General features: G+C 40.6%; 1 protein-coding gene and 1 long non-coding RNA gene across 2 annotated transcripts; both read right to left on the bottom strand.

The window, feature by feature from the left end:
• Window positions 1-37,698: 37,698 nt before the first annotated feature.
• Window positions 37,699-98,867, bottom strand: disc1 (DISC1 scaffold protein). Its single transcript, XM_060854943.1, has 9 exons — window positions 98,622-98,867; window positions 96,721-96,953; window positions 92,541-92,595; window positions 78,798-78,900; window positions 71,087-71,275; window positions 64,824-64,884; window positions 61,870-62,125; window positions 51,536-51,571; window positions 37,699-37,863 (listed from the first exon to the last, which is right to left on the bottom strand). The coding sequence occupies exons 1-9, from the start codon at window positions 98,865-98,867 to the stop codon at window positions 37,732-37,734; spliced, it is 1,311 nt and encodes a 436-aa protein (XP_060710926.1). The 3' UTR covers window positions 37,699-37,731.
• Window positions 98,868-122,737: 23,870 nt separating this feature from the next.
• Window positions 122,738-125,559, bottom strand: LOC132807250 (uncharacterized). Its single transcript, XR_009641939.1, has 3 exons — window positions 125,513-125,559; window positions 124,194-124,329; window positions 122,738-122,820 (listed from the first exon to the last, which is right to left on the bottom strand). It is a non-coding gene; the product is annotated as an uncharacterized LOC132807250 (long non-coding RNA).
• Between the last annotated feature and the right edge of the window lie 18,620 nt (window positions 125,560-144,179).

Below are 144,179 nucleotides of genomic sequence, written 5' to 3'. Positions count from 1 at the left end.
GTGCAGTAGTAGAGATAGAATGAGTGTGAGATATCAACAAGAAGATGGTGGCACTTTCACTGGCAGGGTGGAGAAGGTCACTGATTTTCTTCCTACATTCTGTGCATTTCTTCAGATGGTTGAGACTGCACTGTTCTGGATGGTAACTATGGTCCAGATAGGCATGGTTCCAGTAGAATGGCATGGGAGAAAAGGAAGTCCTGCCTCTGCATTATCCCATCCCCATTAGCAGCATCTCCATGCCTTTGCCCCCAGAGAGAGGCAACAATTTTCCATTGTTTTCCATGTCCAGAGTCAATGTCAGGAACCATGCAGGGCAGTTCTGGACTGATAGCTTTTCTCTAGATGCATAGTATCTTTTTAAAGATAGCGCTGCACCATGGATGTTGATCAATTCTGGGATATTCAGGAAGTGGTGAGATATTTTGGAAATGGTATGATGGTGCTGGAATATTTCAGAGGGGCAACAAAGGGTTGGGTAGATAATAAATCAGGTGGGTTTTGTACAAGGTGATAGATGTCCCCCAGTATCACATTGTGAAACCCATAAAAAACTTGACAAAACTGACAATTAGCAAAAGAAATTTAGATTCAGCCCTTGATCTATTAAGGCAGGTTTCATTCTGGGATCTAACTTGTACATGATACCACAGGATAGGATCAGAAGACTGGCTAGAATGTAATGCAGGTATAGATGCCAATCGAGAGTAATCAGTTGAAGATTCTGATAAATTGCACTATACAGTACCATACAGCAGGTCAAAATTTACTTAGGCTGTGCTACTGTTTATGTTAGGCTAACTACTATTTTTGTTTCAATGTTTACTGGTATTTTTGGTTGTTTGTGACCTAACCCTGTTTTTTCCATTATTTCAATTGCATGATTTTCTATAATATGGCATCACACAGGAAAGCAACTACGGCGTTGTCGGACATTACCTGTATACCATATGTGTGACTGAGATACTGTCTGAAGTGTCTTGACTAAAGCCAGTGTTTGTGGTTGTGTCTTTGTACCATGAAATCAATTGGTGAAAACATGGTGGACATGTTTTGAGTCAAGATGATGTCTAAGCTGCTGAGCATTATAGTTCCTCTCATGTTTTCATTGCGAACACCAGTATATGTGTGCCAGCAGAAGCACAGTGATGTAGGTAGTATAACATTGGTAATTTTTGTCAACTGAGACACATTCAGTGCACATAAGATAATGATGGAGATAACTATCACCCTGTGTGTATATTTTCTTTAAATTAATTGTTCACAGGATATGAACATAAGGCTGATTAGGCTAGCATTTACTGCCCAAACCTTATGTCCTTGAGAAGGCATTGATAAATGCCCTTATCTACTGCCATTGTCCTTCTAGTTTATAAAGTTGCAAGTTTGGAAGGTACTATTCAAGGCCCCTTGATGAGTTACTGAAATACATCTTGCAGGTGGCACACACTGCCTGTCACTGTAGTATTTAGACCTGTTGGATTTGTGCTGATTTTGTGGACAGCCACATCACAGTAAAATTTTCCACATTGCTTCATAGGTGCCAGTGTCGTAGCTGTGCATAATTCTGGCACACAAGTCTTTATTTAGCACTATTACTATTAGGGACTATAGTATTTTGCAGTATTCAGTATCTTCAGCCATTTCTTGACATGGTGAGAATTGAATTGAATTGGCTAAAGTCTCGCATCTGTAATACAGGGGACCTCAAGAGGAACCTGAGATGAAATATCCATACTGCATACTTCTGGATGCTTGGGCAGTCCAAAAATGTGCAATCCAAATAGTCCTTAAAGAACAAAGGAAGATTAGGTACTTCGCTGTCTGTACTTGGGTGGGAGGGGGCCATTGTGCTCAGTTTGGCAGAGGGACTGCTGTGCTCTGATCAAAATGGGAGACTTCTTGGGTGGAAGGGGTTTCCTGTGCTCAGGTTGTGGTCAGGTCCTGGACCAGAAGCAGCACTCAGGCTTATGATTTCTGCTCCAGGCCCAAAATATGATCACAACTCATCAACATTACGCAGACAATGACTGTGCACCAAAATTAAATGAAGCTGCAAGCAGGCTTATTTGCCAAACTATATATTGATGGAGAATTTTGTAAAATTAAAAATCTCACAACATCAGGTTATAGTCCAACAGGCTTATTTGGAAGTATTTGGGGCAGCACAGTGGTTCAATGGTTAGCAGTGCTGCATCACAGTGCCAGGGATCTGGGTTTGATTCCAGCCTTAGGCAACTGTCGATGAGGAGGTTGCACATGTTCCCCGTGTCTGTGTGGATTTCCTCCAGGTGCTCTGATTTCCTCCCACAATTCAAAGATGTGCAGGTTAGGTGAAGTGGCCATGCTAAATTACTCACAGTGCTCAGAGATGTGTAGGTTAGGTGCATTTGTCAAGTGTAAATATGGAGTAAATATGGACACTCTTCGAAGGGTTGGTGTGGACTTGTTGGGCTGAAGGGCCTGTAGGGATTCTAAGATTCTTTTGGAGCACTCCAAAAGCTAGTGTTTCCAAATAAACCTGTTGGACTATAACTTGGTGTTATGTGATTTTTAACTTTGTCCACCCCAGTCCAACACTGTCTCCTCCACATCATGAAGAATTTCATGACAGAGACAGGGGGGCTCTCGTGAATAATCTGCACACAGGCAGATGCACATAGACCCTGGGGCACCGGTGTTATGACTGAGAAGCCTTTGGACAGCAGTATCTGCGACCACCTGCAAGGTCACTATCTTCTCGGTCAAAGAAAGAAAACTCCAAATTTTACAACTTGGAATATTAGAACACATGGAGAATCTCTCGAGTGATTTCTGGAATGAAGAACTTTGATTGCATCATATGAACTATCAAGTCCCAAACTGACATTGCTGCCCTCAATGAGAGCCACATTCCAGTGAAGGGGTAACTGAAGGAACAAGCAGGAGGATACATCTTCTACCAGAAAGGAAAGACTGACAGCAATCCCACTGGCTTTGCCAACTCTAGAGTTGGACGTACAGTCAAAACTTCCCAGTTATAGAAAACACACTACACTCGCAGCTCAGCTGTAGTCAATATATCAGTCATCGATGGTTTTAGCTTTGACCCTTAACTCAAATGATGGTATTAAGAAAACGTTTACTCTGACCTTGTTGAAGCCTTTACTGCCATCACAAAAAAAGAAAGGTTCATTTTCCTGGGGGACTTGTCACAAACATTTGAGGAGGGATGAACCATCTCACTACTTTTCAATCTCCACACTTGACCATCACAAAGGTTCATTTCTGTTCAGCATAGGGGAAGTCCATCAAATTAAACAATTAACAAGATCATTAGTAGCATTAAGCAGCCAATTACAAGGCTTGCTCGAAAGAAAGTGCAGTTTACTACCTGCAACTCCAAAAAAGTGACATTAAAATATATGAACACGGCTACAAATTACAAAAGACAATGAAAAAATATATAGTTAACAATACTTAGTGTTCTTGAGATCTCTGGTTTTAATCTTGAGACTGTTGTTGTTTAATTGATGTCTTGTATAGAGTCATAGTCATATAGCACAAAAATGAAATTCATTGCCACAGAATGCTGTGGAGGCCAGGTCATTTAGTATATTTAAAACAGAGATAGACAAGTTCTTGATTGCCAAGAGAATCAAAGGTTACGGGGAAAAGTGGGAAAATGGGGTTGAAAAACCTATCACCCATGATTGAATGACAAAATAGACCTGATGGGCCAACTGGCCTGATTTCTGCTCCTATATCCCACAGTCTTATGAAAAACTGACTCTCCAGTCCAAATTGTCCATACTGACCAAGTTTCCCACACTAAACTCGCCCCACTTGGCCCATATCCATTTAAACCTTTCCTATTCATGAACCAGTTAAAATATCTTTTAAATATTGTAACTGTACCTGCATCTACCAATTCCTCTGGCAGTTCATTCCACATACGAACCACTCTCTGTGAGAAAATATTGCCTTTCCGATCTCTTTTAAATCTTTTTCTTCACACCTTGAACATATGCCCTTCAGTTTTGAACTCCCCTATCTAAATATCTGCCATTAATCCTATCCATGCCCCTCATGATTTTATAAACCTCTATTCAATCACCCCTGAACCTCCTGTGGGGGTTGAGACAAGTGAGACAAGTCCCAGCCCATTGGTATGGCTACTTTTGGAATATTGTGTGCAATTCTATAGGTCTGCCTGCTATGGGAAGGATGCTGTGAAACTTGAAAGGGTTCAGAAAAGATTTAGAGGGATGTTGTCAGACTTGGAGGATTTGAGCTATAGGGAGAGGCTGAATAGGCTGGAGCTGTTTTCTCTGGAGTGCCAGAGGCTGAGGGATGGCTTTATAGAGGTTTATAGAATCATGAGGATCATGATAGGGTATATAGCTTAGTCTTTTCCCAGGGGTGGGGGAATCTAAAACTAAACAGCATAGGTTTATGGTGAGATGGGGATGATTTGAAAGGGACCTAAAAGTTAAATTTTTCACACAGACAATGGTGCGTATATGGAATGAGCTGCCAGAGGAAGTGGTGGAGGTTGGTGCAATTACAACATCTAAGAGGCATCTGGATGGGTATATTAATAGGAAGGGTTGAGAGGTATATGGAGGAGAAAGTGAGGTCTGCAGATGCTGGAGATCAGAGCTGAAAATGTGTTGCTAGAAAAGCGCAGCAGGTCAGGCAGCATCCAAGGAACAGGAAATTCGACGTTTCGGGCAGGGCTTATGCCCGAAACATCGAATTTCCTGTTCCTTGGATGCTGCTTGAGAGGTATATGGGTCAAGATTAATTTAGGTTATCTGGCATGGACAAATTAGACCAAAGGGTCTGTTTCCATGCTTTACATCTCTATGATTGTTGTTATGTACCAGGCCAGACCCCCTCAAAACATTTCAAGAAGATAGCCCAGACCCTAACTTTCTAGTTGTTTTAAGCAGGTATAATGTGGATATTCTAGTAGCGATGCAGCTGGCCCAATCACTCTGTTTGAAACAAAACAGAATTTATTTTACACATGAAAGAAAGAAAACCAAATTTAGAATAACATAACTATCTGAAAATCCAATCAACTCTATCGAAGCTTAATGATGCTGTTCCAAATACTTGCAACATCCCCATAACACAGGTCCTTACAGGAGAGATGTCAGAGAGGGAGGATCAGCATGGACCTGCTCCTTTGGGTCCAGCAGCTTCCAAACTGACTGCTTGCTAAAACCAAACCAAATCAAACCAACCCTGCAATGGGAGAACTGGCCACTCCCCTTTTATTGTGCAAGTGTTTTAAAAGAAAGACTTAAAAGCATTCTCAAGTAGATATTTCCAGGCGTGTCAGAAGTACTAACTTTATGACCCTTCTGAAAACAAAACAAGGACAGAATAACTTTGTTGAAGGAGGAGCATCATCACACTCTACTCAGCATCTCCCTTGAACTCAAACCCTCCAGTCCTGGCAACATTCTTGTAAATCTTTTCTGAACCTTCACCTATTTAATAATATCTTTTCTACAATAGGGCAATGAGAACTGTACACAGTGCTCCAAAAGTGGCCTTACCAACATGCTGTCCCAACTTTTATACTCAATGGTCTGAGCAATGAAGGCAAGCATGCCAAATACCTTTGTAACCAACCTAAATACCAATGACTCAGCTTTCAAGGTACCTGGACCTCTAGGTCTCCCTGAATGACAACACTGCCCAGGGCCCTACCATTAACTGTGTAAGTCCTCCCCTTGCTGTTTTACCTGCAATACTTCACATTTATCCAAATTAAACTCCATCTGCCACTCCTCTGCCCATTGGCCCAATTGATGAAGATCCCTTTCTAACCTTAGGTAACGTTTTTCACTGTCCACTATACCACCAATTTTGGAGTCATCAACAAACTTACTAACCTTCCTAAATTTTCATCCAAATCATTTATGTAATTGACAAACAACAGTGGATCCAGTCTGCAGAAAACTATCTTCAGCAGCAGTGTCCTTTGAGTTGTTGCTAATGTGTTGTTCCTTTTTAAGTAGTTCTAACAACAGAACATTTATCTCTTCAGAGGGTGAACAAGCAGTTTTTCCATTTGGGTTCTAGTCACAAACCTATCACTTACGCTCTTTCAAGAGGAGCTCCAAAATTTGTGTATTTTAATCTCTGAGTTCTTGGAATTCACGGTTGTTCAATAAGATATTGAAAAGCCTAAGAATTTGGAGTCAATGTAGGGAGAAAGACCACACAAGTTAAACTCCAATGTCAGGAGTTTGAGTTATGACACCAAATTGGAGCAACTCTGGTTTTCAGCCTAGAAAGGAGGTATCTGATATTAGCCTTATAAAGAATACGGAATTGTTTCAGGTATAAATAAATGTAACCCAGAATATGTAAAAGAAAGAACAAAGACACAGGTACAATGAAGTGAAAGGTTCATTTTAGATCCGATTTGAGAATGCTTCCCCATGTAGTGATCAATGTAGGGAACAAACTCTGAGACAGAACAGTGGAGGTAAAAAAAATCTTCAAATCATTTAAGAAACAGCTGAAACCTATAATGGGGAATGTTTGAATCTCTCTAGATAGATGAATTAAAATAGGTTAAATGGTCTTCCTTTTCTGTAATTATTTTGCAATATTATTCCTCAGACTGAAATCCTGGTGAGATTTCTGTAACAGCAGGAGTTAAAAACACTATGCTTTGAATAGCAAGTCTATGGGAGGAAAGAACTATAGAATTATCCTGACTAGGTGTCAGGCATGCGAACAGTAATGTATTCACAAACAAAAAGTGGAGGCAAGAATAGCAAAATATCAATTAGTTTCAGAATCTGGCAGGCACAGTAGGTAAGAATCCATTGTTTGTAATTCCTAAAACAATTTGCTGTTTTAAGGTAAGAGTAACAGAAGTATATAAAAACATTCTGAAGACTAGCAACTGAAAAAAATAACCTTATGTTTATTCTTTCATGGGTCATGGATATTACTGAGAAGAACAACATTTGTCTCCAGTCCTTAAATTGCTGCAGCCCATCTTGTGCATGTACAAGCTCTAGAATGTCTTTTTTAATGTACCAATGAGAGGTGTGCATCATTGGTTGGGCCTCATTTATTGCCTCTCCCTAGTTGCTCTTGAAAAGGTAATGGTGAATTGCTTTCTTGAACTACTGCAGTCTATATGCTATATGCTGCTGAGGAGAGAATTCCAAGATTTTGATCCAGCGACAGGAGAAGAATGGTGATATATTTCCAAACTAAGGTGCTGCATGGATTGAAGGAGAACTTGCATGTGGTGATGTTCTTGTCCTTCAGAAGGGAATTAGTTATGGGTTTGGAAGGTGCTGTCTAAGGAGCTTTGGTAAATTTCTGCAGTGCACCTTGCAGGTAGTAGACACAGAGCTTTGGTGGAGTCACTGAATGTTTATGGATATGGTGCAAATTAAGTAGGCTGCTTTATCTTGGATGGTGTAAAGCTTCTCGAGTGTTGTTGGAGCTACACCTATCCAGGCAAGTGGGGAATATTCCATCACATTTCTGGTTTGTGCCTTCTTGATGGTAGACAGGCCTTGGTGAGTCAGTAATTGAGTTACTCACTGTAGTATTCCAAGCCTCTGACTTGCTCTTGAAGCTGCAGAACTGACATGATTAGTCCAGTTCAGTTTCTGGCCAATGGTAACCTCCAGGATGTTGATAGAGTGGGATTCAGTGATGGTAATGCCATTTAATGTCAAGGGGCGATGGTTAGTTTGTCCCTTATTGGAGATGATCATTGCCTGGCATTTGTATGTTGCAATTATTACTTTCAATTAGAAAGTTCTGTGTTTGCCTAAAGCAAACACAACGAGTAAAAGTATTTGAGGGAGTATTTCACTTGTAAAAGTGGGAGTATGGAGTCAAGTTATTGAGGCAGGAAGTAAGTATGTGGAGAGTTACGTCACCAGTTTGGATGCATACATTCTTGAATTAGAATGTGGATTACTGGTCTTAACCTGAATGATGTACTGACTAAGTAATGAGTTGTCGCCACAAAAAGAAATAAAACAGAGAAGAATAAGCTTTTTGTGCAACTTTTATTTAATGCAAATATTTGCATGTTAGGAAACCTGAAGCAGAGTTTAAAAACATGAAAAAAATACTGAATTGTATTGAATATAAATGGAATAATTATTGGAACGATCATATCATACAAGAAATTGTGGATTAGTAATGTGGCTCTACCCAACTTTGAGATTAATTTTAAAATAAATATTAAACAGCAATGTTCAAGAAAGCCTCCTTTTCAATAACATACAAGACTTAGAGATGCACTATGATGCAATTATCATCTTCTATTGCAATTTCCAAATATATAATTTTCCTGAGTTTTTATCCAGGCTCTCCACTTTTCCCAATGGACTTATTTTTAAGTGGAAGGAATTAACAGATAACATTAGAAAGGCATTTTGGTTTTAAAAAATATAGAAAAACTGGTAAATCTCAGCACAACTAAGCTTAAAATGATAAATAGTTCTTTCCTGCATGAAGCATTCATTGACTGCCATCTAGTGCAGCAGGTTCTAAACTTACCAGAGGTTTCCATAAGAGACTGGTGCATTCCTGAGTCAGCATTAAGAGTGGGGGCAGAATGAAAATTCATCAGATTTGATCCTAGAGGACCTCACTGTGCTCCTCTTGCCCCTTTTCAGATTCTTATGTTCTCATTAATACCAATATTGCGAAAGTCAGTGATCATGTCTAATTTCTTGTCGATTTCTGGAGTTAGTTCAAACATTCTTGGTGTTCCCGTTTCAAGTACTTAGCATACAAATTCCTGGCCCCCAAAGAACAAAGTTCATCCAAACGTATGTGGTTCAGAACAGAACTGGATGTTCACCCACCATTATTGGAATTACATTATCGGAGGACTGATTTTTGATTTTTCTTAATGTGGCAGTGTACTAACAATGCTAACAAAAGCTGAAATTATATGCTCCCACACAACGGATACAATCTTCCCAGAGCTGGAAGAACTTTGGGAGGGTACACAGGCAATTATGCTCCAGAGAATGGTTGTAATCCAATTTGTTGTCTGCTTCTGTTTTTCTGGAGGTAGCTACCCAGGGATGATGGCTATTTGTCCAGAAACAGTGGATAGTCAATTGAAGCCATGATTAAGTCATAAGGTTATTAATAAATCAATTCACAGGTATTTTGGAATTTGAATTGTAATTTTGAAAGGGTTGCACAAGTCCAATGTTGTATTAGCACTTTAAAGTAGATGAGGCAGCTACAGAACACAAAACCATTCAACAAGATGGCAGCCATCATTCCTGTTCTTAACTGAGGAATTAGAAAAGGAAAATGTGTTGTTGTCATCATTGTGAAAGCAAAGCCATTTGCCTGGTTCTGGTGAATGTTTGGAAGGTGGAACTATTGAGGTCAGTCTGGATCAATACAATGGGTCAGGAAAACCTTTCAACAGAACTGGTTAGGTTAAGACCATGTCTGAATACAGTCCTCTTGTAATAAATAGCCTTCCTGATTATGTGCTGTACCTGCACGTTAATACTTTGTGACTTACACAGCCAGAACGCCTAACTCCTTCTGCAACTTGGAATTCTGCAGTTATTCTCCGTTTAAGTTGTAGAGATTGTCTTTTTTCTTGGTTTTTACTTGTGTACTGAAATGAAAACAAACTGTTTTAAAACTAAGGATTGCTAGAAGATTGCTGCATATTATGAAAGCCTGTAACCTCACATTCATTGTAGACACAGATTAAGCAGCTGCTGTTCCAGCAGTAGGTGAAGTATAGTTTGCAGATGGATCGGAGCTAAAGAGTCATATACAAATGGAACTTTGATTGGTAACATGTAACTAATTGATCTATGGACTAGTCACCAAGTATCAATGAGAACCGGTTTTTGCCTACTAGTGACTATGAGATTGGTTCTCAGGTAGGTGAACAGCTTGATTGGTTCTCAGGTAAGTGAACAGCCTAGAGCTGTAAAAAAGATACAGAGAAGTTAAATAAAAACCAAAAGAGCTGCAGGTACTGTAAATCAGAAACAAAAATGGAGATCTGGAAAAGCTCAGCAGGAACTGCAGCATCTGTGGCAAGAAATCAGAATTAACATTTCGGGTCAAATGACCCTTCTTCAGAATACTGAGATGTTATCAGATCTCCACCAGCTCAGCAGCTGTATCCATTCTTTATAGCAAACCCACATTAAGCTGAAGTAAATCAGTTTAGTTTTCCGCCAGCAGTTGCTGTGATCCATGAATTTTAATTAATAAGTCAGAGATCTTTTACAGTTGCCAACCACCACCCTGTGCCTGTTACAAGCAAAAAAAAGCATTTGGAGAAGAATGAGGAACAGTATTTTGATCAGCACAAGAACCATCTTAATAAATCCTATGAACAAAGACCACTAGTACATAGAACATTATAGCGCAGTACAGGCCCTTTGGCCCCCGATGTTGCGCTGACCTGTGGAACCAATCTGAAGCTCATCTAACCTACATTATTTCATTCTTGTCCATATGCCTATCCAATGATCATTTAAATGCCCTTAAAGTTGGCGAGTCTACTACTGTTGCAGGTAGTGTGTTCCATGCCCCTATTACACTCTGAGTAAAGAAAGTACCTCTGACATCTGTTCTGCATCTATCACCCCTCAATTTAATGCAATTTCCCCTTGTGCTAGCCATCGTCATCTGGGGAAAAAGGCTCTCACTGTCCAACCTATTGAACTCTCTGATTGTCTTATATCTCAATTAAGTCGCCTCTCAACCTTTTTCTGTCTAACGAAACAGCCTCAAGTCCCTCAGCCTTTCTTCTTAAGACCTTCCTTCACACTAGGCAACATCCTGGTAAATCTCCTCTGAATCCTTTCCAAAGTTTCCACATCTTTCCTATAATGTGGTGACCGGAACTGTACGTGATACTCCAAATGTGGCCACACCAGAGTTTTGTACTGCTGTAGCATGATCTCATGGTTCTGATACTCAATCCCTCTATCAATAAAAGCTAACACACCGTATGCCTTTGTAACAACCCTATCAACCTAGGTGGCAATTTTCAAGGATCTATGAACCTGGACACCAAGATCTCTCTCTCATCTACACTACCAAGAATCTTAACAATAGCCCAGTACTCTGCATTCCTGTTACTCCTTCCAAAGTGAATCACCTCATTTTTCCACATAACTCCATTTGCCACCTCTCAGCCCAGCTCTGCAGCTTATCTATAACTCTGTGTAACCTGCAACATCCTTTGTTATTATCCACAACTCTACTGACTTTAGGGTCATCTGCAAATTTACTAAGCCACCCTTCTATGCCCTTATCCAGGTCATTTTATATATATGACAAATGACAGTGGCCTCAAAACAAATCCTTGTGGTACCCTACTAGTAACTGAACTCCAGAGTTGAATATTTCCATTAATTACCACCTTCCGTCTTCTTTCAGCTAGCCAATTTCTGATCCAAACTGCCAAATCACCCTCAATCCCATGCCTCCATATTTTGTACAATAGCCTACTGTGGGAAACCTTATCAAATGCCTTACTGAAATACTAGTTTCCCAGTTTTCCTATTTCCATAACCACCTATGTTTTTACTTCTCTCTGCATCTGTTTGTGTGTGTGTGTGTGCGCGTGCGCACATGTATGTGTGAGATGACTCCTGGAATAATGCAGGTTGATTTCCAGTAAGACATAACAAAGTCATAATCTGTTTTTACTCTATCTGCCAAAGAGAACAACTTCATATTTTCTGACACTACATTCCATCTGCCAGATTTTTGTCCATCACTTTATCTTTTTACATCTTTCTGTAAATTCCTGATGGCTTCTTCCTTGTGCACTTTTCTATCTATCTTCATGCTATGTACCTATGTCTCCTCATCAAAGCCATTGATGTAAATTCTAAAAATTTGAGGTCCCAGCACAAACACACACAAACTTCATTCGTCACGTGCTGCCAATCAAGGACCCATTTATGAATATTATGTGCTATTCAGCCAATCTTCTATTCATGCTAAAATATTCACCTTATACCATAAGCTTTTACATTTTGCAAAAATCTTTGCCTTATCAAATGTCTTCTAGAAATCCATTTACATCTGGATATTTTCAATCAATATGAGTTGCTATGTACCTCTAGATGGGTAGGGCTAGAACTTGGGCCTCCTGGTTCAGAGGTGGGGACATCACCAGTGTGTAAGAGGAGTCCACCTACAACTACAGGCTCCCCTTTTATTGTCAGCACATTTCTCCTTCAAAAACCTCCAATAAATTGATTAAACATTATTTTGCTTTGATGAAATTATACTTACTCTTCCCGATTACCTTGAGGTTTTTCCATGTGCACAGATATAATTTCTTTATTGATTCAATGAAGATTCGTAGAGATGTACAGGATCTAGATCCTTTGGTCCAACTCACCCATGACGACCAGATATCCCAACCCAATCTAGCCCCACCTGCCAGCACCCAGCCCTTATCCTTCCAAATCCTTCCTATTCATATATCCATCCAGATGCCTTTTAAATGTTACAATCGTACTAGCCTCCACCACTTCCTCTGACAGCTCATTCCATACATGTACCACCCTCAGCGTGAAGAAGTTGCCCCTTAGTTCTCTTTTATAGGGGAGGCTGCAGAAGGATTTGGACAAAGAGTAAAAAATGAGGTCTGCAGATGCTGGAGATCACAGCTGCAAATGTGTTGCTGGTCAAAGCACAGCAGGCCAGGCAACATCTCAGGAATAGAGAATTCGACGTTTCGAGCATAGAGTAGGCAAAGAAATGGCAGGTGGAGCACAATGTGGGAAAGTGTGACATCATACACTTTGTTAAGAAGAATAGCGGCACAGACTATTTTCTAAATGGGGAGTAAATTCTGAAGTCTGAAGTGCAAAGAGACTTGGGAGTTCTAGTCCAGGATCCTCTCAAGGAAAACTTGCAGGTTGAGTCAGTAGTTTGGAAGGTAAATACATTAATATCTTCCCATGACAGACAACAAGCTAACTGGCCTATAATTTCTTGTTTATTACCCCTGTTCCTAAAGATATATACATTAATTTCCAGTCCAATGGAACCATTCCTAAATTTTGGAAATGTGTTCATATTTATTTACCATGCCATTATAAAACATTTTTTTAAGATCGTAGGATGAAATCCATTCAGACCCAGAGACTTGTCAGTCTACAGTTTGCTCAGTATCACTTCATCATGATTTATTGTTGCTAAGCTTCTCTCTTCCTTTCACCTCCTTGTTTTCAGCTTTCAATGGAATGTTTTGTAGCCTCTATAGTGAAGATAGAAGAAAAATATTTGTTCATCATTTCCTTATTATCTACTATTAACTCTCAATTCTCACTCTCTAAAGGATCAACACTCTACTTACTCTTTTCCTTTTTTAAGCACCTGTAAAAGCCCCTATTATTCCCTTTTATATTACTAGCCAACTTCCTCTCGCACGCTAATTTCTTCCCCAGATTAACCTTTTTGTCATTCTCTGCCATTCTTTACCTTCTGCCATATATATTTGCACAATTACATGTCTTTTCCTTAAATTTGATGCTTTCCCTAATCACTTTAGCCAATTACAGATGATGGGCATTCTTTCTAAAATTTTACATAAGCATTAGGACTATACATATTACGAGTATTCTGAAATACATCCTTAAATTTCTGCCATTGTGACTACTGATCTATTCCTTAGCCAAGCATACCAGTTCACTTCAGCCAGCTCAGCTTCCATGCCCACACAGTGGTCCGTAATTAGAATTAGAATTTTAGACTCAAGCTTCTACCTTTCAAACTGGATGTAAAATTCACTTGAATTCATATCTAGGAGTGCCTAAACTCGGAGGCCAATAATTAATCCTGTCATATCATGTAATGCTAAGTCTAACATAACCTGCTTTCCTGTCAGGTCCAAAATGTGCTGCTCCAAGAAATGATCTCAAAAGCATTCTATTAACTCCTCATGCACACCACTACTGCAAATCTAATTCTTCTAGTTCACATGTAAATTTAAGTCACCCATGATTATTACTGTGCCTTTATCACAAGCACTCAGATCCAGAACAAGGATGCTTTGCTGCAATTGTACAGGATATTGAGGAGGTCACATCTGGAATACAATGTGCCTTCTGGAATCCAGAGAGTTCTCGAATATTTTGAGTATTGCTTTCCCTAACTCTTTCTTTAAAAGTCATTTCCTTTAAAATCCTTAGAGATGCAGACTATCAGGTTTTGGAGATTTGTCTTACTTTAGGCCAATTAGTTTGTCAAATACTTAGTCTCTCTTGCTAGAGACTGTTATAAGATCTTTCCTCCTCTTAGCACCTTCCCTATCAGATACCTTTGGGATATTTATAGCATCCTCCACCATAAGGACGGATGCAAAATATTGATTTAAATTATTTATCATTTCCCCATACCTTATTATTAATTCCCCAGTTGCATTCTCCAAGAGTTCTACATTTAGTTTAGCTAATCTATTTCAATATACCACAAAAATACACTTGCTGTTTACTTTCACATTGCTTTCATAATCAATTTTCTCCATTTCTATTGGTTTTCTTAGTCATACCCTGTGAGTTCCTAAAGAATTCATAATCTCCTGGCCCGTCACTAGTTTTGCTACTTGCATGCCGTAGTTTTTAAGTGGATATTTGTCTTGATTTTCTTTGTTAACCATATTGGGTTTATCCCTTTCATCAAGTCTTTCTTTTGGTGGGAATAAAGTTTGAATAAAGTTTTGCTGAGTATTCCGAAATATCTGCTCAAATATCTGACACTGTTCATCCATTGAACTAGTTTTCTGCTTTAAAAAAAATCTTTCTTCATACCTCTAATTTCCCTTATTTCAGTTGAACACTGATTTGAGACCGGTGTTGCTTGTCCTCAAATTCTACAGTGTTGTGATGCTGCCCCCTACAGGTTCCTTTGTTATGAAAACACGGAGTTAAGACTCCGTGAGTCTTAACTCGATACACGCTATTTCAGTTTTAATAACCGGATAGGTTCTGCAATATATTGCTTTAAGAAACAATTCCTGATGCACTCTCCACAAATTGTCTTCCATGTTACCCTTGCCAATCTGATTTGTCCAGTCAAAATGCAGATTGAAATCCTCTTATGATCACTGTAGCACTGTTCCTACATATCTTCATTATTTCCTGATTTATACTTTGTAATACAGTGAGTCAACTCTTTGGAGGGGGCTGTAGAAGCCTCCCACCCATTACTTATTCCCTTACTATTCCTTAATTCCAAACAATGAGTTTTCCACATGAGTAGGAATTTCTTCTCTGGGGATTGAATATCATTAGAACTCCTTTCCACAGAGAGATGGGGAGCTGGGGGGCGGGTAGAGTCCTTACATATAAGCTCGGATAGATAAATTCTTGATCAGTAGGGGAATCGAGGATTACAGGTAAAATCCAGGACAGTGGAGGTGAGGATTGTTGGATCAGCCATGATCCTATTGGACAGCAGAGCAGATTGAGTGGCCAAACAGTTTATTATAGTCTTACACCATGATCTGTTACACCTATATTACTACTCACCACTGCACTTATGCCTGCCTTTATTAAAAAGGCTTTCCCACTTCCTTTTCTTGTTTCACTAGAACATCAAATGCCCTTAAATATAGAGTTTCCAGTTCAGGTCACCCTGCTATCAAGACATACTAATTTATTTCTGTTTGTCAACTCATCTATCCTGTCACAAATGCTGTGCATGTTCAGACAAAGAGCTTTAAATTTTGACTGTTTTACCATCTTTCTTTTGGTTTTCGGTTCTTAAGCACTCTACTGCTTACGTTTACGCCTTCCTGTCACACTTTGATTGTTTGGAGAAAGTGAGGACTGCAGATGCTGGAGATCAGTGTCAAGAGTGTGTGTTGGAAAAGCACAGCAGGTCAGGCAGCATCCAAGGAACAGGAGAATCTACATTTCAGGTATAAGCCCTTCATCAGGAATTAGGCTTGTGGACTGGGGGGGTGGGGGGGAGAAGAAGATAATAGGCTGGAACAGAGGGTGGAGTGGCTAGATGGGGATGATGGACAGGTCAAGAGGGCAGTGCCGGATTGGAGGCTTGGTACTAGGAAAAGGTGGGGGAGGGGAAATGAAGAAACTGGCGAAATCCACATTCATATTGTGTGGTTGCAGGGTCCCAAGGTGGAAGAGGAGGTGTTCTTCCTCCAGGCATTGGGTGGTTAAGGTTTGGCAATGGAGGAGGCCCAGGAGCTCTATGTCCTGGTGGAGTGGGAGGGGGAGTTGACGTGTTCTTGATTATTGTTTGCCTCTCCACTACCATGCACCCCCACTCTAGTTTCTTCAGTATTTTTGCATGTTTCCTTAAATCAAACATTGGGTACAGCAGTATAAATCAAGCCCTGCTATTTCTGAAATCATCAAAAAAGTTTAAGATTTTATAAGAATATTCAAGAGTTTGCAATTTGTGTGTCTTTTTAGGCCCCAGTTTGCAAAGGTATAGACTAGGTTTCTGTCCTTAACATGTTTAATTTTCTCAGAAATAAATAAGTTTTAGCCACTGCTAAATAATTATGAGTCGCAGACATATGAGCCCACTAGTTAAAATTCTAATACCCTTATAAAATGTCCACACACACATTCACAGAGGCAGACATAGACAAAAATATTTGTATTATGGGTGGAGGCAAGAACTGAAAAGACAATTTAATGGTTCCCTGCCCCATTTCTCCAACTACACATTAACCTTTTTAACTAGGCGAAAGTGAGTACTGCAGATGCTGGAGATTAGAGTGGTGCTGGAAAGGCACAGCAGGTCAGGCAGTATCAGAGGAGCAGGAAAATTGACATTGCGGGCAAAACCCCTTCATCAGCTCTTCCTGAAGAGCTTTTGCCTGAAATGTCAATTTTCCTGCTCCCCAGATGCTGCCTGACTTGCTGTACTTCTCCAGCACCACTCTAATCTTGACATTAATCTTTTTACTCCTATTTGGTTGGTACTCAAAAAAAGAGTGGACAGAGTAATCTCAACATTCATATATTTAAAATCCTGCTTTTTGATTTTCTTCCAAGCTCCTGATACTCAAGAACCTGCAAGCCCTCAATCCTTTCCAGGCAAGATGTGGCATTGCTTAATGAGACACAATGTTAGAAATGATGTGGATTTGTGCTGCTCTGTGTTTGTAGAAAATGAACTACCTCCCAACAAGAAATCCAAACATCTATTTATTCTCCTCCGTGTCACAAATATTTTGTGTAAATGGTTTCTCCTGCTCTTGGCCTTAAATCTCTCATACTTAATCTTGTATCAAATATGTCTTTCTCTAGACTCATTATAATCATTGTCTGTGTCTATCTGCTCTGCCCCATCCATTTATAGTATTAAACACTTCAATCAAACTGCATCTTAATATCCTCTGTTCTAACTAAAATGTTTCAGCATTTCGAGCCTTTATTCATATTTATATGTCATGTCAGGAAGAATCTGAATAAATCTGCTGTATTCCTTCCCAACAGCCTTCATACAATCTGTGGATCAAAAAGCATTCAATACTTGTAATTGCAATTATCTTCAGGTTTAATATAGATTCAGCATTTCCTCTTATACAGTTTATATATTCTGCTATAGATCCCATAATTCAATCAGCTTTTTTGTTTGTCTAAGCTACTTGGGTGCAACATTTAATGTTTGTGAACCTGAAGCTCCAAATCCCCTCTGTTCTTCCACAATATTTAAAATGTAATTTTTTCTTTTATATGTGTTAAGAAAATGGATCACCTCATTTTACCAACATTGAATTCTGTTTGTTACCATTATGCACATTACATCATTTGATTGAAATCCTCTTGCAGCCTATCATCTGAAAATCTGGACACAATGCACTCTAACCAGGATCAAAATGATCTTTGAATCTGTTCATTTTTTTCTTGAACTATGATTTTACTATTTATGTTTACAGAATCCTTTACTATTTGTTTCTATTCTCAACCAGTCTCCCTTTTATAGTTCATAACTTTTCTAATTTATTTTTTATCACCCTGGGCCTGATTAAAACCAGTATATGAACAGCACATACAATTGCAATTGAATAATATCAAACAAATATGCAGTTGGCTTCATCCCTGTTACACTGTAGATGTCCCTGCAGGAACTGGCACCCAAAGACGTTGAATAATGTTAATTGCAATTTTTTCTATAAGGTGAATTAAGTCTGTTTAAATCATTTGAGGACAGGTACACAGGACACTGATCTTTTATTTATAAATTCTAAGTGATGCATTAGACAAACCTAGATAGCTGTTAAGTCTTTAAGCACTTAGAATGGGGTTGGAGTGGAAGGCTGCGAGGGTGAGAGGTTGGAGTGGGTGACATAGGTGGACAAGTTGAGGTGGTCTATGTCACAGTGGGAGTTCGAAATGAAGCGATCAAGGGCGGGTAACAGACCTATCTGCTTTTCAAAGAGACCGTTCCCTCTGCGACTCCCTTGCCAGGTCCACACCCCCTACCAACCCACCCTCCCTTCCCTTGCCACTGCAAGAACTGCAAAACCTGCGCCCATACCTCCGTCCAAGGCCCCAAAGCATCCTTCCACATCCGACAGAAATTTACCTGTACTTCCACACATGTCACGTGCTTTATCCATTGCACTTGATGTGGTCTCTACATCAGGGAGAGAGGACACCAACTTGTGGATCATTTCAGAGAACATCTCTGGGACACCTACACTAATCAACCATGCGCCCTGTGGCTGAACACTTTAACTCCCCCTCCCCCTCTGCCAAGGACATGCAAGTCCTGGGCCTTCTCCATTGTCAAACACCCAATGCCTGGAGGAAGAAGGTCTTACCTTCTGGCTTGGGACCCTCCAACCACACCGGATCAATGTGAATTTCACCCCTTTCCCCACCTTATCCCAGTCCCAACCTTCCAACTTGGCACTGCCCTCTTAACGGACCTACCTGTCCATTTTCCTTCCCATCTATCTGCTCCACCCTTCTCTCTGACCTATCTCACTTTCACCCCCACCTTCATCTATTACATTCCCAGCTACCTTCTCCCGAAGCCCCACCCCCCTCCCATTTATCTCTCAGCTCCCTTAGCACACAACCCTCAATCCTGATGAAAGACTTCTGCCAGAAATGTCGATTCTCCTCCTCCTCAGATGCTGACTGATTGGCTGTGCTTTTCCAGCACCACACTCTTGGACTCTGATCTCCAACATCTACAGTCCTCACTTTTTCCTATTCATGTACTTATCCAAATATCTTTTAAATGTTATACCAGCATCCACCAGTTCCTCGGGCAGTTTGTTCCACACTCTGAAATAAAAGTTGCCCCTCGTGTTGTTTTAAATCTTTCTCCTCTCATTTAGAAGTGTGCCCTCTAGTTTTGAACTTCCCCACCCTAGGGAAAATATCCTTGCTATTCACCTTATCTATGCCCAACTTGATTTTATAAATGTCTATAAGGTCACCCTTCAACCTCCAGTGAAAAAAGTCCCAGCCTACATTTATAACTCAAACCCTTCATTCCTGGAAACATCCTGGTAAATCCTTTCCGAACCCTCTCCAGCTTAAAATATCTTTCCCAAAAAAGGACGACCAGATCTGGACACAGTACGCCAGAAGAGGCCTCGCCCACCTCCCCAACGTCTGTACAACCTCAACATGACTTCCCAACTCCTTTACTCAAAGGTCTCAGCAATGAATACAAGCATGCTAAACATCTCCTTAACTATCCTGTCTACTTATAATGTAAATTTCGAAGAATTATATACCTGAACCCCTAGTTCTCTCTGCCCTGCAACGTGGGCGGCACGGTGGCACAGTGGTTAGCACTGTTGCCTCACAGCGCCAGAGACCCGGGTTCAATTCTCGCCTCAGGCGACTGACTGTGTGGAGTTTGCACATTCTCCCCGTGTCTGCGTGGGTTTCCTCCGGGTGCTCCGGTTTCCTCCCACACTCCAAAACGTGCAGGTTAGGTGAATTGGCCATGCTAAATTGCCCGTAGTGTTAGGTGTAGGGGTATGGGTCTGGGTGGGTGCGCTTCGGCGGGTCGGTGTGGACTTGTTGGGCTGAAGGGCCTGTAAGTAATCTAATGACCTACAGCCCTACCATTAATTGCATATGTCCTGCCCTTGTTTGCATTTACCAAAATGCAATGTGCCTCATTTATCCAAATTAAACTCCATTTACTAGTCCTCAGCCCATTGACCTAATTTATCAAGATGCCTTTGTAAACTTAGATAATCTTTTTCTCTGACCACTATACCATCAATTTTGGTATCATCCTCAAACTTGCAAACCAAGCCTCCTAAATTCTCATTCAAATCTTTTCTATAAATGACTAACAAAAGTGGACTTAGTACCGTTCCCTGTGGAACACAGCTAGTCTCAGGTCTCCACAAGCTGTGCTTACAACTGTTGATAAACATGATCTGATTGGGGCAGCCATTATCCCACATGACAGTTTCCATGCATCCTAGGTTGGTATCAAGCTTGCACACTGATTAAATGCCTGAGGCTCCATTTATAAGGTTGCCAATAAAGCCCATATTAAATTACATGACTTTGGGATTTCTACAGCTCCAAGACTAGTCAAGGCGGGCTTGTTATAGACAGTAGTAGAGAACCTATTATTGGATCTCTTCACCTGCATCTTAAGGATAGCAAGTTCCTTTCAAACATCTTTCTTTGCAATTTTTATTCTCGCAATTCTGCCCTCACGATGAAGATTTGACAGTATGTCTCTTTTTACAGCAATCTTCTATTCCACTTCATAGCCCAACTAATTAAACAGTTAATGTTGGACAAACCTTAGATGCCAAGATTCCACCCACAACCTGAGATGTCAAGCTACATAAAAACATAAACATGGACAAAAGTGAAACTGCAATTTTGAGGAAGGGAGAACAGGAAAAGTTATTCGGGTATTACCATTGATAAGAAGAGCATTCAAACAGAATTTTGGGGACATTACATTTACATCATAAAAGAGCAAAATCATTCCAAATGTTAAAAAACATTTGCTTAACGGAAAAGTTCAAAGTAATTTTCTTCCTTGGTGTGAAGGAATATCTTAATCTATGCAGAAATTAAATGAGTGAACAATCTAATTGTATTTTCAAAGCAAGAACTGAAAAATATTAATTTCCTTCAACAATACCTTCCAAACCCTGCAACCTCTATCACATGAAAGTCAGCAGGTGCCGGTTCTTACCAATTTTTTTTGTTATATCCTGTTTAAAAAATTATTCTGCTTACCTAATTCTTCTTGCTACATCTCAACAAACAGATTCTTACACACAATGCAAAGCAGCCAAATCCCGAAGACAAAAACTACATTCAAAACTTTGATGACAAATAAAGCAATGCAAGATTTCTATAATCAACCAGGAATATACAGTGTACATTTTAAGATACATGTCTGATAACAAACTACACTGAGCAACTCTTCATATAATTCTTACTGTTTATTAAATGCTTTAACTGATATAAAACATACGTGTGACAAATAACTTCTGCAGTCCAGGACTGAATTCCATGGTACACAATTAGTTGCATAGTAAGAGTCGCATATATGCATTATAACATACAAAGTTAACTACTTTTCCCAATAACATTAAGAATCTGTCAATCCAAAATATAAAAGACATACATTATGTGTTTGTTCTTGAACTGCCTATCATACTAGAAAATACATTTTGAATGGATTATAAATACTTACGACAGTGTTTTTTGACATTTATTAGTAGTTACTGCACCATTAAAATTTTAATAAATACATTATTATAAGCTCTCAAAAACAAATTATTCATTCATTTGATTTTACTGACAACAAAGTATGAATTATCAAAACAGACTTATGCCATTTATGGCAGACATGGAATCTTAATGGTTTTATAATTTTCATGCATTTACAGGGTGTAGACAGCATTTATATTTGTCTCTAATCTCTCAGAACAGGTGAGTGAAGGCTTTTTAGTACTGGCAATCTTTAATAGTATCAGTGTCTAAACTTAACTTGACCACCCACCTTTTGAGATAGTCACCTTCTTCTGCCACTATGTAGCAGTTAGTTCTAGGAGTGGTGCAGACTGAGCTGTCTCAACTAGCTCCTTCACACTGACGGCAATACCTCAATCCAATTGTCAATAAACAACGGTGTTGCTTTTCTGGCTCTATATATTGAAAAATATGGAATTGTTTAAGTGTGATCTATGGTTCAGTAGATAGCACTTATGCCTGAGTCAGAAGGTAATAGGTTCAAGGCGGTCTTGAACACAAAATTTAGGCTGGCATTCAGTGCACTGGAGCATTGCACTATTGGTGATGCCACCTTACCGATGAGATAATAAACTGAGATTTCTCTCAGATGGACCTAAAGGATTTCATGGTACCATTTGAAGAAAAGGGCTTGTGCCCGAAACGTCGAATTTCCTGTTCCTTGGATGCTGCCTGACCTGCTGCGCTTTAACCAGCAACACATTTTCAGCAGTGTTAACCCTACTGTCCAGTCCAACACTTTGTTCCTCAACCAATCTCTCTAAAACAAATTGTGTTTTTATTCAATTGCTGTTTATGTGAGCTTGCTGTGAATAAATTGGCTACTGCATTTCCTATATTATGTCAGTGACTACATTTCACCAACAGTGTTGCACTTTGGGATATTAAAAATGCTCTAGTCTTTCTTTCATTAGTTGTTATTCTATCAGATGTTCTTGCAGAAAAATGCTAGACTTCCATGGCAAAACTGCTAAGCAGCAGTAAACTTATCAGGAATGGCTCTGGCTCTGATGCTTCAAATCTCACCTATCCAGCCAATAAGGTGCAGCAAGTGAGTGATGGATTTAAAAGAATAGAGAGTATTCCCAGTGCATGACAAATCCATCAATGGGAAAACATTCCAATGCCTGCTGTTTTCCCACTTTGTCATTCTGTATCTAACTCTTCTCCTGCGAATGGCTCTACCATTACTTTAATTGATATCTGCAACCACTGATCAGATTCCTTTCAATTTTTTGAAATTACTTCCATAAACGTTTCCTGTGCCTTATCTCTTCTGTATATCTCCCACTGACTAACACATTTGATCCTGTCTTAGTCTCATTATCAAGTTATGTGTAAAAGTGGGAATTGATGAATGTGATCAGAGAATGTGAATTCATCTGTAATGGTATATAGATACAACTATGTAAATATAGAACATTATGGATGCTTAGAGTGGAATCATCTGGTAACTCTAAAATTGTTGGAAACATAATTGGAAATACTCAAGACTTTCGCTTGTAGGTAGGATGACTGGCAATGTGAGATTCACACTGCAACTAGTTATTTAGTTATTCATAGTCAAGGTATGAGCAAATCTTGCAGGAGGGATAGACAGGGAGTTTGCACTTCTGGGCTGAAGGCTTAAGTGTCACAATTAAAAAGCACACAGATAGGCATTCATCTACTGCAATTAGGTGCATCATTCTCATTATCTGAAAGTTTGAGAATAACAATTGCTGTCAATACCTGTCCATGCACCATCTGGATCCCTGAAGCTGCTAGCATCTCATATCAGAGAGCAGTTTCTCTCTCAAGCCACCCGAGAACATGATGTTCTGTTTTCCAGGAATGTCAGCAGGAGACCTTCCTGCCTCACCAATACAGAGTGGGTTGAGGTTGCAGCAGAGGTTAGTGGCTTTGGTATCCTTACCAGAAGCTGGCACAAGTGCAAAGGAAAATTAATGACGTCCTGAGCTTCCAAGGGTAAGGCACTATGTAGTCAAACGAAGTGGCACTCATAAGGGTATCAAGCAATGTGAATGTGTAAGTGGAGAGGGATGCCAGATAGAAATTTTAATTGCAAGTCTCATCATTTGTTGGAAGATTAGATTAGATTAGATTCTCTACAGTGTGGAAACAGGCCCTTTGGCTCAACACGTCCACACCAACCCTCCGATTTCCCTACATTTACCCATGACTAATCCACCTAGCATTATGGACAATTTAGCACGGTCAATTCACCTGACCTGCACATCTTTGGACTGTGGGAGGAAACCGGAGCACCCGGAGGAAACCCACACAGACACGGGAAGAATGTGCAAATTCCACACAGTCAGTTGCCCGAGCCGGGAATCGAATCCGGGTCCCTGGCGCTGAGAGGCAGCAGTGCGAACCACTGAGCCACCATGCCGCCCCACGCTGGCTCAGTGGTTAGCACTGCTGCCTCACAGATATAGACTGACGCATTGGACAGAGAGGATGATCAAGTCAGAGAGGTTGGAATGTAATAAGCATGGGTCAAGGAAACTGTCTATGGAAAAGTGGAAGTCTGGCTTTTCTACCCTTGCCTAGACAAGGTGTTCAGACTAAGTGCCCAAGTAATGCTTCTGACTTGCAAGAAATGAATGCCTGTCTAGGTTTCCTTTAAATCTGGTTCTAAGAATTTTGATCCCATAAGGTGATGGCAGTAATGTGATTTCTTACCAATCCATCCACAAAATTTGTTCTGCTTCTTATACATGCACAAAATGTGTAATTTCATGAAAATAGACAATATACCCTAAACAAATGAGATGTAAATTTGCACTGCCATTGCCAAACAAACCATTTTGTCCTTTGTTATAGCTTGTAACCCCAAGAACAGTTTATTAATTTTTTGTTTTAACATTGAACTTTCAACATTAGGGGCTGGTATTATTCCATGTTGATATGGAAAATATACATCTTTTGATACCAGCCAATATTCTGAGTGCTGCCTGTCAGTATTAGAAATGCGTGCTCTTTAAGGGTAAACTTGGTACCCAGTAGGCAATGTTGGTTAATTTAGATAGAGACATGGGTGGTGTGGTGGTAGTTTATTAAATAAAAGAGAGTTAGGTTCTTATGCACCCTTGAGGCATTTACAGAAAGATGAGTACCATGATGCTTGGGTGTATTATTTCCCCTTTCAACTCTGTCTTAATTTAGCCCCCTCCCTCCTTCACTATCCTTCCCTTTTGTTATTGTTGACTAACCCTGGTGAACATTGTTTGTAGCTTATTTTTTTTAAACTTGTGACATGGGTGATTTGGTGGTGGTTCTTAAAAAGCAGAACTGGGTTTTTCCTAGTGGTGAGGTTGGCTTCTGGACATGTGAAAGGGTGCAGAAGTGAAAGGTGGAAACTAGTGTTTATGTAAATTACAAATTTATGATAATACACTTGTATTATCTGCCAGCCTTCTGCTGTCTAATTCAACATATGAATATTGGTATGTCAATCACTGCTTGGACTATTTGAAGAAGTGCTACTCATAGCTTTTGCTTCAATTAGAAATTATGAAATGGCTTTAAATCCAGACCAAAAGCAAATACTTCATAAAATATGGAGAGAATATAGTCTTTCTTTTCTGTATACAGTGCCCTTGTGCATCACAACTGAACTTTTATTTCAAGGCAAGTTAGGTTTACGAATGCTATCAGAATATTCTTCAGGCTGTTTTAAAAGACTAATTAGTTTGTCCTTGATGCATGCTGGCATTACATTATGGGCCCAGCAATGGGCTCAATTTTAACAGTATTCAATCCTGAAGCTAACTTAGTAGACATATTATGAATACAGCACGATGTATTCTTAATGGCACCAACTGGATTAGCTGCCTCCTTATGCTGCAAACTAGGGAGCTACGTTTTGCGATCTTGCAAAAAGAAACTTTTTATTTATGTTTTGTCTGTATGTAACACGGCACTACTTTACCTTGGATTTACAACAAAGAAAATTGATTACCTTTTAAAAATGTTTACCTTTTAGAACAGCAGATATATTTTAAATGTTTCCATTTGTTTGCACATAGAACAATCCTAAGGAATTTGGGGTGTGCTGGCTAGATGGATACAAAACTGGCTTGGTCATAGAAGAGAGAGCTTTGGTGGAAGGGTACTTTTCGAATGGAGATTGATAATTGGCGGTGTTCCGCAGGGGGTGGTCTGATGATTAGATTTGTGGATAACACTAAAATAGGTGGATTGCAGATAGTGAGGATGATTGTCAAAGATACAGTGGGATACAGATTGAGTGCAGATTTGAGAAGAGAAACTGCAGATGGAGTTTAATCTGGACAAATGTGAGGTGATGCATTTTGAAGACCAAACTCAGGTGTGAATTTTACAATAATGGAAGACCCCTTAGGAAAATTGACATCAGGAGGGATCTGGGCATACAGGTTCACAGGCAACACAGGTTGATAAGGTGGTCAAAAAAGTGGCTGGTCTATCAAATATAAAAGTTGGCAAGTTTTGTACAGCTGTAATATAATTTTAGTTCAGACACATTTAGAATACTGTGTACAGTTCTTGCTGCCACACTACCAGAAGGACGTGATGTTTTGGAGCGGGTGCAAGAAGGTTTACTAGGATGTTGCCTGGATGATTTAGGTCATGAAGAAAGATTGGATAAAGTCAGATTGTTTTTACTGGAAAAACAGAGATTGAGGGGTGACCTTACAGAGGTCTATAAAATTATGACAGGCATAGGTAGGGTGAATAGTCAGAGGCCTTTTCACATGGTGGTAAGGTCAACTACAATGGGGCACAGGTTCAAGGTGAGAGGAGGGTAAATTTGGGAGATTTGGGAGAACTGTGGGGAAAACCTTTCACATAGAGGTGGTGGATGCCTAGAAAAAACCGCCAGTGGAGGTGATCGAAGCAGGCACCTTAGTTATTTTGAAGGCATATCTTAATAGGCGCTCGAATAGGAGGTGGACAGAGGGATAGAAACCATGCATAGGCAATAAGTAGCAGGTCTAAATAAGGCTGGAAATCGGCACAGGCTAGGTGGGCCAAATGGCCTGTTCCTGCGCTGTATTGTATTTCATTGCATAAATATCTCCTTTGCTTTAAGGTGATATTAAAAAAGTTATTGATACAAGGCAGCAAATGTTAACCTATTAAATTTAAGTACTGGCCTTTGAACTTTTGAAAACTAAATTAAATGCATTATTAGTAACCAAGTTATATATTTTGTAATTAATGAATTTGACTTCAGGATTTGCCAAGACATGATACAGTTAACAAGACTATTGTCAAATGGAATGTCATAAGCCAACATCAGACACATTTGCCTTCAAATAATTACTTTCTTAGTCACCAGCTGTTGATTATAAAATCTCCTAACTCTTTTTCTTCTTCATTGGGCAAAAGCTGTTTCAACATTGCCTGTAGTGTTTCTTTTACCATCTGGACTTCTCTCTGTAGATGCTGTGGGCAGTTATTAAGGATGAAAGACGAAGATGATTAGCAGTTACTTTCCAGTGAAATTATTCACTGAATGGAAATGGCTCCGTAAGTATCAGCTAGACACAGCTAAAATAAATGCGTTTTCAAAATAATTCTAAATATTTGAGGATCAAATAATAATTACCTATGTAAAATATTTTTAATTTTACTATTGGTTCATTCTATATTTACTAATTTGGTTAACAGACTAGAATTTCTCACCAATGAGTCAAACTTACTTCTGTTAGCAACATCCTTTAAACATCTCTGCTGTTCAATAGTTAACTGACAACAACATAAAAAAGTATACGATAAAAGAAATCTGTAGATTGGTGACTAAAGGCAGTCTGCATTACTGAGTAGAGAAATTATAATGTCCAAGGAAGTGTCATAAAAATTAAGAATTTGCTGTTTTATACTTTAATATAAAAGAAACAAAGGAGCTTTGTGGAAGCACAAGGAAACAATGGACAGAGAGCAAACAAAGATGTTCTAAGAAGTGGGAACCAGTCACTTCTTCAAACAGTAGGATTCCTACTGTGAAAAATTTGAGACTTAAGAAGGTAATTCCACGATATTGGGACTTAGATGGCTGAAAGTAGGGCGTACAACGATAAGGTGAAGTGAAACCGGAATCAGGGAAATTGAGACACTTTTGTGGGTAAGGGAAGGCAGTGTAAAAATAAGACTGGGCATGAAATTGAGAATTCTAAACATGGAACGTTCCAGAACCAGGAGCCAGTTGGCAAGGACTGAAGTGATGTGCAAGCAGAATCTAATGTGGGATAGGATATGAATGGCAGAGTGTTGGATAATCTGAAGTTAAGGCCATAAAATATATAAGCAGTGTAGGCTATTTGGCCCTTCAAGCCTGCTCTGCTATTCAATATGGTCATGGCAACAGTCTGCAATTTCACCTTTCTGCATTTTCCTTATATCTCTTCACTGCAGCAGTATCAAAGCAAAACTTTTTAACCTCAGTCTTGAATATACTAAAAGACTGAGCTTTCACAGCTCTCTATGGTCTTTAGTTCCAAATATTCACAACTGAATTATGAAATTTCCCCTCTTCTCAGTCCTAAATGATCAAACCCTTATCCTGAGCCTGCAATCCCAGGTTCTAGATTTCCCAAAAAAGGAAAGATGCTTTCAGCATCTACACAGTCACGCCCTTTAAAATTTTTCTTTTTTTTTTGTAAAATAATCTCTCATTCTTCTAAACTATCACGAAGAGTTTAATCTTCTCAATGCCTCTTTACTGTACAATCCCTTCATCCCAGGAACCAGTCTGGTGAATCATAACTGCACTCTCTCTAGGGCTAGAATATCATTTATGGGCAACAAAATCAAAAATACACAGTTCAGATATGGTCGTACCAGTGCTACATATAATTGAAGCAAGACCTCTTTACTCATCATTCCTTATGTGACAAAACCTAATGTACCTATTACTTTCCTAACTGCTTACTGTACATGCATGTTAACTTCCTGTGCTTTAATGAGGTTGGAGGAGGTGCACCTAAATAGTTGGGTCTGAAGATGACATCTTTAGCAGATGAGTTGTGGGCAAGGATGAAGGCAAATTATATTACAGAAGTGAGATTAAGTAATCTTTGAGTGATCTAACCAAAGCTTTGTACAACTATAGCAATCCTCCTCATTCCTGTTTCTTTTCAAAAAAAGGCAATATGCCATTCAATTTCCTGACTGCTTGCTGCATTTTCATGTTAAGTTTCTCTGTTCCTTGTAAAAGAATACTAAAATCTCTTTGAACATCAACAATCAAAAATTTAAGAAAATATTCTTCTCATTCTTACTACAGAAGTGAAAAACCTCTCATTTCTCCACAGTCTACTGTGTCTGCCATCTTGCTGTCCACTCAATCTCTGCAATGTAAGGTGTGTGATTTATGCACATTAATATTATTTACTTTAGAGTTTAGATTTTGAATGAGTGGAAAATAGCCATTTCAAAAGCGAGTGCTTCCAAGTAAACCTGTTAGACTATAATCTGGTATTGTGACTTTTAACTTTGTCCACCCCAGTCCAACACCAGCACCTCCAAGTCATGGTATCCAAAAGCAGCTGACTTGGGGCACTCCCAGAGTGATGGAAGGAATTTCTACTGTAAATAAAAATTACCAGAGAGACCAAACATTGAAAAGCATTTGATTGCTTTTATTTAGAAGAATTGTTTTAGCTGAGCTTAGTTTAGGTTTCCCAGAGATTGGAAAGCTTTTAGGCAGCATATAAATGAAAGGAATTAGTTCAGAACAGTTAGGAAATAGTTACCTCTAAGGGTTTTATTTGAAAAATTCCAGATCAAAATGTTTGGTCAGTTCCTGAAGGGGTTACTTGAAGCTAAGAAATTTTAAGCTCAGTTGTGTGAATAATCAAGAAAGAGGCCATCAAGCTTTAATGACTAGGAATTGAAAAAAAAGTTGTGTCAAAGCTATAGATGTGATAGAAAAGGGAACACTCTCTAGTATTTGCATACTGTAAAGTGATAGTGTTGGAAATAGATTTCCTTGTATTTTGTTCTACCATGTATTTCAAATTGTATGAGATGTAAATAGCTTGATTTGTTTTATTTTATCTTTATTTGTTCTGTATAATAAGCTTCTCTTATTAAAACCATAAGTGCAAAATTGTGTGGTTATGTGTCAGCACAAGACCATGTTAACTTTGAAAAAAATTATCTATTAAGCCTGTCTGGAATCTGACTTGCCTGGTAATAGTATCAGCTGGGATCGCAACATCTATTTCTATATCACTTTGCAGCCTCTCTTTGTCCTTTTCATCATTTACACTCCATTAAACATTTGTCGCAACCAATTTGAATAAATTATTCTTGATTTCTTTGTCTAAGTCATTGCTGTAGGTTGAGACTGGAGTTCTGATCCTTACAGCATTCCAATAGTTACAGTCTACTAGTCAATAGCATGAAAGCTGAAAGCGATGGTTAGATCTTTAATGTGATGCACAGTCTGCCAGGACTGGCACAATCATTCAGACAAGGGAACAGATGGAGAATGAAAACTGGATATCATGAACAGCTTGTATGGAAGCTAATCAATGTTTATGGATGATGTCACCAAGTCACCATATAGACAAAGAAAAGGTGGCCAAGGATGGATTGAGATGTGATCTTGAGTGTGATAAGAAGTGTTAGCTCCTTTGCACAGTAATGTGGAAACATTTGTGCAGCTTCACATCAGAGGGTCTATGATGAAGAAGAGGCAGTGGAGCAAACTCGCATGGTCAACAATGTTGAATGCAGCACACATGGGTAGCAGCTGAATGGATTATTCAAAATCTTTGAGACAAAGTACATGAAATCTTTGTAATCACTGCAGCGGAAGAGTAAGGCCATGGGAAAAATTTGAGTGCTGTTTCACTGTGGAGAAAGGTAGTTGTGATTGTTCTTAGGTTTCAAAATAACTCTAGAATAATGAACTGATTTGACTGTGGAGAGGAACTGCAACACTGCAAAAACCTGACTTATGCACTTTGAGCAATGGATAACAGTAACATTTCCGATGTTCTCTAGTTTGCAGATGACAGGCCTTCAGCTGGTGAAATGAAGCCTGCAAACTAAAGCACACTTTAAATGGTACTGGTGTTGTTATCCATAATAAAATCTGGCTTCGACACTTTGAGAAATTTGCAATTTTTGGAGTGTTACAGACATGGAGTATTTACTTGGACAAAAAGGAAAACAAGATCAGAATGAGAGGAAAGCCAAAGGAGGGATGTTGAAAAGTAAGTAAAAGTAACATTTGTTAAAGTTACTTTAAAATCAATTAAATTAGTGTTTTAAGTAGTTCTGACAGGTAACAATATTTTGTTCCTGATGAAGGGCTTTAGCCCGAAACGTCGATTTCGCTGCACTTTGGATGCTGCCTGAACTGCTGTGCTCTTCCAGCACCACTAATCCAGAACAATATTTTGTTTGCAATCTGCTTTTGAAATAGAGAGTCATAGAGATGTATAGCATGGAAACAACTTACCCATGCTGACCAGATATCCCAACCCAATCTGGTCACATCTGCCAGCACCCTGCACAGATTCCTCAAAACCCTTCCTATTCATATATCCATCCAGATGTTGTAATTGTACCAGCCTCCACCACTTCCTCTGGCAGCTCATTCCATACACGTACCACCCTCTGCATGAAAGAGTTGCCCCTTAGGTCTCCTTTATATCTTTCCCCTCACCCTAAACCTATGCCCTCTAGTTCTAGTCTCTTTCCCAACCCCAGGGAAGAGACTTTGTCTATTTATCTGATCCATGACCCTCAGAATCACAGAGATGTACAGCATGGAAACAGACCCTTCGGTCCAACCTGTCCATGCTGACTAGATATCCCAACCCAATCTGGTCCCATCTGCAAGCACCTGGCCCATATTCCTCAAAACCTTTCCTATTTATACACCCATCCAGATGCCTTTTCAATGTTGCAATTGTACCAGCTTCGAGTAAAAAGTGGGGTCTGCAGATGCTGGAGATCAGAACTGAAAATGTGTTGCTGGTTAAAGCACAGCAGGTTAGGCAGCATCCAAGGAACAGGAAATTCGACGTTTCGGGCCAGAGCCCTTCATCAGGAATGAGGAGAGTGTGCCAGGCAGGCTAAGATAAAAGGTAGGGAGGAGGGACTCGGGGGAGGGGCGATGGAGATGTGAGAGGTGGAAGGAGGTCAAGGTGAGGGTGATAGGCCGGAGTGGGGTGGGGGCGGAGAGGTCAGGAAGAAGATTGCAGGTTAAGAGGGCGGTGCTGAGTTGAGGGAACTGACTGAGACAAGGAGGGGGGAGGGGAATGAGGAAACTGGAGAAATCTAAGTTCATTCCTTGTGGTTGGAGGGTTCCCAGGCGGAAGATGAGCCGCTCTTCTTCCAACCGTTGTGTTGTTATGTCCTGCCGATGGAGGAGTCCAAGGACCTGCATGTCCTCGGTGGAGTGGGAGGGAGAGTTAAAGTGTTGAGCCACGGGGTGTACCAGCCTCCACCAGTTCCTCTGGCAGCTCATTCCATACCCGTACCACCCTCTGTGTGAAAACGTTGCCCCTTATGCCTCTTTTAGATCTTTCCCCTCTCACACTAAACCTATACCCTCTAGTTCTGGACTCACCGGCCGCAGGGAAAAGACTTTGCCTATTTACCCTATCCATGCCGCTCATAATTTTGTAAACCTCTATAAGTGCACCCCTCAGCCTCCGATGCTCCAGGGAAAACAGCCCCAAGCCTGTAGCTCAAATCCTCCAACCTTGGCAACATCCTTGTAAATCTTGTCTGAACCCTTTCAAGTTTCACAACATCTTTCCAATAGGAAGGAGACCAGAATTGCATGCAATATTCCAACAGTGGCCTATTATTCCTGATGAAGGGCTTATGCTCGAAACGTCGAATTCTCTATTCCTGAGATGCTGCCTGGCCTGCTGTGCTTTGACCAGCAACACATTTGCAGCTTACTACTAACCAATGTCCTGTCCAGCCGCAACATGACCTCCCAACTCCTGTACTCAATACTCTGACCAATAAACGAAAGCATGCCAATCGCCTTTTTCACTATCCTATCTACCTGCGACACCACTTTCAAGGAGCTTTGAATCTGCACTCAAAAGGTCCTTCGTTCAGCAACACTCCCCAGGACCTTACCATTAAGTGTATAAGTCCTGCTAAGATTTGCTTTCCCAAAATGTAGCACCTCACATTTATCTAAATTAAACTCTATCTGCCACTTCTTAGCCAATTACCCCATCTGATCAAGATCCTGTTGTAATCTGAGGTAACCTTCATTGCTGTCCACTCCACCTCCAATTTTGGTGTCATCAGCAAACTTAATAACTATACCTTTTTTGCTCACATCTAAATCATTTACATATATGACTAAAAGTAATGGACCCAGCACCGATCCTTGTGGCACTCCATTGGTCACAGGCCTCCAGTCTGAAAAACAACCCTCCACTGCCACCCTCTGTCTTCTACCGTTGAGTCAGTTCTAAATCCAAATGGCTAGTTCTCCCTGTATTCCTGAGATCTAACCTTGCTAATCAGTGTCCCATGGGGAACCTTGTCGAACGCCTTACTGAAGTCCATATAGATCACGTCCATTGCTCTACCCTCATCAATCCTCTTTGTCACTTCCTCAAAATACTCAATCAAGTTTGTGAGACATGATTTCCCACACACAAAGCCATGTTGCCTATCCCTAAGCAGTTCATGCCTTTCCAAATGCATGATACATCCTGTCCCTCAGGATTCCCTCCAACAACTTGCCCATCACCGACGTTAGGCTCACAAGTTCCCTGGTTTGTCCTTACCATCCTTCTTAAACAGTGGTACCACTTTAGCCAACCTCTTATCTTTCGGCACCTCACCTGTGACTATCGATGTGACAAATATCTCAAAAAAGGGCCCAGCAATCACTTTCCTAACTTTCCACATAGTTCTAGGGTACACCTGATCTGGTCCTGGGGATTTATCCACTTTTATGCGTTTCAAGACATCTCACACTTCATCCTCTGTAATATGAACATTTTTCAAGATATCACCATCTATTTCCTACATTCTATATCATCCACGTCCTTTTCCACAGTAAATACTGATGCAAAACACTCGTTTAGTATCTGCCCCATCTCCTGCGGTTCCACACAAAGGCAGCCTTGCTGATTTTTGAGGAGAAAGTGAGGACTGCAGATGCTGGAGATCAGAGCTGAAAATGCGTTGCTGGAAAAGCGCAGCAGGTCAGGCAGAATCCAAGGAGCAGGAGAATCCACATTTCGGGCATGAGCTAATGAAGAAGGGCTCGTGCCTGAAATGTCGATTTTCCTGCTCCTTGGATGCTGCCTGACCTGCTGCGCTTTTCCAGCAACTCATTTTCAGCTCTGATCTCTGAGAAGTCCTGTTCTCTCCCTAGTTACCCTTTTGTCCTTAATGTATTTATAAAAGCCCTTTGGATTCTCCTTAACCCTATTTGCCAAAGCTGTCTCATGTTCCCTTTTTGCCCTCCTGATTTCCCTCTTAAGTATACTCCTACTGCCTTTGGATTCACTCAATCTATCCTGTCTATACCTTACATATGCTTCCTTCTTTTTCTTAACCAAACCATCAATTTCTTTAGTCATCCAACATTCCCTATACCTACCAGCCTTTCCTTTCACCCCAACAGGAATATACGGTCTCTGGACACTCGTTATCTCATTTCTGAAGGCTTCCCATTTTCCAGCCGTCCCTTTACCTGCGAACATCTGTTCCCAATCAGATTTTGAAAGTTCTTGCCTAATACCGTTAAAATTAGCCTTCCTCCAATTTAAAACTTCAACTTTTAGATCTGGTCTATCCTTTTGCATCACTATTATAAAACTGACAGAATTTTGTTTGCTGACCCCAAAGCGCTGCCCCACTGGTACCTCAGTCACTTGCCCCACCTTATTTCCCAAGAGTAGGTCAAGTTTGCACCTTCTCTATTAGGTGCATCCACATATTGAATCAAAATTTTTTATAAGCACTTAACAAATTCCTCTCCATTTAAACCATTAACACAATGGCAGTACCAGTCAATGTTTGTTTGGAAAATTAAAATCTCCTACTATAACCACCCTATTATTTTTACAGATAGCTGAGATCTCCTTACAAGTTTGTTTCTCAATTTCCCTCTGACTATTGGGGGGTCTATAATTCAATCCCAATAAGGTGATCATCCCTTTCTTATTTCTCAGTTCAACCCAAGTAACTTTCCTGGATGTATATCTGGGAATATCATCCCTCTATACAGCTATTCCTTATCAAAAATGCCACTCCCCTTCCTCTCTTGCCTCCCTTTCTGTCCTTCCTGTAGCATTTGTATTCTGGAACATTAAGCTGCCAGTCCTGTCCATCCCTGAGCCATGTTTCTGTAATTGCTATGATATCCCAGTCCCATGTTCCTAACCATGCCCTGAGTTCATCTGCCTTCCCTGTTAGGCCTCTTGCACTGAAATAAATGCAGTTTAATTTATCAGTCCTACCTCATTCTCTGCTGTGTCCCTGCCTGCCCTGACTGTTTTGACTCGTTTCTTTCTCAACTGTATCAGTCTCAAATTGATCTCTTTCCTCACTAACTCCCGACATCCCACCCCACCCCCCACCTTAAAGTTTAAATCCTCCTGAGCAGCTTTAGCAAATCTCCCTCGATTATCCAAATATCCGAATTTCGGATTACATCAAAGAGCTGTTTCAACCCTGATCCCATCTTTTGTTGACAGGTACAATGATTAAAAATGAACGCAGCTCACTGAAATCCTGCCGAGAACAGTCTAGGCACTGCCTCCAAATGACTGACTTCTCATCCTGTCTCTCTCTTCCCCCACAACTTCCCTGGAGTTCTACATAGGGATGAACCCTAAACTCCCCTTCCCCAGAAAATCTCTCCAACATTGATCTGTACACGGCAGAGGTGGAACCGGAGAAAAAAGTTTGTGTGCGCATGTGCACATGCGTGCTATTTGGAGACCTACCCCACAAAGGCAGCAGCAGTCATACTGTTGGAGTACAGTCCGGCTGCCACACCCACTGCTCCCAACAACTCTGGGGTGGGGTTGGGGGGGGTGGGGGAGGTGCCAGATGGGGAAGGGCCGGTTGGCGGTAGCTGGGGATGGATGGGGTGTGCGGGGTTTGGGGGCGGAGGCTCGCGCTATGTGCTGCTGTCTAGTCTCCTGAATGGGGAGCAGACTTCACAGAAAACTCCGAACCCCACAGTAAATCATTTAACCGATTAATTAATTATCCTAACAAAATAGTGCCTGCCTATCTTATTCAGATAATCAAGGTTTCTCTGTATTAGTCCCCTTCCAATTCAGGTGCAATCTGTGCTTCTTGTACAGATCACTTCTACCCTAGAAGAAATTCTAATGATCCAAAAATGTGAATCCTTCTCCCATACACCAGCTCCTCAGTCATGCATTCATCTGCTCTATCCTTCTATTCCTACCCTCACTATCTCACAGCACCGGGAGTAATCCAGATATTACTACTCTCAAAGATTTCCTTTTAGAAATACTGTCCATATTGTCTGTTCAGAATCTCATCCTTTTCCTTTCCTATGTCATTGGTTCCAATGTGTACAATGATCTCCTGCTGGTCCCTCTCCCCCTTGAGAACATTCTGCACCCTCTCTGAGACATCCTTTATTGTGGTGCCAGGGAAGCAACACACCATTCTGATTTTTCACTGCTGGCCACAAGAACGTCTGACTGTGCCTCAGACTAGAGTGTCCCCTAACACAATTGATCTCTTGGAACCTGATGTACCCCTCATTGCATTAGAGCCAGTCTTGATACCAGAAACTTGACTGTTCATGCTACATTCCCCTGAAAATCCATCACCCCCTACATTTTCCAAAACAGCATACTTGTTTGAAATGGGGATAGCCACAGAAGACTCCTGCACTATCTGACTTCCTCTCTTACCTTTCCTGGAGTTAACCCATCTATGTGACTGTATCTGCAACTTTTCTCCCTTCCAATAATTACCATCCATCACATCCCCTTGCTTTTGTAAATTCCTCATTGCCTCTAACTGTCTCTCCAACTGATCCATTCTATCTGTTAGGATTTGCAACCAGTTGCATTTATTGCAGATATAATCCTCAGTAACCCGTAAACTCCCACATCCAACAAAAAGAGCATATCATTCTACTAAAGGCCATTTTTGCTTCTTTCAATCTACAGACCCAGAAAATAGCACTGTCTTATTCCTCTACATAACACTGCGCCAGGCTAACTTGATATTTATGGCTTATATTTTTAAGTTTAATCAAGAGAGATATCTCAAAAAAACATATAATCAAGAAAGAACTCACTACTGCAGACTTACTATATGGCCACACTTAAAATTTTCACTTATCTGTTTCTGTGCTATGATCTCTCCCAAAAAGGTTCTTCCAAGGTTAGTTGTGAATTTCTTCCCAGATGCACTCCAATGTCCAGCGATATGTGAATTCAAACAGCAAAGGCAGTAACTGTGCAGGTTCACTACTGTGTCAGTTGGCAGTGTGGGTTTGTTTCCTCTATCTCTCTCCCTTCCCCTTCTGCACTGACCTCACCATGTGTTGTCTTTATCTGTTCCTCTCCAGTTTAAGAGTGCAGTTGTTTTGACTTTTTTTTTCTCCAAAGTTCAAAAACAATGCAACAACATATAAAACAGTAATTGCTGCTCCTGGAATTTGAGGAAATCACCTCCAATTCCTAAAATACCTAAAAAAAAAGGAACAGCCTGTTAAGCCAGAAAATCTTCCAGTCCTCCACCTTGGATTAAAATGATCATTTAAAATAATAATAATAACAATTCTTCTTCTGAAGTGTTTACTAGCTTTCAAACCTCTCAACATTTATTCCATTTTATTCTACTTCGAAGTGAATAAATCTCCATAAAATGTGCAGGATTATTTTAAGGCTGCTTATCACAATGAAAGATTTTGAAATTTTGCACAAATATCTCTTGAAAGACTGATATGCGCTTGCAGCAAAACTAATTTCAGTTTCTAAATTTTAAGTTAAAGGATATGAGTAAGACTCTTGTCATGATTGTTAATTGCCATTTGCAGTTGGTCTTCCAAATACACCAGTTTGTGACTAATTGTTTCACACTGTACTCCTATGTCCACTGCAGAACTTTTGTATGTAATCTATAAAAACACAAAAATACATATTTATGTCAATTGTGTCAAAGTAGGAGTACATTTTCATCCTTTATCAAAACAGTCCCAATTACATGTCTCCAAGTAATTTTAACATCATAATTCTGAATGTTGTGTACCGATTTTGGTTAAACTGCTGAATTTTGATACAATCGATAAGCTTACAGAAGTAATTCAGGTTGACAACATGTACAATCTAATTAGCATCAGTTAAAATGTAGGAATTAATTGTCCTGTATATAATCATTAATGCTATTTTAAGTAGTAAATTCAAGGTAACAATGTGCCAAAACATATGAATGACTTAGCAAGTGATAATGCAAAATTAGATCAGCAAATTCATTTATTTATTAGTGGCTCTCCCTAAGCAGCCTCTTCAGCTACAAATCAGGCCCTTATAAGTATTCCAACTTTGGAAGAAGTCTGTATTATTTCCAGTCTATATTTCAACTCCTTTCTCACAATTTCCTAAACCAAAACTCAAAAACACCTTCAAATCCGCAAAATTCTGTTTAAACACAGCATTCATAAAATTCTAAACCCAAAACATGCTGAAGAAATTCAGCAGGTCTGGCAGCTGAACTTGAAACATAACTAATTCTCTCTCCACAAATGCCAGATCTGCTGATTTCCTCCAGCACTTTCTGTTTTAATTTCAGATTTCCAGCAAGCAACATGGTCGATTCTTTACTACCCTTTGGGCAATAAATGCTGCCTGGCCAGCAATGCCCTCATCCTGTGAATGAAAGAAAAATCTGCAGTACTTTTTATAAAGTCCAATCTTAAAGTCAGATGCTTCTCTGAAGTGAGTTGAAGCAACCAGGGCCAACAATTGTGTGGAACTATGCAATTTCCAAGAAATGCCTTATTGAAAAAAAAAGTTCCAATGTGTCTGTTAAATAATGCAAGAAAAAAAAAGCCTCCATAATCATTCAAACTCAAATATACTACTACCTACATTAGTCCCACTTTCCTACATTAGGCCCACTTCATTTCAAGTGCTCATCCAAATACATATTCTTGAGTCATACAGCGTGGAAATAGATTCTTTGGTCCAAACAATCCATGCCGAACATGATCCCGAACTAAACTAGTCCCACCTGCCTGCTCCTGGCCCACGTCCATTCACACCTTGCATTTTCATGGACGTGTCCAAATGTCTTTTAAACATTGTAATTGTATCTACATCCAATACTTCCTCACAAAGTTCATTTCCCATGTGAATTACCCTTTGTGCAAAAAAACTGCCTTTCATGTCTTTTTTAAATCTCTCTCTTTTCACCTTAAAAATGTGCCCGTTGGTCTTGAAGTCCCCTATCCTAGGGAAAAGAAAACTTCCATTAACTTTATCTATCCTCCTCATTTTACAAACTTCTTTAAGGTCACCTCTCAACCTCTTATGGTCCAGTTAAAAATGTCCCACTTTGCCAATCTTTCTTTATAACTCAAATCTTTCATACCCAGCAATAGCTTGGTAAATCTCTTCTGAACCCTCTTCAGCTTAATCATATCCTTCCTATAATTGTATGACCAGAACTGGACACACTATTCCAGAAGAGGCCTCAACAATGTCCTGTACAACCTTAACGTCCCAACTCCTATACTCAAAGGACTGATGATTGATGAAAGCAAACATACCAAATGCCTTTTTAACCACCTTGTCTATGTGTGACGCAAACTTCAAAGAATTATGTACCTGAACCCCTGGGGTCCCTCTTCTGCAAAACTACCCAATGCCCTTTTAAAATTTGTTAGGTTTCCTGCATCTACTCCCCCCTCCCCAACATCAGGCAGTGCAGTTCAGACTCCCATCATTCCCTGGGTGAAAATTTGTTTGGCATGACCTCCAACAAAGCCATGCTGACTATCTCTGATCAAACCTTGCCTCTCCTCCTTCACTATATTCTCCAATAGTTTCTCTGCCATCGATAATTGGACTGACTGGTCTTTAGTTCTCAAGTCTACCTCTACCACCCTTCTTGTAAAGTGGAACCACATTAGCTGTCCTCCAATCCTCTGGCACCTCCTATGTGGCCAGAGGTGATTTAAAAATTTGGGTCAGAACTCTTGGAATTTCCTCACTTCTTTCCCACAGGCGTCTGGGAGACAACACATCCGCACCCGGGGATTTGTCTACTTTTAAATCCAAAATTTCTAATATCGCCTCACTTCTTATATCAAACTGCTCAAGAAGTTCACAGGCCATCTTCCCTAATTCAATTTTTGCATCCTTCTTACCCCTTAGTAAAGGCAGATGCGGAGTACTCATTAACACTCTACTTATGTTCTCTGGCTTTATACACAGATTGCCCCATGGTCGCTAATAGGCCCTACTCTTTGCAGGGAAGTACCCATGACTGGAGGTGAATAATTTATAGAGTCAGGGACAAACTATAAATGCTGAGGGAATGAGAGAAGAACAAGACAGAGTGTATGTGTGAGAGAGAGAGAGAGAGAGAGAGACAGAGACAGAGCAAGTTAAGAGAAAGACCGTCTCTAAAGGGTGGGGAGAGTGAGGCTGCATCTGGCTGGGGATGGGGGGGGGGGGGAAGAAGGGTTGCAAAGGGCTGCATCAGTGATTAGGACTACAAGGGCTGGGGACAGGAGGGCTGTAAAAGTTGGTGGTGAAGAGGGCTGCAAGAAGAGGGGGAGTGACAAGGCAAGGTGGCAATGACAAGTGCAGAGGAGAGACTAAGAGTGGAGGGGCAAAGGGAAGGCTGCAAGAGGAGGGAGGAGGGGAGGGAGAAAGTGAGTTTTCAAGGATAGGGAGAAGGGGACTCAAAGTGGAGAGCACATTTTGACATCATTCAAAGAAATTCCCAATCATGTGGGAGCCAAGAAGCGTGAAGTCACTGAGGTACTACATTCCTCGCAAATTAATGTGGAATTAATTAGGGAACTATGGGTTGAAATTGGAATGAACCCTGCGACAATGTTGAATTTAAATCTGAAATTTGGATGAAAGATGCAGTAAAGAAGAGTATTAAGTGCCTGGCTAAAATCCAACTTTATGCTTGTGCGATGAAAACATAGTTGTGACCTTTCTAGTCTGCAAAAGGTGTTTTCTGGAATGCTTTTTTTTTGTATGTCGTTGCTCGCCAGTTTTAAAAAAAAACTTTTCTTGTTAGCTTAAGGCAAATGACACCAAGTTGGTCACTATAAATGATATAATGATCCTAAAAAGAGCCTTACAAACTTGTCTTGGGAAAATACTAGAGTGAACAAAGCCAAATTCAAGCAAGCACTGAAATTCAAATCAGCAAGTTTCGAGGACCATCCACCAAATCATCAAATTCCAATGTCCCCAGCAGAAGGACAGAAATGGCACAGCTAAAGCCATGCATGATGACCTCACAGAGGACTCTTCAGTCATAAGACCACCACGGAGATGAATGATTTGGAATTTATGTAAAACAATTATCTCACTTATTAGATTAGAATCAATCTAAACATCAGGCCACAGACAGAGAACACAGGGGGACTAACACCTTCAACTTATTGTCTAGCTATCACCATTGTTAGCAGCTAACCCGAGAATGCAACTTTAAAAAGGGTTTTGTGATTTACACATGAAAGAAGTGAAACTACCACTGTATTCTAACAGATGAAAGGCTTAACAGACAATCAATTTTTCAATGTATAATTTCAGTTACATCACACTGCGAATTTTTGCTATAAATTCTGTGTTACGATCGAGCCCTCCACAATCACCTGAAGGAGCGTCGCTCTGAAAGCTAGTGTGCTTCCAATTAAACATGTTGGACTATAACCTGGTGTTGTGTGGTTTTTAACAGGAGATGAAACAGTTTACAGCTTGAACTACAAGGAGTCTATCATGATGATATGTGCTGTCAAAAGAACTTACACTATCACAGAATCATGGAGGCGCCCTTAGAATCCTAAGTGTGACCACGTAAACTTCAGAACTGCAATAACCTCAAAGATCGAAAGAATTAGCAAACACACTTTCTGGAATAAATTGTTTCTTGAGATGAAAGGGAGAAGGAGAAACTGTTATAAAGGAATTAAATGCAACATGCTAATTAACCATCCTTGGGAAGGGGTCAAAGCAACATAAATAAGTACTTTCCTGGGAGAGAGGAGATAACACTGCTTAATGACCTACTGCCTCATGATAAAATGGACAATTAAAATTGCCTGCAGAAGGAACGTCCTAACGGGATTAATTGCAGGCAAATCTATGTTTTTGCTTTCAAACATACAGTTAAAGCTGAATATAACATGGAACAGGGGAGCTACTTTTGATAAGAAGGCAAGGCACAGATTTGGGGTCTCCAGAAGTATAATCTGTGTTGGGAGGAAAGAATCTATTAAATCATTGATAATGTCACACCACAAACTTAAAAGAGAGAAAACTGTATAAGAATTCAACTCCAGGATCTTTAACAAAACTTCGAAGAACAACACTGCACAAGAATTGAACCTTGGACATATCCAAAGGCAGATACTGTTGGTTAGAATTGTAGCTAAATTCCACCATTAATCAGTTAATAGCTAAGTTGTGTTGTGAGGCTTAACTTGCTTACTTATAGATTCAGGGGTTTTATTTTGGGTGTTCCATGCTGTAACGTTTAAATCATTGTTTCAGTACTTGATTTGTTTGAGATTTCTTAATAAGTAGCTGAATTAAAGGTTTACCCTCCACATAAGAGTTTCAGAAATATCATGTTGTGGTTGCTGTAATATGGACAGGACGTCCTTGTGGTTTAAGACATATTTCTTGTTGATATAGGGGGGTGCATGGTTTTTTTTATTTTCACCTACTTTTCTGATCAACCTGGAGAGAAATGTTATGATGTGGATGTGCCAGTGTTGGACTGGGGTGGACAAAGTCAGAAGTCACATGACACCTAGTTATAGTCCAACAGGTTTATCTGAAATCACAAGCTGTCAGGAGTGCTACTCTTTCATCAGATGAAGTGCTATTACTCAACTCCGCAGCAGGTGGGACTTGAATGGCATGTTATTTCTTTCTTCATTAATCCTATTTTTCTAATCAACATCTTCAGAAATGTTATGACACACCTTTGCAGCAGGTGGGACTTGAATGTGTATTTTTTTTTCTTTATTTAACCTATTTTTCTATTAAGCTATTCAGAGGTGTTATTACACACATCTAGAGCAGGTGGAACTTGAACATTGGACATGTTTTCTTTTTTATTTAGTCTATTTTTCTAATCAACCAGTTCAGAAATGTAATTATACACTTCTGGAGCAAGTGGGACTTGAATCCAGACCTCCTGGTCCTGGGGTATTGTCATTACCACTGCACCACAGGAGGTCCAATGTGTGTGCATGTCGTTACCCTATTTTTTTCTAATCAACCTGTTCAGGGATGTTACTAACACCTCTAGATCAGGTGGGACTTGAACCCGGATCTTCTGGTTTCGGGGTAGGGACACTATCACTGCCCTACAAGAGGGCCCCTAAATGAATGTGCTGCTGACACTAGCAGGAATCAAACTTGCAATTTCGAATTTATGAGACCAACAGCTTCCCTCTTGGTCACCACATCAATGTGCAGGGTTGTACGTGTGTAGTTAACACTTTGCATCTGTAAGAAGCCTGCCACAAATGCAAACCGCCACCTGCTCAATCTGACATGTATCATCACAGGCAGGGTTCATACAAAACAAACAAACTAGCATCTGTTATAATGCATTTGTGGGTCAATTACTGCAAATCTCAAATATATCTCCAGCCGAAACATTGAGGGCAGGGTAGAAGATAGTAGCAATACATCCATGAGAGTCATAGAGATGTACAGCACAGAAACAGACCCTTCGGTCCAACTCGTCCATGCCGACCAGATATCCCAACCCAATCTATTCCCACCTGCCAATTACTGGTCCATATCTCACCAAACCTTTCCCATTCATATACCCATCCAGATGTCTTTTAAATGTTGCGATTGTACTAGCCTTCACCACTTCCTCTGGCAAATCATTTCATACACGTACCACCCTCCGAGTGAAAAAGTTACCCCTTAGGTCTCTTTTATATCTTTCCCCTCTCACTTTAAACCTATGTCCTCTAGTTCTGGACTTCTCCCACCCCAGGCAAAAGGTTTTGTCTATTTATCCTATCCGTGCCCCCCATGATTTTATAAATCTATATAAGGTCACCCCTCAGCCTCCAGGGAAAACAGCCCCAGCCTATTCAACCTCTCCATATAGCTCAAATCCTCAAACTTACTAACCACACTTCTTTTGCTCACATCCAAATCATTTACATAAATGAAGAAAAGTAGTGGACCCAGCACCGATCCTTGTGGCACTCCACTAGCCACAGGCCTGCAGTCTGAAAAACAACTCTCCTCCACCACCCTCTGTCTTCTACCTTTGAGCCAGTTCTGCATCCAAATGGCTAGTTCTCCCTGTATTCTGTAATATCTAACCTTGCTAATCAGTCTCCCATAGGAAACCTTGTCAAACACCTTACTGAAGTCCAGCAAGAACACATCTACCGCTCTGCCCTCATCAATCTTCTTCAAAAAACTCAATCAAGTTTGTGAGACATGATTTCCCACGCACAAAGCCATGTTGACTATCCCTAATCAGTCCTTGCCTTTCCAAATACATGTACATCCTGTCCCTCCGAACAACTTGCACACTACTGACGTCAGGCTGACTGGTCTACACTTCCCTGGCTTGTCCTTACCACCTTTCTTAAACAATGGCACCATATTAGCCGACCTCCAGTCTTCCGGCACCTCACCTGTGACTATCGATGAGACAAATATCTTAGAAAGAGGCCCAGTAATCACTTCCCTAGCTTCCCACAGAGTTCTTGGGTACACTTAATCAGGTCCTGGGGAGTTATCCACTTTTATGCGTTTCAGGATATCCAGCACTTCCTCCTCTGTAATCTGAACATTTTTAAGATGTCACCATCTATTTCCCTACATTCTATATCTTCCACAGTGGTTAGCATTGCCGCATCATAGCGCCAGAGACCCAGGTTCAATTACCGCCTCTGGCGACACTCTGTGTGGAGTTTGCACATTCTCCCAGTGTCTGCATGGGTTTCCTCCGGGTGCTCCGGTTTCCTCCCACAATCCAAAAATGAGCAGGTTAGGTGAATTGGCCATGCTAAATTGCCCGTAGTGTTAGGTGAAGGGGTAAATGTAGGGGTATGGGTCTGGGTGGTATACGCTTCGGTGGGTCGGTGTGGACTTGTTGGTCCAAAGGGCCTGTTTCCACACTGTAAGTAATCTAATCTAAATCTAATCTATGTCGTTGGTTCCAATGTGTTGGTTCCTACGTCATTGGTTCCAATGACCTCCTGCTGGGCCCCTCTCCACCTTCAGAATATTCTGCACCCTCTCTGAGACATCCTTGATCTTGACACCAGGGAAGCAACACACCATTCTGATTTTTCGCTGCTGGCCACAGAAACATCTGTCTGCACTTCGGACTAGAGTACCCTAACACAATCGATCGCTTGGAACGTGATGTACCTCTCATTACATTAGAGCCAGTCTCAATACCAGAAACTTGGCTGTTCATGCTACGTTCCCTGAGAATCCATCACCTCTACATTTTCCTAAACAGCATACTTGTTTGAAATGGGGACAGCCACAGAAAACTGCTGCACTACTAGCTATCTCTCTTACCTTTCCTGGAGTTAACCCATCTATGTGACTTTATCTGAGACTTCTCCCTTCCTATAACTGCCAAACATCACATCCCCTTGCTCTTGTAAATTCCTTATTGCCTCTAACTGCCTCTCCAACTGATCCATTCGATCGGATAGGATTTGCAACCAATGGCATTTGTTGCAGATATAATCCTCAGTAACCCGTAAACTCTCCCTAAACTCCCACGACTGACAACAGGAGCGTATCACTCTACTCAGGGCCATTTTTGCCTCTTTCAATCTACACACCCAGAACATAGCACTGTCTTATTCCTCTATAAAAAAACTGCTCCAGGATAAATTAATAGTTATGGCTTATACTTTAAATTTAATCAAGAGACAAAGCTCAATAACAATATAATCAAGAAAGAACCCACTCTACTCACTACTACAGACTTATTTTAAGGCCACTTTTAAAATCCACTTATCTGCTTCTGTGCTGTAACCTCTCCCAGAGGGGTTCCTCCAAGATCAGTTGTGAATTTCACTTTTTTAAAATTTTCCCAGATGCACTCTGATGTTCAGCGACACATGAAGGCAGTAAAGGCAGTAACTGCTAACTCTGACAGTTAGCAATGTGGGTTTGTATCTCTCTCTCTCTCCTGCACTGGCCTCACCATGTGCTTCCTTTGTCTGTTCTTTTCCCTTTTAAAAGTGCTGTTATTTTGACTTTATTTTTTCTCCAAAGTTCCAAAACAATGCAACAGCATATAAAACAGTAACTGCTGCTCCTGAAATTTGAGGAAATCACTTCCAACACCTAAAATACCTCAAAAAAATGAGCACCTGTTACAACCAGAAATTTTTCCTGTCCTCCATCTTGGATTACTGTAAGCCTATATTTCTAATGAAGTGCCATCCATGCCACCTATGTGCCCTTAGACAATGTTCTCTCTAGTTTCCCTCCTAGTACATGTATGTTGAGGGTTAGCTGTGGCTGGCAGCGATTGAAATGGTGCACAGCTGGATTTTACGTATGATGCCAGTGGCAGAAATATCCAAGTCTCTTTGGATCATCACTGTTACTAGCTTTTCATCATCTAAAACCTGCACTTCTTTAGGTTTGATGTGCATGAGCTCACAGTTGCCCACATTAAAATTCATTTGCCACTGTTTATTGTCAGTTTTACATCATTCTTTGCATACAGTTACCTATTTTCTTTTCCCAAATTCTATTCTCAGTCCATAAAAATCAGTTTTTAGAAACATAGGTAAGTATAAAACAGGAGAAGGCGGCTATTTCACTATTCAAGACTGCTCTGCCAATCAACGTGATCATGACTGATTAAGCTCAATACCCTAAAACCTGCCCTCTCTCCATATCACTTGATCCATTTAGCCAAAACAGCTATATCTACCTTCTTTCTAATCTTTAAATTTCAATCATGCTTAATCCTTCTCTACCATAATCTTGAAGCAAATTATATTATGGTCACTATTTCCTAGACATTCCACTACTTCCATTTTTCCTTATCAGTTTTGGTTCATTTCTCACTATCGGACCCAATAATACATCATCCCTTGTTGAACTTTTTGCAGATAGGGTTAAAGAGAGTTGTATATACACTGCAAGAACTCTATTCTCATCCCCTCTTTAACTATACCTTCTGTCCAATTAGTATCAGCACAGTTGAAATCTTCCATGATTATTCCTCTCTGGTTTTACTCAATTCCAGATTTTCTCTGAAAATGTGTTGCTGGTCAAAGCACAGCAGGCCAGGCAGCATCTCAGGAATAGAGAATTCGACGTTTCGAGCATAAGCCCTTCATCAGGAATGAGAGAGAGTAGCCAAGCAGGCTAAGATAAAAGGTAGGGAGGAGGGACTTGGGGGAGGGGCGATGGAGGTGGGATAGGTGGAAGGAGGTCAAGGTGAGGGTGATAGGCCGGAGTGGGGTGGGGGCGGAGAGGTCAGGAAGAAGATTGCAGGTTAGGAGGGCGGTGCTGAGTTGAGGGAACCGACTGAGACAAGGTGGGGGGAGGGGAAATGAGGAAACTGGAGAAATCTGAATTCATACCTTGTGGTTGGAGGGTTCCCAGGCGGAAGATGAGGCGCTCCTCCTCTAGCTGTCGTGTTGTTATGTTCTGCCGGTGGAGGAGTCCAAGGACCTGCATGTCCTCGGTGGAGTGGGAGGGAGAGTTAAAGTGTTGAGCCACGGGGTGGTTGGGTTGGTTGGTCTGGGCATCCCTGAGGTGTTCTCTGAAGCGTTCCGCACGTAAGCGGCCTGTCTCACCAATATAGAGGAGGCCACATCGGGTGCAGCGGATGCAATAGATGATGTGTGTGGAGGTACAGGTGAACTTGTGGCGGATATGGAAGGATCCCTTGGGGCCTTGGAGGGAAGTGAGTGTGGAGGTGTGGGCGCAAGTTTTACATTTCCTGCGGTTGCAGGGGGAAGGTGCCGGGGGTGGAGGTTGGGTTGGTGGGTGGTGTGGATCTGACAAGGGAGTCACGAAGGGAGTGGTCCTTGCGGAATGCTGATAGGGGAGGGGAGGGAAATATATCCTTGGTGGTAGGGTCCGTTTGGAGGTGGCGGAAATGACAGCGGATGATACGTTGTATGCGGAGGTTGGTGGGGTGGTAGGTGAGAACCAGTGGGGTTCTGTCTTGGTGGCGGTTGGAGGAGCGGGGCTCAAGGGCGGAGGAGCGGGAAGTGGAGGAGATGCGGTGGAGGGCATCGTCGATCACGTCTGGGGGGAATCTGCGGTCCTTGAAGAAGGAGGCCATCTGGGCTGTGCGGTGTTGGAACTGGTCCTCCTGGGAGCAGATGCGGCGGAGACGAAGGAATTGGGAATATGGGATGGCGTTTTTGCAGGGGGCAGGGTGGGAGGAGGTGTAGTCCAGGTAGCTGTGGGAGTCAGTCGGTTTATAATAGATGTCTGTGTTGAGTCGGTCGCCCGAGATAGAGATGGAAAGGTCTAGGAAGGGGAGGGAGGAGTCTGAGACAGTCCAGGTGAATTTGAGGTCGGGATGGAAGGTGTTAGTAAAGTTGATGAACTGTTCAACCTCCTCGTGGGAGCACGAGGCAGTGCCGATACAGTCATCGATGTAGCGGAGGAAAAGGTGGGGGGTGGTGCCAGTGTAGTTGCGGAAGATGGACTGTTCCACATATCCTACGAAGAGGCAGGCATAGCTGGGGCCCATGCGGGTGCCCATGGCAACTCCTTTAGTTTGGAGGAAGTGGGAGGATTTAAAAGAGAAGTTATTCAGGGTGAGGACCAGTTCAGTCAGTCGAAGGAGGGTGTCAGTGGATGGGTACTGGTTGGTGCGGTGGGAAAGGAAGAAGCAGAGGGCTTTGAGTCCTTCGTGATGGGGGATGGAGGTGTACAGGGACTGGATGCCTGGCGACCGACTCAACACAGACATCTATTATAAACCGACTGACTCCCACAGCTACCTGGACTACACCTCCTCCCACCCTGCCCCCTGCAAAAACGCCATCCCATATTCCCAATTCCTTCGTCTCCGCCGCATCTGCTCCCAGGAGGACCAGTTCCAACACCGCACAGCCCAGAGGGCCTCCTTCTTCAAGGACCGCAGATTCCCCCCAGACGTGAACGACGATGCCCTCCACCGCATCTCCTCCACTTCCCGCTCCTCCTCCCTTGAGCCCCGCTCCTCCAACCGCCACCAAGACAGAACCCCACTGGTTCTCACCTACCACCCCACCAACCTCCGCATACAACGTATCATCCGCCGTCATTTCCGCCACCTCTAAACGGACCCCACCACCAAGGATATATTTCCCTCCCCTCCCCTATCAGCGTTCCGCAAGGACCACTCCCTTCGTGACTCCCTTGTCAGATCCACACCCCCCACCAACCCAACCTCCACCCCCGGCACCTTCCCCCTGCAACCGCAGGAAATGTAAAACTTGCGCCCACACCTCCACACTCACTTCCCTCCAAGGCCCCAAGGGATCCTTCCATATCCGCCACAAGTTCACCTGTACCTCCACACACATCATCTATTGCATCCGCTGCACCCGATGTGGCCTCCTCTATATTGGTGAGACAGGCCGCTTACTTGCGGAACGCTTCAGAGAACACCTCAGGGACGCCCAGACCAACCAACCCAACCACCCCGTGGCTCAACACTTTAACTCTCCCTCCCACTCCACCGAGGACATGCAGGTCCTTGGACTCCTCCACCGGCAGAACATAACAACACGACGGCTGGAGGAGGAGCGCCTCATCTTCCGCCTGGGAACTCTCCAACCACAAGGTATGAATTCAGATTTCTCCAGTTTCCTCATTTCCCCTCCCCCCACCTTGTCTCAGTCGGTTCCCTCAACTCAGCACCGCCCTCCTAACCTGCAATCTTCTTCCTGACCTCTCCGCCCCCACCCCACTCCGGCCTATCACCCTCACCTTGACCTCCTTCCACCTATCCCACCTCCATCGCCCCTCCCCCAAGTCCCTCCTCCCTACCTTTTATCTTAGCCTGCTTGGCTACTCTCTCTCATTCCTGATGAAGGGCTTATGCTCGAAACGTCGAATTCTCTATTCCTGAGATGCTGCCTGGCCTGCTGTGCTTTGACCAGCAACACATTTTCAGCTGTGATCTCCAGCATCTGCAGACCTCATTTTTTACTCCAGATTTTCTCTGCATACTTTTTCCTTCAGCTCCCTTCCACTAATAAGTGGTCTATAAGCTACATCTATTAATGTGCGACGGACCTTTATTATATTTTATCTCTATCCATGTGGGTTTTATTTTTATTTTTATCTTGCCGTTCACTGCATCCTTTACTATGCTATTATTTTATACACATTAAGGACAGCTGATCCATTTTCTCCATTTGTTGAATTTCCTGATTTTTTTTGTGGCTGTGGCTCAGTAATCACCACTCTGACTAGATCCTCCCAATGCTTAATTGTTCCAGCTCATTCAAAATAAAATACTCACTGCGTGTGCATTACTTTACAAACACTAACATATTTTTAATTGGAGTTCCTCTGTTTACCTTTTTAGACTACTGTCTATAACTCCACTTCACCCTTTGCCATCATTGTCCCCTCACTCTGCTGGCTTCCTAAGTCTCATTGAGTCGATCAGAACTACTTGCACTGTCTGCTGCCGTACAACTTTGGTATCATGGGCAAATATTGAAATTTCATCAATTATTTCAATATCCAAGTCACTTATACATGCCAGAAAGCAGTGAACCAGGCTGAAGAAGCAATCATGTAGCATGCCTGACTGTATTCTATCCTCAAGTCAATTTTTCTATCGTCAATGACACTGACTCTACCAAGACCCTCAATTTTGGTAATCAATCATTTACGCAGTATTTTACAAATGTTATCTTAAAAACCATACAGACAACAGTCCTTTCATCGACATTCCTTGTTTTTCATCAAAAAAAGAATTCTATTAGATTAATCAAACTGACTTTTATAGATTTATCTAATTCTCTTTAATTAACACAAAGGCTGTGGACCCTGACAACATACTGTGAATGGTACTGAAGACTGAATTGGACACATCCTTAGTCAAACTGTTCTAATATGGCTGCAATACTGTCATCTATCCAACGGTGTGGAAAAGTTTACCAGTATGCCTTGCATACATATAAACAACAACCCAAATGCTCCAGTTTCCATTCCAAGAGTTTACTCTCCCTGTCAATATAATCGACAGTGTTATAAAGCCGCATACTGTTAGCGATAACCTGATCACAAACTCAGTTTGAGTTCTGCCATGGGTGTTCAACTCCTGACTTGATCATAACCTTGATCTTAATGTGGGCAGAAGATTTGACCTCAAGGGTGACTGCCCATGACATCAAGGCAATGTTTGACTGAGAAAGGGGAAAGTATTTCAGTAGCCTCGATGTTTGTGGTGGTCTACTTCCTCCGCTTCCTAACCATTCAGAGGGTGCAGCCATTACCTGCATGGATCTGGACATGATCCTGGGGGGAGGAAGAGAAGAATGGAGAAAGCAAATAGCCCTGACACACTGCTAGCTTCAGCACCATAATTAACTTTAAAACACTCACCTCTGACTGTGTGTCTTTAATACTAAAAGTTGACACCTATGAAATGAATAGAAGAGATTGTTAAATTTGTAAAACTGTGCAAAAATTTTACATCAATTATAATCCAAAAAGCTAAAAATCACAACACTAGGTTATAGTCCAACAGGTTTATTTGGAAGCACTAGCTTTCAGAGTGCTGCTCCTTCATCAGGTGGTTGTAGAGAATAAGATCATGATCACAGAATTTCTAGCCACAGAAGTCCAGTTTCATGGAGATGTGATATTTATTCTTTTATTAAAATTACATTTTGTTTTGCTCAAAACCTGCATGAATCCATGTAAAACTATGCAAAGTGCTTGTCAGTCTGACTCAACATTGGGACACAGGCAGATTTCACACCTATTGTTAGAAAAGCTGAGCTATTTTGAGAATGTAATTTAAAAGTAGTTCTGGGATTTATATGTCAAAGAACAGTCACCAACATATCCCATTCTAAAATATGCAAGATTTAATCTAATGTTGTTTAATGTATCACATCTCCATGACACGGGACTCCTTTGGCTACAAATTCTGTGATCACGATCTTATTCTCCACAACCACCTGAAGAAGGAGTGGTGGTCCCAAAGCTAGTACTTCCAAATAAACCTTTTGGACTATAACCAGGAGTTGTGTGATTTTTAAAACTTTGTCCATCCCAGTCCAACACCAGCACCTCCAAGTCAATCTAAAAAGCACACATCAGTTATAATAATTAGAAACAAGATATCAAATCAAAGTGAAAAGTCATTTGCCAGGGAAGGATGTAGTTTATCTATATAGCTATGTAAACAGTAACTGCAACAGCAAATACCATAAAGATTTATCTACAAGTGGCAAAAATATTAGTTGGTTGTGAAGGTTTCAGGCATGAATATAAAATGCAAGATCCTACTATATACTTACCACAAGAAAAAATACCAGTGTCATTTAATGCTAAATCTCATGATGAATAATGCCTTCTAAAAGGCATTAGGAGAACACAAAAGCTTTATACTATCTTTTCTATAATGAGACAATAAGATAATAAAACTTACTGAACATAGCACAATTAATACAAATAATACAATTGGGATGGTTATTCCAACCCCGTTAGCATAAGTAGCATCCTGTATCATCCGCAGGAACATAATGGAGGACAATGAAAGATAGCCATGAACGTAATGGGCATTTAAAGTTCCAGATTTTAGAAGCATGAAATAAGTTATTTAAAAGGGCCACATTTCTAAAATCAAGTTTAGTAAACATTGCTTTATTGTTTGGACAGAAAAAAATGACATCAGTCATTTGTAATGGTTACATTCAACGTCATCATGATAAAATCCAACATTTTTGAAAAATAAGTCAGACTATAGCCGCTGCTGCGAGATCAGTATTTACTGCCCATCTTAATTGCCCTCAAGAAGGTGGTGATGAGCTGCTTTCTGAAGTGCTGCACTGCTTCACCCAGAGACAGGTAAGCAACACTAATATAGTTCCAGGTCAGAACGGTGTGTGGTTGGAAGGGAAATGTGGTATTCCCACGTATCTGTTGCCCTTGCCTTTCAGTTGGTAGAGATCACCAGTTTGGCTGGTGCTGTTGAAGGAGCCTTGGTGAGTCGTTTCAGTGAATCTTGTAGGTGTTGTACATTTTTGTCACTATATACTGATGGTAGAAGTAATGAATGGTGAATGGAATGCTAATCTAGACAGCTGCTTTGATTTGTGTCACGTTTCTTGTATGTTGTTGGAACTCCTTTCATTCAGGCAAGTGAAAAGTGTGCCACATTTATATCTTAAAAGATAGCAGGCAAATAATGGGGAGACAGGAGGGAAGTTACACACAACTAAATTCCTAACCTCTGACATGCTCTTGTAGCCCTAGTGTTTATATGATCAGCCAGTTTAATTTACAGTAATGGGTATCTTTCTCCTCTCCTCATATGAAAGGAGGATAATCTTTATATGAGAGGAAAGGCAAACAGAAATTTGTACTTTGCAATACTATAGTCAGGGCAAACTTATAGTGGAGACTCAGATTATCAAAAAGCTGTACTCAGAAAATCAGACAATTAATAAATAATAAACAAATCCAGAATTATGGTTTAAGACCTTCTGAAACATCTCTGAATTTGTCACTGAATTAAACATGCTTCATTTTGAAATCACGTATCTGTCTTCCAGTTCAGAGACTCCCAACTTGCTTGCTAAATATATTAAACTAGTATATTCTGTTTACACGAAAGGGGTTTTGAACAGAAGCACAATGTGAACAACAATGAATCTGCAATCCAGTTAATGTCCTACCTGATTCACATTATCTTATTGTATGTGAGACATTTTGCATTATAAAGTCCAATTTCACTCCCTGTATGGCTGGCGACGTTAGACACAACAATACACAATAGTCTGCTTTTGAAAGATGTGCCTTCCATTTAAAATTTACCAAAAAACTTTATTAAGAAACAAAAATGTACATAGCTTCCTTAGAAAAAAGGTAAAATTATATAACTTGTGTTAAAGCAACCATCGATCATTCATTCCTTAAAGGCGGTGATGGCATTTTGATATTATTGCTCAAATAGTAATCCTGAGACCGAGGTAATACTCTGGGACCAAAGTTTAAATCTCACCATCTCGTCCTTACCTGGTCTGGCCAATGTTTGACTCTAGACCCTAGTGGTTGACTTTTACTACTCTCTGAAATGGCCTAGCAAGCCCCTTGTTGTATTAAACCATTAAAATAATTCTCAAAGGAAGAAATCAGACACAGAAACTACAACAGCAAACATAGCCCTTTTGACTCTGCATGTACCTCCCATCATCTTGGTCCAGGGACCAAAACAGGGACAGCTGTCTCATTGACGAGAAAAGCAACAGCCTGACACTAAAGTATGATTCTGTGACTATGACTATGTCCCAGACACAATCACAATGTGAGTGGCAAGGGCTCAGAATGTACTCTGAACGAGGGTCTTCAAAGTCCATCACCGAGAGCAGCTTTGCAGCACCACTGCTGACTGAGCTGGTTGAATCCTAAAGGACATAGTTTCTGAGTAGATTTGTGGCAGGTGGTGAAGGAACCAACAAAAGGGGGGGAAAAAAACCTTGAGCAAATCTAGTAACTTAGGACTGAAGATCCATGAGCATTCTACAGGCAATCATCATCAGCAGAACTGTACTCCAACACAATCTACAACCTCATGTCCCAGTATATCCACCATTCTACCATTACAGGAGAGAATGAGGATTGCAGATGCTGGAGAATCAGAGTTGAAAAGTATGGCTCTAGAAAAGCACATCAGGTCAGGCAGCATCTAAGGAGCGGGAGAGCCGACGTGAAGGGCTTATGCCCGAAATGTTGACTCTTCTGCTCCTCGGATGTTGCCTGACCGGCTGTGCTTTTCCAGCGACGCACTTTTCAATTCTACTATTATAAACAAGTTAGGGAATCAATCCTCATTGAATGAAGAATGCAGGACGGCAGACCAGGATTAGCTCCAGAGATACCTAAAAATTAAAGTGCTGGAGAAACTCAGTAGGTCTGGAAGCACAGAGAGAGAGAGAGAGAGAGAGAGAGAAAGAGAGAGAGAAAAAAAGAGAGAGAAAGAGAGAGAGAGAGAGAGAAAGAAAGACAGAAAGAAAAAAAACAGAATTAAAGCTTTGAATCCAGTATGACTTCTTCAGAACAGAAAGTTCCAAACATTTTTGCTCCTTGACATTCAATAACATTTCCATTGCTGACTCCCCTATTATTGACCTCCTGATGGTTACCTTTGACTAGAAAGGGAACTGGGCGAGCCTTATAAATATGATGGCTAAAAGAGCAAGTCAAAGGCTACAAATCTTACAGGGACTAATACACCTCCTTATCCTCAAAGCTTGTTCACAATCTATAAGACACAAGTCAACAGTATGGTGGAATACTTAACACTTGGTAAATGCAGCTCCAACAACATTCAGAAAGTTTGGCACAATCCAGGATAGTACAGCTGCCTCAATGACACTACATCCACAAACTTCACTCCCTTAACCATTGCTGCACAATGGCACCATCTAATAATCATTCTTTAGAAATTCACCAAAGTTCATTCGACAACACCTTCCAAACCCATGACCATGACAATCTGGAAGGACAAGGGCAGCACATAGAGTGCAGAAACAGACCTTTTGGTCCAACCAGCCCACTATGAACATAATCCCAAACTAAACTAGTCCCACTTGCCTATTCCCTATCCATATCCCTCCAAACCATTCCTATTCATGTATACATCCAAATATCTTTTAAATGATGTAATTTTAACCACATCCATCATTTTCTCTGGAAATTTATTTCACATGTGAACCACCCACTGTGTAAAACATTTGCCTCATCTTATTTAAATCTCTTGTCTCTGACCTTAAACACATGGTCCCTAGTCTTGAAATCCCCCATCGCAGGGAAAAGACAACCACCATTAACTATCTTTACCCGTCATTATTTTATAAATCTCTATAAGACTACCTCTCAACCTCCTACGTTCCAGCCTTTCTTTATAACTTAAACCTTCAATGCCTGGCAACATCCTGGTAAATCTCTTCTGAACACTTTCCAGCTGGAAAATATCCCTCCTATAACTGGGTGACCAGAACTGGACGCGGTATTCCAGAAGAAGCTTCACCAATGTCCTGTACAACTCAACATGACTTCCTAACTCCTATACTCAAAGGAATGAGCAATGAAGGCAAGCATGCCATATGCCTTTTTAACCACCCTATCTGTATGTGATGTATTCAAAAGAAATATGTACTTGCACCTCTTTTTCCCTCTGTTCTACAATCCTATCCAGGACTCTACCCTTCTTTGTTGTACCAAAGGCCAATGCCTTGCATTTATCCAGATTGAACTCCATCTGCCATTTATATAGGAACACTAGCACCTACATGTTCCTATCCAAGGCACTCACCATCCTGACTTGCAAAGATATTGCTGTTCCTTCACAATTGTTGGTTCAAAATCTTGGAACTTCCTGCCTAACAGATTGTGAATGCACCTGCATCAAATGGACTGCAGTGGTTTAAGAAGACAGCTCAACACCACCTGCTCAAGAGCAATGAGGGATGGGAAATCTTGCTATATGAGCAAGTGAAGTCCAAACCCCTCAATGAATTAAAGAAATGTAATTATATGATACAGTATAATTCTTATTGATAGACTTAACTAGTTAAAACTGTAATGAACTGTAGTTTGTAGTTTATTTATATCTTTTAAAATATATTTTCATCCTTATAATATCATACCCCAGAACATTGGGACACTAGAGCTAGATGTACGAGTAGGCAATTAAACCCTCCAAGCCTGCTCTGTCATTTACTACGCTCATGGCTGATTTCATCTCAGCGTCAACTCCACTTTCCTGCCCATTTGTAATCCTTTAACCAATTACAAATTAAAAATCTGTCTTTCCCCTCCTTAAATTTATTCAGTGTCCCTGCATCCATCACACTCTGGTGAATTCCATTGATTTATAACCCTTTCAGAGGAGTAATTCCCCCTCACTTGTTCCAAAACTGCCACCCCTTAGCCTAAAACTAATGAATTCACATTCTATGTTGCCCACAAGAGGAAAAATCCGCTCTACATCTATTTTGTCAATCCCCTTTAACATCTTTGATAGCCTCTCCATCTTCCTAAACTTTAGTGAGTATAGGCCTAAACTGCTCAAATTCTCCTCATAAAACATGGCTTTCAAGCCTTCTGGAATTAATCTCTGAACTGCCTCCAATGCAATTACATCCTTCCTTCAGTCAGGGAACCAAACTGTATTCAGTACTTCACATGCAGACTCACAAATGCATTAGCAACATTTCCCTACTTTTATACTACATTTCTTTAGCAATAAATGTGAAAATCCCATTTGTCTTCCTCATCACCTGCTATACCTGCTTACTAGCTTTCTACAATTCATGCATAAGGATACCCAGATCCCTCTGCACCAAAGCACTTTGAAGTTGCTCTCCATTTAGATAATAAATTGCCTTTTTATTCTTCTGCCTAAAATGGATAACTTCCCAATTACTCATATTAAACCCCACTTGCCAAATGTTGGCCCATTTACCTAACTTAACCAAATGGGTTTGAAAATTCCAAATTTTTTCATTGTAATTTACATGCCCACCTACTTTAGTGTCATCCTTAAATTTAGCTGTCACACATTTTCAGAACCCTATGGCATCCCACTAGTTACAGCTCACCAACCACAAAAAGACCACTTATCCTGACTTTGATTTCTTTGCCTAACTAATCCTCTATCCAAGCCAATATATCATCCATAACCCCATGTGATTTACCTTGTATATTAACCCTTTGTGTAGCACCTTATCAAATGCCTTCTGAAACTCCATCTACTTTGCTTGTTACATTTTTAAAGAAATGTAGCAAATTAGTCAAACACAGTTTGCCCTTCATAAAATCATGCTGACTCTGATGGATTGCCTTTTGACTTTCCAAATTTCCTGTTACCACCTCCTTAAGAATGGATTCCAATAATTTCCCTATGACAAATGTTAACCTAACTGGTTTAAAGTTTTCAACTCTCTGTCTCTCTCCCTTTTTGAATAAGGGTGTTACATTAGCATTTTTACATCCACTGGAGTTTTTCCAGAATTCAGGGATTTTTTTGAATATTGGAATATTATCTGGCTTGTCTCATGAGGAGAGAATGAACAGTTTAGGCCTATATTTGAAGGATGAGAGAACTAATTGAAGTATATAATAAATAACTGACAAAAAACAGATTGAACTATTAAATTATATGAAACTTATTTAGGTTGGAAATTCAAAACATTTATTTTTAATTAAAAGAGTATTTGTACTTTGTAACAGTTGTTAGAACACACTGCAGCTATAATTTAAATTATATTTACATAGCAACATGCAAAAATGCATTGGTATACATTACATATATTGTATCCTATGAAGTGTAACTCTTTGATCTTGCGCTCTTAGCAGTGAGTCACACCAAAAGCAAGCCTTACTTCAAGAGGCTTCAAGAAGGCTATGCCATCTCAGATTCTGTTCCCTTCAAGCATGTTTTTTAATCAATGGAAGTAACTTGATTTGATTTGGTTTATTACTGTCACACGTACCTAGGTAGAGTCAAAAATTTTGTTTGGCATGCAGTACAAGCAGACCATACCATAGAAAGTGCATTAGGGTAATAGAACGGAACAAAGAATACAATGTTACAACTGCAGAGAAGGTGCACAAAAAGTGAGACCAAACATTAAATTTAAAATTTGCGAGGTCCACTCAGAAATCTGGTAATGGTACAGAAGAAGCTGTTCTTGAATCTGTTGGAACATGTGATTAAGCTTTTATATCTTTTGCCCGATGGAAGAGGTTGGAAGAGATTATAACAAAAGTGGGAGGGGTCTTTGATTATGTTGCAGAATCACAGATATTTTCCTGACAATGTATAAAGTAAAACAAAAATATTTTCATATATGAGGAATATTACATTCAATGTCTATTGCAAAGCTTGACATAGCACCTAACTGAAATTACAGAAATACCAGGTGGCAGTAGCATACCTTTTGCTGTTTCTCACCTTCACTGACTTGGAATCTAGTAGGTTACTGGGAAGGTCAGCCTTTCCTTCAGAGGGATAGAAAGGGAGAACCGCACAGCATGCAGAGCACAGAAAGAGGTCAGGAAATTAAAAAGTAAGCTTCAGGTATTTATCACAAACCACTAAATATATTGAAAAGAAAGTCAAAATTAGATTGAGTTACAAAGTTTCTGATGTCCATGCAGAATGTAAATGCAAAATTAATATGCAATGGTATTTCATATGAGGAAAGCTATTAGTTAAGTCAGTAGACTGAAGAGGAACAACTGTTGTCAAACATAGCACACAACCAATCTTAGCATAACAGTAATGACAAGCTCTAGTTTACATATTCCAGAAGCATCCAGTAGTGTTTAGTATTGCTAACTTAGCAGGTTGAAAACATACAAGCATATCAATTTGATTTCTGCTAATGCTAGCCTTCTAAACTTAAAAGAATTATTATTTAAAGTGACTTTGTCTTTAGTATACTGTAAATATGTTCAATTACTTCATATGGTTCAATGAAAACTTGAGAGAATACAACACTTGCAAATTATTCTGAAAATAGACATTTTAGATGCAAGGTCAAGACTATCAAGACAACTATTACCATTTATATCCCTTATAAAATAGCGTAACGTTTTTATTGTGAATATGCCAATGGGCTGAGAAGTGGCAGATAGAGTTTAATTCAGATAAATGTGAGGTGCTGCATTTTAGGAAAGCAAATCTTAGCAGGACTTATACACTTAATGGTAAGATCCTAGGGAGCGTTGCTGAACAAAGAGACCTTGGAGTGCAGGTTCATAGCTCCCTGAAAGTGGAATTACAGGTAGATAGGATAGTGAAGGCGGCGTTTGGTATGCTTTCCTTTACTGGTCAGAGTACTGAGTACAGGAGTTGGGAGGTCATGTTGCGGCTGTACAGGACATTGGTTAGGCCACTGTTGGAATATTGCGTGCAATTCTGGTCTCCTTCCTATCACAAAGATGTTGTGAAACTTGAAAGGGTTCAGAAACGATTTACAAGGATGTTGCCAGGGTTGGAGGATCTAAGCTACAACGAGAGGCTGAACAGGCTGGGGCTGTTTTACCTGGAGCGTCGGAGGCCGAGGGGTGACCTTATAAAGGTTTACAAAATTACGACAGGCATGGATAGGATAAATAGACAAAGTCTTTTCCCTGGGGTCAGGGAGTCCAGAACTAGAGGGCATAGGTTTAGGGTGAGAGGGGATATAAAAGAGATGCAAGGGGCAACTTTTTCACGCAGAGGGCGGTACGTGTATGGAATGAGCTGCCAGAGGATGTGGTGGAGGCTGGTACAATTGCAACATTTAAAAGACATTTGGATGGGTATATAAATAGGAAGGGTTTGGAGGGATCTGGGACAGGAACTGGCAAGTGGGACCAGATTGGGTTGGGATGTCAGGTCGGCATGGACAGGTTGGACCGAAGGGTCTGTTTCCATGTTATACATCTATATGACTCTATGTAGACTAAATCAAGAACTCGTCGCAACATGAGTGAGTAGCAGAGCAAGATAAACTTTTTTTGTTCTCTCTGTTTTAATCTTTATATTTTCCAAAATTTCTGCTTCCCAAAACACACACCTATGAATAATAATACATGATAATGTATTCTTGTTACACCTATGTTGGAAGTTTCCATTTAAACATTCCTGAATTCCTGACATAATTTCCCTCTGAGTTGAAGATTATATATCCAAATAGCATCAATTGCTAAATTGCAGGTGGTGGTGACACAGTGGTAATTTCACTGGACTAGTAATCCAGGACCCCAGACAATTAATCTTAGGACATGTGTATGAATCCCACCATGCGTGGTGATAAATTAAATAAAAACGTGGATTCTTTTTTGAAAGCACGCCTAATGGCAACCATGTAACCACTGTCAGTTGTCATAAAATCTTTCTGGTTCATGAATGTCCTTTAGGGGAAGAAATAAATACGGTCCTAGCCAGTGACATCAGAATCCCTTGAAAGGATAAAGAAACTATTCCATTAACTACATATCCCTGAGATTTTGCTCTGGGTTTTGGTTTGAGCAGTTGAATTTTTAGATTTTTTTCTTTGCCTCAGGTGTGGACTTGCATCTTTCAATCTTTAATTACGGAGATTTTTCCATTCGCTTTTCCAACAGTATGTTGTAATTCTCACATCTTTTCATCACCTTGTGTTGTTGATTCTGTCTGCTTATACATAATATAGATGCCTTTAATTCAATTAGAGAAAATCAGAATGTTTGTTCAAAGAATTGTGTAGCATAAAGCTAAACTGACAGCTCAGTCAAATGTCTTGGTTCATTTTGCATCTTGACAGTCCTCTTCCATTATGGATTCTTCACATGGCTGTATTATCCCATTTCTCACATGAGAATTGTTTAACTTTTAATGGACTTTCTTAATGGAAAGCTTACTGAAATAGTAAAATTATACTTATGAAAGGAAGTTTAATGGAAGCTGTAATCGAGATAAATGCAACTAAATTTTTGTTAAAACAAGAAGCAATTGTACTTACATAGAAAATGATCCTATTTCCACATATTCACCACCACAAAAATTTTAAAATTAGTTTTCTGTTTTTAATGAATTGATAATAAATGAATTGATGTGTTTGAAAATGGAAATTTCACAAAAATATTTTTAGCTATTTTGGAAACTAATAATGGCACTCACTGCATTCATAACCAGTGTCAAAAAATATCAGTAACATAATTACAATGGTTACCTTTGACAAATCAGTTTCTTTTTGATCAGGAACAGAACACTGTATCACACACCAATCTTTACTTAGAAAGGTAGAGTCATCTTTGTCTTTAACCTCTATGCATGCATCTTCAACGGCATTGCTGTCTTCATTTGGTTGAAACTCTTGCCTTTCAGGGCCACAGAAATTTGCCTCTTGTAGCTGTAGACTTTTGAAAAAGAGTTGACAGGCCTCGAAGTCTGCTTCCCATATTTTCTCAAGTAGCTGATTTCCACAACTGAAACAAGAGCCAATGAAAGTTAGACATACCTTGAAAAAGCTGTTGGTTATACAACGAATGATTTTTCTGAAATTCAGAATGATATTCTTCAGATTGTTATTCCAAGTATATGATTATATATTTGATCACATAAAAACTACAATTGTATTCTTAATACTCTATTATCGCACTGTGATGAACTTTGTCTTAATTTTACTTTTTTTTAATTATTATTTATGACTTCTGTCATCAATATAGGCTCTGTGGTGGGGCGACTTATAAAACTTTTCACTATTTTTCATGTAAAAGTACGCATGACAATAAATTTCTAATCTATTCTATCAACCCAGTTTAAATATTGCATCAAAAAAGAACGAGGCAAAATAACTGGGAGTGGAAATGCTTATGCATGGACATAGATTATGATGACTGTTTTATGAAAGTAAAGTTTATAATCATATAGTACATATTAAATATCTCTGAAATAAGCAATGTACAATGCATGAAGTGAATTTCTGTATCAGTAAAGAAGCCAGTCATTTTCTATACAGCAATAGCATTCAAACAGCAACTAACTTAGAGGCAATTTTGATCTGAAAGCAAAGATTAACTTCTTCAATACTGTCTTCAAATGTTTTAGCTCATTTTAAACATTCATAAAATGTCATTACTTAATTTGAGAATACTTAACGCAAAAAAAACTTTTAGAGCTGCGACGGAATTTTACTTACATTGCATAAGTGAAATTTACTTACATTAAGAAATAGTTTCAAAAGCAAACTAATACAAAATATTTTTAAGTTTGTGATTGTTTTGGTAAGAATTGAGAGGTTCCAAGCTCATTTTTTGCTATCATAATAAAATTTCTTAGAACTTCAAATAAATCTCCTCCTATTCATAATTAGTTTATTTAAATTAGATGATCCAATTCTTTTCTATTAAATCGTGGGTATCAAGAACATAATTTAAGCAATAACTCAGTATGATTTGTGTCCGTAAGCACAGTAACACAAAAATAGAAGTAGGCGATTGAGCTCCACAAACTTATTTCATCATTCAATGAGACCATGACTCGATTCCACATACCTGCCTTTTCCCTACTTCCCTTAATAACATTTCTTAGAATTAAAAGTCATAACAGACCTAGCATCAACTGCCTTTAATGAAGGATTTTCCAAACTTCTCTCACCTTTTGCATGCAGAAGTGTTTCCCTACCTTCACTCCTAAAAATTCTGGCTCTAATTTTAAAATTCCTACAATGGAGAAAGAGGCCATTTGACCTATTGAGTCTGCACGGACCTCTAAAGAGCATCCCACCCATACATATCCCCCACTCCATCCCCATAACCCAGCCTGGGGTTTTAACCCTGGCTAACCCAGCTAATGTGCACTTTCCTGAATACGAGGGGGCAATTTTGTTTTTTTAGCATAGCCAATTCACCTAACCAGCACATAGTTCGGACTGTGGAAGGAAACCAGAGCACCTGGACGAAACCTACACAGACACTGGGAGAATGTGCAAACTCCACACAGACAGTCGGCCAAGGCTGGAATTGAACCCAGGTGCCCTAGCGCTGTGAGGGAGCAGTGCTAACCACTGTGCTGCTGTGTTAAGAGGAATTGTATAATGCGAAGTGATCATTTATCATACATGTTCCATTTTGTTAATGAAATATTTGGTATTTCCTTTCTTTCAAGGAATATGACATTTCCTATCATAATCTAATGTTAATGCTTTCATATATGGTATTGTCACATCAAAGGTTGGCTGCAGATTGGAACGAGACAGCCAATAATGCTAAATATAATTCCTGAAATGTTCATAATTTAAAGGAAAAACATTTTTCAACTTGCATTTTCACAGTGGAGAAAGAAAGTAGGAACAGTACAATGATAAGTTATATTTAAAAGTGCAAAGTCAAATGTTTCGTAAAACTCAATATACATGAAAGTAATGTACTAGATAGCAAAGACTATACTTAATATGTATAAGTGCATATTTTTACAGCTATCATTTCAATTTCTCAACAGTGCTTTATAAATCGAAAGACAGTTTATGTGCATTTTCCCTCTCCTCGGTCAGGGATTTACCTGAAGCTTACGACATAGAAGCTTCCTTCACCAAAATAAAATTAAACACTAATCTCCTCAGGTTGTATTCACTTCAGCAGAGAACTTTGTATCCTTAAAACAAGACTTCACCTTAAAGTTTTGCAAGAGTGTTTGGTTGGGTACGGTTATGTCCTGCTTTGTTGCAAACAGCCAAAGGGATGTGCTGTTTGATGCATTCTGTCAACCTTTGAAATGTATGTCCTACATATGTCACACTGGCACTGAAATTCATATACCATATTACTCATTTGTGTAATAGGTAGATTATATTTTTATAGCTTGACAGCAGCATCCTGTTAGTAGCAAACACCACCCATGTTGCAACTGCATAGCAGGATTATGAAAGAGTTAGCTTCATCTGGTGCTCAAATTTTTCAAATGCCTTAGCCTTCCAAGGTAACCTAGGGTATAAGACCAATTTTCAGGACCTTCTTAAGGCCTTCACAAATTTGTTCAAGAAATAACAAGAAATGATCCAAACAGGGTAGCTATTTTTTTCAGCAACATGCAAACTCTGCACTACCAAATGACTATTGTTAAAAATATACATAACTAAAATCTCAAATTCTGCAGATTGCTACCTATATCCAAAGAAAGCCTTACCTCTGAAGTTTTTCTTCTAGGACTTTCATATACGCAAAAATATTTTCCTTCAGGTTCTTCTCTGCAAATGAAAACAAAATAAGAATCACAAAAATCTCTCAGTCGTTCTGGTGACCATAATAACATAAAACATTTGCACATATTGGTATTCTGTATCATTCAATCTTCAAGATAATTATGAATAAATGTTAAGTTAAAAGTTATACTAAGTTTAACAATCTAACTGATTCACAACCAAAAAGAGAATTGAGCATTTTGCATATTTTGTAATTGCATATACATAAAGGGGTAGAAATTAGAGGGGATCTGTTTTTGGGCCAAAGATGTATTCTGCAAAAGCAACCTACATCGAAACAGTGCAAGGCCTGGCTAGGTTTTCAATTTGGTCCAAATTTCATTTACATATTTTGGACAAGCTGTTGCTGACTCTTCCAATTCCACAGCAGGATCACTAAATCACTCACTTACCGTCACTGCATAGAAAATGTAATCAGTGAAGATCCTGCAGGCAGTTGTTTTATAACTATAGATCCTCATTCAGTCAGAAAATTCAGTCAACTTAAGGCTGGAAGTTTAGAAAAGAAGATAGGAAATGACAAAGGAAGCAAAATGAAGGCAATTCAGATATAGCATTTCACCACTCCTCAGACTAATCATTGCCAGACAATCTTGTCAATACAAACAGCTCAAAATTGGCTGTTTGACAAAGAATGCTGATAAATAGATTTATTAGAACAGCAAATGACAGGACAATTCAGCAAGCCTGGAAATATTAGTGCAGCAAGAGGAGGAACTTTTCATCAGAACAGGAAAAAGTTAAGAAACATAATGGTTTTTAACAATAGAGGCAAGGAAAGGGTGGGAAATGAACAAAGATTAAAAGGGAAGACCTATAATGGGGGAAAAGGCAGAATTGCCAGTACATGATAAAAGAAAATGGTATTGTGATAAATACAGAACAGAAGACAGGAGGACAACAACCTAAGCAAATGCATGGTTTTGAAGTACAATAGAAACCATGCTCGCACATGACTGCTCCCAATCATCTTAAGAGACTGCAAAATCCAGTTAAGAACAAAGATCTTCACAATAAACATGTAGTCATGGAGATATACATGAGAAATTTTTGACAGATCACTTTCAACTTTGTGTCAGTATGCACAAAACAAACTCTAGAAGACTCATCAAGGATACTTGCAGCATTCAAGGAGAGGTGTCTCTCATTTGGAGGATCTTCGTGCCTGATCGATGAGGGCCACTGAAAGCCAGCAACCTGCCCTTGCACTTCCTAAGTGAATAAATTTCTCTTTATCTCGTTTGAAGTGGGTTACTGTATGTCCTAAGACCATAACCCCTTGTTCTGAATCCTCAGGCCAAGGAAAACAAAGCCCTTCTTCCACAATGTCCAGCTTGCCAGAACTTTAAATGCTTCAGTGAGATCCCTCTCATTCTTCTAAACTCTTGTGAATACAGGCCTTGTCCTTCTAATCTCTTCTGTTTTGACAAACCTTCCATCACAGGAATCAGTCTGGTGAAGCTTTGCTATGCTACCTCCAAAGCAAGTATATATTTTTTTAAATCAAGGAGACTAAAACTGCAAACAGTGCTCCAGATGCAACCTCACTAAGGCCCTGCAGAACTGCAGTAAGGCTTCCTTGTACCTGTACTCAAACTCATTTGCAATAACTGCGTGTTGCACCTGCATGCTTGCTTTCAGTAATGTGTGCATATGAACATCAACATTTTCCAATCTATTACTATTTAAATAATAATGTGGTTTCCCAACAATGTGGACAATTTCACATTTGACCACATTATACTGCAATTGCCCACCCTCTCAACTTGCCTAAATTGTTCTGAAGCTTTTTTACATCCTCCTCACCACTCTCAATCCTATTTTGTTTTGCACTACTAGCAACCTTGGAAATATTATACTTGATGCTCACATCCAAATCATTAACGTATATTGCAATTAGCTAGGTGTCAAGCAGTGATCTCTACGGTACCCCACTTATCATCATCTTCTATTTTGAAAAAGACTCACTAGTGACAACCTGTTTCCTGTCCACTAATAAATTCTCAGTGCATGCCAACATATTTCTACCAATCCCTACTGCTTTAATTTTGTACATTAACCTCTTGTAACTTAACAAAAGCTTTCTGAAAATCTGAAAAGACCACAACGAATAGTTTTCCCTCTTCTATACTACAAGTGACATCCTCAGTAAAACTCCAGTAGGTTTCCCTTTCATAAATCCATGTTGACTTTGTATAATCCTGCTGGCACTTTCCAAATGTCTTGTTATCGCATTCTTTGTAACAGATTCCAACATTTTCCATTACTTCAGTCTACTAGCATGACTGAAGAGAGAAACAGAGATAATATGGCTCTTATTCAGAATTGGACTTGAAATATTCAAGTGCAAATACAACAGGGAAGGTATCAGGACAGCTGCTAATTTGTGGTAACTAAACAAATCTAATTCATTTTTCATGAATGATTTTTCTGGCATTTCTATTGAAAGTTTAATAACTGAATTCAATGACGACTCTGATAACTCCAGGAGATTGAACTTATCTTACATAATTTTCCTTTTAAATTATTCCTATTCCAATTACATTAAAATATTTGAAGCTCCTGTTATAGCTTGTGAAACTTTCTGTATTTTCTCTACAAATATGCTTTTCCATTTCTTTACCACTTGCTATCATAGTAAAAGGAATGCCTTTAGATTAGTCTCTTTCATGATATCCCTAAGTCATACAGTCTATGAAAAAAACCTGCAAAATGGAATTTTATTACAATATGCAATTTGCACAAACGAAGACCCCGTGTCTTCTCCTGAGGCAGTCCTTCAGGATTGAGGATGACTTTCTTCATCTCCAGTGTTGCAGTTCTTAAGGTAGCAAAATCGTTCAATGCAAGATTTGCAAACCCCGTAGAGATGAAGCAGGTAGCAGTTGCTAAAGCAGGAAGGTGGGTTTCTTGGGTGTTTGCATGCTCCTTCTGCTATGTGCACTTGGCCTCCAGCTGGGCCTGTTAAAGATACTTAAAATGGTTGGCTTTTTCACTGATACAGCTTCAAATTTGGGTTAGAGATTCATATGAGTCAGTGGGTTTATTACATTTTGTCAGGGGGGCTTTGACAGCATCCTTGAAGCATTTTCTGATTATCATGAAGTTTGAAATAGTTTAATTACTTTCCTTCCCATCCTTCCAGTGTCTTGCTGGCATGTAAAAAAACAGAAATTGCTAGAGAAGCTCAGGTGGTCTACTAGCATGTCAGAAGACAGAAACATAGATTATATGCTCTTCTTTGGAGCTGGACTCGAAATATTACGATTGCAAATGTCATAGAGAAGGAATCAGGACAGGCACTAATATGTGATAACTAAACAAATCAAATTAATTTTTATTAAATGGTTTTTCTGGCATTTCTGTTGATGGTTCAATGGTTGAATCCTATAATGGCTCTGATAACTCCAGAAGATTGAACTTATCCTACGTAATTGAGAGTTCGGAAGCCACTTGTACAGTAATTTGGTGAATAATTATTCTCATCATTTTCTAACATTTGTGTTATTGTTTTTTCACTGTCTCTCTGTTACTCCTAACTCTACATTTTCTTCTCATCATAACTCTGCTGCTTGCTGTTCTCTGTCCTCCTCCCACTGAGATACTGCGGTCCATAAGATATAGGAGAAGATTTAGGCAGTTTGGCCCATTTAGTCTGCTCCGCCATTTGATCATGGCTGATATGTTTCTCAAATCTTCTCTCTGCCTAATCCCCAAAACCCTTGATCAAGTCAAGAATTTATCTATCTCTGACTGAAATAAACGGAATGACTTGATCTCCACAACCCTCTCTGCAATGAGTGCCACAGTTTCACCACCTGCTAGCTGAAGAAATGCCTATCATTTCAGATCTAAAGAGTTATCCTTTCACTTTGAGGCTGTGTTCTCAGGTCCCAGTCTCTTCTACTAATGGAAACATCTTGTCAACGTCGATTCTTTTCCGGCCTCTCAGTATTCTATAAGTTTCAATCAGATCCCCCTTATTGTCTAAACTCCATCGAGAATAGACCTAGAATACTCAAATGCTCCTCATATGACAAGCCCTTCAATTCTGCGATCATTGTTGTATACCTCCTCTGGAACCCCTCCAAGGCCAACACATGCATCATCTTTTATCAGTTGCAAAACAGGCGACTGGCAACTAAAAACTTGATTTGAATGCCGCTTACCTATCAACCTAAATCAACTGTTTTTAAATAGTTGCCCAGCACTTGTTTCCAAAACAGAAAGCAAGCTATTTAGTTAGGAATCAAAATCCTACTACACCTTTTGTAGGACCTTAATTACCACTTTCAGAAAGGGGAAGAACCAACCTAAAGGGGAGCTTTAAAGGGAAGATGAAGGCCCATTGCACTTGATGAAAATCCAAAACAGGAAGCCATTTGGAACTTTCAAATTCCATGTTGAGTAAGAGAAGTAATGGGATTTAATTTAATGTCTCAGCAAATAGGTCTACCTATTAGATTAGGTGGCCCATTCTGTTAAAGGTTGTATGGGAGGAACCTTTACCTTCAAGGGCAGGGTCAGTTTTATTTGTGCTTCATATAACCAATACAGAAAATAACAGATCAAGAAATACATGGTGAAGTTCAATCTCATGGTTGATTTAAAGGATTAAAATTCTGTCAAAAATGTGCTGACCAATTTCAAAAATGTCTTTTGTACCCCAAGTGCACTTAGCCTATGAAGTTGTTGACTGTCTAGTATTCTGCTATGAATATATATAGAATAAATTATCATTGTAAAATTAAATCATTCCCTTGAATTATGCTGACCATCTTAAAAAGTGACTTGCTATATGCCCGCTGCAAGGGCTCCCATATTTGAAAGACACAAAATGGGTGACAAGGGATAAACAGAATTAAACAGCCTGCTCCAGCATTAAGTGAAACATAATGGTACCTTTGAACACGGCTACGCCAAGGTGAATGGTAGGCCCTATACAGCCATCCAAGACAGCTTGATAAGAGGATGTCTAAGGATGGAACACAAGTTCATGAAAATATGACAAGTGATTGATTCCAGCCTCTTTAATGAAAGGATGTTATCCCATTCGGTGAACAGTGCCAGTGAAAACAAGGGGTGTAAATCTCAGTCCATGAGACAGTCAGCCTAACTCATTATACAGCTATGAAATCAACAGCTAAAGTTATTTTGTAGTAATCAGTTGTTTCTTTGAAGTTATTCACAATATTAAGAAATAGAGTCTAGTTAAAGATTCTTCAGACGATCATAGAGATATTTCAACATAATCATACAGAATACATATGTAACCAAAGTACAATAGAAGTATTAGAGAAAACATTTAAACATAAATATGAAAGTTATTTAATCTCATGAAACGCTTTCCTTATCTCTTAAAAAAAATACCTGGCATGCCCTAAATGAAATATATTATTCGTAACTTATTAAAAAGTACAACTAACTTTACAATAGGAATTAATACTATGAATTTTATATCAGGTTAGCTAGAACCAACTGTATTTTGTATTTTCAATTGGGACCGTGGAAAATATAAGAGGAATAACAGAATTAATGGAGATAGCACATGGAATACAATGAACAACAGAATTCAAGCAGATCTTGGAGATAAGCAAGTCTGGAACAGGCTCAAAGAAGTATAACCAGTAACTTTGGAATGTGAATTAATAGGATGCATAGAAAGATCCCAAGGTCTGGAGGTGACAATATCTGTTAAACACCATGAGATCATGAGAACCTGGGGCTGGCCATAGAAATGCCCTTGGTTGATTAGATGTTTCGCAGGATTGGATTTATAGAATAAGGGGAAGGACAGAGTAATCATGTTGTATGTGATTACTGTAACACAAAATGTATAAAAATGCTGTATTTCACTATAAAAACCAGAGTGTGTCATTGATCCAATCTGAGCCGTAGTTTAATAGAAGGTCTGGGCTCTCACATAGAGGCCAGATTTGGGCAAGATCTTTGGCCCTCTCCCTGCATTAACTGGTTGTTGCTTCAATAATAATAAAGTCTGTCAAATGTGTGAATCCTGCCTGCTTCCTGAGTCTTTGTCCCCAGTTGAGGTTGGGGGAGGGGGGGAACGGGTACGGTGTGGTTTACAAACCTGTACCCACTTTGCTAAATGTTGCAATCACAACAGTTTGACAAATTAGACAGCTGCATTAATATACCCATTAGCAAAAAAAAAACTGGAACTCACCAAATAAACTTTCTCTTTGATCCAGTTGAGCCCTCAGACTATTATATTCCTCCCTGATGGTTTCAAATTGTTGAGCCTTCTTAATACTAAAATCCTGCAGGTCATTGATAAGTTCTTCAAGTTCAACTTTCTTGGAATTCAAATATTTGAACTCTTCAGCAAGGGCCTTTGCAGTGGAGAATTCATGCCCTGTAGAAACATCACCTTTTTAAATTGTAATATTAATTTAGTTGAATTTCCAAGGAGAACTAACATACAAAATTTGACATTAAGCCATATTAGGCAACATTAGTGCAGATGACCAAAAGCATGGTCAAAAAAGTACTTTAGGGAGTGAAGTCAGGACAAAAGAAATGCCAAGAGGCACCCATGTTTATAGAACAAAACTGACCAAAGGTTTGGTAAGAGATCGATTTTGTCGAATATCTTAAAGAATAAAAGAAATACGTCGAGACAAACAGGTTTAGGAAGGAAATTCAAGAGCTCAGGGCTGAAGAAACAGTCAGCAACAGTGGAATGGATGAAGAGATCAGTATTTGATGAGTGTCTATATCTTAGAATGTTATAAAGCTGGAAACACAAGAGAGATATGGGGGGTAAGGCAATGATGGAATTGAAGTCAAGTGTGAGCATTTTAAAATCAAGGCATTACTTAACTAGGAATTGATATTGATCAGTGAGGTGATTGGTGAGCAGGTTGGTCTGCTTGGCCTAAAAGATGCAGAGGGTACATCTAGAGGAGACAGGGGTGCACGACTATTTCAGTGGCAATAAGCTGCACTGGGATACAGATAATGTTATGGATATAGGTCTTAGTAATGATACAGATAACAGGAACATGGGAAAATAGGAACATGAGTAGGCCATTCAGCCCACCAACCTGGTTCCACTATTCAACTAGATCATGATTGATAATCTACCTCAATACTATTTTCACATGTTATCCACATATTCCTTAGTAACAATAATCTCCAGAAAAGTATTGATTTCAGTTGCGAATCAGCTAATTCATTAATTCCATAGCCCTCTAGAGTAAAGAATTCCAAAATTTCACCACACACCAAGAGAAGAATTTCCTCCTTATCTCAGTCTTAAATGACCTATCCAAGATCCGGAGCCTATAGGAAGCTAGGTGAAGGAGATAACACTGGTTCAGTAGATCAGGATGTAGAATCTATTTGGATGATGAAGAGGAATAGTAGATGGAAAAAATTCAGTCAGAGTGGTCTACAGGACCTCTAACAATAATCACAAAGTGAGATAAGCAAGCATGAAGAAATACTGGGTGTTTGTAATCAAGAAATATCATTATTCAGGGTGAATTTAGACTACATAAGTGGTAAAAATCAGGTTGGAAATAGTTTCTTAGAGTGGCATGTCCTGACCAAAAAGGTCAGGTTATATTATGCTTTGATTTTGTATAATGTGACAGGATTGTGTAATGTGACAGGATTGTGTAATGTGACATGATTAAGTAATGCCCTCAGAGTAATGACACCCCATGGTTTTAGGAACCACAACATGATTAAATTTTACATCCATTAGATTAAATGACAAAGGTACAGAAGTAGGCCATTTTCCTCTTCAAATGTGCTCTGCCATTCAATGAGATTTGCATGACTGATCTGATAACTCTCTACCCCACTTTGCCCCATAACCTTAAACTCCCTTAATCTATCTCAGTTTTGAATATATTTAGTGACCCAGACTAAACAACCCTCTTGTGGTTAAGAAGTCCAGAGATTCACAAACCTCAGAAGACATCTACTTTGTCAAGTTCTTTAAGTACTCCAATTTGAATGGGGGAAGAGTGGGGCAAAGACTAGCATATTAAACCTATATATGGCAAGTTTGTGGGCATGGCAGTTGTTCCATCTCAAGTTAACCAGCATACTAGGCTAGCTGATAGATCAACAGAGACACAATGACAGACATTTAACAGGATAGTTCAGAATACTCAAAGCAAGTACATTCATACTATAGAGAAAATTTTGAAGGGAGGAGCCACTATTTATGGTTAACTAAAGAATTTAGGGACAGCTTTAGATTTAGGGAAAAAGCATATATCTTTGCAAAGGGAGTGACAGGTCAAATGATTGGTCAGAATATTAACAAAAAGCAGATAATGACTAAAAGCTTCTTCAGGGTAAGAGATTAGATTGATTCCATAGCCCTCTAGGGTAAAGGAAGCTTGCTAGGATCATAAAAACAGATAGCAACAGTCTAGACAGGCATTTAAAAAGGAAAAGAGTAAGCAAAGTGAGTGTTCGTTATCAAGAAAGTGAGAATGGAGAGTTTATAATAGATACTAAGGAAATAACAGATGAAATGAACAAATATTTTGTTTCCTTCTTCTCGAAAAAGGATAAAAAAAATCCCAGTAATAGCAGATCAGCAAATAGAAAGGGGATAGAGGAACTTAGTGAAATTACATTAAAAAGGAAAGCGATATTAAGCAAATTGATGGAGCTGTGGGCAGACAAGTCTTTGGGATAAGTTGGACTTCATGCTCGAATATTAAAAGAGGTGACTAATGAGCGGGCAGATGAGTTGACAGGAAGAATAAAGAAGTAGAGAATTACTTCAATAGAGAATGACTGAGGTGGAAGGGGTTTTACATATTTTTTTGAATGAGGCAGAAGATTTCGCAGAAAATTGATGAGGTGATAAATCATGAAGAGCATAGCCTTAGTTCACAGGAGGATATAGACAAGGTGCTCAGATGGGTTGATCAGTAGAAAATGGAATTTGATTTGGCTGAGTATGAGGTGATGTACTTGGACAGAATAAATAAGGCAAAGGAATACGTGATAGGAACCTGGGAAAGACCAAGGATCAGAGGGGCTTTGATATACATGTCCACTAGTCCCTTAAGTTAGCTGGACAGATAGATAATGTAGGAGAAAGTGAGGACTGCAGATGCTGGAGATTAGAGTCGAGTGTGTGGTACTTAAAAAGCACAGCAGGTTAGGCAGCATCCGAGGAGCAGGTGAATTAGGATGATGTAGGGGTTATGCCCGAAATGTCGACTCTCCTGCTCCTGACCTGCTGTGCTTTTCCAGGACCACACTCTCGAGGTAGACAATGTAGTTAAGAAATCATACGGGATATTTGCCCTTATTAGCTGAGGAAAAGTTTAAGGGCAGTGAGGTTATCTTGGAACTGTTGGTTAGGCCACAGCTACTGTACTGTGTGCAGCTCTGGAATTCACATTATAAGAGGTATGTGATTTCACTGAAGAATGTGCAGAGAAGATCTACCAAGACATTGCTTCATACTTATGGATTATGAGGAGATTGGATAGACTGGATAGATTGCCTTCCTTGGAAAGGAGGCGACCAATTGAGATTATAAAATAATGAGTTGCATATTAAATGGTAGACAAGAAGGAACCTTTCCCCTTGGTGAATGGATCAATGACCAGGGGGCATAGATTTAAGGTAAGGGACAGAAGGTTTAGAGGGGATGTGATATTTTCACTCATAGGGTGGTGGGAATCTGGAACTCGCTGCCCGTAAGGATGGAAGAATTTAAGAAGAATTGAGATGTGCATTTGCAATGCCAAAGCATACAAGGCTATGGGCCAAGTGCTGGAAAATGGAATTAGAATAGTTAGGTGCTTGTATTTGACCAACACAGACTTATTACTCTAAAATGTTAGTGTGCAGATAAAGCATATAATCAGTAAGGTGGACGGAATGCTACACTTTACTATAAGAGGAAATTAATATAAAAGGGTATTATGGTTCCGTTACACAGGGCACTAGAGAAACCATACGTCAAATATTTTTTGTTCCCATTTTTATGGAAGAATGTAAATGTGTTCATTGCAGGTCAGAGGAGGTTACTAGACTAATATATAGAATTAATGGTTTATCCTAAGAGGATGAGTTGGACACATAAAGCTTGTTTCCTTTGGAATTTAGGAGAGTTTATGATTTGATTAAAGTATACAAGATCCTGATGGTCTTGACAAGATTTAGAGTCAGTCCAGCATGAGGGGGCACTGTTTTAAAACTGTGGGTTGCCCATCAGGATGGAAAAGAGGAGAAATGTTTCCTTTTAGAAGGTTGCGCTCTACCGGAACTCTGCTTCAACAGGCAGTGAGGGTGGAGTCATGGCTATTTTTAGGGCAAGCATAGATAGATTTCCTTGTCTAACAAGAATCTAAGGTGATCAAGGGTAGATAGGAATTTTGAAACAAATCGAATGGCGAAACTTACTGAAGAGGCTGAAAGATCTATTTGGGCTATTTCATATGTTCAAAATGTCCATGGAATATAGACCCAATCTCCTTAATCTTCCCATAAAACAATCCTGCCATCCCAGGGACTAATCTGTTGCACTCATTATATTGCAACTATGTCTCTCCTTAGATAAAAAGGACAAAATCTGTACACAGTATTTAGGGTGACATCTCTGCAAAGGCTCTGCATAACTGTAAGACATCATTACTCCTGTTCTCAAATCTATTTGTTATGAACATATAGAATCATAGAAATGTACAGCACGGAAATAGACCCTTCGGTCCAACTTGTCCATGCTGACCAGATATCCTAAATTAATTCAGCCCCATTTTCGAACACTTGATCATATCCCTCTAAACCCTTCTTATTCACATACCCATCCAGATGCATTTTAGATGTTGCAATTCTACCAGCCATCACTACTTCCTCTGGCAGCTCATTCTAAAAATGCACCACACTCTGCGTGAAGATGTTGCCTCTTGGGTCTCTTTTAAATCTTTCCCCTTTCATCTAAAACCTATGCCCTCTAGTTTTGGATTCCCCCACCCCAGGGTAGAAGGTAGAAGGTGATGGAGGGTTGCTTTTCAGACTGGAGGCCTGTGACCAGTGGTGTGCCATTAGGATCAGTGCTGGGTCCACTGCTTTTCATTATTTACATAAATAACGTGGATGTGAATATAGGAGGTATAATTAGTAAGTTTGCAGATGACACCAAAATTGGAGGCGTAGTGAACAGCAATGGAAGGCTACCTCTGATTACAACAGGATCTTGATCAGATGGGCTAATGGTCCGAGGAGTGGCTATTTATTCTATCCATGCCCCTCACGATTTTATAAACCTCTAAGGTTACCCATCAGCCCCCAATGCTCCAAGGAAAATAGCCTCAGCCTATTCTCCATATAGCTCAAACCCTCCAACCCTGGCAACATCCTTGTAAATTTTTTCTGAACCCTGTCAAGTTTCTCAACATCTTTCCCATAGCAAAAAGATGAGAATTGCACAGTATACTAAAAGTCACCTAACCAATCTCCTGTACAGCCGCAACATGACCTCCCAACTCCTATACTCAATGCTCTGACCAATAAAGAAAAGCGTACCAAATATCTTCTTCACTATCCCATCTACCTGTGACTCCACGTTCAAGGAACTATGAACCTGCACTCCAAGGTCTCTTTGTTCAGCAACACTACCCAGGACCTTAAAATTAAGTGTATAATTCCTGCCCTGATTTGCCTTTCCAAAATGCAGAACCTCACATTTATTCAAGTTAAACTCCAACTGCCACTCCTCGGACCATTAGCCCATCTGATCAAGATCCTGTTGTAATCAGAGGTAGCCTTCTTTGCTGTTCACTACACCTCCAATTTTGGTGTCATCTGCAAACTTACTAATTATACCTCCTATATTCACATCCACGTTATTTATGTAAATAATGAAAAGCAGTGGACCCAGCACTGATCCTAATGGCACACCACTGGTCACAGGCCTCCAGTCTGAAAAGCAACCCTCCATCACCTTCTACCTTCTATCCATCTTCCACCTTCGAGCCAGTTCTGTATCCAAATGGCTACTTCTCCCTGTATTCCAAGAGATCTAACCTTGCTATGAGGAACCTTATTGAATGCCTTACTGAAGTCCATAGCTCTGACCTCATCAATCCTCCTTGTTACTTCTTCAAAAAACTCAATCAAGTTTGTGAGACATGATTTCCCACGCACAAAGCCATGTTGACTATCCCTGATCAGTCCTTGCCTTTCTAAATACATGTAAATCCTGTCCCTTAGGACTCCCCCCAACAACTTGCCTGCCACCAATATCAGACTCACTAGTCTATAATTCCCTGGCTTTTCCTTATCACCTTTCTTAAACAGTGGCAACACATTGACCAACCTCCAGTCTTCCTGCACCTCATCTGTGGCTATTGATGATCCAAATATCTCAGCAAGGGGCCCAGCAATCACTTCACTAGCTTCCCACAGAGTTCTAGGGTACACTTGATCAGGTCCAGTGGATTTATCAACCTTTCTGTTTTAAGACGTCCAGCACCTCCTCTTCTGTAATGTGAACATTTTTCGAAGTGTCACTATTTAGAACATTTCCTAATTGCTTTCTGCACCTGCATGTCATCTTGAAATAACTAGTGTACAAGAACTCTAAGGTCCCTCGCAGAATATTTCTTAAATGGTGAGAAGCTGTTGAGCTTTTTTTCCAACAATATAAATACCTTTACATTTATTCACATTATTTTCAAGCTGCCATACTTTAGCCCATTCACTTAGCTAATCCAACTTGGAAATATTACAACAGGTTTCCATGTCCAAATCATTTATATAGATTGCGATCAGTTGTGGTATCCCACTAGTAACAACCTGCCAACCAGAGAATGATCAATCTATTCTCTGCTTTCTGCCTCTTCACTAATTCCAAATCCATACCATTATATTTCCCCCAATTCATGTACTCAAATTTTATTTAATAACTTTCTATCTTGGACAATATCAAAAGTCTTCTAAAAATCCAAATACATCAAATTGTCTTTATCATTGCTACACATAATATCTTCAAAAAACTAACAAGTTTGTCATCATGAATTCCCTTTCGTTGTGAGCTAAATACTAAAACTGAAAAAGGACAATAACCTCCAGTTCAAAAGTGTTTTAAAGTGGCAGTCTATTGCACATCTTAACAATTGGCTAAGTGATCCATTGCTTCAAATTTCTCACCTTGTCTACGAATTTCTTTAAGTTCAGCACCAGCAGCCTGCAGTGAGTGAAACTGGCATCCTTCATGATGAAGGATTTACCTTTAGTGTCTAATATCGATCCAGAAAAATAGTACAGCTCAGGTATATAACAGTCTCATGTTAAATTACTGGAATGCTTTGATATTTCGTGTATCCATGTGCATTTTGCATAGTTCAAAACACTAATACTTTAGTGAGCCAGAAGACAAGACTTTAATATATAAATTACATGAACAAACCAAATAGTAAACACAAATGTTTATTTCATAATCCTACCTATTGTACATAAGGCATTGTGACACAAAATACACCCAAATTTAAAAAGCTTTCAGAGACTGAATAGTAGTCTTCAAGAATAGACCCTTGTTCCATTTGGTTCATTATCTTTAGCATTTTAAAGAGGTAAGTGTTTTTTTTGCTTTGATTTTTACCAGCATAGGAAGGCAACAAACTAAACATTGACCTGTTTCTAGTCCAAGATCTAGCCATGAAGGATACCAGTTAGAATAGTTCTCTAGGTGCAGACTCCTGGAATCCATTTCTTGCTACTCAAAAGTTAAGAGTAATTATCCATACATTGTGACTTTGACTCAATGCTAAATGATAATCAGAAACTAATTCTCTAAATGAATGTTTAGCTAAAACATCCCTTCGCACCTTTCTTTCAGCTGCTTTGACTAGTTTCCATCCTTAGCTTTGATTACAATATATACAACTTACCCGATATTGCTAACATCTTGGCTTCTAAGAGAATTGGAAGCTGCATTTCAATGTCACTCGCCTTCCCACTCAGTTTGTTGCATAGTCTTTGGCTAGTGAAGATCTAAATGTATAAACATACAAATAATTTATGAAAACTAATATGCCATTCGTAGGTTGCAGAAAATACAAAATGTGAACTGCAATGTGTAAAACTATGATACAGCATTGCTTAATAAAGCACATTGTTGTCCGAGCTTGTAACAGTCTGGCTTGGACTGTGTCTTTGTTGAACTAGCTGTATGATAGTAGAGGTCACATGACAAACGCAAGCAGAGAACATTAGTGAAGCAATGTATTTCTATCTTAAACACCTTCTTTTCAAACAAAAGAAAATGTATGTATTTATCATTTCCATTGTGAATTGTCCAACTTACTCATTATGTATACAACTATTCTCATGTATTAGCAATTCATTATTTACAGTCTCTACACCAAATTGTGCATAGTTTTTAAAATTGTGACAGCCTCTTAATAATACTTGTGCACATTTTGCCTATTTATCTGGGTGATCTTCCTTTGTTATGTCTGTCACTCATTCTTGCAGCAACTTCACTGTTGGGAGTGCTCAGATTTCCTATGATTGTGGTTCAAGACAGACAGTAAGTTCATGTTTTCCTGGCTGTTTGCAGTGACAAAAAAAACAACTTTTCCAGGTCACCATCTTAACTTGGAAATATAATGTCATTCTTTCCTTGCTGCTAGCTCAAAATCCTGGATTTCCCTCCCTAATAGCACTGTGGGTTTACATAGACCAAATGGACTGCAATGGTTCAAGAAAGCAGCTCAGTGTCACCTTCTCAAGGTCATTCAGGAATGGACACCAAATGCCAGCCTGGCCACTGAAGTCTTGACCCAATCTTCTCCTTCTGCGGTCATCATTCCAACTACCACAAACTTGTAACCACCTATTGAACTGACTGAACATACTGCATGGAATACGTCGTGTCAGATATCTCTCATGTGGCCATCCATACCTAATGGCCTTTTTTTGGCCAAACACATATACAAAATAAATCTGCTTCTTCCAGTGAGACTTTCCCCAAAATGGAGATGCTTTATTTTCCTTTGTGTGCTGTTTTCTGCAGTATTTGCATCCTGCTCTTTGTCTGTATACATGGCTTGGAAAGGGTGGACGCTAGGGAATTGTTTCCATTAGGCGAGGAGACTAGGACCCGTGGACACAACCTTAGAATTAGAGGGGGTCAATTCAGAACAGAAATGCGGAGACATTTCTTCAGCCAGAGGGTGGTGGGCCTGTGGAATTCATTGCCACGGAGTGCAGTGGAGGCCAGGACGCTAAATGTCTTCAAGGCAGAGATTGATAGATTCTTGTTGTCTCGAGGAATTAAGGGCTATGGGGAGAACGCTGGTAAGTGGAGATGAAATGCCCATCAGTCATGATTGAATGGCAGAGTGGACTTGATGGGCTGAATGGCCTTACTTCCACTCCTATGTCTTATGGTCTAATCAGGAAGTGCTGTGGAAGATCCTATCAAAGGCCAGCTGACCAGTCAAATTCAATCAATATCCTCCATCTCCTCCATGGTAATATGACAGAATCCTCTGAGGTCAAGATGAAGCTCCATCAAATATACCAAAACTCCCACCCTTTTCTCATCCTCATTGCCATCATTCTTCATCTTGTCAAGAACGAGCTTACCAGTGGTCTGGACATTGTCTACAGGATGGATGGAAATTTTTTTTAAGGTCAACTGATTGAAATCCAGGAAGGAAAGTCACTGTACATCTCTATGATTCTATGACATCTTTTGTGAAACTTCAATATGCAGATGATAATGTCATTTCTGCCCTGTTGACAGAGAATCTTTAAGCTTCACCTAATACCTTTGCAGCAGCATACCAAAAGAACTCGTCTCAGTAGCAACATCATAAAGACTCAAATCTTTACCAACCTGACCCATGTAAAGTTCTAGTTCATCCCTCTATTCAGTTCAATAGAGAAATTCTCCAAAATATGAACTATTTCCCCTACCTGGAAAGCTATGTCTCATCTAAGACTGATTTCAATGCGAAGATTAAACATCATATCCAATCAGTGAGCAGGCCTTCAGATACCCAAGGATTAGAGTTTTCAATTATCATGACATCTGTGTTGATGCCAAGATTCTTGTGTATAAGGTTTCCAACCCTTCTGCATGGCTGAGACGGTTGGACTACATAAAGACGCCACCTCAAAACCCTTGAGAAGTACCATCAATGTTGTTTAAGATGGATTCTCCACATCAGCTAGGAAGACAGACATACTAACACCAATATGCTTGAGCAGCCACTTGGACCAGCATTGAGGCTACAATTATCTGAAACCAACTCTGGTGGCCAGCTACAGGTTAGGTTGCCTGAGTTCTGACTGTCAAAGCAAATCTTCTTTGCCCATTCAGGGAAGGCACTCAAATGAGAAGAGGACAAAGGAAGCATTTCAAAGATTCCTTGAAAGCTTCCCTCAAGAAAAGTAACATAGATGTCAATGCATGGGAGACCAACATTTAGAAGAAACCAACTTGGAACAAACTGCCGTTACGAGGGGACACAATTTTTTGGAGCACCCCCATCCACAAGAAAAGATACAGAAAAATAACAGAAGAAAGAAATGCCAGCAATCTCAAGACCAAAGACCACTTCCACATTCCAGAAACACCTGCCAAATGCATGGTCAGGTACAGCTCTAGGATTGGTTAATCAGCATGCAGGGACCCAAAGAACCCAAGACCAGTGACACGGAATTTCCTAGGTGGACAAACATACTCGTTAGTGAGTGATTACCAACAATGATTTTTCTGCACTTTAGCCTTATCAACATAACGATAGACCTGGTTTGTTCTGCTATGAACATGCTCTAGTTGTTGCTTCACAACCTTAATGCTTCTGCAAACTCTCAATCATTTTCCTGAGTGTATGTTTTGCCTCTCTCAGTAGATGTGCTGCCAGTGTGAGATCACTTATGTATAATATAAACCTGTCTTTAATTAGTCTTTCAGTTGTGCAAATTCACAGGATTCTGTAGTTACATATTGATCTACAGAATCACCTTGAGACCAAACAATAACAAATATCATTCATAAGCTAAGTTCTCTTGGATTTCAGAATTTGGATTTGAGCTGTAAGACTATCCAAGTTTCTGCCATCTGTGCTTTTCTGTTTTTCAGAAAGATTTAAGGTGGATAAGCCTAAAACATTATTTCCCCAATACTGATAAAAGTCAAGTTAATCATAGCTGCTCTAGTCTGTTCAATAGGTCTGTAAATCTCAGTTCTGCCATTGCAAATGGGAACATTACAGTTGCGTTTCTTACTGTCTTTAATTTTGACAAGCACCAGGAAAGGAAAAGTTTCAGCCAGTATCTTACAAGTATTCAACTGTGATCCCTTTATGTTTTTCCTTTATTGTAGCTTTTAGCAGCATTCCCAGTGTTCTTCTGTTTAGTAGTTCAGTAGTTATACTTCTGTATGACTCTTCTACATTTAATGTCAGTTCGGCTCTAACACAACCTAGCTTGCAGAATTAATAGTGCACTGATTGAACTGGCTACAAGATGGATGCCTTTAAGTGCCTCGCAATAGTGGTCACCTGACTACAGTAAACCACGTGGTACAGAAGTACAACTTCGCATTTATGTCTCAAAAACACATTGAAACATTCCAGTTTATAAGGTAGAGCCACAGAAAATACAGGGGGTTCTTTCAGAAAGGCATCAAGCACATCAAAAAACTTCATTGGGAATAATCAGAGATGAAGTCATGGTGTTGGAGAGAGTATACAAACCTCCAAATAGCTCATTTACCAGACTCCCCAGACAGTGCAGAGCTTTCAGTTCATGCTTTGGAATTTGCTTTGGTGGAACATGCTTTGGTGGCACAGTGGCTCACTGGTTAACACTGCTACCTCGCAGAGCCAGGGACCTGGGTTCGATTCCAGCCTGGGGCGACTGTCTCTGTGGGGTTTGTACATTCTTCCAGTGTCTGTGTGGATTTCTTTCAGGTACTCCAGTTTCCTCCCATAGTCTAAACATGCGTAGGTTACATGAATTGACCATGGTAGATTGCACAGAGTGTTCAGGGATGTGCATGTTGGGTAAATTAGTCAGGGATGGATGTAGAGTATGGGCATGCGATTCTATGAGAAACACATTTGGGCAGCTATGTTTACGGATGGCTCAGTGGTTAGCACTGTTACCTCACAGCGCTAGGGACCCAGGTTCAATTCCCACCTCGGGCAACTGTCTGTGTTGAGTTTGCACATTTTCCCCGTGTCTGCGTGGGTTTCCTTCCACAGTCCAAAGATGTGCAAGTTAGGTGAATTGGCCATGCTAAATTGCCCCTAATGTTAGGTACATTAGTCAGGGATAAATGTAGGGAATGGGGTGGGTTGCTCTTCAGAGGTTCAGTGTGGAATTGTTGGGCCGAAGAACCTGTTTCTAATCTAATAATTAAGAGCCATAATAAAATCCATCAAACATGTCCAAAGGGATTTCATAAATACATTAAGGACAGAAGGATAGGGAGAGAATAGGGACCCTCAAACATCAGCAAAGCATCCTATGTGTGGAACCGCAGGAGATGGGGAAGACACTAAACGCATGTTTACTGTGGAGAAGGACGTGGAAGATATAGAATGTGGGGAAATAAATGGTGACAAAATGGTAACCCTCCAACCACAAGGGATGAACTCAGATTTCTCCAGTTTCACTTCCCCTCCCCCCACCTTGTCTCAGTCGAATCCCTCGAACTCAGCACCGCCTTCCTAACCTGCAATCTTCTTCCTGACCTCTCCGCTCCCACCCCACTCTGGCCTATCACCCTCACCTTGACCTCCTTCCACCGATCACATCTCCATCGTCCCTCCCCCCTACCTTTTATCTTAGCCTACTGGACACACTTTCCTCATTCCTGATGAAGGGCTCATGCCCGGAACGTCGAATTTCCTGTTCCTTGGATGCTGCCTGACCTGCTGCGCTTTTCCAGCAACACATTTTCAGCAAATAAATGGTGACATCTTGAAAAATGCCCATGTTACAGAAAGGTGGTGCTGGTTGTCTTAAAATATGTCTTAAGGTTGATAAATCCACAGGACCTGATCAGGCGTACCCTAGAACTCTGTGGGAAGCTAGAGAAGTGATTACCGGGCCCCTTGCTGATTATCCGAAGGTGATCTCAAGGTCCTGATGGAAACATTACATCAAAGACATACCTCCAACAGTGATCACGTCTTTTGTTCACAGTTATTAAACAGGCACCATCTCCAAATGACTGATTGCCTGCCCTTTCTCCCTCCCCACACTTTCCCTGGAGTTCTACACAGGGGTGTACGCTAAAACCCGCCTTCCCCGGATTAATCTCTCCAACATTGCCCTGTACAAGGCAGTAAAAAGGAGAGTGTGTGTGTGTGTATGTATACACGCAAGTGCACTCTATTTGGAGACTTATCCCACAAAGGCAACTGAAGCAGTATTGTTGTTGGTGTCCAGTGCAGCTACCCTGGAGAGAGGGCAGGTGCATGCGGTGTTGCATGGGATTGGGGGCGGGGGGTTGTTGCACAAGGTTGGGGACAGGGGAGCAGTGTTGCATGGGGTTGGGGGTGGTGGGCCTCACACGCTCTGTGCTGCTGCAGTCTCCTGAATGAGGAGCAAACTTTAAAAAATCCGAGCCCCAGAGGAAAGGCATTTAATCAATTATCCGAAAGAAATAGTGCCTGCCCATCACTTTCAGATAATTGAGGTTCCCCTGTATTGGCAGAGTAGGGGGAAAACAAAAGGAAAACAGTTCAGGTTCCTTTGCTTCCCAGTTCTGATGCTGACATAGAGCCATAGAGTCAAACAACACAGAAACAGACCTTTCGGTCCTCCGTTGGCTAGTTAGGTCCCTGGTGTTCAGCTGTCTGTCTTTCTCCAGAAGCATCCATTGGTTTGTAAGCAGCATAAAGCTATTGATTTACTTGAAAAATGTCTCTCATTTATTAAATCAAACTTCATAGCTCACAAACCTGCTGCAGGAAAGATCACTAGTTTCTTTCAAGTTTAAACTTTTTTTTACTGCAGAAAACAGGCAGTTTCTGCTGGAGAGATCAATTGTACACATTCTTTCTTCTCTTCAGTTTGTCTGTGTCTTTGCAACTTATTTCCAGTTCCAACCTGTTCAGTTAGCCAAGAACAAATCCGCTTTACTTGTAAATAATTTCTCCATTCCTAATCATCTGCATAGTGCAGGGAACGATAGTCATATTAATAGAGTTCACAATAGGTATCTTGCTGTGAAATTATGCAGCCATCCATGCAAATCCTTGTTTTTTAAAACAGTTTTCTTTAATAGAGTGCCACCAACAGCGTGGGTTCAATTCCCAAACTGGGTGATGCTACCATGAAGGCCTCACCTTCTCAACCCCGTCCCTTGTCTGAGGTGTGACCCCCAGAGTAAACTCACCACCGGTCATTTCTCTCTAATGAGAGACAAGCCCGATCATCCTCTGGGATGATGTTGATTTTTACTTTTACATGACCAGTTTTTCAAATCACTAAAGTAAAAAGACATGGTCCTTACAGCTATAATAAATTAGTAAACTATGATAATTCTAATACAAAACCATGTTGACTGTACCTGATTTTATAATGATTCTTCCCAGCTCAATAAAGGACTCCAATATTTTCTTTATGATAGATGTGGGCAAACTGCCCTGCAGTTTTCTGCCTCCCTTTTTTCATGAATCGAGATTCTGCATTTGTAATTTTCCAATTTGCTGGGACTTTGCAAGTTCACAATGAATGCATCAACCATAGTTGCAGCCACTTCTTTTAAGACCCTAGTATAAAAGCCATCAGTACCAGGAAAGGGTTCCAAAAAGGAGGGAAGTATATAGTGCTAACCACTTAGGCCTGTGCCTTCTAGAAGTCTGGGCTTGGGCATCATTATACCTCTCACAAGAAACTTTCAGAGTTGGGGGGACACAGTGGCGTAAGGGTGGCACGGTGGCTCAGTGGTTAGCACTGCTGCCTCACAGCACCAGGGTCCCAGGTTCGATCAGATTTTCTCAAGGTGCACTTCTTTTTAACCATTTAACTTAATATTAGGTGATATAGCCACACAGTAACAATATCTTTTGTATTTGTGTTGATATATGGTATATTTGGACTGTCACAGAAGACAGTTAGAGTATTTCATCAATATCCTCTGAGATAATCAAATTTTCATTAAACTTCAAGCCACACAGAAGGAAAGCATTAGTAAACATGACTAATAGGCCATTACCATTACTCTTTTTCTATGCTGTTCACAATACCTTAATTATGACCATAAGTCACGTTAATACTGTCTGCATGATTAATTTCTTAATTAGGTCTTTAGATTTCTTAATTATTAGCTTCCTGTACAATTGATAATATGTTCTCCATTTTGACCATTAAAGTCAAATATCATTGCTACATGCGTATGTGGTCAGCATGGATTCTTGGTAATTTTATTTTCAGTTCAATTATCCTTGCTAACTTATTTTTTCATTTGAACTGGCTATTTGCACACAATTTCAAACCAAAATAAACCAAAATCAAAAATAAGTTCCTGCTTAATGATGACTGGCACTGGGCCAGGCAACTTCTGATCAGGCATGCATCCACTTAACTGAATGGTACAAGTGAGAGTCACTGAATGTGAGAGTGTGTGTGAACTAACAGACTGGGAGTGAGTTAGACACAAACACAGGTTGCTAATGAGGACAGACAGGCATACACATCCCTTCCCTCCACCCCCAGAAATCTATTCATACTCCAGGCCAGAAGTGGAGCAAAACTCAGACTGAAAAGCAACCTGCTTTTAATCCTCAGTTCCAGAGGAGTTCTACCAAGATTAGCTTGATGTGTGTGCTACCAAAGGTGAATGCAACGGTGTTAATTAAACCCAACTCCTTAGTATGGGTCCATTCCCCCTCCCTCTTTGGTGATCAGGATTTGGGGCCCTGGTCTGGCCTCCCTAATGCTGCTTATAAAGCAAAACAGCAAACATGAGTTTATTAGTTAGATAGGCTCCTTGGTACTTTTTAAATGGTTTTTAAAACATTTCATATTTTTTTAAACCATTGATTTGTTGTCTTGACATGTTTTTTGTTTACCTCGTAGTGACTTTTTTAAAAAAAAGTATGTTTACTGTTATGGCAGATCACAACTCAGGGCAGCTGCTGCTTGGTTTTCTGAAGAAGCAGAATCAGAGACTCACAAGAAGTCTCACTGCTGTTTGAGGGCTGGCAAAGTGTGATGGTTTTTCCCCAAAAGGAACAAGAAGCATTGGAAATGTCCAGCATGCCTGCAGGCATCAGTGCACAGAGACGCAGAGGCCAGTGCAGAGGTGTTTCATCAGAATCCATGAAGATTGTAGGCATGAAGTATTAAAACTGTTCCTTTTTCCACAGATGCTATCTGGCTTACTGCGCATTTCCTGACTTTTCTATTTACACAATAGATTTGTGTTGGAAAGTTTTGCAATTTTTAATAGAACATGTTCAGGATATTCACATTCACACATGGGATTGCTGCTTACAGTGTTTATGACATTCAATTATTTTTTAGATGTTGTTGTTCAAAAATTGCACAGGTCCAGGTGCAATGAAAAGGAGCTGGTTGCATATGAATGACAGGTAATTGTATGTAATGGTGCAACAAATCAGAGGTTGTAAAATCAATGGGATTTCTAAATCGAGAAATAGAGTACAAAAACCAAATAATGTTTGCTAAATCTATGTAAAGCAGTTCAATCTCTCTCTGACTACTGTTCACAATTCTGGGTTCACGAAGGCGCAACAGGGAAGTTTAATGAGGTGGGGATAAGGGGCCCAGAAAAACATCAGGGACCATAATTTCTCTTCATTGCCCTGGTCTAAGGGATATGCATTTGGTTCCAACAGTCTTCCAAATAACCCTTTCCCCAGTAATTGTGGTTGTTTCAAGTTCCTCACTCACTTTCTCCTCTTGATTTTTAAGTATTCTTGTTTTTTTGTGTGTCTTCTACAGTGGAGACAGACACAAAATACCATTTCAATGCTTCTATCATTTGCATGTTTTCAATTATTAATTCTCCAGGCTCAAGTTCTAAAGGACCAGTTCTCACTTTAGTTAATTCTTTTCTTCTTAAATACTTATAGAAACTTTACTATCCATTCTTATATTTCCTGCTAATTTTCTCTCATTTTAATTCAATCTGTGCTATAAGGTAACAGATGAGAAAGCCATCAGTCATCCCTCACTGCAGGCAAAAGTGAAGGAATGTTATTCTCCCTCTTCGCTGTAAACTAAAACAGCAAGTGAAATTTCAGTCAAAAGAAAACAACACAAAGGCTTCTCAGCTGGCCTACACAGCCAAACATCTCAAAGCCTGTGACGCACTTACCAATATCAGCCCTACTGGTACCATACAACGAGAATGATATAATGTCTCACAGTTTATTCTTCAGAGACTGAATTTTTAAAAAAATTTGGCTTTTCAAGACTTATCTCTCATTTCAAATCTGTGTGCATGTATTGCATCACTAATCCTTCTCACATTTAGTCACTGTTAGAACGCACACTGAATTTTCATTATTTTATCAATTTTGAATTAGGAGCTGGAAATGACTGGTGGACTTTGAGACAGACTTCTGTTAACAGAAAAAGAAGAGACCCAAACATGCTTTGTTTGAGAGGCCAGACCTGGAAGCTGACTGCAGACGGAGACTGGATTAGAAAGGTTCTAACAGACAGTCAACCCAGGAAGAACATTGTGTTTAAACAGATAGCAGAATTTGGCTATTAATGAAGACAACCTGTCCACCCCTCTCACCCACTCCAACCTCTCACCCTCAGAACGTGCAGCCCTCCAATCCCTCCGCTCCAATCCCAACCTCACCATCAAACTGGCAGACAAGGGAGGCGCGGTAGTAGTTTGGCGCACCGACCTTTATACCGCTGAGGCCAAACGCCAGCTCGCGGATGCCTCCTCTTATTGCCCCCTTGACCATGACCCCACCTCCCACCACCAAACCATCATCTCCCAGACCATCCATAACCTCATCACCTCAGGGGATCTCCCATCCACCGCCTCCAACCTCAATCCCACAACCCCACACCATTCGTTTCTACCTCCTGCCCAAAATCCACAAACCTGACTGCCCCGGCCGACCCATTGTCTCAGCCTGCTCCTGCCCCACCGAACTCATCTCCGCATACCTCGACACAGTTCTGTCCCCTTTAGTCCAAGAACTCCCCACCTACGTTCGGGACACCACCCATGCCCTCCACCTCCACCGGGAGGTTCGCTTCCCCGGTCCCCAACGCCTTATTTTCACGATGGACATCCAGTCCCTGTACACCTCCATCCCCCATCACGAAGGACTCAAAGCCCTCCGCTTCTTCCTTTCCCACCGCACCAACCAGTACCTTTCCACTGACACCCTCCTTCGACTGACTGAACTGGTCCTCACCCTGAATAACTTCTCTTTTCAATCCTCCCACTTCCTCCAAACTAAAGGAGTTGCCATGGGCACCCGCATGGGCCCCAGCTATGCCTGTCTCTTCGTAGGATATGTGGAACAGTCCATCTTCCGCAACTACACTGGCACCACCCCCCACCTTTTCCTCCGCTACATCGATGACTGTATCGGCACTGCCTCGTGCTCCCACGAGGAGGTTGAACAGTTCATCAACTTTACCAACACCTTCCATCCCGACCTCAAATTCACCTGGACTCTCAGACTCCTCCCTCCCCTTCCTAGACCTTTCCATTTCTATCTCGGGCGACCGACTCAACACAGACATCTACTATAAACCGACTGACTCCCACAGCTACCTGGACTACACCTCCGCCCACCCTGCCCCCTGTAAAAACTCCATCCCATATTCCCAATTCCTTCGTCTCCGCCGCATCTGCTCCCAGGAGGACCAGTTCCAACACCGCACAGCCCAGATGGCCTCCTTCTTCAAGGACCGCAGATTCCACCCAGACGTGATCGACGATGCCCTCCACCGCATCTCCTCCACTTCCCGCTCCTCCGCCCTTGAGCCCCGCTCCTCCAACCGCCACCAAGACAGAATCCCACTGGTTCTCACCTACCACCTCACCAACCTCCGTATACAACGTATCATCCGCCGTCATTTCCGCCACCTCCAGACGGACCCCACCACCAGGGATATATTTCCCTCCCCTCCCCTATCAGCGTTCCGCAAAGACCACTCCCTTCGTGACTCCCTCATCAGGTCCACACCCCCCACCAACCCAACCTCCATTCCAGGCACCTTCCCTTGCAACCGCAGGAAATGTAAAACTTGCACCCACACCTCCTCCCTCACTTCCCTCCAAGGCCCCAAGGGATCCTTCCATATCCGTCACAAGTTCACCTGTACCTCCACACACATCATCTATTGCATGCGCTGCACCCGATGTGGCCTCCTCTATATTGGGGAGACGGGCCGCTTACTTGCAGAACGCTTCAGAGAACACCTCAGGGACGCCCGGACCAACCAACCCAACCACCCCGTGGCTCAACACTTTAACTCTCCCTCCCACTCCACCGAGGACATGCAGGTCCTTGGACTCCTCCACCGGCAGAACATAACAACACGACGGCTGGAGGAGGAGCGCCTCATCTTCCGCCTAGGAACCCTCCAACCACAAGGAATGAACTCAGATTTCTCCAGTTTCCTCATTTCCCCTCCCCCCACCTTGTCTCAGTCGGTTCCCTCAACTCAGCACCGTCCTCCTAACCTGCAATCTTCTTCCTGACCTCTCCGCCCCCACCCCACTCTGGCCTATCACCCTCACCTTGACCTCCTTCTACCTATCACATCTCCATCACCCCTCCCCCAAGTCCCTCCTCCCTACCTTTTATCTTAGCCTGCTTGGCACACTCTCCTCATTCCTGATGAAGGGCTTATGCCCGAAACGTCGAATTTCCTATTCCTTGGATGCTGCCTAACCTGCTGTGCTTTAACCAGCAACACATTTTCAGCTATTAAATGAAGACATAAAAGAATGAAGTCCCATACCAAGGAATTAGTTCTGGTAAGTCGGAGGGAACCCAAAGTTCAAGCAGATGGCAGTCATTAAATGGCCTTAGACTGACCAACTCTCCCAGAAATGTCAATTTGAGTGGAACCAGAATTAAAGTCGCGTTTTGAACTAGCTTCCAGAAGGCCAAAGAGTAGAAAATCTGAAATATTGCTGCCTTTGCCTGCGCAAACTTAGAAGGTGATCTTACTGAATGTTTTAGAAGAGCAGTCAAGGAGTTCACAGTTATGCCTATGAAACAATGCACCATGAAAGACACTGAGGTAATCTGGCCAGTTTTGTTATTTTCTTTTATTTCGTTATCCCTTAACTTCCTGTCTGTTTTTTGTGAAAATGGGGTGGAAACAAATGTTATGGGTTTAAAGCACAGACATTAATGTTTTATCATTTTCCCTCTCCGAACGTTGTTTTATATTTAATAGATTTTTAAGGTCTTTTATTTGAAGTACAAAACCAGTGTGCAGAAATTCGCAAAATCTGTGATTGGTTATTCAAAAGACTGGTCAGGAACCAATGGAATGACTATTTGGGAGTCGTCAATGGATTAAATTTACTGCGTTATGAATACAGAGGTAGAAAGGCTGATCTGGTTCAGCCATCTGTCTCCATGTCATAACAATAACTTATAAACTCACTCTTTCATTAACTCAGGCCAGTCTGGTTCAATAATGTAAAACATACATTCCTGTGGTTTAGGAGAAAGGTATCCTTTCAAAAACCAAACAAACTTGCTGTGACCAACTAAGGAGACGGGTGAATAAAGAAGGGGAGCCTCCTGATTTGAAAGTGTGACACTTTGGTAGCCTATCTGGAACCATAATAAACTGGGGATCTTCAGACTGTTTGTTATTATTTATTGTTCGAAAAACCCATCTGGTTCACTAATGTCCTTTATAGTAGGGTCAGATATTCTTATCTGGTCTGGACTACATGTGACTCTTGACCTACATTGCTGAAATGCAATAGCAATCCACTCAGTTCAAGAACAATTGGAGCAATAAATGCTATCCTTGCCTTGGATGACTAAATCACACAAAAGAATAAGACAAAAATATATCTTCAGTTGGTTCTACTTTAATGCAATAGTTCCATTCTCATGCAATCGCGTGTTATAAGAAAATGGTTTAATAGCAACACCATTTAAAGTAATGAGGCCAGAATCGCATTATAACCAATAGAAGGTTTAAAACTTCACCCTTCAGAAACAGTGTCCCCAATTTGTCAATCGCATTATAGCGAATTTGCATTAACGAAGCGCGCATTATAGCAGAATGAACTTGTACTGTTCTTTTTAAAGTCTCTAACATATCAATGTCTTTTTAGAAATGCCCAGAGCTACACACAGTATTTCAAACTGAGTCCCACTCGGAAGATTACTTCAATCCACAAATTTATTTGCAGGTTTGCATGTCTGGATTAATAAGGCACAACAGGTGCAACTGTCATCTTTCTCTGTTCTATTTATCCACATATGTAAAAAGTGGTTTCCATTTTTTATTTAAAAATCGAATGACATTCTTAAGGATGCAATGAAAAATACTATGAAATAATAGGGCTAAAGAAGATGCAAGTAAATAGAACAGTTATTATTTGAGAGGAATCTTAATCAGTTAGGGTCAAACACTAAAATTATGGATGGTGAGGATTTTCTTAATATTGCGCTTACCTTTGTAGCAGCTGTCTTAATAGCCATAATTAGTGACTGTTCTTTCAGATGCAGCCTAAAAAACAGGTTTATGCAATTACCATTTACATGATGTCAATCATCCATGAAAACCTCTAACATGCTCCTTGATTCCAATATTTCCAAAATACAAGAAGCCAAAGTATTTATCACGAGGAAAATATATATTTATAACTAAAAGTATTTTGGTGAAAAGAGTAAAATGAGAAGGAAAAGATTTTTGGGACAATAATGTGCATAGGTTTTAAAATCAAAAACTTTTTGTAAGCAGTGTAATAAAGTCATTCATCTGTATCAGTAGAACAATTGGCAGTACTATGCCTTAAGTCAACTCTCACCAAAATAATAGTTAATTTCAATTTACTCTTAGAATATGTCAAAAAAAAATCTTGTTTTGCATGCATGCAAAAATCAGATTTTTTTTGTTTTATTCATTTCTGAAACTTGGGCGTCACCAGCTGGCTAGCATCGATAGCTCATCCCTACTTGCCCTTGAGAAGGTGGTGGTGAGCTGGCTTCTTGAAGCTGCAGTTCACTTGCCATGGGTTGACCCATAATGCCAGGAGGGAGAGAATTCCAGATTTTGACCCAATGACTGTGAAGGAACCAGTGGTATATTTCCAAGTCAGGGTGGTGAGTGACTTGGAGGGGAACTTGCAAGTGGTGGTGCTCCTAAGTACCTACTGTCCTTGTCATCTAGATCAAATTGGTCATGGGTTTGGAATTGCTATCTAAGCATGTTTGGTGAATTTCTGCAGTGCATCTTGTAGACAGTACACAATGCTGTAACTGAACACCGGTGGTGGAGGGATTGAATGTTTTTGATGTGATGCCAATCAAGCAGGTTGCTTTGTCCTGGATGGTGTCAAGCTTCGAGTGTTGTTGGATCTGCACCCATTCAGGCAAGTAGGGAGCATTCCATCACACTCCTGACTTGTGCCTTGTAGATGGCAGACAGACTTCAGGATGTCAGGAGGTGAGTTACTCATAGAACATTACAGCTCAGTACAGCCCTTGATGTTGCACTGAACTATGCAACTAATCTGAGGCCTATCTTTCCTATACAATCCAGTTTCATACACATGTTTATCCAATGACCATTTAAATACCCTTAAAGTTGGTGAGTCTACTATTGTTGCAGGCAGTGTATTCCACACTCCTCATATTCTCTCAACAAAAAAAAATTACTTCTGATATCTGTCCTATATCTATCATCCCTCAATTTTAAGCTATGTCCCCTTGTGCTAGGCATCATCATCAGAGGAAAAAGGCTCTCACTGTCCATCCTATCTAACTCTCTGATTATCTTTTATGTCTCAATTAAGTCGTATCCCAACCTTCTCTCTAATGAAAACTACCTCAAGTTCCTCAGCCATTCCTCATAACATCGTCCCTCCATACCAGGCAACATCCTAGTGAATCTCCTCTGCACCCTTTCCAAATCTTGAACATCCTTCCTATTACATGGTGACCAGAACTGTACACAATACTCCAAGTGCAGCCACACCAGAATTTTGTACAGATGCAGCATGACCTCATGACTCTTATTCATAGCCCAGTCCTCTTTATTTGTGCTGCTCCTTCCAAAGTGAATCACCTCACAGTTTCCCAAATTAAACTCTATATGCCACCTCACAGCCCAGCTCTGCAGCTTATCTATGTCCCTCTGTAACCTGCAATATCCTTCAGCACTATCCACAACTCCAGTGACCATAGTGTTATCCATAAATTTACTTACTCATTCTTTGATGCACTCATCCAGGTAATTTATAAAAAAGACAAACAATAGTGGCCCCAAAGTAGATAATTGTGGTACACCACTAGTAATTGAACTCCAGGTTGAACATTTTGCATCAAACACCACCCTCTGTCTTCTTTCAGCTAGCCAATTTCTGACACAAACGACTAAATCACTCTCAATCCCATGCCTCCATATTTTGTGCAATAGCTTACCGTAAGGAACCTTATCAAATGCGTTATTGAAATCCACATACACCACATCAACCGTTTTACTCTAATCCATCTGTTTCGTCACCTTCTCAAAGAACTCAATAAGGCATGACCTACCCTTCCCAAAACCGTGTTGACTCTTCCTAATCAACTTATTCCTCTCTGGAGGATTTATAATCATATCTCTTATAATCCTTTTCCAACACTTTATCCACAACTGAAGTAATATTCACTGTTCTATAATTACCAGGGTTGTCTCTAGTCCCCTTCTTGAACAAGGGGACAACATTTGCTATCCTCCAGTCTTTGAGCACTATTCCTGTTGATAATGACGACAAAGATCAAAGCCAAAGGTTCAGCAATCTCCTCTATGACTTCCTAGGGAATCCTAGGATAAATTCCATCCGGCCCAGGGGATTCATCTATTTTCACACTTTCCAGAATTGCTAACACCTCCTCCTTGTGAGCCTCAATCCCATCTAGTCTAGTAGCCAGTATCTCAATATTCTCCTTGACAATATGGTCTTTTACCAGTGTGAACACTGATGAAAAATATTCATTTAGCACTTCCCCTATCTCCTGACTCCATGCACAACTTCTCACTACTATCCTTGATTGACTCTAGAAAGATTAGAGCCATTCTTTCATTCCTGATATTGCACAAAGTATACCTATTGAAAGTTTTAGAGTTTTCCTTGATCCTATCTGCCAATGAGTTCTTATCTCCTCCTGGCTCTTCTTGGCTCTCTCTTTAGGTCTTTCCTGGCTAACTTGTAACTCTCAAGCATCCTAATTGAGCCTTCATGTCTCATCCTAAAATAAGCCGCCTTCTTTCCCATGACAAGACATTCAACTTTAGTAAACCACAGCTCCCTCGCTCGACCACTTCCTCCATGCCTGATAGGTACATACTTATCAAGGACATGCAGTAGCTGTTCCTTGAATAAGCTCCTCATTTCAATTGTGCTCATTCTCTGCAATTTCCTTCCCATCGTAAGCATCCTAAATCTTGCCTAATCGCATTGTAATTGCCTTTCCCCCAGCAGTAGTTCTTGGCCTGCTGTACATACCTATCCCTTTCCATCACTAAAGAAAACATAACCAAATTGTGGTCATGATCACCAAAGTGCTCACCTACCTCCAAATGTAACACCTGGCTACTTGCCACTGTATCCCTAGTCTCTGGCCTGCTCTTGTAGTTACTGTTTTTATGTGGTGAGTCCAGTTGAGTTTCTTGTCAACAGTAACCCCAAGGATGCTGATAGTGGTGGATTCAGTGATGGTAATACCATTGAATGTTAAGGGGCGGTGGTTAGTGTGTCTCTTATTGGTGACGGTCATCGTCTGGCATTTCTGCGGAGCGAATGTTACTTGCCACTTGTCGGCCCAAGCCTGGATATTGTCCAGATCTTGTTGCATTTGAGCACAGACTGCTTCAGTATCGGAGTGGTGGGTGAATAGTGCTGAACAATGTGCAATCATCAGCAAACATAACCTCTTCTGACCTTACGACAGAGGAAAGGTCATTAATAAAGCAGCTGATGATAGTTGGGCCTAGGATACTACCCTGAGGGACTCCTGCAGAGATGCCCTGGAGCTGAGATGACTGACCCTTCACAACTATCTTCCTTTGTGTGACATATGACTCTAAATCAGCAGAGTGTTTGCGCCCTGATACCCATTAATTCCAGTTTTGCCAGAGCTCTTTGATGCCTTAGTCAAATGCAGCCTTGATGTCAAGGACTCTCATTCTCCCCTCACCTCTGGAATTCAGCTCTTTTGTCCATGTTTGAAGCAAGGTTATAATGAGATCAGGAGCTGAGTGACCCTTGCGAAATCCAAATGGGTGTCACTGAACAGGTTAGCAACATCTGACTCTTCATAATGTATAAACACTAAAAACGATTGCCACATCCTATCATACCTGTTTCATGAATCAGCTGGATGTTGTAGATTTAAGAGTTCTATTCAAAGTAAAGAAAGGAAATTCTCCAGCTTCCTTAGCAACGATTCTCCACCAGCCAATTGCACTAAAAGGTAAATTAATCAGCTATTCATCTCAGAGCTTTTTGTAAATCTTTGCAAATGCTATGGGATATTTGAAAAGTCATTGTATTACTTACAAGCTTTTCTTTAAACCATGTATCGGGTATACCATGTATCATATTGCAAGGCCACTTGACTATCAAGTAACACTTAAATACTCTTTTACCTCTTCACATCTTCAGGAAGCTTCGAATTGAATAGGATTTTATTCCGTAACGGCAGGGCATCTTTCAGTGTCTTATTCAGATCTTGTAACTCATTCGCTGAGAGAGTCAATAAAGAAGGAAGTTCATAATCATATGACTGTACAAGTCTGGTTTCTTCTTCTATTTCTAAACGCAGCTGATGGTCTTTAGCTTCCAATACTGTCAGTCGTTCTTTAAGATCAGTGATTTCTTCCTATTGTAATAAAATGCATTACTGAGCTAGGTACAAGTAACTCAAATATAAACTTTATTACAAAGCTATATTCTGCATTTGTATGGCAGAAAGTTAATCACTGTACTCGGCTACCTGAAAATTAAAACATACTTTTTTCACAATAAATTCATCCTAAATTCATTTCATGAGATGGGTATGACAAGACTTTAAGGCAAGAAAGAGATATTATGAAAGAAAGCAAAGCATTTGATTGCTGACATAACAGCTTTATAGATAGAGCAACACTTTCATTGATCTAAGCAGAACTATGTTTAAAAAGTTTAAAAGACTTAACAAGAAATTATTCAGGATATATATTAACTGTGACAGAAAGCCATATTTTCTATCATTGCAAACAATATGGCATAAATGTACATTCTGAAGGAATTACAGTCCAGTTGCATTGCAAAGTTTTGTCCATGTAAAGCCTTGAAAATCTCCACTGTGTCAATCACAAGTGAGGCCATTTAGAATCATAGAGTCACACTGCACGGAAATAGATGCTTCGGTCCAGCCAGTCCATGCGAACCGTATTCTCAAACTAAACTCCCACCTGCCTGTGCTTGGCCCATATCCCTCCAAACATTTCTAATTCGTGTACTTTTTAAATGCCTTTTAGACATTGTAACTATACCAGCATCAAACACTTCCTCGGAACGTTCATTCCACATATATACCGCTCTGTGTGAAAAAAAGATTTCCCCTCATGTCTTTTCAAATCTTTCTCCCCTTACCATAAAAAATGCGTCCCGCTGTTGAAATTCCCACCTTAAGGAAAAGACACTTGTCATTTACTTTATTTATACTTATGATTTTATAAACCTCTAGAAGATCAGCCCTCAACCTTCTATGCTCCATGAAAAAGTCCCAGCCTATCCAGCTTCTCCTTACAACTAAAATCCTTTATTTCCAGAAACATCCTGGTAAACCTCTTCTGAACCTCTCTAGCTTAATATCCTTGCTACAAGGTGGTGACCAGAACTGGATGTAGCACTCCAGAAAAGGCCTCACCATCATCACGTACCACTTCAACATAACATCATCATAACATTCATCTACTCAAAGGTCTAAAGAGAATGAAGGCAAGTGTGCTAAACATCTTAACCACACTATCTAAATACGATGCAAATTTCGAAGAATTAAGTATCCGAACGCCCAGGTCTCTGTTTCACAACACTACCCAAGGCCCTACTTTTAATTGTGTAAGTCCTACCCTTGTTTGTTTTACGAAAATGTAATATCTTGCATTTATTCAAATTAAACTCCATCTGAAATAGCTTTAGCTTTCTTGTCACATGTATTCAAATGAATACAGTAAAAAGTTTACAGTTACCACATTACAGCAACATCTGAGGTACAAAAGTACCTAGATATACATATTCAGGATCAAAGTTTTAGGAAACAAAAAAAAGTAAAGAAATAAATACTCCAGCATTATAGGTCATAGGAGAAAAATTAGAAAAATAAAGTTAAAGTTTCAGAATATCAGTCTTTCCAACCCTGTCCATTGCGGCACCTAGCCTCAAGGGAGTTGTCCACTGCCTCGCTCCTATCTGCGCCAGACCCACAACGTAGGAGTCGCCCCACTTTAGCTATGTCTCTTCGTCACAGAGCCCACTTCACTAACACCACTGAACCCACACTCACTCCGCAACCAAACGTCTCTGGTTCCACTGCCAAGCCAAGCCATGGGTCCCACTGAGGTTGCAAATGTTGCCTTGCTGGTGCTGCCATTTTGAAGAATCCATTGCCACCATCCTGAACGACTGGATGAGCTTTGCTGTTGCTGGCCCTGAATGCCAGGAGAACACACTTGTCGCCGCTGCCGCAGACCCGGAATGGCAAGAGAACACGCTCACTACCACTGCCTCCGATTGCCAGAAGAAACCACATCTGCCACTCTGCATGCTGGCCTTTTGTGCTGCCATGCCAGTGCTACTGACCAACCCGCCACAGAAGAGGTTTAAAAAAAAAAGCCAAAAGGAAAGGAAAATGAAGCGAAAGAAAACAGCAGAAGCAAAAGTAAAACAAAGGAGGAAAGCAGATGGGAGCGATGGGCTCTGGGCAAGAGCCTGCACGCAGCCCTGTTACTCCGCCGCTATCTTGTGCCTGAAACCTGTCACTCTTCAGCACATTGACTCATCTGATCAATGTCTCTTTTAATCTTAGACAACCTTGTCATCCACCACCACTAATTTTGGTGTCTTTTGCTAACTTAGTAACCATGCCTTGATTGTGTTTTTGCACTCCTTGGCTATAATAGCCCCATTTTCTCCCAACCCCTTTTCTTTTTTGTCACTCTGGGTAAAACCTCTTTTCAAGAGTTTTGCATCTGCCAAAACATTCTAGTGTACATTCATCTCAACCCAATTCCCTTGTCCCCATTGAAATTGTTATTCTCAAGTTGTCTTGATTATCTTCCAAAGGGGGCCAGACTAGAATATTTACAGCAACAACTATTTCAGTCTTTTACTACCACAACTGGATGAATCACATTAAGCAGTATCAGATCCTGCCCTACCATAACCACACCAAGCACAATTCCAAAAGTGTCTTTAGAAGCACAGATAACCATGACTTCTCTGGACTAAAAATCATCTTTTCAATCAATCTCCTCTTGATCCTCCAAACTCAGTTCCAACACTAAGTACAAGGAGCTCATAGGCTTCTTAATCACTATATTTGAACTTCGATTACTCTACCACTTCCCTCAACCACCTTCAGCTGCTTCAAATCAGCTACCATCCCTACTCCTCTTAAAAATATATCTGCTTAACACCCTTCTCTCCTTGCAAACTGTTCCCATTGCCAATCCCCCTTGCCCTTCAAACTCCTTGAATACATGATTGCTCCAAAATCGGGTCAATCTGAGAACACTATGCTTCAAAACTTTTAGTTGAAAAGTGTGGTGCTGGAAAAGCGCAGCAGGCCAGGCAGCATCCAAGGAGCAGGAGAATCGACATTTTGGGCATAAGCCCTTCTTCAGGAATGAGGCTGGTGTGCCAAACGGGCTGAGATAGAAGGTAAGGGAGCGGGGGGGGGGGGGGGGGGAGGAATTTGGGGGAGGGGGGCTGGAAATACGATAGGTGGAAGGAGGTGAGGGTCATAGGCCGGAGAGGGGTTGGGGGCGGAGAGGTCAGGAAGAAGATTGCAGGTCAAGAGGGCGGTGCTGAATCCGGGGGTTGGGATGAGAGAAGGTGGGGGGAGGGGAAATAAGGAAGCCTCCACCGAATCTGCTCCCAGGACCTTCGCCTCTGCCACATCTCCACTCAGGACCTTCGCCGCCGCCACTTCTGCTCCCTGGAGGACCAATTCCACTACCAAACAGCCCAAACGGCCTCCTTCTTCAAAGACCGCAATTTCCCCTCCGACATGGTCGACGATGCTCTCCACCGCATCTCCTCCACTTTCCACACCTCCGCTCTTGAACCACACCCCTCCAATCGCCACAAGGACAGAACCCCACTGGTCCTCACCTTCCACTCCACCAACCTCCAGATACATCTTATCATCCTCTGTCATTTCCGCCACCTCCAAACAGACCCCACCACCAGGAATATATTTCCCTCCCCACCCCTATCAGCGTTCTGGAGAGACCACTCCGTCTGCGACTCCCTCGTCAGGTCCACACCCCCTACCAACCCAACCTCCATTCCCAGCACCTTCCTCTGCAACCGCAAGTGCAAAACTTGCACCCACACCTCCCCCCTCACCTCCCTCCAAGGCCTCAATGGATCCTTCCATATCCATCACAAATTCACCTGCACCTCCACACATACCATTTACTGTATCCACTGCACCCGATGTGGTCTCCTCTACATTGGGGAGATAGGCTGCCTACTAGAGAATGTTTCAGGGAACACCTGTGGGACGCCCGCACCAACCAATCCAACCACCCCGGTGGCTGAACACTTTAACTCCCCCTCCCACTCCGCCAAGGACATGCAGGTCCTTGGCCTCCTCCATCGCCAGACCCCTGGCCACATGACGCCTGGAGGTAGAGCGCCTCATCTTCTGCCTAGGAACCCTCCAACTACACGGGATGAATGTAGATTTCTCCAGCCTCCTCATTTCCCCTCCCCCCATCTTATCTCAATCCCAACCCCCGGATTCTGCACTGCCCTCTTGACCTGCAATCTTCTTCCTGACCTCTCCGCTCCCAACCCCTCTCTGGCCTATCACCCTCACCTCCTTCCACCTATTGTTTTCCCAGTGCCCCTCCCCCAAATTCCACCCCCTCCCCTACCTTTTATGTCAGCCCGCTTGGCACACCAGCTTATGCCCGAAATGCCGATTCTCCTGCTCCTCGGATGCTGCCTGGCCTGCTGTGCTTTTCTAGCACCACACTTTTCAACTCTGGTCTCCAACATCTACAGTCCTCACTTTCTCCTGGTTGTTCAAAACTTTTAATCAGGTTCAGCTGATACAGTCACTCTATTGACACTTCAGAATGTAATATTTGCTTAAGTAGATCACATCACCCTTTGAGCCTGTCTACTATTCAAAGTGCCTATTCATTTGCCTCTACTCCACTTTCCCAACTGTTCCTCATATGTCTTATTTATCTGAAAAAACAAAAAATTGTTTATATTAGTCTTAAACATATTCAACTCCAGAGTATCCATACTTCTTGGATATAGAAAATTCCAAAGAGTAACAGACTGAGTGAAGGAAATTCTCAAACCAGGCATAAATAATCAACCCTGTATAGATACTTAGAGTAGATTCAATGTGCACCTTCTTGACCACTGCAATCCATGTCGTATCATTACATCTACATTATTGTTGAGAAGGGTGTTCCAGAATTTTGACACGGTGAAAGTGAAAAAAATATATTTCCAAGTTAGTGTGTAGCTTGGAAGAAACCTGAAGATGGTGCCTTTCTCATGCAACTGCTGCTCTTGTCCTTCTGGGCTGTAAAGGTAACAGGTTTGGAAAGATCTGTTGAAGGAGTCTTCGTAAATTGCTGCACTGCGTCCTGTAGATGATATATTGCTGCCACTGTGCACCAGTGGTGGTAGTAGCGAACATACAAGGCTGTAAATGAAGCTCCATTCAACAGGCCTGCTTTGTCTGAATAATGTCAGCTTTTTTACAGAATTATTGAAACCGCACTCTTCAAGGCAAACTGAGAAGTATCACATTCCTGACATGCGCCTTTGTAGATAGTGGACAGGCTTTGGGGACTCAGGAGATGAATTACTTTCTGCAGGATCCCTACCCTCTGAACTGCTCTTGTAACTAGTCCATTCAGTTCCTAGTCAACAGTAACACCAGGATATTGGAGATAATCATTGCCTTGCATTTGTACCACACAAATGTTACTCACCAAGCTTGAATACTGTCCAGGTCTTACTGCATGTGAACACTGGCTGCTCAGTATCGAAGGAGTAATTTAATGGTGCTGAACATTGTGCAATCTTTAGCAAACATCCCACTTCTCACTTCATGACGGAGGGAGGTGATTGATGAAGCAGCTGATGACGTTTCAGCCTAGGTCACTATCCTGAGGAAGTCCTGCAGTAATGTCCCATGACTGACAGTGATTGATCTCCATTAACCATAAGCATGTTGCTTTGTGCTAAGTGAGAGCCCAACATTTCCCATCCCTGTGTTCAGCTCTTTTGTCTATGATTGAATCAAGGCTGGAATGAAGTCAGGAACTTAACGGCCCTGGCAACAGCAGTGATCAAATTACTGCCACATATGTCTCACAACATTAGCACTGCCAATGGCCCCTTCAATCAGTGGACTGATGGTGCGTTATTGTCAGTGCTGGAACTGTACTGCTTTTTGAAAACAGGTCATACCTAGGCAATTTTCATATCTCCTGGTGTATGTCAGTTTTGTAGCTGTACTGAAACAGCTTGGCTGGGGCCACAAATAAAGCTGGAACAATAATATTGATGGAATATTGTCAGGAGGCATAGCCTTTGCAGTAGCCAGTGTATACAGCCATTTCTTGATATCACAAGGAGGCATCAACCTTGCTAATACCTGGGGTCTACGATGCTGGAGACATCGGAAGAAAGTGGATCATCCACTCACATTTCTTGCTGATGATGGTCTTTTGCACTGATCTACCAGGCACCTACACTGAGGATGGGGTATTTTTGTGTCATCTCTTCCTGATTTATTGATTAACTATCGACCATCATTCATGACTAAATGTGGCAGAGCTGCAGACTTTACATCTGATTGGTTGATCATGGAATTGCACAGTCATGCTACTGCTTACCACTTTCACAGTTTATCTTCCAGGCAATCCTGCATTTTGGTTCACCATGTTGACATCTGACTTTTAAGTATGCATGGTGTCGATCTTGTACTCATCGTTGAACGAGGATTGTTTCCTTGGCTTGCTGGTAATGGTGAAGTAGGTGATTTGCTGGGCTGTGTATAATATAGGTTGCATGTAGTTGAGAAGGTCCTGCTTGAGGCGTGGTAACTTTCAGATGAAACTCACCAACAGTTACCTCTAACGAGAGATCAACCCTTTGGTCCTCTGCTACTATATGGCAATTTCATATGGTTGAGATCCCAAAACTGATCCCTGTGATACCCTAATAGTTATAAATTGTCAATCTGAAATGGCCCTGTTTTTACTAACTCTTGCCTTTCCCCTAATAATTGATCAATCCTGCATCAATGCTAAATTATCATTCCCAACCTCACGAATTCTTAACTTGCACAGTAATCTTCTATGTGGCACTTTATCAAATGCATTTTGGAAATTGAAATATAACACCATAAGACATAGGAGTGGAAGTAAGGCCATTCGGCCCATCGAGTCCACTCCGCCATTTAATCATGGCTGATGGGCATTTCAACTCCACTTACCCGCATTCTCCCCGTAGCCCTTAATTCCTTGTGACATCAAGAATTTATCAATCTCTGCCTTGAAGACATTTAGCGTCCCAGCCTCCACTGCACTCCGTGGCAATGAATTTCACAGGCCCACCACTCTCTGGCTGAAGAAATGTCTCCGCATTTTTGTTCTGAATTGGCCCCCTCTAATTCTAAGGCTGTGCAAAGGGTCCTAGTTTCCTCGCCTAATGGAAACAATTTCTTAGCGCCCACCCTTTCCAAGCCATGTATTATCTTGTAAGTTTCTATTAGATCTCCCCTTAACCTTCTAAATTCCAATGAATACAATCCCAGTATCCTCAGCCATTCCTCATATGTTAGACCTACCATTCCAGGGATCAACCATGTGAATCTCCGCTGGACATGCTCCAGTGCCAGTATGTCCCTCCTGAGGTGTGGGGCCCAAAACTGGACACAGTACTCCAAATGGGGCCTAACCAGAGCTTTATAAAGTCTCAATAGCACATCGCTGCTTTTATATTCCAACCCTCTTGAGATAAGAGACAACATTGCATTTGCTTTCTTAATCATGGATTCAACCTGCATGCTTACCTTTAGAGAATCCTTGACTAGCACTCCCAGATCCCTTTGTACTTTGGCTTTATGAATTTTCTCACCGTTTAGAAAGTTGTCCATTCTTGTATTCTTTTTTCCAAAGTGCAAGACCTCACATTGAACTTCATCAGCCATTGCCTGGACCACTCTCCCAAACTGTCTAGATCCTTCTGCAGCCTCCCCACTTCCTCAGTACTACCTGCCTGTCCACCTAACTTCATATCATCAGCAAACTTTGCTAGAATGCCCCCAGTCCCTTCATCCAGATCATTAATATATAACGTGAACAGCTACGGTCCCAACACTGAACCCTGCGGGACACCGCTTGTCACCGGCTGCCATTCCGAAAAAGAACCTTTTATCCCAACTCTCTGCCTTCTGTCAGACAGCCAATTCTCAATCCATGCCAGTAGCTCACCTAGAACACCATGGGCCCTCACCTTACTCAGCAGCCTCCCATGTGGCACCTTATCAAAGGCCTTTTGGAAGTCTAGATAGACCACATCCACTGGGTTTCCCTGGTCTAACCTACTTGTCACCTCTTCAAAAAATTCCCAAAGATTTGTCAGGCACGACCTCCCCTTACTAAATCCATGTTGACTTGTACTAATCCGACCCTGCTCTTCCGAGAATTTAGAAACCTCATTCTTAACAATGGATTCTAGAATTTTACCAAAGTTAGGCTAATTGACCTTTAATTTTCCATCTTTTGTCTTGATCCTTTCTTGAACAATGGAGTTACAACAGCGATCTTCCAATCATCCGGGATTTTCCCTGACTCCAGTGACTTTTGAAAGATCTCAACCAACGCCTCCGCTATTTCCTCAACCACCTCCCTCGGAACTCTAGGATGTAGCCCATCAGGGCCAGGAGATTTGTCAATTTTAAGACCTTTTAGTTTTTCTAGCACTCTCTCTTTTGTAATAGCGACCATACTCAACTCAGCCCCCCGACTCCCTTTAATTGTTGGGATATTACTCATGTCTTCCACTGTGAAGACTGATGCAAAGTACTTATTAAGTTCTCCAGCTATTTCCTTATCTCCCATCACTAGCCTTCCAGCATCAGTTTGAAGTGGCCCAATGTCTACTTTTGCCTGTCGTTTGTTTCTTATGTATTGAAAGAAACTTTTACTATCATTTCTAATATCACTGGCTAGCCTACCTTCATATTTGATCCTCTCCTTCTTTATCTCTCTCTTTGTTATCCTCTGTTTGTTTTTGTAGCCTTCCCAATCTTCTGATTTCCCAGTGCTCTTGGCCACTTTATAGGATCTCTCTTTTTCTTTGATACATTTCCTGACTTCCTTTGTCAGCCATGGATGTCTAATTCCTCCCCGGATAATCTTTCTTTTCTTGGGGATGAACCTCTGTATTGTGTCTTCAATTATACCCACAAACTCCTGCCATTTTTGCTCTACTGTCTTCCCCGCTAGGCTCTGCTTCCAGTCGGTTTTTCCTCTCTCATGCCCTCATAATTACCTTTATTTAACTGTAACACGATTACATCTGATTTTGCCGTCTCTCTTTCAAACTCCAGACTGAACTCTACCATATTATGATCGCTGCTTCCTAAGTGTTCCCTTACTTTAAGATCTTTTATAAAGTCTGGTTCATTTCATAGCACAAGGTCCAAAATACCCTGCTCCCTTGTGGGCTCCATGACAAGCTGTTCCAAAAAGCCATCCTGTAAGCATTCCAAGAATTCCCTTTCTCTGGATCCACTGGCAACATTATTTACCCAGTCCACCTGCATATTGAAGTCCCCCATGAGCACCATGACCTTGCCTTTCTGACATGCCTTTTCTATTTCCTGGTACATGTTGCTCCTCTGGTCCTGACCACTGTTGGGAGGTCTGAACATAAGTCCCATTATGGTTTTTTTGCCTTTGTTGATCCTCAATTCCACCCACACAGACTCCATGTCATCTGACCCTATGTCATTCAGTACCATGGTTCATTTACTGGTTTCGCTCATTTATCCTGTTTGTTACATCCTCAAAGAGGTTTAATCAATACATCAATTATGATATCACATCCATAAAACCATGCTGGATCTTCCAATTGTATTATGATTTTCTTAACTTGCAGATACTACGTAATTAATAATAGATCCCAACAATCTTCTAAGGCAGATTTTGGCTTAACTGGCCACACTTTGCTGACTTTGTCACAAACGTTTTTCAAAGAAACAAGTGTTACTGTTACTGTTTCCCAATTGCTTCAAAACTTCCTAGAATTAAGATATTTTGGTATACTACAATTGAAGCAACTCCAAATCTGTGCAGCCACTTCTTTTAAACCCTTAGAGTGCAAGCTGTTGGATCAATGAGACTTCAGTTCCATTCATGTTCATAGCAAATTTTGTCCAGTGATTGTCATTTTTCTTTTGCTCATTCATCTCTTTTGGTCACAGATTTTTCATTAATATTAGAAGGCTTTCCATGAGTTTGATACAAAACAGTTATTTAAAGTCCAATTTTGCTATTCCAACATTAATTCCCCAGTCTCATCCTGTAAGAAATTAATTTGTACTTTTAGTTAATCTGTTGCTATCTGTTTATATATTACTTATTAATTTACTTTTAAAAAAAACCTCCTCATCTTGATCCCAAGTGCAATGTCCTTATTTTTAAATTGTGTCCCCTGGTTATAGACTCCCCATCCAGTCAAAATATTAAATGTTGTATGACAGAATTCCTTCTCTGCAACAAAATACTTAGGCCATTTGTACATCTCATAGCATTTTTCTGACTTTCTGCAGTGTTAGTTTAGACCTTTTTAAATTGAAATCATACTCATAATCCATTGCCCAGTTTATTACTGCAGGTTCTTTGATTTTGCATTCCTCCTCCTCTGCTGCAGTACATTTATAGTGGTTTCTTAGGATCTTTTCCAGGAATAGTACTCCATGTGTTTGTGTCAGCACATCAGTTGAAGGTTTTAAATATTAGCAATTTGCATTTACCTGCATCAAATCTCTCTATTTCAGTATTTTGAATGTTTTGATGAGTTCATCCTTCATTCTTCTGAACTAAAGAGAATACAGGGGTAGTTTGCTCAATCCCTACAAATGACAGTATCACCATCCTGGGAATAATGCTGGTGAACCTTCATCACATTCCTGCCATTGCAATAATATCTTTCCTGAAATAATGAGGGCAAAAACTATACATCCTACTCCAGGTATGGTCTAACCAATTTCCAACACAACTGAACTAAGAGTTCACTAGTCAAATCCTCTTACAATAAAAGGTTATCATTCTATTAGCCTTCCTAACAGCTTGCTGTACCTGCATGTTAGCCTTCAATGACGTATTGACAAGGACAACCCTTTCCCTTTCAAAAACAAATCTGCACACCTGTTTCTTCTACCAAAATGGTTAACTTTGCATTCTCCCACATTATACTGTCTGTCTGTCATTTTCTTTCCATTCACTAAATCCATCTAGATCCTCCTGAATTCACTTTACATCTTCCTCACCACACACATTCTCTCTTAGCTTTGTATCATCTGCAAGTTTGGAAACATTACATTTGATCCCTACATCAAAACTATTGATCTATATTGTGAACAGCTGGGGCCTAATTACTGATTCTTGCTATACCTCATTAGTCACAGCCTGCCAGTGTGAGAATGACCTGTTTATTACTAGTCTGTTTTCGACCTGTTAGCTAATCCTTAATCCATGCTAGGTCATTACCTCCCATCCCATGTGGTTTAACCAACCTCCTGTGAGGGAATTTATCAGAAGTCTCAAAATCCCAGTACAGTATATACATCAACTCATCTTTATCAATTTTATTAGCAATATGGAACATAGAACGTAGATCATTACAGCGCAGGACAGGCCCTTTGGCACTCGATGTTGCACCAACCTGTGGAACCAATCTGAAGTCTATGTAACCTACACTATTCCATTCTCATCCATATGCCCATCCAATGACTATTTAAATGCCCTTAAAGTTGGCGAGTCTACTACTGTTCTGGGCAGTGCATTCCACACCTCTACTACTTGCTGAGTAAGAAAATTACTTCTGATGTCTGCCCTATATCTCTCACACCTCAATTTAAAGCTATTTCCCCTTGAGCTAGCCATTGCCATCAGAGGAAAAAGGCTTTCACTGTCAAACCTATCTAACCCTCTGATTAACCTATATGTCTCAATCAAGTCACCTCTCAACCTTCTTCTCACTAATGAAAACAGCCTCAACTCCCTCAACCTTTCCTCGTAACTCCTCCCCTCCATACCAGGCAACGTCCTAGTACATCTCCTCTGAAGTTTTTCCAAAGCTTCCACATCCTTCCTACAATGCTGTGACCAGAACTGTATGCAATACTCCAAAAATGGCCGCACCAGAGTTTTGTACAGCTGCAGCATGATCTCGTGGTTCAAATACTCAATCCTTCTACTAATAAAAGCTAACACACCATATGCCTTCTTAACAACCCTATCAACCTGGGTGGCAACTTTCATGGATTTATGTACCTGGACACAGATCTCTCTGCTCATCTACACTACCAAGAATCTTAGCATTAGCCCAGTATTCTGTATTTTAAAAAAGGTCCTAATGAGCAATTTTTTCACATAGATTATCGTCTAAAACGCACAAGAACTTAACAAACATGTTGATTTTGCCCTATCAGATTATTACCCCACCTAAGTCCTTTTTGACAGATTCTACCATTTTCCAACTACTGATGTAACACTAACAGGTCTGTAGTTTCCTGTTTCCTCTCTTGCTCCCTTCTCAAATACTGGGTGATATGTGCTAATTTTCAAACTGCAGGAATCGTTCCAAAATCTTTCAAATTTTGGAAGATGATCGCCAATGCATCAAACAATCCTTCAACATTCTGTCATGTAGAATATGAGGTACAGGGGAACTATCAATTTCAACCCCATTAATTTCCATAGTACAACCTGCTTACCAATAGTAATTTTACTGGACTCCTGGTTCTCCACAGTTACCTCTCTAATTCTAGGAGATATTTTATATCTTCTCAGTGGAAACACACAAAGTAATAATTTAGCTTTGCTGCCATTTCTCTATCCCAAATTATAAATTCTCTTGACTCTCTGTACCAGAACCACATTTGTCCTGGTGAATCATTTCCTTTTTACATACCAATAGGAGTTTTTACAGCCCATTTTCATATTTCTTGTTAAGATGCATTCATACTCTACTTTCCCTTTCCATTTGCTGTATTCTGAAAACCTCCCAATCCTCATATATGCTTTTATAAGCAACTTTATAAGCTTTTTCTTATGAGCTTTTATAATCCTTAACTTGCTTTGTCAGTCAGTTGACAGTTTTAAAAAATAAAATAATCAAAAGAATATACACTTTAATGTGAGCCATGTAGTAATTTAAAAAAAATTGCATTGCTGACGTAGAGTCATGCCTTTTAATAGATTTTCCCAGTTGATCTTAAATAATTTATGACTCATGTCTTCATAATTCCTTTCTTCAAATTTAAATATCTTACTTCAGACTGAGCTACTTCACTTTCAAACAGAATGCAAAATTCCAACATATTGTAGCCGCTTATCCCTAAAGGTCCTTCTACAAAAACATTATTAATTGGCCCTTTTACATTGCTAGATGTAAAACAGCCTGTACTCGAGTCAGCTCTTCAACATACCATCCCTAACAAGTTCTGCAGTTTTAACTGTTTACCCTGTCTACATTAAGATTGAATATGATATTACATACTTCTTTCACCTCTTCAGTTATATCATGTCCTAAACTACCACAACTATTGATTGGAGTTATTTAGAGGCCACTTGTTGTTTCTTAGTTCCACACAAACAGATTCCACATATTGTTCTTCCAATTTGACATTATCCCTTACTAATGTACCAAGCCCATCCCTTGTTATCAGCATAAATCAACCTCTTTTCCCTTGTCTTTCCTCATCATTGAATATTCAGTTCCCAGTCCTGTTCATCACGCACCCATGTTTCTGTAATACCAATTAGATCACACCCATTTTTATCTATTTATGCCTTTAGAACATCCAATTTGTGAATGTTGCACACATTAAGATCAAGAGCACGTAGCATCACTTTTTTTTAATACATAATTCAACATTCGAAGCACACCAATGTGCGGCTTTGTTTCCACTGTCATCTAGTTTCTCCAGCAGTTTTCTACTTCCTGTTACCAAATTTATTTCTTTCCAATTTGATTTACCCCTCAATTCCCATTTCCTACAGTTAAAACTTTAATTCTTAAAATTACAAGCTATTTTTGAAAATGCATGAGCAGTGAACTAAATATTCGTAGCATTTATGAAGCAGTGGCAAACATTTAAGGAAAGATTTAGTTGGTGTTTGACTTTTAAACCTATTTTTCCGATTCACTGTTGCCAATTCTGCCATTGCCTGTCATGAAGTTTAAGGGCCAAGTTTCTCACTATTAAAGTGAATGTGAAATTCTATCACTTTTTGATCACTAGAGAATCCTTTACTGCGAGATTACTAATTAATCCTTTCTCAGTACACATTACCAGATCTAAGATAGCCAGTTCCCTAGTTGGCTCCAGAATATGTCTTTTGAGGAAACTGCCCAAAAAAATGCTATGAACTCATTCTCCAAGTTACCTCGGTCATCGTGATTCATCCAATCTATGTGAAGATTGCAGTTAAACAATTATCGCAGTACTTTTGTTTTACAAGACCCCATTATGTACAATGTACTACAGTATAGTGACTGTTGGAGGCCAATTAACTGCTCCCACTGATGATTTCTTTCCATTGTTTGTGAATATCACCACCTAAGCTGATTCTACAGCTTAATTTTCTGAGCCAGAATAATGTCAAAATATTATACAGACCTCATCTTTTATAACAGAGCTACCCTACCTCCTTTTCCTTATTTTAAAGTCTCAAATATTGTTGAATATTCTGTTCCTAGTCCTTGTTACATTGTAAACATATCTCTGCACTGCTCATCGTATATCGTGCAATCAATGTATCGGTCTTAAAAATGCCATTTTTCCCTACTCTGATCAGCTGCACTCATGAATTTGAACTTCCCGCCATACTCCAGTTACCACCATCTATAATCACCAATCTGCAGGATTGCCTTATCTTTTCTCAATAACTTTCTGGATCTCCTCGGAGGAGTATTCTGTCAACAACTTTTCTACTAAAAGCTGTCTGCAGTTTTTTAATTTTTAAGGACACTGGTCTCAACACAGCCAGGTTAAGGATTTTACTCCCCAATGGTACTCTTTCTTATACCAGTTCTAGCATCGGTATTCCATGAATTAAAACCCAACCTTCCATACTAGTCTTTGCACCATACATTTGACTCTGTATCTATCCTATGCGAATTTGCTTATGAAAACCCAGCTGTGGCTGTACAAAACAAGATTGACTATACAAATTTCTGTTATAGTATATTTCTTTTCACTCCCTTAATACAAAATTGGCTTGAAGGTAAAAGATAGAGGGTGGCAATGGAGGGTTGCTTTTCAGACTGAAGGCCTGTGACCAGCAGTGTTTCACAAGGATTGGTGCTGGGTCCATTACTTTTTGTGATTTATATGAATGATTTGGATATGAACATAGGAGATACAGCAAGTTTGCAGATGACACAAAAATTGGAGGTGTAGTGGACAGTGAAGAAGGTTACCTCAGAATGTAATGGAATCTTGATCAGATGGGCCAATGGGCTCAGGAATGGCAGATGGAATTTAATTTAGACAAATACGAGGTGCGGCATTTGGAAAATCAAATCTTAGCAAGACTTTTGTGTGTGTTGGGGTGTTACAGAACAGACAACAGGACATTGAACTCATCAACAAAGACAGCATACTCAAACTACTGGACCTGTGCCTCACAACACACTTCACATTCAACAACCAAATATATGAACAAATCAACGGCGCACCCATGGGCTCACCATCTCTGGACTCATAGCAGATGCGGTAATGCAAAGATTAGAACAAACAGTCTTACCGCAAATTCAACCCAAACTCTGGGTCAGATATGTAGATAGAACATAGAACATAGAACAATACAGCACCGAACAGGCCCTTCGGCCCACGATGTTGTGCCAAACATCTATCCTAGATTAAGCACCCATCCATGTACCTATCCAATTGCCGCTTAAAGGTCGTCAATGATTCTGACTCTACCACTCCCACGGGCAGCGCATTCCATGCCCCCACCACTCTCTGGGTAAAGAACCCACCCCTGACATCTCCCCTGTACCTTTCACCCTTCATCTTAAATTTATGTCCCCTTGTAATACTCTGTTGTACCCGGGGAAAAAGTTTCTGACTGTCTACTCTATCTATTCCTCTGATCATCTTATAAACCTCTATCAAGTCACCCCTCATCCTTCGCCGTTCCAACGAGAAAAGGCCGAGAACTTTCAACCTATCCTCATACGACCTATTCTCCATTCCAGGCAACATCCTGGTAAATCTTCTCTGCACCCTCTCCAAAGCTTCCACATCTTTCCTAAAGTGAGGCGACCAGAACTGCACACAGTACTCCAAATGTGGCCTAACCAAAGTCCTGTACAGCTGCAACATCACTTCACGACTCTTGAATTCAATCCCTCTGCTAATGAACGCTAATACACCATAGGCCTTCTTACAAGCTCTATCCACCTGAGTGGCAACTTTCAAAGATCTATGTACATAGACCCCAAGATCCCTCTGTTCCTCCACCTGACTAAGAACTCTACCGTTAACCCTGTATTCCGCATTCTTATTTGTTCTTCCAAAATGGACAACCTCACACTTGGCAGGGTTGAACTCCATCTGCCACTCCTCAGCCCAGCTCAGCATCATATCTAAGTCCCTTTGCAAACGACAACAGCCCTCCTCACTGTCCACAACTCCACCAATCTTCATATCATCTGCAAATTTACTGACCCACCCTTCGACTCCCTCATCCAAGTCATTAATAAAAATTACAAACAGCAGAGGACCCAGAACTGATCCTTGCGGAACTCCACTTGTAACTGGGCTCCAGGCTGAATATTTACCATCTACCACCACTCTCTGACTTCGACCGGTTAGCCAGTTTTCAATCCAATTGGCCAAGTTTCCCTCTTCCCATGCCTCCTGACTTTCCGCATAAGCCTACCATGGGGAACCTTATCAAATGCCTCACTAAAATCCATGTACACTACATCCACTGCTCTACCCTCATCCACATGCTTGTCACCTCCTCAAAGAATTCAATTAAGACTTGTAAGGCAAGACCTACCCTTCACAAATCCGTGCTGGCTGCCCCTAATCAAGCAGTGTCTTTCCAGATACTCATAAATCCTATCCCTCAGTACCCTTTCCATTACTTTGCCTACCACCGAAGTAAGACTAACTGGCCTGTAATTCCCGGGGTTATCCCTATTCCCTTTTTTGAACAAGGGCACAACATTCGCTACTCTCCAGTCCCCTGGTACCACCCCCGTTGACAGTGAAGACGAAAAGATCATTGCCAACAGTACTGCAATTTCCTCTCATGCTTCCCACACAATCCTAAGATATATCCCGTCAGGCCCGGGGGACTTGTCTATCCTCAAGTTGTTCAAAATGTCCAACACATCTTCCTTCCTAACAAGTATCTCTTCTAGCTTACCAGTCCGTTTCACACTCTCCTCTTCAACAATACGGTCCCTCTCGTTCGTAAATACTGAAGAAAAGTACTTGTTCAAGACCTCTCCTATCTCTTCTGACTCAATACACAATCTCCCACTACTGTCCTTGATCCTACCTACCCTCGTTCTCGTCATTCTCATGTTTCTCACATACGCATAAAATGCCTTGGGGTTATCCTTGATCCTATCCGCCAAGGATTTTTCATGCCCTCTCTTAGCTCTCCTAATCCCTTTCTTCAGGTCCCTTCTGGCTATCCTGTATCCCTCCACTGCTCTGTCTGAACCCTGTTTCCTCAACCTTATGTAAGCCTCCTTCTTCCTCTTTACTAGACATTCAACCTCCCTCGTCAACCAAGGCTCCCTCATACGACCATTTCTTTCCTGCCTGATAGGTACATACATATCAAGGATGCGTCGTATCTGCTCCTTGAAAAAGTTCCACATTTCCACCACATCCTTCCCTGACAGCCTATGCTCCCAACTTATGCTCCTCAAATCCTGTCTTACAGCATCGTAATTTCCCTTCCCCCAATTGTAAAATCTACCCTGTTGTGCGCACCTATCTCTCTCCATAACCAAGGTGAAAGTCACAGAATCTGGACTCATAGCAGATGCGGTAATGCAAAGATTAGAACAAACAGTCTTACCGCAAATTCAACCCAAACTCTGGGTCAGATATGTAGATGACTCCTTTGTAATTATTAAAAACACAAATAGAGAACACATACCAGATCATCAACGCCACACTCACAGGAATCCGATTCACGAGAGAGGAAGAAAAGGACAACCAACTCCCATTCCTAGACGTGACGGTACAGAGAACGCCTAACGGAGGATTCACCACAAAGGTATACAGGAAAGCCACACATACAGACCAAGTCCTGGACTACGAAAGCAACCACCCCAACACACACAAAAGAAGTTGCATCAAGACACTATTCAAAACACACTGCAGTACACCAGAACTGCAAAAAGAGGAAGAAGAACACCGATACAATGTATTCGCCAAAAATGGATACCCGCACAATTTCATCAACAGACGCCCAAGGGAAAGACAATGCAACGAGGACATGCCGCAACCCAAAGGACTAGCCACACTACCATACATCAAGAGCATTTCCGAACTGACAGCCAGACTACTGTGACCACTAGGACTCATAACAGCACACAAACCAACAGCCACTCTCAGACAACAACTCACCAGAACGAAGGACCCGATACCCAGCATGAGCAAAACCAACATAGTGTACAAAGTCCCATGCAAGGACTGCATAAAACACTACATAGGACAAACAGGAAGACAGCTAACAATCTGCATCCATGAACACCAACTAGCCATGAAACGACACGACCAGCTATCCTTAGTAGCCACACACGCAGATGACAAGCAACATGAATGCGACTGGGACAACACTGCTATTATAGGATAAGCCAAACAGAGAACAGCCAGGGAATTCCTAGAGGCATGGCACTCATCCACAGATTCAATCAATAAGCACATCGACCTGGACCCAATATACCGACCACTGCAACAGACAGCTGGAACTGACAACCGGAAGCGGCAGATTCAAACCACTACAAATGCCAGAGGAAAGATCACAGAAGCGCTTCACAGGAGGCTCCCAAGCACTGAGGATGTCACCTAGACAGGGGATGAAACGTCTGCAACACAAATTCCTAGTTCGGCGAACAGAACCACAACAACGAGCACCCGAGCTACAAATCTTCTCACAAACTTTGAGTGAAGACGTTGTTTGTATGCTTTCCTTTATTGGTCAGAGCATTGAGTTTCAGAGTTGGGAGGTCATGTTGCAGCTGTACAGAACATTGGTTAGGTCACTTTTGGAATATTGCGTGTAATTCTGGTCTTCTGTTGTGAAACTTGAAAGAATTCAGAAAAGATTTACAGGGACGTTGCCAGGACTGGACAATTTGAGCTATAGGGAGAGGCTGAATAGGCTGGGGCTGTTTTCCCTGGAGCTTCAGAGGCTAAGCGGTGACCTTATAGAGGTTTATAAAATTATGAGGGACACGGATAGAATAAATAGACAAGGTATTTTCCCTGTGGTGGTGAGAAAGTCTATAGCCTTAAAACTTGTCTTTAAACATTTAGACTAAAATGGAACACTGAATTATAGAATACATTTGCTGCACTAGAAAATAGACAGACAAGAAGGCCCAGAAAAAGGGAGGAACTCAAGAAATGCAGAAGAGAGGGACATCTGTGTTCATCAAGTGATAACAGGATACTTTAAGTCATTTAAGAACATTTGCCTTAGCGTCAGTAAATCTGTGTAAACAGGACGCCAAGTGATAACATTCACGGCTGTTCCCTTGTGAAATTAATGACATTGTTTGATTCTGACCCTGAAACGAAACTCATTACTATCAAAAGACTTGTAATTGACGGTCAGATCCTGTCAATTATAATGGATTCTTATCAACCCTTGCAAGCGGGGCAGACACAGAGAAAAACATCTTTGCTATTACAAGACCCTGATTTGACAGTTTAAAAAGACACTAGAGAGAGAGAGAGATTATTTTAGTGCTGAGGCTGCTGAAGCCAGTAGAAAATTAACTCTGAGTGCTTACCTGCAATGGATTGAATAATTGCATTTTGGGACTTTATGATGATATTGAGTAGCCATTACCGGTTATTAAATACAATCTCTGTAAAAGGTAACATTGATGAATCTTGAACTTACTTGCTGTTCTTGTAGACCACTCTACAGACCTTGCAGGTTGCCCCACTGTCAATTCTAACTAATCAAAACGTATGTCTTATTTGACTTTGAATCACAACTATGAAAAGAAAAAGTTAAAGTAGAACATAGAACAACATAGCACAGAACAGGCCCTTCGGCCCACGATGTTGTGCCGAACATTTGTCCTAGCTTAAGCACCTATCCATGTACCTATCCAATTGCTGCTTAAAGGTCACCAATGATTCTGCCTCTGCCACTCCAACAGGCAGCGCATTCCATGCCCCCACCACTCTCTGGGTAAAGAACTTACCCCTGACATCCCCCCATACCTTCCACCCTTCACCTTAAATTTATGTCCCTTGTAACACTCTGTTGTACCCAGGGAAAAAGTCTCTGACTGTCTACTCTATCTATTCCCCTGATCATCTTATAAACCTCTATCAAGTCACCCCTCATCCTTCGCCATTCCAATGAGAAAAGGCCTAGCACTCTCAACCTATCCTCGTACGACCTATTCTCCATTCCAGACAACAGCCTGGTAAATCTCCTCTGCACCCTCTCCAAAGCTTCCACATCTTTCCTAAAGTGAGGCAACCAGAACTGCACACAGTACTCCAAATGTGGCCTAACCAAAGTCCTGTACAGCTGCAACATCACCTCACGACTCTTGAATTCAATCCCTCTGCTAATGAACGTTAACACACCATAGGCCTTCTTACAAGTTTTATCCACCTGAGTGGCAACTTTCAAAGATCTATGTACATAGACCCCACGATCCCTCTGCTCCTCCACCTTACCAAGAACCCTACCGTTAACTCTGTATTCTGCATTCTTATTTGTCCTTCCAAAATGGACAACCTCACATTGACAGGGTTGAACTCCATCTGCCACTCTTCAGCCCAGCTCTGTATCATATCTAAGTCCCTTTACAGCTGACAACAACCCTCCTCACCATCCACAACTTCACTAATCTTTGTATCGTCTGCAAATTTACTGACCCACCCTTCAACTCCCTCTTCCAAGTCATTAATAAAAATTACAAACAGCAGAGGACCCAGAACTGATCACCATGGAACTCCACTTGTAACTGGGCTCCAGGCTGAATATTTACCATCTACCACCACTCTCTGACTTCGACCGGTTAGCCAGTTCTCTATCCAACTGGCCAAACTTCCCATTATCCCATGCCTCCTGACTTTCCGCATAAGCCTACCATGGGGAACCTTATCAAATGCCTCACTAAAATCCATGTACACTACATCCTGCTGTACCTTCATTCACATGCTTGGTCACCTCTTCAAAGAATTCAATAAGACTTGTAAGGCAAGACCTACCTCTCAGACCCGTGCTGGCTGTCCCTAATCAAGCAGTGTCTTTCCAGATACTCATAAATCCTATCCCTCAGTACCCTTTCCATTACTTTGCCTACCACCGAAGAAAGACTAACTGGCCTGTGATTCCTGGGGTTATCCCTATTCCCTTTTTTGAACAGGGGCACAACATTCGCCACTCTCCAGTCCCCTGTCACCACCCCCATTGATAGTGAAGATGAAAAGATCATGGCCAACGGTTCTGCAATTTCCTCTCATGCTTCCCACATAATCCTAGGATATATTCCGTCAGGCCCGGGGGACTTGTCTATCCTCAAGTTTTTCAAAATGCCCAACACATCTTCTTTCCTAACAAGTATCTCCTCTAGCTTACCAGTTCGTTTCATACTCTCCTCTTCAACAATAGGTCCCTCTCATTTGTAAATACTGAAGAAAAGTACTCATTCAAGACCTCTCCTATCTCTTCTGACTCAATGCACAGTCTACCACTACTGTCCTTGATCGCACCTACCCTCGTTCTCGTCATTCTCATGTTTTTCACATACGCATAAAAGGCCTTGGAGTTATCCTTGATCCTACCCGCCAAAGATTTTTCATGCCCTCTCTTAGCTCTCCTAATCCCTTTCTTCAGCTCCCTCCTGGCTATCCTGTATCCCTCCAACGCTCTGTCTGAACCTTGTTTCCTCAACCTTATGTAAGCCTCCTTCTTCCTCATTATAAGACATTCGACCTCCACCGTCAACCAAGGTTCCCTCACACGACCATCTCTTTCCTGCCTGACAGGTACATACATATCAAGGACACGTCATATCTGTTCCTTGAAAAAGTTCCACATTCAACTATGCTCCCAATTTATGCTCCTCAGATCCTATTTTGCAGCATCGTATTTACCCTTCCCCCATTTGTAAAACCTGCCCTGTTGCACGCACCTATCTCTCTCCATAACAAAGGCGAAAGTCACAGAATTGTGGTCACCATCACCAAAATGCTCACCCACTAACAAGCCCATCACTTGTCCCATTTGTTACCAAGTACCAAATCCAATATGGCCTCCCCTCTGGTCGGACAATTTACATACTGAGTTAGAAAAGCTTCCTGGACACACTGCACAAACACCGCCCCGTCCAATCTACTTGATCTAAAGAGCTTCCAATCAATATTTGGGAAGTTGAAATCGCCCATGACTACTACCCTGTGGCTTCTGCATCTTTCCAAAATCTGTTTCCCAATCTGTTTCTTCACATCTCTGCTGCTATTGGGGGGCCTATAGTAAACACCCAACAAGGTGACTGCTCCTTTCCTATTTCTGACTTCAGCCCATACTACCTCCAAAGGCAGATCCCCCTTGAACGGTCTTTCTGCAGCCGTTATACCATTTCTAATTAGCAACACCACCCCCTCCTTTTTTTAACCACCCCCCCCAATCTTACTGAAACATCTGTAACCAGGAACCTCCAACAATCATTCCTGTCCCTCTTCTATCCACGTTTCCGTGATGGCCACAACATCGTAGTCCCAAGTACTGATCCATGCCTTAAGTTCACCCACCTTATTTCTGATACTCCTTGCGTTGAAGTTTACACACTTGAGCCCATCTCTGTGTCCGCAAGTATTCCCTGCCAGTGCTACCTCCTCCACAGCCTCCCTACGTTCTTGGACATCCTGAAAAACAGCTAACCTCCATGCTGGACTACAAGTCCGGATCCCATCCCCCTGCCAAATTGGTTTAAACCCTGCCAAAGAGAGCTAGCAAACCTACCTCCCAGGATATTGGTGCCCTTCTGGTTCAGGTGCAACCCATCCTGCTTTTACAGGTCCCACCTTTCCCAGAATGCAGTCCAATTGTCCAAATACCTGAAGCCCCCCCTCCTACATCATCCTTGCAGCCACGTGTTCAACTGCACTCTCTCCCTATTCCTTGCCTGTCATGTGGCACCGGCAACAATCCAGAGATGACAACTCTGTCTGTCCTAGCTTTTAGCTTCCAGCCTAACTCTCTGAGCTCCTGAATGACCTCCTCACCCCTCTTCTTACCTATGTCGCTGGTGCCAATGTGCACCACGACTTCTGGCTGCACACCCTCCCCCTTAAGGATTCTGAAGGCACGGTCCGAGATGTCTCGGATCCAGGCACCTGGGAGGCAACAAATCATCCGAGAGTCTTGCCCATGTCTTAAGTACCGCCTGTCTGTCCCTCTAAATATTGAGTCTCCTATAACTAGCGCTGTCCTCCTCTCCCCCTTTCCCTTCTGGGCCTCAGAACCAGACATCGTGCCAGAGACCCGGTCACTGCAGCTTACCCCTGCTAGGCCGCTCCCCCCCCCCCCCCCCCCCCCCCAACAGTATCCAAAGCGGTATACTTATTGTTGAGGGGAACAACCATCGGAGATCCCTGCACTACTGCTTCCTCCCCTTCCCACCTCTAACTGTTACCCAGCTACCTCTGTTCTCTGGCACAACTATGTCCCTGTAGCTTCTATCTATCACCCTCTCAGCCTCTCAAATAATCCTCAGTTCATCCAACTCCAGCTCCAGTTCCCTAACGCGGTCTGTGAGGAACTGGAGCTGGCTGCACTTCCTGCAGGTGAAGTCGGCAAGAGCATCGGTGGTCATCCCCTACCTCAAACATCCTGCAGGAGGAACATTCCACTGCCTGTGCTGCCATAACTCTACACTTAGTCTCCAAAACAAGAACACTAAGTAGCTTACCTGTTCAGCCAACTGAGTCCTTTTCTTTAAGGTTAGAGGAGGTGGGATGGCAGGAGACACTACCTTGGGTTCCTTCTCCATTCAAACTTCTTACCTTCCCAGAAGCCTCTGTTGACGACCGGGTTATAGTCCAACAGATTTAGTTGGAAGAAAACTATCTTTCGGAGCGCTCCGAACTATAACTTGGTGTTGTGTGATTTTTAACTTTGTACACCCCAGTCTCCAAATCATGAAAAGAAAACATGTTTAATTCAAAGACCAATGAATCAGTTTAAATACAACCTTATGGTAACATCTCAGCTTCAGGTACAGAATGATTCAGTGCTTAAAAAGCAGGAGTCTGCTCCGAGCTTAGAAATTATTCTAGGCCTAACATTGAAGGGAGTCTGGCACAATGTATCAGGAAGCCATTTTATGGTCAAAAGCTTGCCCTCCTTGCTAAGAAACCATTTTGTAAAACAATTGTATCTGACATGTGAACTGTGCAAGGTTACCTTATGAACTCTCTAATTAGCTCAGACTGGTACCTCTTTATAATAGGAGTTTATCATCTCGCTAGCAGGCACCAAACTCGGCTGGATTTGTTTTTCCTACCCGATGAATGGCATAGGGCCTGTAGGAGTGATTAGTCAAGTGTACACAGACTTGTCAATTAACCTTTCTTCCTTACGAATTATTGTCATTCACTGTTATCTGTCTAATTAAGAACAGGCAATGTTTTTGTCAACTTTTGTATAAAGGAAGCCACTTTGTGTCAGTACATTAGAGTAGCCTGCTGGGACACTTGAAGAGCTGGTACCCTACTCTCACAGATTATTAGAACCTAGTTAGTTTAGCTTATAGGTATCAATGTTGCTATTAGTAAATAAAGGGGATGACTAAAATTAAACTAATCTGTCTGTAAGAGGTTTTTTTATTCCAGACTTCCAAAGAGTACGATCTCCAGGATGAACTAAGAGAGAGGCTCACAGGTCTCAGTCCATAAGGGATTCCCTGGGCCATCTCAAATCTGTACTTTAACAGTGAGGGAGTCCAGAACTAGAGAGCACAGGTTTAGGGTGAGAGGGGAAAGATATAAAAGGGACCTAAAGGGCAACTTTTTCACTCAGTGTGGTGCGTGTATGGAATGAGCTGTCAGGTGAAGTGGTGGAGGCTGGTACAATTACAGCATTTAAAAGGCATCTGGATGGGCGTATGAATAGGAACAGTTTAGAGGGATATGGGCCAAGTGCTGGCAGATGGGACTAGATTAGGTTAGAATATCTGGTCATCATGGACAAGTTGGAATGAAGGGTCTGTTTCCATGCGATACATCTCTATGACTGAATGCAATCCTGCAGGATTGCAGTATAGTCAGTACTTAATCTAAGGACTGCCACCTGGAACAGAGGGTTCACATAATCCTCATGTTCCCTGATACCCTGCAATTTCTACAGCTCAGGCTCCACACCATAAAGGTCCGTTCTTCTCAACCTCCCGAGACATGGTGAACCTCAAGTTAAACTCACCATCAGTTGTCTCTCTCATGAGACAGCAGCACTATTTTATTTTGAATTGTACAACTTAATCATCATTTCTTCTATAATAAACTTCTGTTTTCTTGTTAATAGCAAATCAGCAGCATTGTGTACTAGCGTTTTAACTGAGACAGCACTTTGTTAAAAACAAAACTAGTGAAAGTATGATTTTTCAAGGCAGTTTCCGGACAGGGATCTGATTCATCCAGCAACATCATCAGCTGGGATCAGATGAATTTCAACACATTTCTATTGTGAACTATAGTAAAATTGCAAATTCTATTTCATAAATGCATATATTTCTCTTTTCAGAAATTTCAATTTGAAAGATGTCCCATCCATAGGAACCAGTAAATTAACTACATAATTTGCTTCAGTCTATAAAAAAAAAAGACATTAATTGTGTAAAATTCACCACATACTTGTAATTGTTGCCTGTCTTGAATAAGTTGTTTTTTCCTTGACCATGACATGTGTAGATTATGAGGTGTTGAATCTGAAAATCTCTCTTCTACGGTATGCAGTAAATTACCTGGATTGCTAAACATACATTAACAAAAGGTTACAAACTATTGTATATCCTTTGCACATGAAACACCAGCACACCCAAAATATTAAAGGTTCTTATATTAAAAAACTGGATTTCTATTCAAGACCAGTGCTATTAGTTATTAACAGACTGCTTTAGCTAATGCCTTGTACACAGTTTTAGCAGATTTCACTAAAAAAGCTCGACAAAACATGAGAGGCACTTCACCAGGAAAAGGGTAAGTTAAACCAGATCATGTCTTAAGTTTGTACTTATAGCAGAGGACATATGTAAGCTTTAAACTTAACATGCATATTAATTTATATATTTCAAGCTGTTGTCAACAGATATTCTTAGTCCAGGATAAGAACAGAATGAGAACAGTTTTAAGAACAAACATTTTGATTTATTAAAATTTAAATCAGGGCTAAATCAAACATTTTGATTTATTAAAATTTAATCAGGGCTAATCAGCAAGTCAAGATTGAAGTAAAAATAGAATTCTGTTGTCAAATTTTGCTAAAGAAAAACTGTGGGTTGAACAAGCTAGAAGTTAGATGAGAATTCAAAATACAGGGAGAATAACAAAATTTAGATGAGCAATTTTCATATAAATACAGCTAGGGTTATACTAGCACACACATATTTTAGGCTCCTACTCTGAGAAAGGATGTTCTTACTATTGAAGGAATCTGACGAAGGTTCATCAGACTGATTCTTGGGATGGCAGGACTGACATATGAGGAAAGACTGGATCAACTAGGCTTATACCTGCCGGAATTTAGAAGAATTAGAGGGGATTTCATAGAAACTATAAAATCATGAGGGGGCTGGACAGGCTGGATCTGAAATGAATGTTCCTGATTTTGGGAAAGTCCAGAATTAGGGCCCACAGTCTAAGAATAAGGAGTATGAGATGAGGAAGAATTTCTTCAGAGTTGTGAAACTCTTTCCCACAAGAAGTTATTGGGACAAGTTCATTAGATATATTCAAGGAGGAGCTGGATGTTGGGGATCAAGGGGTGTAGAGAGAAAGCAAAAATAGGATACAGCCATGATCATAGAAGGGCCTGCTCCTGCACTTATTCTCTTTGTTTCTACATTTCTATATTGCACTGTTAAAAACCAAGTTATTCTAAAATATTGACAGAGATGCTCTTTGTAATTGGTGTCACTGGAGAAACTCAGAAATGGAGTATCCATCTTTGGATCCCAACAGTGGTAATAAAATATATATGTAAAAGAAAATCTAAGATATGTCTGGTATAATGAAAATTTTCTGTAAACATTTCTATTTAAAAATCAAAATGACTTTGTTCCTTTACATAAAATGGTATTTCTTTCAATTTTCATTTATAATCTGCTAATAGAATAATGCACATACTTATAATGCTCAGCAACTTGTGCTTGAAGTTCAATTTCTTGCACAAATCTTGCAATACAAGGATGGGAGGAAGGTAGCTGGAACTTTAAGGAATTCTCTCTTTTCAACTCAGCTAATTTCTTGTTGAACTGGTCAGCTAAAATAAAACCAAATTATTATTTCAAATTTGATGAGACAATTGCTATTCTTCATAAATGACAATTACGTCTACATACAACACTAAAAAGGTGAGATTTGATCAAAAAAAGGCATGCTGTTGAAGCTTTTCATTATGCATTCACTCATCAGAACAGGTAGAAGAATTTTGAATGTCAAAGGGAACAACAATTTTTACTGCAAACTCTGATTGGCTGAGGCACTTCTATGGACAGAGCACAAGGGAACAGTTGACTCATATGCATTTGTTTAATGCTTAGGCATGTTTTTTTTCTGCTTGCAGAACAGAACAAGACTGCATATGGATATATGTAGTTCTGACAAGTCTAAGTAAACTACATAGTGAGCCCCAAGTAATAGTTTAGATGGATATGGGCCAAGTATTGGCAAATAGGATTAGATTAATTTATGATAAATGGCCAGCATGGATGAGTTGGACCGAAGGGTCTGTTTCCGTGCTATACATCCCTATGACTCTATAAATTAAATGGTTCAGCTGGGTGTAAAAAAAAATGTACAGGAAAAAGTTAACAACTGGATCTTACTCTAAGCATCCAAGTGAAACAAGCCAACAGTATTTGTAAATTACACGTGATTGTCCAGCTTACAATTTTGTAACAATAGAGGACTTCAACTTATTTAATGTTAAGCAAAATGGTCAAATGAGTATAATAGCATAAGCTAACAGTAAATGTGGCATAAAGCCACATGTAATGTAGCAGACTCCACTGGCAAAATTCACATCTAAAATGAGCTGCAGCAACAAACAGGAAGATAGACATAATTCAGATGTGACAGAATTTTTCAGGACTGGTAATCATAATCTAACCAAATTTTCGATCTGGTAAACAAAGCTAGTTAAGACCTGAAAAACATTTCAAGAAAATAAACACAGACAGAAATTGATGTATAGGTAAAGACATAACAGAAAGCCTTAACTTCCTTTCATTAGAGGTTAACATCAACAATTTCGTTTGTGGGGTATCATAAGCACCAGTTCACCATCATAGATCAGTTTCATATTAGCATGCTAGAACACAACTTCTGGTCTTAACCATTTGAAGGAAATTCAGCTCACATTGTCAAAGGATGTAAAGTTCTTTGACTATCATCAGATTTCAGAGCAATTCTCTTAGCTATGAGAAAATTCAACATGAACTTACCTTTCTCATAATCATCTTCCCATACAGCCTTCTTCTGAAGTTTCTTCAGTTTTAAGATCAAAGACTGATGCTACAGATCGAAACAGAAAAGGTCACACGGTAAAAGCAAAAAAAAAAGCATACTCAAAAGCCAACATCCAGGCACTTTTTCAAAATGAATTCTTTGGGAATAATGAAGCTTACTATAACCAAAATTCAAGCTGTATCAAATTCTGTAGATTTTCCCTACTTAAAAGGTTTGGTTTGTGCAATACTATATTTGCTTCTTGAAGCAAACTGACATTCAATAAATGTCAATATTGAATTATTCCAATTCAATAATCTGGAACCAAAGTAGGGATCGCAAAATGAAATTTTGGTATCATGAGGTCCAGGGCAAGAATGTCTGCTTTGGAAGCCTAACTAAGTTACAACAGCTGCACCACGCCTATAACAGACTGGCCCACACATTCACTGACCCTCCCACTCATCATCTCACAAGCCTCAGAGGGGTCTGAATAATTTTCAAGCTTTCCAATGGGGTGACAGTGGGAAAAATATTTTGGAAGCACTGATTTATGCAGTCATAAAGGTTCATGACATATTTATTTGGAAACTGGTGTTCAGAAGTGGAGATAACCATGTAGCTTTAGGTTTGATTTATACTTCTATGTTATGGATGTTAAGAAGGATGATTTAGTTTCATTTGAATCCTGTGAATGGTGGTGGATTATCTAAAAGTTTGTTGTTGTGCATTTGGATGAATATTTTTTAAGAAACTCTTCAGATGAATAGATCAGTACTTTGTGTATCCCATGACCCAGTAAGACAAAAACAGACAGTTTGCCTTTAGAGGGAGAACCATCCAGAAGAAGTGTATGTGTCTACGTGTAGTTTTCTTTCAGGAGAAAGAGGCCCTGAGAAGCGCCACAAACAGAACAATGTGGAATAGAAGTTTAAGGAATGCATGTTAGAAACAAGTGAACTGTGTCAGCAGTTTAAGGCTCTTACAAACAGACGTTAACTATAGAATCAGGAGGATGCAGACGTTTTCTGGAAAGAAACAGCCATATCAAATAAACAAGGAACTTTATGGTGGAAACAAAGTGACACTCCATTCTCCATGAAGGATCTGTAAGGTTAATGTTGAGCCTAAAAAGGTTGAACCTTTATTGCTGATAATTGCAATAAGACTGTTTCAAATAATTCTTACATCGTGTAGAGTATTTTCCTTTTCTTGTAACAAACTTTGATTTCTTTTGTAAAATGTACACTGGCAGCCTCTTTGAATATGTTAAGTGACTAACTACCATGGTTACTCAATTACAAAAATAAAACTTACGTTCTATCCTATAAAGCCAGGTTTCACACTGGGATCGGACTTATCCAGTCTTACTGGCATTTGGGATCATACCAGCATACAAACAGATAGATATGCACCAAACATAATAAAATCTTGAACAGATTTGTAATTTTTTACACATTGCACATACATAAAACATTCCTTCCCTTAGTGCCATGCTAAATGTTGACTATTCCAGCTAATCACTTTGTACTACCTGACATTATTCCATGAGATGTTGTTGCAAAAATAAGATTTTTATTGGGTTGTTGCTGGAACTCAGTTTAGATGGAAATTGTAAGTTCTGCCTCTTTGTATTTCACTATGCTGATTACTGATCCAAAGGCCCACAGAGCCACCCCACATTTTGCCACTACTCTCAGAAATTTAAGGCAAAATTCATATAACCAACCAAAAGTTCTCGTTTAAAAAATCATAGCAAGAATCCAGAAATGTTTGTTTTTACTAAGGTCATTGGATAGCTTCACTGATGGTCCGAAATAGATACAGTTCAACTCTAAGACTGTGAGTAACCAGTGGTCACTCAATCTTTGATCATTGAATCTGCAAGTTGAAACAACAACTATTTGTTTACTTAAATATTCCTGCCTATATTTGAACTTTCTTCAGTGAAAAGAAGGGAAATTTTAGTTGAGCAGATAGGCTGGTTTTAGAAAACAGTGTCAAACACTTTAGAAAATTCTGGGAGGATTACCAATTTAAGTAACATTAGTGTTGTAAAATTGTTTCTTAGTGGAATGACAGTCTGTACAAATTTTGTTTCAGAACTTAACACTCCATTTATACCATAAGACCATAAAAAATAAGAACTGCAGTAGGTCATTCATGAACGTTAGCTATTTCAAATACAGTGAGAACACTAGCCTTGAACATCATCCTGTTTTCAAGCAGACAATCTTGAAGAATCTGTTCATACTTCCTCAAAAAGGAGTTACATTTTTGATCAAAGGCAGTGACGTTGCTCTCATACCCTGAAGTTACAGATGAATTTGAAGAATCATCAGAATAATCAACGGAACGCAGAAATGGAAAGTCTACGTCTAATAAGAGAGAGTCATAATTCTGAGAACTGCCTTTTGATTGTGTGTTTATGGCACATTTAATGTCAACACTTTGAGAAAAATGTGAACAAGGAGGCTCAACAGTATCCCTTAAAGGTTTGGAGTACAATTGCTTTGTTGCTAAAGTACTAACTTGACACAAACTTAAATGTGGCTGAGCTTGGGGAAACTGTAAATTTGAAACAAATCCATTCTGCTGCAGTTCATCTTTACTGTTAGCATTAATGCTACGATAATTCAATGACATTTGGATAAAACTGAAGCTGGAAATGAAGGCATTACTCGAACATATTTCTTCGTCTGTGTTCCAAAGCTGCAGTTTTTTAACATTTTCATTATCTACTTGTTTCTTTGGACTAGCAATAACTTGTGGCTTATTTACAGCATTACTGTTATCCCTTCCACTCTGTGTAAGGCAAGCATCTTGCTTCTGGAGAGAACCTGATGAAAAACACTTGGAGCAAGTTTTAATTCTGGTGTCACAGGAGTCATCACAATCATCAGTCCACTGACAGGTAGAATCAGAACTCTGAATGTTTTCTGGTATCATATTTGACCTAGTAGTTGCAACTACAGGATTTTCAGCAGCCACATGATTTGAAATTGTACTCTGATGATCAGCAGTTTTGACATCCTTTAAGTGCTTAAGATTATTTAAGCATTCCACCAGTTTGTTGTTATTAAAAGGCAAGTTGGAACAAGTCATTCTTTCATTTTCAACTTGTGGTGATACAAATTGGACATCAACAAGTGGAGGGTGATGCAACCTTTGTTCAACATCTTTTCTCATGTACCCTGGTCTCTTGGAAAGTTTCTTTTTGCAAGAACTGACTCCAGCCAATTTTGAAATACAATGATCTGAAAAAAAGAACAGAAATCAACATATTTTTAAAAAGTGGAACTTAAATCCTTTGTTGAATATCTATTCTCAAATTTAACTATAATTGTTTATATCGACCAGAAGCAAGAAATAGTTTTTATTTTTTACAGACTTTGGCTCGAAGATTTGCAAGGAAATATTCTAATAATATTTTCACACATACACATATATGAATCACAAAAACTACACTGCTCACAGGTTGTGTAAATCAAAAATAGAATAGAAAATGCACTGAATACTCAAAGTCAGGTAGTATCTGTGGGGGGGGGGGGGGGGGGGGGGAAAACAAGGAGTTAAAGTTTCATGTCAATGAGTGATCCTACACTTGCTATGTAGCCGTAAAATGCAACTTGTCTCCAGGTGTGCATTTTGATTGTTCTCCAAAACTAACCTCAAAAAGTAAGGCAGTCTCTAATCACTGTCTTGTAGACATTTTCCAAACAACCTATTCAGAGATGTTATTAAACACCTCTGGAACAGGTGGGACTTGAACCCAGGCTGAGATATACCACTGAGCCAGATGAGCGCTCATGGCCTTGTATCCCTCTCCACTCATCGTATTCTTGCTTCCATTAAGGAGATTACCCTTTACACTGATTCGCATTCTGTGATAAAGTCCTCATCTAGTTCAGTCCAAGTAACATAGACTTGAGCAGATAATAGCTGGACACACAACATGAATGGGTCTCGCTTCCTTGTCAAGACTGCTCACTATTCCAAGGTGATCCTGAGAGCCAGAAAAACCCAATTCTCCAGTACAAACTATCTTCTTAAACTTCTCTCTTCTACTTACTCCACCCCTATGTTCAAATGGTGCAAGATATTATTGGGTTTTGTTGCTAAATTTTATGGGTTTGTTTAAATGCTTCTGTTGCTTCATGTTCACAAACAATGGTCACTAATCTCAAAACATTAACAGTTTCTCTCCTAATGCACCGCCAGATTTGCTGAGTTTCTCCAGCAATTTCTCTTTTTGCTTCTATTGCATCCTTTTGTTCCACTGTCCACCAAGCAAAGCTTCACCTTAGGTCGTTCATTGTTCTAACCCTGAATATATATACATTTTTCTGATTTCATCCATCTATCCTGTTTCGCTATCTAAGTTCACAAAATCTAAATCTTGTTCCCTTGACTCTTTTTCCAAAGTCGGAATCACTGAAATGATCTTACTAATGATTCTGACTCCTCTGGTGGTGCCCCGTCACTTTCAAGTCAACTGCATTACTGTTGTATTTGAAAATTAAAATTATCCTCATCTCAGAAAACCTGCTCTTAACCCCACTGTCTGTGCAAATACTCCCCTCATCTCTAATCTCCTTTTTCCCTTCAAAGAGTCTTTGAATGGGTTATTCCCCTCTCCAAAGTCTACTGCTCTTTCTCTTCAACTTAATACTTGCAATCCTTCATTCAAGTTTCCACTTCTACCACTGTATTGAAATTGCTATCAAAATTGAAATTGAGACCTAAGTTACAGTTACTGTGTTAAATATTTTCTTTCTATTTTGCAACGTATCTGCAGCCTGACATGATTGACTATATCATCTTCCTTCAACACCTCTCCACCAGGTTAACTGGGTGGGACTGTCCTCACCTGTTTCCATTCTTATTCTGCCACAACCTGAGATTCAACTGAAATTCCTCCTGCTTCCTTACTACTGAAGGCACAAGGGACCTCTCCTTTCTCAACTCGCCTATTTCCAACCCAGATGCTGCCTATCACAACATCATAGAGGAGAAAGTGAGGTCTGCAGATGCTGGAGATCAGAGCTGAAAATGTGTTGCTGGAAAAGCGCAGCAGGTCAGGCAGCATCCAAGGAACAGGAAATTCGACGTTTCGGGCATAAGCCCTTCATCAGGAATGAAGGGCTTATGCCCGAAATGTCGAATTTCCTGTTCCTTGGATGCTGCCTGACCTGCTGCGCTTTTCCAGCAACACATTTTCAGCAGCAATCACAACATCATATCCTACATTTAAACAACATAAGCCTACCTCACCACCTCTTCTCATTAACACCCTTCACTTCAAATTTCTCAAAGTGTTTCACATCTGGTCCATAATGAGCAGAAAGTTTATCTACTTAACATTAGGAAGGTTAAAGGCCCTATCATTGGTCCTTACAACAAACTATATTTTCTAGCTTTCTCTCTCTCTCTCCTGGCAGCTCTCGGAGGCTGAAACAGACTGTGTCATTTCATTTGACCTTGTGATGAACTTTTGACAACATTGTCAACCCATCATTCTCCATCTCCCTTTGTAACAAAATCTGTCTCCACCCTTGCCTCAATTCACTCACTACTGAAACTATTCCTTTATTACATCTAGACTTGACCAGACCAATGGTTTCCTGGCCAGCTTTCAACCTTCCACTTGTCAATAAAGATCTAAGCCAATGGGTGAGATAGAAAACTAGGCATCTTTCTTTGTGGTAGAGTTTATTCAGTACTCAGTTTTCAAACACTTCCCATGCACTAGATCCCCCTGTTCCCCCTCAAAATCTACCCAGTCAATTAGTCAATTAACCCCAATCACCTACTTAATTACTTGCCATATTAAGATTGCCCTCTTCCCTTGAAATAAAATTCTTGTAAACATACAAACAATCCTTGAACAGAACAAATCAAAATTGAATAAGTTTTCATATTCTATAAATAGAATATCCTATAAATAGAACTGATCAGTAACTAATTTTTTCATATTCCTTATAAAACAAACTCCCATACTCACCCTTTCTTTCGTTAAACAAAGAAAAAATATAATATGTTTAACCACCAAGTGGCTCAAACAAGGTTCCATTTTCTTTCATGCGCTAATAACACTACATCACGAGCATTGAAGATGGCTATTATTAGATTACTTAGTGTGGAAACAGGCCCTTTGGAACAACAAGTCCACACAGACCCATTGAAGCACAACCCACCCAGGCCCATTCCCCTACATTTAACCTTTCACCTAACACTAAGGGCAATTTAGCACAGCCAATTCACCTAACCTGCACATTTTTGGACTGTGGGAGGAAACCAGAGCACCCAGAGGAAACCCAGGCAGACACTGGGAGAATGTGCAAACTCCACATAGGCAGTCGCCTGAGGCAGGAATTGAACCCGGGTCTCTGGCGCAGTGAGGCAGCAGTGCCACTGTGCCGCCCACTAAAATCCTAAGACTCTTGCATTAAGGCTGGAAACTGTTTTATCTTTTATTGTTAAAGAGGACTAGACAAGCTTCATAAAGGGCTGCAGATCCTCCAATAACGTTAGGAGGCCACTTAACGTAATTCAAGCGAGTCAACAATAGTTACTACTGGGATTGGTGATTTCTCTAAATGCTGAGAAGGCATTTGACCAGGTTTTATACTCTTGAGCGGTTTAGATGAGATTCCCTACAGTGTGGAAACAGGCCCTTTGGCCCACCCAGTCCACAGTGACCCTCCGAAGAGTACCCCATCCAGACCCATTTCCCTCTGACTAATGCACCTAGCACTATGGTATGATTAGTATGACCAATCCACTTGACGTGCACATCTTTGGACTGTGGGAGGAAACCGGAAGCAAACCCATGCAGACACGGGGAGAATGTACAAACTCCACACAGACAGTTGCCCAAGGCTGGAATCGAACCTGGGTCCCTGGTGCTGTGAGACAGTAGTGCTAACCACTGAGCCACCATGCCACGCCAAATTGCTTGCTGCCAGCACATTTTTCTGGAACAATTTGGCAAATGATGCCTTGCATCAATCCACTTTATTCTAGAAATTTGTTTTCTTTCTAATGTTTCCTTTTTGCTGGCAAGGTCAATCTTAAATCTTTCTCAGTGTCACCCTTTGTCAAATATACATTGCTAAAAAGAGCATGGTTATGCACACAACATTGTCTTTTGTACAGGAGTTCCTTTAGAATGTTGGATAAATAGTCCCATCTATCTATAGCTTCTATTAGCACCAATTTTCAGCAACTAAGGCACACCTAGTTGCACTTTTTTTTATTTTATTGGCCTCCAAAGCCAATGGACATTTATTATTTTTACCTACCAAAAAAATGGAACAAACCCTGAACTAAAATAGCCACATAGAAGATTGACATGTGAAGTAGCATTAAACAAGACAAGCTTCATATCTTCTGGGTCAGCCAAGGCTATAAACTTGAGTGTGAATTTTTCTGAACTTAATTCCTTTTATCTCCTCAACAGTAGCATATTTCATGATTGTGCTCAGCTCCAATATGTCATAACAGGCATCGGCTCTATTCTGAGTACACTACTAGTTTAACTGTCCAAATAAAAACTTGTCAATAAGTCTTCTCTTGCTACAAAATCTTTTAATGAGCACTTGGCCCAATTTATTGGGATATAATTAATATTTTCCAAGATTGTTGTCCCAAAGTCACTCCTTACTTATTCTACTTCATGTCCATGCCTATGACTCAGATATTCCAAGGTATGGCAATCAGATTGAAGCTGCCAGCTTGTTCCTACTTTTTTTTTGAATTAGGACGGAGGTCCTCATTTCAGATTGCCTCCTACAGAACTGTGGGTTTTCTCTCATAGTGCATGATACTTGTGGGGTCTCAGAGTGGTGGGTGCGTGAAATGCACTGCAGCGGTGGTAGCAGAATTAAGGACATTCAAGCGACTGCTGAACAAGCACATGGATGGCAGTAAATTGAGGGGTGCATAAGTTAGGTTGATCTTAGATCAAGATAAATGCTTGGCACAATATCTAAGAAATACCATACCCTCACTGCACCATTCATCCCATAAACACACCATTTGTTTAATTTCCACAGCTTTTCTTCTATATCACTTATTACTTTCAGTTATTTTGAAAATAATTCCCTTTGAAATTTTTCACCCTGAAAAGGTGAAAAAGGTGAAAAAGCTTTCATAGTAAACAATTTACCTACAAAATCAGTTTTCCTGAACTACAGGAATCCACTTTAACTTATTGACTTTTTAAGAAAACTTGAGCCACTAATCTGGCTTTAACCTTACATGTCCCATCAGGGAGCACATTTCTGGGCAAATCCATCTGTACAATTCGGCTGGCTCTCTCCTATCCAGTATCTTAGTATATGCAAACAAATTCTTTCTAGGTCTTCAAAGCTTTTTTTTCTGGAAGCTGTCATCAACTACTTTATTTGTAGCTACTAAAACATCTTTATCATAAGGGTTCTACTTTTCCTGCCACACCAAGTCTATTCCATAGTACCTTTACCATGCTTTCTGTGCTGTAGACCTTGATGACTCTATGATCTCCACTCTCTCTCCCTCATGTTCTGAATTTCCATCTCCTATGATCAGAACTCCTGTCATGATTTTCCAAGTATCATGTTCACTTCCAGGTCCACTTCAGAATACTTCCAACATTTGTTGACCTTCCAATTATTTTCACAGATTTAGCCAATGTTTAGATTTCCTGGTGGCTATCCCTGCTCTGAGGAGAAAGTGAGGTCTGCAGATGCTAGAGATCAGAGCTGAAAATGTGTTGCTGGAAAAGCGCAGCAGGTCAGGCAGCATCCAAGGAACAGGAGAATCGATGTTTCGGGCATAAGCCCTTCATCAGGAAGCTCTCCCAATAATGGTGACATCCCTCTATTCTCTGGTATACATCCTACTTTGGTGCAAATTTTGGGTTGACTTCTGGCAAAAAAAAAGCCTAATTTTAATCTCTACATTAGTTTGTCCTTATTCAATCAGTCCTGTACCTATAAGTATCTGGCCCACATAATTGTCAATATATATGTATTCAAAGTGCCTCATCATTTTCTATGACTTGTTGAGATTCTGTGATTGTGCAATTAACCTCAAAAAATACACCCCAACAGTTCAATTGCTATACCATCAAATTATTATTTTCCATCACCACCTCTAAACTTACGTGTACATTTCCACAATTTGTGTTTGGCATTAATAACATGTTATACCATACAGTACTTAATAAGATTAGCCCAGTGTTGCAAACAGTATATTAGCATTGACTGAGGATTGGCTAACTAACAAAAGACAGTTGGGTTAAGGGGAACATTTTTAGGGATCAGTGCTGAGACCACAATTATTTACAATATATATTAATGACCTAGATGAGGAAAGAGAATGTACTGGAGCCAAGTTTGCAGATGGCACAAGAAGAAGTGGGAAAGCAAGTGGTGAGAAAGACACAGAATCTTCAGAGGAATATAGACAAGTTAAGGAAGTGGGAAAAAAGGTTGGTAGATGGAATAGAATCTGGGAAAAAAAGCACTTTATAAATAAGAAGTAATGAGCTCCATTATTTAAATAGAGGAAGTCTGCAGGAAGCTACAGAACAAACAGAAGGACTTGGGAATGGTCATCCATGAATTACAATAAGCTAGCATCCAAGTTCAGGTTCAGAAGGAAAATAACCTTTATTTCAAATGGAATGGAGTGTAAAAATAGAGATTTTGCTCGAATTTTGAAATACTGTGGATGCCTTGTTGAAGAAAAGATATAGTTGCATTGGAGGCAGTCCAGAGAAGGTTCACTAGGTGGATACCAGGTGTATAGGGACTGCCTAATGAGGATACATTGAGCAGATTGGGTTTGTGCTCATTACAATTTAGAAAAATGATAGACAGCCCTTTTGAAACAAGATAGATTCTTATGGGACTTAATAGGGTAACTGAGGAGAGATTGTTTTTCCCTTGTGGGAGAGTTAGGACCAGAGGGCTTAATCTCAGAATAAGGGGTTGCACATTTAAGACAGTGATAAGGAGGAATTTCTTCTCTAAGGGTACTGGATCTTTGAAATTCTTTACCACAGAGGGCTGTAGAGGCTGGGTCATTAAGTAAATTTAAGGCCAAGACAGTAAGGGAATCACAAATTAGAGGGAAAAGGTAGGAAAATAGAACTGAAGATTATCAGGTTAGCCATGATCTCAGTGAATGATAAAGCAGACTGAATGGCTTATTTCTGCTTCTATGCCTTAAGGTCTTATGGAGGGGGATCCAAGATGGTGGCGACCTAGCAAATCTGAGTCTACAGTGCTCCTCCCAAGACTTGGGTAAAGTGGGACACCCACCCCACCACACTCACCAAATCATTTAAAATAGCTGTTTAATTTAATTAGTTGCTTAGTATTGAATTTAAACAATTTAATCTTCAGTAAAAATGACTAAAGGGAAAAGAGCCCGCAGCTCTCAGCAAGCAGGAACCCCTCCCCCACCCTCTCCAGCTGCAGCAGAGGCGTCCGCAGCTGCCCCGGGGGACTTACCTACGGTGGCGAGCCTTGGGGAAATCATCTCCAAACTGGATGGGAAGATCGACGCTTTTATTGAAGAATCCTGAAGTCGATGGGACTCACTCTTGGCAGCGCTGCAAAAGCACGACCGAGACATTAAGGAAATCAAGCGCCGAGTCAGAGGGGCAGAACTAAAGGCCGCGACCTCCGAAACTACAGCACAATCGGCCGTGGATCAGGTCCGGACTCTCGAACAGCGAGTCCGGACCTTAGAGAACCACATTGATGACCTCAGAATCGAGGTCGTCGAAAAAATATTTGTTTGCTGGGCCTTCCCGAACAGGAAGAGGAAGGCCAGCTTACAGTGTTTCTCGATCAGTGGCTGCCACAGCTGTTAAATCTGGAGGCTGGATCAGGCCAGGTAAGGGTTGAATGGACCTACCGGGTTGCAATATGCGGGCCTTGCTCGAACCAGCGCCTCCGCCTGGTCCTGTTCCGGCTGAAGAGCTATAAGGAGAGGCAGATACTCCTAGAAGCCTCTAGAAATCTTGGAAAAGATCCCTAAGCCATGATCTATAAAGGATCCAAGATCATGTTATTCCAGGACTTTTCCCCAGCTCTGGTCCGAAAGAGGAAGGCATCCGATGAGGCAAAGAAGTATTTAAGGGACTTAAATATTCAGTACTCCTTATGCTACAGTTTAACCATGAAGGATCCGTGTATAACTTCGGATTGCTGGAAAAGGCGAAGGAATTTTTGGACTCTCTTAGATAAATTATAAGAGATAATTGATGTTGGTTTGCTTCCTCCACTCCAGTTTACATCCCCCCTTTTCTTTTTTTACCTTACTGTTTAATATTATCTTGGGGGGTGGGGAGAGGGATTTATTTGTTTGTTCTCTATTTAACGATTTTCTCCCCCCCCCCTTTTGGTTTTTTAAATTATTCTATATAGGCCAGGGGGTCTAGTTAATGTTGGTGGGGGGAGGTGGTTATCTTATTCTATTTTACCTCTGTCTCTAGGAGTGGGGTTGTTTTCCCTTCTTATTTTGTATTATTATATTTAATTATTACTTGTTGAGATTGTAATTTTATAGTTATATATGTTTATACATGGTATTAACATTACCAAATATATCGAGGTGTTGGTGTGGGTGGGGGGGGTGGGGGTAGGGTGCTCACTGTTAACTCTAGCTCTGTAGTATATTTGAACTTTCCTGATCCTATTGAGGAGCGCCTGGGTCAAGGAAGCGATACCCCTGGGAACAAGGAGGAAAATCTCCATTTCAATACGTTATTATTTTTTTTTAGAAATAGGTTTTTATTATACTGTTGTGAGTGTATTAGAGAGCCTTTATTTTTGTGAATTTTATACGCGCTATGCTCGGGGTGTTCTGGATAGGGTTTCCCCTCCCGAGGGGTTTCAGATTTGCCCGGACAATTATGGTTGATCAGTCGGTTAAACGGTGCACCTGGAATGTCAAGGGGAGTAATTCGCCAGTTAAAAGGAAGAAAATATTATCAAATTTCAAGAAAGAAAGAGTTGATATAGCTCTCCTACAGGAGACACACTTGTTGGATAAAGAACACTTGAAATTATGACAGGATGGATTTGATCAGGCGTTTTTTTTTCTTCTTTTAGCTCAAAAAGCAGGGGAGTTGTTATTTTTATTCGGAAGAATTTCCCTCTCAAAATCCTAAATCAGATAAAAGATTAATCTGGACGATATATTCTGATTAAAGCCCTTATAAATGGAGAGGAATATGGGATTTTAAATCTGTATTGCCCCCCGGCACATCCTTTTGAATTTATAACGGAAGCGTTCTCAAAATTGATGGCTCTCGGTGCCCGTCATACAATTAAAGTCTCTCCCTATAATTGTATTATGGATCCAGAAATAGATAGGATTCCCAAGAGTACTGCAGGAATATCTCCCAGATCTAGACAATTGGTGGATTTGAACAAAGAATTAGGATTAGTAGATGTATGGAGATGTCTTCATCCACAGGGCAGAGATTTTTCTTTTTACTCCAATCCACATAAATGTCATATGCGAATGGATATGTTTTTTGCCTCCATATCATCCTGTAAAATAGGTAGTATAGCAATCTCCGATCACGCTGCTGTATATATGGAAATCAAGGCGAGGAACAATGGGACATCCCTTGGCACTGGCGTATGGACCCCTTCCTGATGAAAGATAGTAAATTTGTAAAGTACTTCTCTCAAGAATTTAAAACTTTTTTAGAAATTAATTTAGGTACGGCTAGCAACCCATCAATGATGTGGGAGACCTTTAAAGCTTACGCATGAGGTTTGATCATCTCATACTCAGCGATCCAGAAAAAAATTAAAGGGGAACAACAGCGTCTGCTTGAAGCTCGCTTAAAAGCAACTGAAACAGCATATGCTGATAGACCTTCTATTATCAAATTGTAAAGGATTACAGCCCTTAGGACAGCTCTAAATACCACGCTTACCCAAACAACTAAGAGGGAAATATTATTTGCAAAACAAAGGTTATATGAATTTGGCGACAAATCGGGTAGATACTTAACATTTCTTGCAAAGAAAAAAAAAGGCCCCTCAAACTATCACGTCTATCAAGGAAAGTACGGGTATTTTGACTCATGATCATAAAAGGATTAACGCAATCTTTAGAAAATTTTATTCTGATTTATATAAATCACAAGATTGTGAAGACAGAACTAGGAGGATGCAATCATTTTTTAAAAATTTGACCTTTCCGGACCTAACTCCGGAACAGGTATTGGTTTTAAATGCTCCCCTAACAGCCCAAGAAATACTTAACACAATCAGGCAACTTCAGAGCGGTAAGGCACCTGGCCCAGATGCTTTCAAGCTGAATTCTATAAAGAATTTACAGGAATATTGGCTGGTCCACTTATGGACATGTATAACTACGCATACAGTCAAGGCTGTCTCCCGCCTTTGTTGAAAGAGGCAAATATCTCTCTTATCCTTAAAAAAAGGACCCAGAAGATTGCACGTCATACAGACCAATATCCTTGCAAAATGTAGATTTTAAAATCCTTTCTAAAACGTTAACATGGAGACTAGAAAGGGTATTGCCACATATCATAAAGGAGGATCAGACGGGGTTTATTAAGGGCCGTAGACCATCCGATAATATTAGAAGAGTTTTGAATATGATTCAAACCTGCCATCAGGAGTAGTAGTTTCATTAGACACGGAAAAGGCATTCGATAGGGTTGAATGGTCATATTTGTTTTGCACATTGGAAAGGCGTTTACCAAATGGGTCTCAACATTGTTCAGTGATCCCAAAGCAGTTGTGGTTACCAATGGATTAGGTTCGGATAGCTTCAGTGTGGATAGGGGCTGCCCTCAGGGATGTCCTTTCTCGCCATTGTTATTTACGCTAATAATTGAACGACTAGCAGAAGCTATACAGGCTGATCCTAATATAACGGCCCCGAGGATTGGTACAGGTAAACATAACATTACCCTTTATGCAGATGATGTTCTTCTATTCCTCAGTAATCCTCTGATGTCCATGCCTCGCTTAATCCAAGTTATTAATACATTTAGTGCATTCTCAGGCTATAAAATTAAATTTCTCAAAATCGGAGGCTATGCCAATGGGTGGCCTTGCTATGAAACCCCATTTAGTGGACGGATCCCACTTTCCCTTTCGGTGGTCCCTGGAGGGTTTCTTATATTTAGGCCTTTTTATTGCCCCAGTATTTGGTTAGTTATACAAGGCTAACTTTGTGCATTTACAGGCAAGGATAAGGCAGGACCTCCAGCGATGGGGAGACCTTCCAATTTCCTGGCTGGGTAGAATAGCACTAATTCTCATAGGGTATAGCATTCTCCTATACCCTATGAGAATGCTTCCGGTGTTGCTGCCGAGGCTGGCACTAAGTAAATTATATGGCTGGTTGGGTTCCTTTATCTGGAATCATAGACAGCTCCTCATTAAGCTGAAGAAGCTACAGCTTCCACAGGCAAGGGGAGGATTGAACTTCCCAGATTTTAGGAAATATCAGTTAAGTTCCCTATTAAGTTACATAACTGATTGCGGGTCAGACAAGACCCAATCAATCTGGCTGGACATCGAGACTTCTCAAGTAAAATGCCCACTTATTAACCTTTTATTTTCAGACAAGAGGAAAATCATTACAGATCACTGTAAAAACCCTATAATACTAAACACAATTAAAGCTTGGAATATAACGTGGCAAAATGAGGGCAACTCACATAAAACATCTCCCTCTGCTCCGATATTGGGAGCATGGGGATTTCAACAGGGGTTTACAGATGCCACTTTTAACCTCTGGAGATCCAGGGGTATCTCATGTTTAGGGGACCTATTTAAAGAAGGGGTCCTGATGTCTTTTGAACAGCTGCGTCAGAAATTTGGATTACCTAATGGAGACCTCTTTCGATACTTCCAAATTCGAGATTATATACAGAAGACGACTACGCGTTATTAGATAGTCTTTATAAATCAGATAGAGAATGTAGAGTGCTACAACTAGTAGGGGCATCTTCTGTTAGTACTATTTATCATTTACTACATGATGAAGTATCGGGTGATATGCTTAAAACATGGGATCAGGATTTGGGACTAGAAATCTCTACAGAAACGTGGAATGACATTTGGGAAAACACCAGAAGAATCATCGTCTGCAACAGAACTCAGGCTATCCAGCTGAAGATACTTCATAGGGCCCATATAACACCTGATTGATTGGAGATGTTCCTGCCTTAAATTTTGCCAATGTATCCCAAATGTAAAATAGAGGTGGGCACTCTTGTACATTATCTACGGATCTTATGACAGGTCCATAGGCACTGGACTAAAGTAGCAAGTACCCTGACAGAAATTTTAGAAACAGAAATTAAAGTGGACCCTGAATCTCTCTTTTTGGGCTTTTCGAACTTACCCTCCCTGGATATGCACAGGAAGAGATTATTTTCTATTCTCTCTTTCTGTGCAAGGAAAAATATTTTGGTAAACTGGGTGGCTGAGGGTCCCCCTGGACTTTCAAATTGGCCCAGATTAATTATGGAATGTATTTCCCTTGACTTCCTTACAAATATGGTGCACCGAAAGACCGAATTATTTCATCAAATATGGCAGCCCTTCTTGAATTATATAAATACAGATATTTCAGCTATCCCAATAAGGGCTTTTATTTAATTGAGATTGCGAACTTGGCTGGTCCGGGACCCCTTGGGAGAGGAATCCCGCACGAATATGGGTTTTATTACATTTGATGTTAACACATTCCGAGCATGTATCTCACTATCCAATTTCTGTGTTATCCGTTGGTTTTTTTTTCTTTCTCTTAGTTGAATAATGTAAGAGACTTAATTAGTTGTAGGTTAGATTTTTTTCCCCTCGGTACTTTTCTTTTGTTAAATTTTGGTTATTATTTATTTAAGATTTAATTGTATATCAATGTTTGTACTTGATAGTTTTGTTTATTTTTGTAAACTTGTAAAAATGTTAAATTTCCAACAAAAATAAAAAGGTATTATGGAATATTGCTTGCCAGATCCTGAATATTGTCCAGCTCTTGCTACATGTGGAGTGCTTCAGTATCTCTGGAGTCACAAATGGTGACAAACATTGCTCAATCATCAATGAACATACCGTTATCCATCTTATGATCGAGAGAAGGTTGTTAACAAAGGAGTTGAAGGGGCTGCATGGTGGATCAGTGGTTAGCATTGCCGTCTCACAGCACCAGAGACCCAGGTTCAATTCCAGACTCGGGCAACGGTCTGTGTGGAGTTTGCACATTCTCCCAGTGTCTGCGTGGGTTTCCTCTGGCTGCTCTGGTTTCCTCGCAGTCCAAAGATGTGCAGGATGAACTGGTCATGCTAAGTTGCCCTTGGTATTAGGTGCATTAGTCAGAGGGAAATAGGTCTGAGTGGGTTACTCTTTGGAGGCTCAGTGTGGACTTGTTGAGCCAAAAGCTCTGTCTCCACACTGTAGGGAAATCTAATCAAAGAAAGCTGGGCTTTGGACACTATCCTGAGCAACAAAGATGACCAATCTCCAACAACCACAGCCTTTGTGCCAGGTATGACTCCAGTCACGGCCAGTTTTCCCCCAGTTCCCACTGACACCAGTTTTGCTAAGGTTCCTTGATGCCACGCTTGGTCAAATGTAGCCTTGAGGTTAAGTGCAGTCACTTTTGCCTCACCTCTGGAATTCATCTCTTTTGCCCATGTTTGATCCAAGGCTGTAAATTCATAAGTTTTTTTTAATATTATATTTTTATTAAGTAAAAATAGATTTTTAAATATGACAAATACAAAACAATGCAATTCAAAACAGTACAAAACTAAACCCAAATAATGAAAAGATTCCCTGACCCACACTCCTATACGAATGTATAAACATATATAGAGAAGTATAAAATTAAAAAAACCTAAACTAGCTATTTAACTAAATAAATAAATACCTAACAACAAACAAATAAATAGTAATAACTCAGCCCAGCCAAACAAAACATTCATACATTCACAGTTCCTCCTCCCTGGATATTGGACTTATGAAACACAATCGTTACAGCTATATAAAAGCTCTTGTTAGTGTGGCAGATAAATCTGTGTCCAGGTATTTCAAAAAGGGTTGCTATGTCTTGTAAAAATTCTCAGTTTTGTGGCGTACCATATTTGTGAGAAAATCTAGAGGAATATGCTCCATAACAATCTTCTGCCAATCCGAGGCGCCTGGGGTTTTTTCAGATATCCAACCTAGCAAGATATTCTTCCTTGCACAGAATATCAAAATATTGAAAAGTTTTTTCTTATGCGTGTCTGCAGGAAATACAATTGGTAGGCCCAAAAGGAGAGAAATAGGGTCCTTTGCCACCCCTACACCTAAAATCCTCTCCATTGCACCCACCACAGCGCTCCAATATGTTTGATGCCTGTCACAAGACCAAAGACAATGAGTAAGAGTGCCCGTGCAGACCTTGCACTTGGGACATGCTGAAGATACCCCTGGTTTAAATTTTGAGAAACGGCCTGGGGTTAAGTGGATCCTGTGGAGAATCTTCAACTGTAAAGCATGGGTCCTATTGCAAATTGATATCTTCCTTGCATTCTCCCAAATATCCTCCCATGCCTCTGAAGAAATTTCAACACCCAGTTCTCTTTCCCACATCTTGCAGAGTCGATCAGACTCATCCGAGGTGGTACCCTCCAATTGGTGATATAAAGTACTGACAGAGAGTGTACTCTTAGCCCTTAGTACCCCTCTTTCTATTTCAGGTTTGTAGGGATCAGTTGAAAGTGTGGTCTTTTTTTGAATAAAATCCCCAACTTGAAAAAAATGAAAGAGGTCTCTATTAGGTAACTCGTACTTCCGTACTATCTGATTGAAGGACATCATTACATCTCCTTCAAATAAGTCACCCATGCAAGATATACCCCTAGCTGCCCAACGTTTAAATTCTGAATCTATCCTACCCGGTTGAACACCCGGCACACCCACTAAAGATGTAAACAAAGATGTTTTACCAATATTACCTTCCCTCTGCCACATTACCCTCCATGCTTTAACAGTACTGATGACTATTGGGTTATGGCAATATTCCCTAACTGCCCTCACCTTGTCCAAATACAGCAAACTGGTAAGGGGGCACCTTGCCTAGGAGGCTTCGATATCTAGCTATATTGAAAGAGGGTCCCAACAAACCCAATCACTTACATAGGTCAAAAGCGAGCTTAATTGGTCATTTTTAATGTCCAGAAGGTCTACTCCCTCCAATCTGTGAGGCAACTGCAGTTTGGCTAATTTAATTTTACGGTGCCAGGTAAAGGAGCTGAACCAAACGTTCAGTCTCCAGAGTGTTTGTTTATTGAAAATCCAGGGGAGCATCCGAATAGGGTATAGCAGACGAGGGAGAATACTCATCTTAATAAGCGCTATCTGACGCAACCATGAAACTGGAAGTGCCTCCCATCTTTGGGGATCTTGTTTAATTTTTTCAAATAATTGAGTAAAATTTGCTTTGAACAGCCAATCCAGAACTGGAGTAATGAATATGCCCAAATACACAAACCCTCCTGTGACCACCTAAATGGAAATCTACAGTCACTCTCAAGGCATAGCCTCTGACTTAGGAAAATTAATCTTATGCCCTGAAAAAGCGCCAAACGCGTGAATGCAAGGCACTGAAACTACT

This window comes from Hemiscyllium ocellatum, chromosome 3, assembly GCF_020745735.1.
Source record: "Hemiscyllium ocellatum isolate sHemOce1 chromosome 3, sHemOce1.pat.X.cur, whole genome shotgun sequence".
NCBI lineage: Eukaryota > Metazoa > Chordata > Chondrichthyes > Orectolobiformes > Hemiscylliidae > Hemiscyllium > Hemiscyllium ocellatum.
Note: the sequence above shows the minus strand (reverse complement) of the source record. Positions and strands in the feature narration are given on the sequence as shown.

What these genes read in the sequence shown, in the direction of transcription:
- disc1 (XM_060854943.1), bottom strand. Translation starts at nt 98,867, where the DNA reads ATGTGGTTTCTTCTGGCAATCGGAGGCAGTGGTAGTGAGCGTGTTCTC. An exon ending in TTAAGACAGCTGCTACAAAG is followed by an intron (nt 78,901 to 92,540) that starts GTAAGCGCAATA and finishes TTATACATTTAG; the next exon opens with ATCTTCACTAGCCAAAGACT. An exon ending in TCAAAGAGAAAGTTTATTTG is followed by an intron (nt 64,885 to 71,086) that starts GTGAGTTCCAGT and finishes TTTCATTTGCAG; the next exon opens with AGAAGAACCTGAAGGAAAAT.